The sequence below is a fragment of the Python bivittatus genome, unplaced genomic scaffold (genome assembly GCF_059951505.1).
Source record: "Python bivittatus isolate LINGU-HERP-01145 unplaced genomic scaffold, Pbiv_v1 ctg000610_np1212, whole genome shotgun sequence".
Taxonomy (NCBI): Eukaryota; Metazoa; Chordata; class Lepidosauria; order Squamata; family Pythonidae; genus Python; species Python bivittatus.
Genome location: NW_028277088.1, coordinates 27,485,882 through 27,630,060, shown reverse-complemented (window position 1 = coordinate 27,630,060; position 144,179 = coordinate 27,485,882). Strand labels below are relative to the sequence as shown.

General features: G+C 37.6%; 1 protein-coding gene across 2 annotated transcripts; it reads left to right on the top strand.

Moving 5' to 3' along the window:
* The first annotated feature begins 29,285 nt into the window (after positions 1-29,285).
* On the top strand, positions 29,286-119,842 carry ETV1 (ETS variant transcription factor 1). 2 transcript variants are annotated; one of them, XM_015887491.3, is made up of 13 exons: positions 29,286-29,435; positions 29,898-30,033; positions 30,779-30,866; positions 32,537-32,584; positions 41,682-41,735; positions 79,469-79,598; positions 84,396-84,584; positions 88,203-88,450; positions 105,973-106,041; positions 107,368-107,436; positions 109,912-110,081; positions 113,033-113,134; positions 115,749-119,842. In XM_015887491.3, exons 2-13 carry the CDS (start codon positions 29,989-29,991, stop codon positions 115,968-115,970), a joined length of 1,434 nt encoding a protein of 477 aa, XP_015742977.1. In that variant the 5' UTR covers positions 29,286-29,435; positions 29,898-29,988; the 3' UTR covers positions 115,971-119,842. The 2 variants fall into 2 exon arrangements, with proteins under 2 accessions (XP_015742977.1, XP_025020247.1); XM_025164479.2 differs by lacking the exons at positions 29,286-29,435; positions 29,898-30,033; positions 30,779-30,866; positions 32,537-32,584 and adding an exon at positions 32,873-33,135.
* Positions 119,843-144,179: the final 24,337 nt, after the last annotated feature.

The window sequence follows — 144,179 nt, the reverse complement described above, 5'->3', positions numbered from 1 at the left end:
GAGTATATATGCATCACTGCAGCTAGTGTGTCAACTGCAACTTCTCCTGAAGTGGTCAGTCTTAGCAGCAGTTATTTACAACTTGGTTACAACTTGCCTTGAATACTGCAATGTGCTTTATGTGAGGGCACCTTCAAAAAGAGGTGAAATTGTAATGGGCGTAAGATGCCTGTTGACCGGTGCAAGGTCCCGGCATCATATGATGTGTTTCCTGTCTTACTCTCAGTGTACAATCAAATCTAAAACTTCTAGGGATTTGCTGAGTTCCGCTCAGTCTAAAGGCAGAAGAGACAGAGAATGGGGGGTGGGGGGTGGGAGAGAACAAACACCAGTCTGCTAGATTGGAACCGATTCCTTACTCATATCATGGCAAAGAAACTTCATTTATCTGTAGCAGTGCCAAAAGACAGAGCAAGCGACAGATGCAGCCGTTTGTAACAGTTTGGATAAGAAGTTTAGGACAAGCTTATTTCTCCATTATGAAATGACCTTTGGGATTGGCAAAGAATCAGGCTCTGATTTCCATGAGGAATATTAATGCTGAATAGGGTCTTAAAAATATCTTCACTGCTTAGAATCGTGCTGTTGATTTAGTTATAACAATTCTGCACAGGGGAGGCGTTTGGAGACTTCATTTCCTAGGACAAAAAATTGTTTTTTTCTATGCTGGCTATCAATTTCACCTCTGTGATCCAGAGACTGATGGGGAGGGGAAAAGGAAGGTGGATGGCTATAGAAAAATGTTGATTTAAGTACTCCAACCCCATATTGGATTCTTCCTTAATTTTGAAGTCCATTCGGTGATTTTGTATCAGCTCATCCTTTCTCATAGGGAGGTTGCAAGGTTTGATTCCTCTTCCACTAGCCTGGGTTTCTAAGACAAAATGTAATACAAGTGTGAAAAATACATTCAGTTGAAGTTCTATTTCTCAACAGAAAATCCTAGGAAGGACAGGAAGTAGCTCAAGCTGGTCTTTGAACTTATGTGCTTCAAAGTAATAGGTCAGGTCCAAACGTAAAGATCAGTGTATTCAAATCTTAAATTAGTTATAGTCCCGTTGATTTTAGTACATGTCTTTTAAGTATGAGAAAGTGTGGGACTCAATCTGCAAAATATCTGTGGAGATTTTTTTTGTTTTTGTTTATATACGTAATATTTATTGCATAGGCAAGGAGTTTGGGAGATTAGGTGAGCCTGGGAGGTATTGTTATTAGAGTTGATGGTCTTGGCTGCTATGTTTTATTCATTTTTATTTTGCGGTGTATTGTTATTTTATGATTATATTGATGTTTATCTTTGTTTGCCACCCAGAATCACTCGCATAAGACGGGCAGCCATACAAATTGAGTAAATGAAGCAATAAATAAATATATAACTAAAAAACAGAGTTAAAAAGAAAAGTAAACACACAAAAGAAGAAAAGAAGAAAAGTTCAGAGCATACCTATTAAGTTGTATTTGCTTTGGAAAGGACTAATTCAAACAGCCATGTCTTTAATGTAGCTCATTAAAGCTACTACATCTTTGAGGCTCTTATAGAATTCTAAAGAAAGATGCAGCTGTTTTAAGGAGATATAGAGCTCATGTTCCTGCATATTCCAAAGCATTTTTTCCCAAATCATTTTTCTAACATGCACAGCCTTAGTACATACAGTATATTTGCTGAAGCAGATTGAAAAAAATTCTATACCATAAAGACTTTCAGTGGGATTTATTGAGCTGAAATCCCAAAAATCTTCAGTGAGTTTTAAAATACTTCTAAGAGAACACATAGATCTGTAGCTTAATATAAGAATTTTAAATAATACTGATGAAATTCCTTTACCATTAAATGAAATAGATATAAACCATTTTTCAAAAGTTGTTAATGCTCTTATTGATGAGATCTAGATATTTTGCAAAGGAATGACTGAACCTGACTCATTTGAAACCAAGCTGGTACTTGTAACTATTTCTTTTGCAAAATATATTCAGCAGTAACAGGGTTTCCATCAATAATTAAATAACTAATTCTACAAAATCGTCTATCTTTCCTTTCCTTATATTGAACAAATTTATTCTCATGCTTAGAAAAAAGAATGAAAAGAATGGCAGAAGATGAGAAAGGTCAGGAGGCAACAGAAACCTTTTCTAGATGTCTAAAGTAAGTTTTAAATATGGATTTGAGATAACAGATATTTAGAAAATTTGACAGAATCAAAATCAAATAGATAAGTTTGGTTAGGAAAGCACTCAGAAAATAACTCGAGTTTTATGTGTTTACGCATCCTTCAACTCACAAGTTTAAGATTAGTTCATTGACTTTTGAAGAAACTAACACAGGAATTGTATGTTCTTTTTTTTTCAAGTCAACAATTTCTGTACATCAGGAAAAATTCAATTGTTCTCTTGAGATAATACAAAGCTAAGGTTTTTTTCTAGCTGAAAAAGAATATATAGTTTGAGTACAAATACTGAAGTTATAGATCTCAGCAAAAGCACAGTTTGACTTATGACCTACAATACACACAGACTTGATCAGTGAACTTTCATACATTCCTGAACTTTGGAAATAGCCTTTATCTGAAAACCCAATTCCTACCTGCCAGGGAGAAGATGATTCTTTTTTCTAGGTTTCAAGTTTATCTAAACAGCTGTATAGTCCCCCTTTTATTTTTTTAACTAAAAGATTTCTTTAAAAGTAAATACTATGGATTGATGTTTGTAGAGGCACGACTGATATTTACAAAAATACAGTTTGTAAGAAGAGCTATGCCTGGGGTTGTATAATGGTACAGGTACCATATTTGGGTTGCAAAAATCCAGATGGCCAGTAGATGGCAGCAGAAAGACCACTTTTGGCGTATCCACTGGAAGCATCTATTGGGAGTACATATACATACATATCCAACATGCTGTTCTCTTCTGGATAAGCAATGTTTTGCAGAGCACAGACAGCCAAAGAGGTAAGAAACAAGGAAAAGAAACACAGCTAAAGCTAGTTTACAGTAACACCATTCTCTATACTTCTCCATATGTCCTTATGCATGCAAACTACCCCTGGCTTCCATCACATCCATAGCTTCAAGCATTGTCATTTGTTCTTGAGATTTCTCATCTCTTTTTCAGGATGTGATCTATTTTCTCAATCCATCCACAACTTTCTCAATCTTCTTCCTCCTCTCTACTTATTCATTCTTCTTTCATATAATTGTTTTATGATTCAGTCCTCATTAATTCTTTCTTTATGACCAAATAACCTCAACATATTTTTTCCATACACTCACTTTTATATTAATTCCACATTAATTCAGCATCCATTCATTCTTAGCTGTATCTCCCCCTCTTCCTCCACAATATTCACTTCTTAAGCATTCAACTTCTATATTTCTCATCATACCCAGTCTCTCATCCATAGAAGAGAGTGAGCAAAAGTACATTCTTATACACAGACATTTTTGCTAGACATTTGCTGTTCACTAAGCCAGATACTATCCACTACCTTTCTATTTACATTTCCACATGTTAAAATTCCTCCCTCCATTTCCCCAACTTTAGTAAACATTCTGGCAAGATACAGAAATCCATATATTTGCTCTGCATTAAGCATTTTATATAAAACTTTTAATTGTTTGTTCTATTTTTTTTCTATCTAACACAACTCTCCTGGTCTTTGATACATTAATTTTTAGGCTATAATGCTCAAAGCTTCATACATTCTATGTAACATTTGTTGCAAATCATTTAATTTTCAGCCAACAATATGGCAATGTCTGCATACAAAAGTACATATACATTCATATCCCTGAACAGCATACTTTTAACATCACCATGAGCATTCCTTATACATTTATCTCTAAATGCATTAAACAACCAAGGGGACATCATACGTCTTTGGCTCCTTGTTCACTTTTGAGACATTTATTCTCATCTATGCTTTACTTCCATTGTAGACCATTCTTAATCACATTCAGCAACCAACCTAAAGTTCCACATTCATACAAAACATTCCATAATATGAGCCTATTCAGCTAATCCTATGCTTTCTCAAAATCAACATAGAATAGATTTTCTTTCTCACATTTATGCATTTCTCAATCTAACTTGCAGCATTACCACTTTGTAGTATTCTCACAACATTGATGACTTCCTTCTCATCATTTTTTTCTTGAACCCTAACATTTATAGCATTTGTTTGAATTCTAATCTTTGGCATAATAACATTGTTCCTTCTCAAATATCTAAAACTCATACTCATTCCAGTATGGCCTCACTTTGATTTTATCCCAACTCAACCAACTCTGGGTACTCAATGTAGAAACCACAAATTAAAATAAAATAGGAACAAAATACAAAAATAATTACAAAACAATTACAAGAAGACAACCCAGGCAACATATTAAAACATAAAACTTCACAAACGGGATGTGATCCCATCCACCCTACCCCAAGGCCTGGGAGAATAGTCAAGTTTTCAAGGTCTTCCAGAACACCATCAGGATGAGAGCCATAAAGACCTCAGGGGGAACTTGATTCCAGAGGGCAGGTCCTGCTACAGAAAAGGCACACTTCTTGGGTCCTGAAAATTGCCACCATTTAATCAAGGGGACCTGAAGCAGACCCTCAGTGCCAGATTGTACCAGATAGGCAGAAACTTCAGGAGACAAGCAGTTCCTCAAATAACCAGGCTCTTTGCCATGTAGGGCTTTATAGTTAATAACCAATACCTGGAAGCACTCTAGCAACCAGTATGGCTTGTGAAGCAGAGGTGTCACATGGGTAAGCTGAGGCGAACTCATAAGTAAGTGCTTGTGCTGCTGCATTTTGGACCAATTGAAGCTTCTGGGGGTCTTCAAGAGTAGACCTATGTAGACCATGTTGCAATGAACATGAGTGACTCTCTGGAGAGCTGACAGATCTAGGAAAGGTTGCAACTGGCATACCAGATGGAGCTCAGCAAAGGCCCTCTTAGCTACAACTGCCACCTGCTCTTTGTGTGAGAATGACCTTGGAAGACAGGGGGATGAGATACTGCCTAGGGAATGATCTGATAAAAGGGAGAGGAGTCCCAACTGACTAACAGAGAAAGAAACTTAGAAAGGACCTGCCCTAAGTGATCAGGTGGTAATTAGAGACGGTGGGAGATCTGTACTTTCAGACTTGCAAGATTCTGTTAATGTAGCCTATCAATAAAGTAGAAGTAGCTCATCTGGTCATGTTTCATGTCTGGTTTACCTGGAAGGGCTGACCCTTTAAGAGGAGCTGTACGTTCAAGAGAACCTTCAAGTTGCACACCACTTCTGAATGCATTCATTAAGTCCACTTCACATTACCATCTTCATTCAGATTTATTACAGCCTTTCCTTTTATTTTGTTTCATAGATATACAACATATTCATTTGCTGCTTAAGTTCATTGGTTAATTCATGCTCCATGCCATTACTCCTCTTACATTCTAAGCCACAATGTTCCCTATGACATGGTGTCACCAGATGGCCCATAGCTATCAATCTCCTCCACCCATCATGGCTTTGATCAATGAAGGCTTTCACACAACTTTTTTAATAATAAAGAGAAGATGCAGACTAGGTTACCAGCCTTAGTCATATAGTGTTCCATGATAATGGGAGGGAGCACAGTCTGAAATTAAAATGACATTGAAATTACTTGGCAACTCTTTGGAGCAGTACTGATCTTGCTGTTGCTATTGTTGCTGCTACTGCTACCTACTAATACCTGCCGCTAGTAGATACCATCAGTTCAGCCTTGAGGCCCTTTGACAGACAACAAAATCTATCAATTTGTCCAAGTATATATACTGTAGCTGGCTCTATGCAGATGTAGGCCATGACCTACTAGCAGCTGTTTTGGATGCACATACACGGATACAGATGCATACACATACATGCATGCACGCCTACTCCCAGCAGTTGTGATTTTAGCAACAGAAGGGTTTGTACCAAGGGTTTTCAATGAGAACATCTTTTTGAATTTCGGTTGCCCAATTTGGAGCGTACGCATACTTTGTCTCTTCAACCTTTTGCACTCATAAAAAAAACAGGAACATTTTTTTTGTCAGCAATAGCCAGACATTTATTTCATCGCTATTCGTTAGTCCTTTGTTTAAAATACCAATTATATCCTTTTTTTTCCTCTCAACAACCTTTATGAAATATGTTAATCAGTTTGTTTATAGTATGACTCACTCTTGCATCTGCTTTAAATGTCTTCCTCCCTCATTGCTAGAAACCAAGCTCTGAAGTATGCTAGATGTTGTGTTCTTATGCTGAGTAAAAAATCGAGACCCTGAATGGAGGCCCTGCATGCTTAACTTGTTAGCCCAGAATTTCTCATCTATGCTCAGTTTTGTGGAGGAAGATTTTTTTTAAAAAATTAATTTCATTTTGCCTTGGAAGGATTTTGTGGCAGAGGACAACAATAAACCCTAATTAGTCTTAAACTTAGAAACTGGAGATCAGGAAAGCTCAAAGTCAGGATTAGTTCTGTGTGATGCTGAGGGATACCATAACACACTAGCAGTGATCCCGCTTTCTCAAAAAATGAACTCACACCCCTTAGTAGGCTATGTCTGCCCTTTGGAACACACTGTCTCTGAGATTTAGATGGCCCCAACCTGTTGGCCTTGCAGAATGACTGTGAATACCATGCTGTGTATAATTCTGTTATGTGCTATATGTTATTTTTATCTTGTTGATGTCAGGTTCAGCCCAAGAGACAATGCAAATACAGTTCTGTTGCGTTTATTAGCTTCAACCTCCAGACAGAAATCTCCCCAGAATGGGCCCTAGTTCCCAAGCCAGCCAGCCACAACACCATGAATTCCTTAGGGTGGTGCCAGCCTCATCTTCTTGAACTTCCCATGCTCCTGTTAGGGTCTAAGAACATGCTTATCTCCTTGAGCATGACCTTCATAAGTCCATTCCATCACAGTTGATCTGTTTTTTAATCCTGTTTTAGCCACTGAGAGTCACAACTGAGAGCTGGAAGCCATACAAAGCAACTAAGTACATACGTATGTACGTACATACATTTCCTTTAGAAGCATGCCTCCTCAACATATAGCTCTGCAATGTTCAAAAAAGGCGACCAAGTCTACGATTCATCAACAGCTGCAAAAATCAGGACAACTGGCTAGTGTGTTCTATTTGCTGCCATCCTGTGCTCATTTGGATAACTGCAGCCCAGGTATGATATGACTACTGTGTCTCCTATTCCTTCAAAGTCAGGAAGAAAGCAATGATGAGTAATCACTGGGGAAGCCATCAGATCCTCTACCTTTCAGCTGCTGAGACAATGGCTAACTCAAGAGAAGTAATGAAGAAGGAGGCAGCAGCAGCAGTGACAGCTCTTGCCTCATTCACTCTCTACTTCCTTCCAAGCTGCACTTCTTCTATGGCTCCTATTGAAGTTCCATGCTTGGATTACCATACCTGACCTGCAAAAATCAGGATGTCCATTAGACATGATAGCAAATAGATACAAAAAATGCTAACTTGTTGCTGCTAGTTAGAGTATTAGGGTTCGGAACACCTAGAGGGCACCATCTTGGAAAAGGGTGATACTGGGCTAGGGAAATGTCTTTTTCTCTGTACTTACTAGCTGCCCATAACCATGTCTGGCTTCATGGCTTTTATGTATAGATCATCTAGCAGGGGAAAAATAAAGAATGGGGGCAAACCCAAAGATGTAAGAAAATAAGGAGTTTGGAGTTGAAAAAGAAGAATTCTATGCATACTGTACCTTTTGGAAGTTAGCCCCATGGGTTAAATAATCCCACAATCCAAGGAAAATGTGCATAGAAATGTAATCTAAAACTTATCAATTATTTGATTCCAATTAAATTGGTGAGGAAAAACTAGTTTGTAACTTTTCACATTTTGAAAGAAATTAAAAAATGTTGCTTGTTCCATTTCTGTTTGGGTTATTGTTTCCCTACATATAGTGTTTTGTGGACAATCATCCTTGAAGATGTCATTCCCAGCCATGATAGAATACCAAAAGATCAAAAAACAACATTTTTGATCTTTTGGTGTTATAGCAGAATGCTTTTTTGAGCATTTATTTTGTCCATACTTTCTGAACTTTCAACCCTTTCTTAGTAGAAAAGTCTTGGGTTCTCCACACCCTTCCTGATACAAACAGCTCATGAGGCATTCATTTTAGCAACTTCCAGTCCATACCAATTGCTGGCTACAGAATGCACACTCAGACTTTGCAAAACAGGAAATAATTTAGGGAATCCTTTTGACTGTAAGGTCAGAGGTCTTTGGTTTAGAAAGCTCCTAGCCAAGCGAGCAATCTTAGCTGAGTGGAAAGAAATCTTATGGCCTCTGTTGATGAAATCTATTCTTTTTCACTTTTTTTTTTTAAGTATATGAAATCCATATGATACAGGAACCTTTCAGATAGACTGGAATATATGCAAAATCTACCAAAAATGTGCAGTAAAGCCACTTCTACTATTAAATACTATCTGGAATCACACTGCTCCACAACTCCATTCTTCTGTTTTAGCAACAAGAGCTTCTACTGCTAGAGACTGAAATACAAGTCCCAAACTTTCTCACCATGGCTATGGGTTAGAACAAGCCTTGTTCATGACTGATTTGTAGGCCTGTGCAAATTACTCCATAAAACACTATACTCACTGGCAAAATACTGCTCTAGCTTGGTTTCTTCAAGCTGTGAAGTAGCTGCAGCCATTGAAAGATTTGCTTCAAAGCTATATCACTGGCTAGTTTTAGTTGGTCTATTTAAGTGTATAGGATGTCTGAATCTGGCCCATATGATGTAAAAATAATTTTGCTGCAAATTCAGCTGGATATGAATTTGAACATTCCACTGGGCTGCACAGTGTAAAAAATGCTAGTATAATCTGGGGGGGGGGGGAGTTGTCTCAATTTTCTATTTTTATGATCAGTTGACTGATACAGTCATTTTCCATCTGGTTTTTCATAGTAAGAAAATGAAATAATAGCTGTTTCTTCATAAACCTCTGTAACTTCTTTTCTGTGGCAAAGTGGAAACATATAAAATATATGCTGGGATGGAGATGCATATTCTCAATCAATAACTAAAACCTCATATTACAGAAAGAAGAACAAGCTATTTTCTTTTATAATAGAAAGTGACTACACTTTGCATTTCTTGCCTTTATAGTGGTTTTTGGTTTTCAGAGATCCACGAGTACAAAGAAGGTACAAGTCCAGCACGACCAAGCTTGAGCACGAGAGAAGAAAGATTTGACAATGAACACCAGGGTAAGAAGCAGACTGATCTATACAATAGGTCACATTTCAGTTGTGCTTCTGTTTCCATGTATGTTGTCATGGTATCTCAAAGGGCACCCTGCAAGTAGAAAACAAGCAGGTCTGGTGAGGCTATTAGCATCTAAGCCAACTATTTTGATACGCTCTACTTCAATTTATGATTAAAGTTCTAAATGCCTAGACTAATACTAATAGAAAGTTTTCATTCAAAATCAACATTAAATATATTTAGGTATTTTGCTCTGAACTGCTCCGCTCCCGTCATTTTAAGCAACCTCCACAGTTTTACTGATTTTGGAATATCAAATAAATACTCCATTCCAGCCTTATCAAATCCTGCACTCTCCAGGTGTGCAGTACTAGCCAGGAATTCTGGAAGTTGCAGTCCCAGCTCATCTAGAAAGTAGCACGTTGGGGGAGGTTTGACCAGCCCAAACTGTGGTGAGAACAAAGAAGAGTGGACTTATTGATAGAACTCGGGACAATTTATTGTAAATCAGCAAATTCTCCATGTCTAGGAATGCTTAAAAAGGCTGCAAAAATCAAGAAAAACCAAAGGAAGGTCATTGTGCAAGATAGCTATGAACAGTTCTGGCACAGAAAAGAAAGGTTATTGCTTATTTCAGTTTTATGACATCTGCTTCTTACTCTCTCCTAAGCAAGTAACTTTCAAAGAAAGAAGAACAATCTGTCCCCAGAAGTCTGAATTGATCCTTTACAAGGGACTCTGAATTTGGCTGAGGGTCACATGTGGCTCAAAGTGATGCAGTTTGTCCAGCTTTGCACTAGGTACATATATTGAGAAACATCCATGTGTATTTTGACCTAGTCTAGATTACCTTCCTTGACAAAATGTAGCATTTGAGCTAGGGTGTTCAAATGGCAAGAGAATAAGTTGTCTGGCACTAGAGCATTACCCATCATGCCTCAGGCTTCCATTGTCTTATTTACTGCCTTAGAATTATGCCTTAATCAAAATTATCGAGTGTTCCTCTCTAAACTGCCAGCCAGCCATTCCCTTTTCCTTGTGTATTCTACTGCACTCCCATCCTTCCTGTTTTCCTGATCTTTCAGTGGGCATTCTGTCCCCACAGATCATTACCAGTCCTCTTTGGGAAGTTTTGTAATCCATCCTTCACATTTTCTTTTTTATTTTAATAGAAATTTTAATAAAAATTACCATTGCAAAGATAAAAACTAATGCAAAATAAAAATATAAAAGAATAAAAAGAAAAAGTAGAAGGTACAGAAAAGAAAAAAATAGAAAGAAAAATAGAAAAGAAAGGAAAAAAAGAATGTAGTAAAGAAAAAGAAAAGAAATATATGAAAAAATGACTTCCGCCATCATTCCAAGTTTAAACAATTTTAGTAACTTGTCACCTTCTCTTAAAATACAACAAATGATCTCTTCTTCCCATATACCATCTCTTCTCTATAAATAAAACTTAAAGCCTTGTTGTTTCAGTCCTGATCAGCAAAAGTCCATTAAGGGTTACCAGAGATAACAACATATCTATTTTAATCTTGATCAAATAAACCAACTTTATATTCCTTCCTTTTACATTTAACAGTCTTTATCTTTATTCCCTTCAAATAATGTCCTAGAACTTGATTTCTTTTCATTTTTCTTTGACTCTTCTCACAAAATTCTTCAAAGTCATTCTTCACATTTTCAACATCACCCAAGCCTCTAGAAAAGCATTGGTTGAGGAAAGCTGATGTAGGATACACATGGGCATCATGTGATCTGCCAGGATCTTTGGGCTGAACCAGTTTATCTGAGATTAGTAATCTTATTCAGTCAAATAGACGATCATATGAGTAATGCATTCCAATCATTTGCTCATGTTCATCCTCTGGATGAGTTGGGATTATTTCCTGGGCAAGGAGAGATGAGCTCCTATGATTCATGCCCTGGTATCCTCCAGGAAGTATTATAATATTATAAATGGGACTATACTAAAAAGATAACAGAGAAGCTTCAAACTTTGAAGAAAATCCCCAATATTAGGAGCCGTGTTACCTGAAGGACATCAAGCTGGAAGAAGGTTGGTCAATGGGGGAGGGGGCATTCTGAAAAAATGGCATAGGCAACATGTTTGCTTTCTGGACCAAATTCAAAGTGCTGGTGCTTCCCCCCCCCACTCCCCGAGACACTAAACAGCTCAGATCCAAAATCATAAGGGTGACTTATTTCCATGCCAAGTGATCCATACACTGATACCATCACTAGGGCCCTTTGCTTTCTACCTTTATAGACAGGACAAGAAGGCCAGAATTGAATATTGTCCCAAGGATGCTGTGACTAATACTTGTACTAACATTTTAGGCATGAGATTAGAAATTGTATTTTCTCCAGTCTTTTAATCTATTTGTACAGTATGTAGCTAGTTGATAAGTCATTATTTTCTCTTTTTCCACTACATGGGCTGATATCTGCTGGTATTTGATACATTATTTATTATATTTATTCCATCATGAACCCAGTTTTCATGATGGAAGACTGAGCTATACATTTTAAGGTCTTTCTTTCACTCTGCCTTCCTACTTAGACTAGCCTTCAAGTTAGTGAACAATATTTTTAAAAATGCAATACATAAGTTTAAAAACGAAATGAATACCTATAGTATTTCAATGTTATGATAACTTTGAGAAATAGAATGTATTTTTAAGAAAAGAAAAGAGCACAGAGAACATCCATTTGTTACTTCCTTCTAGACACTCTTTCTGTAGTTACTCTTCCTAGGAAGATCTGTTTTGCAGGTCAATCGTTGGAGAACAAGATTAGGAGATTGCTATTGTACTGTGGTTGTGGGCTCATCATGGGTACCTGGTTGGACATTATGACCAATGGACTAGCTATGCCATTTGTCTGATTGGGCAAGTCTCTTAAATTAATAGAGTCAGGGGATTCTGCCCTAGATATTTAATAATCTAATTATGACAACACATTGCTTTAGGAATCTCAGTGTCTTCCATAGCACTAAAATTCAAAATGTCAGAGAACTGATAGCCATCAAAGGATGACCTTATAGGATAGTAAATCCTGAAATTTCTTCAATGATTTTGTCCTGTGAAATGTTGGGACTGCATTTAGCCAGGAATTGTCCCCATGTGCCCTATAAGGCAAAATCTATTCTGAAAAATCATAATCCTCCCAATTTCCCAGGGACATAGTACAAGGTGAGGAGTAACTGAATCAGCCTTTAAATCTGCATCAAAATTGGTTGCCATTCCACCACCCAATCCCCAAAACTCCTTGTGTTTATGTAGATGTGTTAAATATATTGTTTAGGGAAACAGAGAAGCAGGAATGAAACAAAGGCCTTTCTGCTTCTTACAGATTTATAGTACACATAAACAGCTCAGTTTTGCATCTTCAACTATTGTTTCTTCATACTGAGTTCCTTGAACATTGTATCTTTTTAAAAATCTAAGTGGATGGAAACCAATGCATTATTGATTCATTGGTTCATTATTGGCATTAGCTTGCTGCTCTTTAATTCAGAAGAAAACTCAGACAAGTCTACATCAATGACCAAGGCACATAATAACATCTTACTTTTAAAAATTGTATGATGAACTCCGGTGCTTGTTAAATATGGTATTAAAAAAATGTGCATAGTCTCTGAAGTTGATATCACAGAATGCATTGATTTACTTTTTATTCCATTCCATAGAATGAAAACTGGCCATGGTTTCAACTACTTTATATCCCACTGATTTCAAATAAAGAACAATAGACTCACTGGTCCATTTGACTTCAGTGGTGGCTGCTCCCAAGTAATTTGTGAGCAGCCTAAATGTAAGCTAAATTTGTCTGAATCACACTCATGGTTCCTAATATGCTCATGTAATAATATAAATGAATTGTGGGATTGCAGAAACTGTTGACCAATTGCTACTCTAGTGGCAATTTGGATCATATCAGTTTTCTGGAATGCTAATCTTCTAAGAGAGCAGTTGTAAGAATGACCTATATAATGATCACACATCAGGCTTGTTAATAAGGGGCACCCTTTATTAAAAAACCTGTTGAATTGAATGGGCATTCTCCATGGTCATCTGTTGGGGAGGTTTTAAAAAAGTTAAAATGGCAACTTTGAACAAAACGTCATGCCAGCATCTGGACTTTTTTGATCCCTTCTCCACTGCAGATGCTCATGAAGGGTGTACTGAGTAATTTATGCTTAGCAGCTGTATACGTATCCCAGAATGGTGGAACATTTCAGTTTAAAAGAAGTTGGAGGCTGTCAGTGGCTAAAAGTAAAGCATATGTACTATAGGGTAATGAGAGCATTAGCATCAGTGCATGTATAAATCAGAAGTATGGTGTTAAAATGTCATCTTTTAGGAAAGGAATTCTATAAGACTATTCCATTGACATTATAATGGCTCAGAAGTCAAAGGAAGTGCATGAGACATTAATCCATTATATTATCAATAGAAGCGTATGAAATGCTGCAATTGGCAGTGCTCAGTGGAAACTGAGAAGTCACTTTATGCAAGTGTGAGATATGCTCATTGACATGTATGGGATACTTCTAGAAATGGCTTTGTGCCAATGTCAATGTCCCTTTATGTCTTTGGCAATGGAAGAATCTATGATAGACTAATAAAAATTGCATGTGTTATAGTTACAGAACCTTCTGGCTATCTCTCAACTTTTTTGTTTTTAGTTATTGGTAGCTGAGTCCTGGAAACACTCAGAAACCCAAATAACTTGGCTCATTGTGTCTTTGTAATGAATCAAAGTGTGCAACTCATTTGAGCATAGCTACTTCTGTACACAAGAGGCACGAGGGTCAAATCAAGAGACACAAAACCACTGTAGGTAATTCAACATCATGTGAATTTAATGCATCCACTGAATTTCATGGAGAAGGGGATAAAAGATGAAGCGTTTAAACTAGTTGGCTTTTATTTGCTCCCTCTACTAATCACAAGACTCACATGTGATTGTTTGGCAGTTAAACTATCCTAAAGGAATCATACACGTTGGCCTTCAAATTCTACATAATCAGTTATGGGTTGAAGAAACTTCTGCTGGGATGAAAATGTTTCAAAGACATTAAACTCCGTGGCAGAATGTTTGATATTCTTGAGTGATATGAAAAAGCTTTTCTTAGGTAACTTACTCCATTGTATAAATAGTTGCATTGTCTCAATGCATGTTTTCTAATGCCAACTTTCTCTTTAAAAGTTAACATTTTGCTTTTCTGCGTTTTTAGATTATTTTTCAAGATTTTCTTACTTTTGAGGAGAATTGACTATGCACAAAATATTGTCCCAAGCAGGAGAATTCCCATAAGACTTTGCATTGGCATTCTAATGGTCTGGCATTTAAAGGGAAGCATTGTTCTTTAGTCAGCACTATAGGCTGAACCTAAAGTGGAGCATTGTCTTGTCAATGAGGTAAAATGTCTTAGCTAGCAATATCTGGCTTTTTACATCAGTCTGAGTTTTTAAATTATAGCCAGCTGCCCAACATTAGAAAGTCATTTCAAATACTGTGTGTCAAGTCAAGCTCTTATTTTGCACAGTGGAAACCAGCAGGAACAAAATTATTGCAGTGAAGCATCATTTGAGCCAGATATACTTCAGGTAGTTCTGGAGGTGAAGAACTGATCAGACCTGGCCTTCTAAACAAACTGCCCAACATATGGAAATAAGATGATTAGTACCTTGGATTTTAAAATGGCTAGGGCAAGAGAAACAAGGCAGTAATTCTGAGGACTCCCAAGACTATCTTTATGAATCACTCTTTGAAACAGATATGAAATTGATCTACTTTACTGGAAGGAGAGATTGCCTGCTCTAAAGATCATAGGCCACATATCAATGTATATGAAACACAGTCCCTGCTATCTCTCAATAAGGCTGAGTGGATATGATCTTTGCCTAAGTTGCCATTAAAGTCAGAGTTTATAATTAACATGTGGGAGGAAGCTATTTTATTTTATTATTAGCCTCTGTCCTCCATTTACAAGGTCACAGTCTTCACCTGGTCTAAATTTCCAAACATGAAAATGATCTTAAGTAACCTTCCTATTGAATCAGTGCTAACAAAACAAATGTAAACAAATTAAAAGCGGAGGAATTCATACTCAAGCTTTATTATGATAGAATTATCAGCTGGGGGGTGGGGTAGGGTGGGGTGGGGTGGGGTGGGGTGGGGTAAAGAGTAGGTGTAGTGCAACAAAGCACTTTGAATCCAATAAAATACTGCATTGGTTCATCTGCAAATAAATAAATAAATAAATAAATAAATAAATAAATAAATAAATAAATAAATAAAATTCATGGAAGAACAGTAGTCCTAATAAAGATATTGCCCTATTATGAGAATTGGATTTTCTTTTTTTCTTTTCTGTACTAAATGCGTAATAATATACAGTAGTACTGGTTTTGTTTAACATGCACATATAACTAAGTGTAGTAAAGCACAAACTAAAATCACAGTACAATAATACAATAAGCAATGTAAAAATTTCCTAATTCAATAAGATAATCATTTTTTTTCCTAATACTAGCCTAGCTGTTGTATAAATATTTAGTGAAGCATGAGAAATAAGTTTTTTTCCAGCTTCATAGAAGTCCTACAAGAAGAAGCATTTTTAAAAAACAGATTGTATTGGTGAAATATAACAACCAGAATATATGATGAAATACAATGAAAAATGTAGCAGTGCTAGTATAATCATAAAATATAATATAGAATAGTTATTAGAAGCATTTTTAAGGGTCTTTTTCAACTTTAGGAGATCAGATTCCAGATGTAATTCACAGGGGCATCGATCCCAGACAGTAGGTGCAAGATGATAAAAAGCCCTAAAATGTGTTGTGGTAATTTAAACTAATCAATCACATTTGGGTATTCCGGTACACATGGTCCAAAAGTTCAGGACCAGCAATTTAAACTAATAACATTCTCAAATATCCAATCAATATAGGGACTGATGAAAGAAGAGATGAGAAAGTCCTAAAGAGTTAAAAGAACAAGGGAAGGTCACAGAAAAGGGTGATCAGGATGAAAAACAATGAGCTCATTCTTTTCTAGATTTAATTTAAGTCAGTGAAAACTCATCCATATGGAAATCCCAGTTAGGTAGTTAAAGAAGGAAGACCATATCACAGCATCCATGACAGGGGCAGAAGAATAAACTTGAATATCATTGATATAGGTAGGGTAATCAAGTGAAAGGAGGACATCAGAGAACCTAATAACAGTCTGTACAAAGTAAACAAGAATGAATCTATGTCCAAACCCTGAAGGACACCCGCAGATAACTGGCAGACAGACCATTTAACCATGTGATGAGAAATGTATGAAAAACTGTAATGAACTCAGACAAGATAAAACAATTATACATTCAAGGTATCAAATGCCACATGTGAACATGTGCAACACAGAAAAAACCTGCAGTACTAGTACTGACAACTAGTGATTTGCCTTAGCCACTAACAAATCATTGGCAAGCCAAGCTAGGGCTGACTTAAAAGAGTGCTCTTACAACATCCTGATTGATATGGGTTAATAAAATGATTTGCTGACAAATAAGGAAGGAACTGGGTGAGAACCACAATAAAGGAGAAGACACTGGGTGATAATTAGAACAAAATGAAGCTTCCAGAAAAAGGATATTTTAGAAAAGGGTGAATATAAGCAAGTAGTAGAGAATCTAGAAAAATACCTGTCATAACAGTTAATCAATCTAGTCAAGAATGTCAGAAAAGATGAAAGATTAGATGCATAGAAAAAAGAAGAGAAAGGATCTGAAGGATATGTTGTAAAGGGAGCTTCTGAAATTATTTTAGCTATAATTTTTTCAGTAACTGGTAAACATGAAAAATTAGAAGAAGAATGGTATATGTCCTATGGAAAATAAGCTTGGAACATATAATTTTGACTAAAAATTACCTTCCAAAATCATCAGATGTAAAAGAAGAAAAACTTTCAAAAGCAGCATGTGAAGAAGGTGGAGATAAGAGATATTGGAATATAGCAAAAACCTGCCTAAGGGACTTAGCCTGAACATAAATTAAACTCCAAAACCCACATTACTGTTCCAATATTGCTAAAGAATCAGTAAGGGCTTTATGAAAGCAATGCCTATTGATGATAGTTGTAATCTTCCATATTTCCTTTCTATACGTACATATATAAATATGAACTTTTTGTAGGACTGGAGTCATGGATGGGGATTACTTTTTAAAGCTAACTCTTCAGAAGCTGGAGCCAAAAGATTTAAAGTGGTTAGAGCTTCAAAGTCAAAGGCAGTTGTTGAAGTCAGTTCAGGGGACAAAAGTGCCAACTCGATATCAGAGAATGAATTAGTAGATAAAGAATGGATCAGTCTAGTCAGAACTTTTTATTGAGTTGGAGATGGGAGCTTGGAGAGAAAAAGTTTATAAGGAAATGGTCCAATTGAGTTGAAACGATTCAGTAAGTCAATCTTGGTATGTACATTCATGTGTCTTGTTATATTAGCTTCCAGCTACTTTTCCATGATAAATTGGACGGTGATTCAATATATAAATGCTTTGGTTACATAATTTGCCTGTTTGGGCTGAAAAACCTTAAAAACACCAGTCACCGATCTGAGCAGCAAAAATTGGGATGGCTACTAGAGGACAGCAGGGAAATAAAGAAACCTCTCTGTTGCCACGTAGTGATCATTTGGAGTTTTGCAGCCCAGAACTGGTAGCCCCAATATAGGCCCATTACCAGCTCATCCTGGTTAGTATCTTTTTCCACCATATTCTACAGCTGCATGCAAAAGTTTAGGCACCCCAGTCAAATTGTATATTTTAATGACTCTTTAAATCAATGTTTCTCAAAGTTGGCTTCTTTAAGATGTGTGGATTTCAACTCCTAGAAGTCACACATCGTAAAGTTGCCAGGTTTGAGAAACACTGCCTTAAATGAACAGAAGATGATGGAACTTTTACACTGTGCAAAGTTTTGAATGACATTTTTTTGCAAATAGGAATGCACCCTTATTATTTATGTGTAGTTGCTTACAGATTCAAAATTAGAAAACAGCAAATATTGAACATGCAGTTTGGACAACATTCCAATGGATTTGTGCTGCATTTTCTTTTCTGTATAGTAAAGTTGTTAATAAAGCCTCAGAGGGTGATTGAGTCATTAGACCTACTGTACAGTTCTTCAGCTGAACAAATACTCTGACCCTCCTAGGTTGTGACTGTTGTTCTATCTACTTTTCACAAAGTAGATTGTGCTCCTCTAAGCAGTTGTCTGGGCAAATGAAATTAAACAGAAATAAAGAGAATTCACTGTTACAATGAAATGTAATCAGTAGATACCAGAACAGATTCTAGCAGTAACATATGAGAATACAACTTGAATCAACCAGACTGGCTAGTTATATTACTTACTTTTTGATAAGTACCTACTTATCTTGAATGGACTATGGGTCATTGAAAGAGACCTATCTGTTTCCAGTATATTTCACCTTCATAGGGTTCTTTTATTACTGGCTTTTTTTTTTTTTTGGTAATTTCTCTACTTTAAGGTAGAATGCTCCAATGTAGCAGTTAATGCTTGCATCATCATCATCATCATCATCATCATCATCATCATCATCATCATCATCATCATCATCATCTGTAACTTATCAGCTAGAATGTGGTGCTATCTTGATATATGCATAGCAGCCACCAAGCTTGACCCCTTAGAAGAAGACACACAAATTTCAAAACAGTTGAATAACCCCCCCCCCACACACACACACAACTATTAAAGTTCTAAACTGTTTAGCATTGCAGCATTACTGAGGTGTATTACTTTCTGTTTGGGCAGTGATTGCTGAAAGAAGTGACTTCACAATGCATCAAAATCAGAAGTAGAGATTTGGAAGAATTGAGAATTGTGCCAAATATTTTTGAAGATGGTAAAAGATAATGCCTGCTTTGCAAGAAGGTCTTGAGTGGCTCTACCTGCAAGTGAACACATTTTGTCCTTTTGCATGAGAGAAGGAAGGGCTCAAAAGAGAATGCCAGCCTTCATATGACGGCTATGTCCAGCAAATCTTTTTGTTCTTTTTTACAATGTGCTGCCTTTGATTTCCATATAACCTCCAATGCTAACTAAATTTGTTCCTTGTAGGGAAAGCTGAAGGCCAGGCAGCCAAAACAAAACAGTCTGATATTTTTCACACCATAACATGCCCATTTTCATAGAACTGACACCTGAAGAATATATCCTAAGCCAGTGTTTCTCATCCTCGGCAGCTTGAAGATGTGTGGACTTCAACTCCCAGAATTCCCCAGCCATATGTTCTGGGAGTTGAATCCAAACATCTTCAAGCTGCTGAGGTTGAGAAACCCTGTCCTAAACTGTCCCATGATATTTTCTCCCATTTTCTTTTGCATAGGAACCACTGTTTCTAGCACCAAGACAATCCTGCATGACTTTGGAAGAGCAAAAATAAGTGCTCGTTATACAGAACCCTAGGATATTGTGGTAAGCACTGTGAAACTATATAATTGCTCTTGAGTGCTCGTTTCCATTGAATCAGCAGTGACTCTTCATCTCTAGCAAAGAGACAGTATTGATTTCCAGTCTCTGTAAGAGTCAAGAAAATGAAGAAACTAATGCTTGCAAACACAAAGTTACCGTAGTCCATTATTTTATGCCTGATCTTAGTATCTAGATACTGAGGAAAGCACCAACAAAATGTGAGAACTACGTACAAATGGAAGATTATGGCTAACTAGACTTTCCAATCTAGGAGTGATCTGATTTGATTAGGGGCTAGAAAGTTAATACAAGAGCATTCCAGATTAACTTCCAGATTAAATTAGTTCTGTATAATCAGTCCAATTCCTTTAACTCAGGTGTGAACAGGAGAGGAAATGAAACATTGATGTCACTAAAATTAAAAATATAAAGAGGATATGAGAACAATCAGGGTTTTTATTTTTAGTTTTTCTTCACCATAACTAAAATTAAATAAAAAATGATGGCAAGCAGATGCTGTTAAGAGAAAGTTACTGAATTATATGAAGAAAGAGTGCTGGATAACCAGTGGTAGGAATCTTCAGTACATTTACTGCTGTGTAGTGGTTGTCCCAATATTTACAGCTCAGATGTGGTCACCATCCTCAAATACCCACACCAGGTCAAGACACTGAATCTGTTTCCTGCACTGTGGCTGACACAAGCCTTCTGCTGTTTGCTTGCTGCTGCTTGGCCAACTGGCCAGGATAAGCTCTTGGAAAGAGACAGTTTCTTGGTTGGGGGATGGACCCAGGATCCAGGATGCCTTGCCCTGTGCTGGGTCAGTCCTGGGAAAACTGGGATGTCTGGGCATTCTACAAAGTGGGCATGTATACACAACTGATACAACTTAATACCTAATATATGTATATATAATCTATATTATGTAATATTGTTAAAATGTTTCAAGTATTATTATATATTCCTATATACAATATAGGAAAATTTATATAATAATGCATGAAAGCTCATGTAATAATAAATATATTTAGTCTCCAAGTGTATATGATCTCATCTTTTATGCTAAAAATGAGCAAAAATATGAAGCCAGATCTGAACATGATTTATTTGAATATGAATAAGAAGGATAAATCTTGGCATATTTTACTTTGAAACACAACAAGTTATTGTCCTAGGCTCTAGAGACAATATGACAATAAAATATTTGGAATTTCCAAGTTATCTGAAATATGATAGTATAGCTGAAGAAAGTCTACATGTATTTTTTTTTTATCATATATCTGAGACTCTGGGCTCAGCATTTTCTAAACAGATTTTAAGCATCTTCACAAAGATTGAATTTACCAGGTTCTTTTAAAAAGATTTACTCTATCTTAAACATTTATATAATTTCTTGATAAAAGGGAGGTTGAGTTCTGCATGCAAAGCAGTGCAAATTTTGTAGCCAAAAAAAGCAGGTGCACAAAATAGGTGATGTATGAAAAGAAATGGAAAAATATAATTAAGCACTGAGGAATGAAAAATCTGCAAGAACCTTAAAGATGAAAGCTATATTTAAAACTGTAAATTAGTTGGATAAGGAGCTACCTTTGAAGACTAGCAACTTTGTAGTGAAATACATTTTCTTTCATTGGAGGCCACATTGTCAAATGTAGAAAGTGATATATTCTGTCAATATATATGTACGCTTGGATGAGAAGAAGAAGAAGAAGAAGAAGAAGAAGAAGAAGAAGAAGAAGAAGAAGAAGAAGAAGAAGAAGAAGAAGAAGAAGAAGAAGAAGAAGAAGAAGAAGAAGAAGAAGAAGAAGACAGGGAGGGGGAGGGGGGAATCTGGAAATAGTTTGACAAGAATTCTGTCCATCAGTCAGGGGTGGGATCTGCCCAGCTCCTATTGGCCACTTTAGAATGTTCTGAGCATGCTCCCTCCCTCTGGTTGCTGGTCACTGTCCTCTGTGGCCATTTTGGCTTGGACTGCAAGACAAATTGGATACTTGGCTTCCCTAGGGCAATAATTCTCAGTCTTGTCGACTTTAAGATGTGTTGGCTTCAACTCTCAGAATTCTGAAGTCCACACATCTTTACGTTCACAAGGTTGAGAAACATTGCCCTAGAGGCATGTGTCTGCTGAATGCCTGATGCTTTCTGAATCACTCATCAGGTCTTACATGGGTATATAGATTTTGTGTACTTTCAAAAGTGTGCTAGATCTGTTTTTTAAACTTGAGTCCAATGCAGAAAGTTGAACCAAACCAAGAAAGAAGGTGGGTTGCTATGGAGTAATGTAAACGTTTTCTGCTGCTTTAGCCAACAAGAGGCTTCCTGTGGCTGTATTTTTTTGTTTGTTTGTTTGTTTGTTTTTATTAGTTTGGCACCATATTTCCTGCTCCATTCTCATTTCATGACCAACCACAGTCAAGTCACAGGTGCTACTGTCCACAAAGACAGACCTGGATTTGCTGTCAGCACTATCACTCCCTCACAGGTCTAGATGAGGGTAGAGCTCACTTGTTATAAAAGGGTGGGGTTTTGATTGCCATCTTGATCAAAGTGCCCCCCCATCTTGACATTTAAGATGTTATCCTTTTAACCTTCTGGAAGGCCCCAAAACCTGGCTTTTCCCCTAAGCATTGGGCTAGGATGCGGGCTGAGCCTGGAGGTTGGTAGCTGGTTGGTCTGGCACTTGGTGGGAAGGGTTGTTCTTCTATTTATTCAGTTTTTATTGGTTACCGTGAGCTGCCTAGGATCACTATGTGAGATAGGTGGCCATATAAATTCTTTAAATAAATAAATATGTAAAATTTTAGCTCTGCCCTGCAGAAACCCCTGCTTGCAGCTATCTGCCATTTGAACAGAATTTAAGCATCTAATTCAGTGTTTCTCAACCTTGTCAACTTTAAGATGTGTGGACTTCAATTCCCAGAATTCCCCAGCCAGCCATGCTGGCTGGCTGAATTCTGGGAGTTGAAGTCCACACATCTTAAAGTTGACAAGGTTGAGAAACACTGGTAGTTTCACATTCTATTTCCTACTGTGGCCAGCCACATCTGAAGCACTGAATATAGTACATTCCTCTCTCCTATTGTTGCTCTTCAGCAACTAATCTCCAGGGCCACATTGTCACTGTCCCTAGAATCCAGGGACATGAGAATACAAAGATTCTACAGCAGTGTTGTCCAAACTTGGCCACTTTAAGATGAGTGGAGTTCAACTCCCAGAATTCTCCAGCCAGCCATGCTGGCTGGGGAATTCTGGGAGTTGAAGTCCACTCATCTTAAAGTGGCCAAGTTTGGACAACACTGCTCTACAGGTTTTAAGTGCCTGGAGCTGCTGCATATCCTATCAGCACAATTGCAAAAGTCTAAGGTTTTGTGTAGCCATAACTTAACCTCAGGACTGTTCTTTTTTCTTCTTCTCAATTATGCTGCCATTTAGAAATGCAAGGAAACAAATATGTGATCCCTTCTTGCTTCCTTCTTCCATTCCAGGTTTGAAATTCTGCCACAGGTTGAAATGTTCAGTTTGGACTGACTGGCATTAGCAGAAATTACTTTTAAAATCAACACACACAGAAGTATGTATATATGTATGTATGTATGTATGTATGTATGTATGTGTATACACACACACACACACACACACACACTTTTCATAGCAGTGGACATTTTAAAAACTCTTATATCTTCATGGTTATATTTTAAGACCAGCTGCTTTAGTATATTTTGCTAATAAAAAAACACAGAAAAATTCAAGTACTAAGCAACAATAATAACCAAAAGTCATCATCCAGTTACTCATATGTTAACCGACAAAGAAGAAAGGAATACCTACAACCTATAAATTCCTATGGAAATTCATCTGTCCCACCCACCAGATCGGGCAGGCAGGGTATGTTATGGGTCCCCTGCCCCCCTCCCCACATTAAGGAGGTTCATCTAGGGGTACCAAGGAGAAGGGCCTTCTCCGTTGTGACTCCCTCCCTGTGGAACATCATCCCCATGGAGGTGAGACTGGCCCCTACCTTGATACTCTTCTGAAAGGCCCTGAAGACATGGTTTAGCCAGCAGGCCTGGGGCTTCCAGCTTGATACATCAAGTGGTTTGTTTGAATGTATTGTTGTTGCCAGGAGGATGGGGGTATAGTGGGTTTGTATTTGGGGTTTTATTTCTGTAAGCTAAATGTGGTATTTTTTGCATTGTCTTTAAGTGCCGAATTAACTTAACATCTGAGGCAAGGGTGTCTTCCTGGGGGAGATGGGTCAAAAAAGTCAAGATAGCTATCACGACTACATGACTGGAACCTCACTCCTTTTCATGTGTGTTCCCTTGGTGCCAGATATAAAGATTATATCTTGCTAACACTCAGTGACTTTTAAAGTTGAAAATATTGGCTTAGTTCATACTTTGTAATACACCATTGTGCGCTCTGTTTGAATGTGCGAATTCAGCCAATATGTTTTAATGTTATGTATGAAGTCAGCCATCAAACTAGAGGTAAACAATCATGGCTTAGAGCGATTATGTAAACTTAGCTATTTTGATATAGTGTTATATGTGAACCTCGTAATTGTAGCTAAGCCAACAAACTATAACTGGAGTCAGAATCATCTTTATTACGGTCACAGACCAGAACCACAAACAAAAGTACGTTAAAAAATTCATTAAAGTGAATTAAAATACATTAAAACAAAATAAAACTAAACATAATAATATCTTTGCAGATTGGTGGGATCATCAATGGGCAGTCAATGTCTGCCTGATTTTACAAACAGTGTAACAAAATTTAGCTACGTTCAAGGAAACTATATCATTCTGATTAGATAGCAACAACCGCACATAAAAAGGATCAGAATTTCCAGGATATTTTAACAAATGAGGAGTTATTAAATGGGTCCGTGAATCCTTATAGAAAATACAGTATAGCAGGACATGTACTGTGGTTTCAATAGCCCCTTGTCCACAGGGGCACAATCTCAGCTCGTACGGGACTTTTTTGTATCGGCCCTCCAAAATTGCTGTAGGAAGAGCATTACAGCAGTTTTAGAGTTAATGCCCTCTGAAGTTTGGGGATGGTTATGTAATTTAGGTATCTCACTGGCTTATAAGAAAAGACTTGACTGCTCAAAAAAACATTCTTAGGAAGAGCAGACTGGTCCTGCTGGACTTCCAGGTCTGCTCTGGAAGTTTCAACAGCTCTGCTATGCTGTTTGAATTCACTGAGTGCACGCTCATAACCCATCATTAGGAACGCCTCCCTAGAAAAGCCAAGACGTTGGAGTTTTTGTAGAATAGTCCTGGCCCATACTGATTGATAATTGTCCTTAATAAGGAAAGAACCCAAACCTGCAGGAAAAAATAGTAGTTTCAGCCAATGTGCCACAATACAGATCCATGCACCTGTTTCAACTTTGGGCAGCCCTCCCTCCTTCCTTAATACTACATTTGGAGTGCAGGGGGGTACCTGAAATATGGCCCTTAGGAATTTGGATTGAATCCTTTCCAGAGGAGTAAAGGAAGAATAAGGTCCTAGCTGGGCACCAAAGAGTAATTGTGTATGAGCCTTAGCTGAGTATAACTTCAATGCTGCTGGGATATGCTGTGCTCCTCTGGTAAAGTGAAAGGATTGGATTGCAACCACTGTTTTTTCAGTGTTCTGTATAACATAATTTTGGTGTGCACTGCGTTTAGTGGAGCTATGAAAAACCATGCCCAAGTATTTAAAATATTTGACTCGTTCAATATTCTGACCATTTATCCTCCAGGTGTGCAATTTAGGTCTCTTAGCAAAAGTCAAAATCTTAGTCTTGCTATAGTTAATTTCGAATGCTTCCTCTGAGCAATATCTGGACAGAGCACTCATGGCTCGTCTAAGTCCAATTTGTGTTTGTGATAGGAGTACTATATCATCTGCATACAGCAAAGTTGCAATATGCCTGTTTGCCAATTTTGGGGGTGATGTTCTAATTGGTTTATTTTGGCCACCAATGGATTTATATACAGGTTAAACAGCAGGGGAGCTAAAATACAGCCCTGCCTCACTCCTCTATAAGATGGAATTTCATTTGTGTGATGGCCTTGCATACTGCATCGAACTTTGATTCTAGAGTTCTTATAGAAATTATGCATGAGCAACTGTAACCGTCTATCAATGGTGGTATAGAGGAGCTTAACTATAACTGGAAATGGTGGCTTAGTGCAAAGTGTAAAACCATAGAATCAGGGATAAGCATCACTGACTTCAATAGAGCTTGCAGGTAGTCCTCACTTAACAACCCTAATTGGGACTAGAAACTTGCCGCTAAGAGAAATGATTCCTCAGTAGGAAAATCGCGTGACCATGACTGTGCTTTCTGACTGAAAAGAGTCAAGACTGGTCAGTTGCACACCTTTGGCTTTTGTTTGTCTTCTAACCACTCCCCCACCCTTTGGAATGCTCAAGTTCCTGCTTACTGTCTTGTACACATCAAAAGCAATGTAATCGTGCCCCAGCCCAGGGCTGGGAGCCGTGGGCGCGCTATGCAAACAGCTTAGTCTCTTGAAATCCCATTCTCTCCAATCTCTCTGCTCTGCAGGGGGAGGGGAAGGGTCAGGCAAAGGAGAGATTGCCTACAGAAATCGCTTGCTTTTTTTCTCCCCCCCCCCCCACCTCACAGAGTGGAGAGACTGGAGAGGAAGAGAATTCAAGAGAATACTATAAGCTGTTTGCATCATGCACCTGTGGCTACCAGCCTCAGGCTGCTGGTGTGATTGCATTGCTTTCAATGTGTAGAAGAGCAAACAGCTCTCCAATCTCTGCTCTGCCAGGGGGGAAAAAAAAACAGGTCAGGCACAGGACAACACATACCAATGGTGATCATGTGACTGAGGGATGCTGTGAAGGTCATAAATGGTCGTAAATGGGCCGTAAAGTTATTTTTTCAGCACTGTTGTAACTTCAAATGGTCATTGAATGAATGGTCAGTAAGCGAGGACTACCTGCACTCTGAAATACCTATACATAAAATTTGATCCCACACATTGCCCATCTTCCAGTTTAGTTTCTTCTGCTTATCTATTTTCCACATGTTTTAAGAAAGCAGAATTTTGTTTTTAGAACTGTGTTTTAATTTGTATACAACTCCAAATATCTTTGAAAGCTGGTGTTAACCTCTTTTTATAAGAATAGGATTGCTGTCATGTACTGTAGATTCAGTTTTGAGAAGCTAATAGCACTGGATCATTTGTTTTGAATACCTTAGCCCTGTGTTTCTCAACCGCAACTTTAAGATGAGTGGGCTTCAACTCCCAGAATTCCCTGACCAGCATGAGTGGGAATTGAGGTCCACATATCTTAAAGTTGCTGAGGTTGAGAAACACTCACTTAACTTAAGGCTTACTCTTCAGCCAGGCCTTCAGAACTGAACCAATGATTTTAATTACTGTTTCTGTCTCTTTAATAGGGTTTGTTTCATACAATTTTGCAATTTTTTTTCCTGTTTTGCTGCCCTGAATACTCCATGTATGGAAAAATAAATCAAGCTGTCTTTTATTAATGGAGTTTTTAACGAGCCTGTTAGCTCCTTTGACTGTAATTAACAAAAGCAGAACATATACCTATAAGCATCTACAGTGGGGGGGAAGTGACATCACAGGCATCATGATATCATCACTACAAATCTCATAATTCTCACCATTTGTGCACTGCCATCACGACAACAAAATATGTATGTATGTATCACGGACACTTGAAGTGTTTACTGCCTCAGGAAGGCACTCAAGGACCCAGCCTACTTTGGCAAGCCCTATGTGCTATGGCAATAATGTGCCAGACATTCATGAGATGATTTGTGTCTTTAGATCCTTCAGTTCAAAGCACTGAGGTAAGGCTGATATGCATTAACTAGCCACCATGGAGCCAGTTTGGTGCAGTGGTTCAGGTCCTGGCTTAAAAACTAGGAGACTATGAGTTCTTGGTCTGCCTTAGGCATGGAACCAACTGGGTGACTTGGGGCCAGTCAATCTCTCTCAGTCCAACCCACCTCACAACAGGGTTGTTGTGGGGAAAAGATGAGGTGCAGGAGTATTAGATACGTTCCCTGCCTTGAGTTGACCATATATAAAGGTGGGATAAAACTGTCTTCATCGTCATCATCATCATCATCATCATCATCATCATCATCATCATCATCATCCTTTAAGCAAAGTGATGTAAAGCAGCTCCAATCAGACCTTTGTGGAAGTGAGGGCTCCTTTTGGCACCCAGCACATTCCTCATATTTATGTAGTAGGGCAAACCATTTGGACCTGGTGCTTGGCACAGCCCATTTGGGAGAATGAAGCGCCTCTCTTTGAAACATTAACACAACCTGATCTGTGTGAGGCTCTCTTGGATGCTTCAGGATGGGTTCCTGGCTGGTACGGGGGTACGCTATCACTTTACTTTGCTGGGGGTACCTGTGTTGTTAGTACATGCACATGCGGGCAGATGGGGACAAATTTCAAAGCAGCAGCTGCCAGTGAAAAACAGAATAAAAAAGGACACTGTGAAACTGAAAGTTTAATGTAGACATATATTCAGCAAGCCCAACGGTTATCAAGTTTGTCATTCTCCAAACTGCAGGAGAAGAACTTTCTGTAACAGTTCAAAGGACATCATCATGAGCTCTTATGTGAAAAATGTTCTTGTTAATCTGATTGTTTTCTTGTTAGATTTAGGTTCCTGTTGAGCCACACCTCACCTCTGAGTCCCAATCTCTTAGTTGGACTGAGATGGCATATTTCTTCTAAAAGAGCGTAATGTTCATCTTCCTGAAATATGATTCCAAAAACTTGGCTCAGGGAAAGAGATCGTGTTTTCTGTTTCAGTCAGATTATCGAATCACCATATTAAGCACTAAATTTATAAAATCTGGGCATTTATTTCTTTACTGATTAAAGAATCTTAATTGTAGGCATCACATTTTGTGTGTGTGTGTGTGTGTGTGATGCTTTTGGATGAAATAGGCATTTGGCAGTTGTTTCACCGTGTGATCCCATCCTTGAAAGCAAGTTATGTCTATGAATCCTGAAAGCATTTGACCAAAGTAGCTGAATTTTGCAACATTCTGAAGCTGGGCTGTGATTGGAGAATAGCGGTTTTTTAAAAAAAAAAAACCATATCAAATGAAATATGTTGAGGCTGTCCCTTTATTGGCACAAGGGGGGAAATCTCTCCCAATTGCATGAAGTCGCGGGCACCGTTCTATGTGACAAAGGCGCTGTTGAAATGAGAGGCTCGCACAAGTCCAAGTCTTTGCATAACAGCAGCTGTGTGCGCTTGGGGTAGAGGGGAGAGAAGAGGTAAAATTAGGGAACAACACAGATCCATCGAATCCCCTGCAGAATCCGGGAGGATCCGGCTTTTCCCTTTTTCCCGGGAAGGGGGGGGGAGTTGAGAGGCAGTTTGACTGACAGGCAGAAATCTGATCCTGTAAAAGACGCGGTTAGCCAATGGGATGCAGAGATCCATCGGTTTAGACTAGAGGCCCCTGGAGGAGAAGTAGAGGAAAAACCACTGAATAGAGTGTCCTGTCAGTGGCGCTTTTCGCTTGAAAGGGGAAGTGCTGGGAGAAATAATTAATGGTCTTATTAAATTTGTAGGGACTTTTTGTTTTGGTGCGTGCGTGCGCGCGCGCGCGCATCCGATCGTCTTTGCTGTACCTTCAGGTGGGTTTTTGCAGCAACTTCGTTGTCTGTTGCTCCGGCGATTACGTGGTTGCGGTTTGCAAGGAGAAGGTAGCGCTGCCTTCTGTCTTTCTCGCTCTCGCGCTCTCTCTTTTTCTCTCCGCTCTCCCGTTAGGTGCGACGCGAGTCGTGTCGTGTCGTGCGCCATTACTAGTTCTGCACACGTTTACGAATGGGGACGCTCCAGGGACCAAAACGGGCATGCCAGCTTGGCTCTCGATTTGCTTTCTTGCTTTCTTTCTTTTTTTTTTTTAAGTCCTTTCCACCCTCTTGCTTTCCTCTCCGGCTCTTGCTTGTAACCCAGAGGAAGGCAGCAGAGGAGGGAAGTGTGTGTTTTTATGAATGGCACTCTTGGAGGATCATTAGATATGCAAATTTAGCCACTTCATTCATGACTTAAAAAAAATCTAAAAGCCATCTTGTGTTCTCGGTTTTTTTTTTAAGGGTCTTTGGAGGCTGCATCTGGAGGAACTCTCTTTTAAATCCAATGTCCAGAAAATAATAATAATAAAAATACTCCGCTAAAGTCATCAGAATGGATGGATTTTATGACCAGCAAGTGCCTTACATGGTCACCAATGTGAGTGATCAGCTCCAAAGTTGTTGTTTAAACTTGGGTCTCTCGGGTGGGGGATGCGAAGTGAAGTAAAGGCAGGAAGGGCAGAAGCTTTTATGGGGAAAATTATTTGCTGTTTTTTTCTGCTTGTTTTATTTTTGGACGGAGGTGAAGGCAGGAAAACTTGTACTTTGTAGTGAGATGAATGTTTATTTCAGTAAATTTCCATTTTTCTTCCAAGGACCATTTTGGTCTGAGGTAAAACAAAAGTACTCTTCCCCCTCCTTGTTATAAGAAGAGAGAAATCATAACTGCTGCAGTTTTAGAAGTTTTTAGTCTTGTCATCTTATACAGAGATAAGTCCCCTAAAAAGAAAAAGAAAAAACCTTTCCTCTTTTAAAGGACTTTAGCAAATAAAGAGTTAAAAATTAAAGTATATACCAGCATCAGTCAAAGCATGGGCTTTTCAAGAAATACTCTTGTGTAGGTGTTAGAACTTCAGGTTGCCAAAAATAAACCTTACACCTACAGTCCTTCCCTGGAAAATATAGGTGTCTGTATGGACGTGTGTTTTGGGTAGGTGGATTGAACCATAAATATTCCTCTGCATAATTTTAATAGTCCTACCTTGAAATTAGCGATGGGATCACTAGGAAAGCTTTAAGCTTTCTCCATAGCCTTAACATTTAAAACCTATTGCTAATATTGCGTGATTATCTAACTTCTTTCCCCTTTTCCCTCTAAAATAACCATTCTATTCTATTTGTAGAATCTCTGTGGGAGAAATTGTAATGAGCGACCAGCAAATGTCAGGAAAAGAAAATTCATTAACAGAGATCTGGCTCATGACTCAGAAGGTGAGGATATGCATTATGCAAGTTGGGGGAGGGGGAGAGAATAAATGTTATTGGCTCCCCCTCTTATATCTACATACCCTGTAATGCGCTTTTTAAATTTTGATGCCTGCGCATTTCTCCCCTTTTCTTTCATTCTCCTCCCTCATGCACCTTCCTGGAGTCTTGTCTACATCTATTTATAGAAATGAGACAAGAAAACCACATTTCATGATGTGACACAAGCTGACAAAAGCAATTCACTGCTAGGCTGCAGTACCTTCAGTGACTCACCCTCCGTGCTAGGTATTGCCACGCTGTAGGGACGTAAGTAATGTCATACACCCGTGAGGTGCGAATTTGGCAAGGTTTGATATGCTAGGTAGTAAAAGGGTGCACACAGTTAGCTTGCTTGTAGGCCTCCCATCCCACTAACATTTCCTTTGGGAGTGCCTACGGTCATGTTTCAGAGAGGTGCTGAACTTTTGCTTTAACTACTAGAGTCAGGTTAGGACAAGATGCAGAGATCTACCTGTTTACTTTTTCCATACCTACCCTTTGGCTTGTAACTCTTATAGTAACCAACTATGAACAACTCAGAAGGAAATGGCCAGTTATACTTTTTAGCGCATTACCCTGCAAACCTAACACTCAGTGAGCTTGTGGAAAGCCCACTGGAGGGAAACAGCTGTTTCTGCAACAGGTCTGCCTTGATGGCTTGTTCCCTGCAATGGTTGCCCTTGGTTTACTTGGGTGCAGAGTAGTCCTCACCTGGTTTTTCTCAAACTCTGAGCAAAGCACCAATGTCCTTTATGAATTGAAATAGGTTCAAACTAGAGAAATTCACTCTGTATACCTGCATAGGCTACCCTATTCAAACTTGGATTGGTAGCTGAGAGGCTTCCCAGATGCCCGTAGGATGCAATAATTTTGAAAGCCCATCAATCCTTTAAAAATGCAGCACAAAAACATTCTTCTGCTAATAACAATTACTTAAAACAATAGCAACTAATAGAAACTAAGAGCTTCATGAATTGACTGCTTTTGTCCCAGAGAGAACTGATTTCAAACTAAAATGACTGAATTACAAATATTAAGTTTCCATTCTGGTTATGTTTGATGTCTATTAAGTAAAACACATTAACTAGCAAATACCCCCTCCCCAATGTAATCCAAGTAAAAAAACCTTACTTTGCAATGGCAATTTGGATTTTATTTTCAACACTTTGTAATATTTTATATCAAACATGTGAACAAAACAGCATTTCATTGTTGTTTGCTCTTTTAAACATGGTTAGGTCATAACCTGATGCATAGTTATTTTGGTGTCCCCCTGCAATTTATGGAATTGTCTTCTGAGTGGGTATGCATAAAGAAGTTCTGGGAATTTCTCTTTAAGTGGTCCTGGCCATTCAGAAATTAGGTCAGTTGATTTCTGTGGGGTTTACTCTTAGGGTGCCTAGCAAAATCTGTGTTGATATGTGTAAATTAGCTGAGAAGATGATTATTGCTGGAGCTGATTATGATGAATACTCCATCACATATATTTTATGCATAATCCAGATAATATTTGTGTCTATGCAAAATTAGGCAAAATAGAATGAATAAGCATTATAAAGACCTCTGCTTAATTCAGTATTATTTGAACATTACAGAGCTGCTGACCCTTTATTTGTCTCTCGTTCTTTTCCTAGAACTGTTTCAAGATCTAAGCCAATTACAGGAAACATGGCTTGCAGAAGGTAAGGAGGGGATTTTTTTTTTTTCAAAATAAAGAAAAGGGGGAAAAAACACTCTGGAAGAAAAAGGGAGGGGGTAAGGGAGGGGGAAAAAGTCCTGAACTTGCTGTCTTAATGTTCAGCCCAATTAATTGAGCTCTAAAAGAGCCACCTCATGTGTCATGCATACATTAGAGCCTCTGATGAGTTTGTCTTTGGGGACTCTGGGGCTGCTCTATCCAATGTCATCACAAATTACCAGGAGAAATTGCTTCCAGCCCACAATCACATCTGCTTTTGGCAAGAACTAATGCACCAAGACTTCACGTTCCAAGCCTCTGTTCAGATTTTAATTGCAATTGATCAGGTTTATATTATTGTACCTCAAGAGACTGCCTACAGCCAGAACTGGGCTCGCTCTTTCCTTCAGAGCAGAGCATACAATTGTTTGGTGTTCTGGAGGAAGTACTTTTCTGATGGCAGAATATAGTTTCTCTGAGTTCATCAGGACGGGATGCTTCAAGATTTAAGTGCAAGCGTCTTCTTTCCAGCTTGCTCGCAACACCGAACATTAGGTGTGTATTGACTGTTTAAGAAGCAATGGACTTTTATTATTATTTCAATTTTATAGATATATATTTTGCAAGGCATTTAAAAGGAGAAACTTTATTATTTTTTTCCCTCCCTTTCTTTCTCTCCTTCCTCCCCCCCCCCATGTTTCCTTAACTCTGAAGTAGTTATTTTAACATTGTTGACAGATTATAAGGAAATAGTTTTAATGCTGGAGTTAAATTATTGTGGATTTTGACATGAGTAGTATGACATGCCAAGAGAAGTTTTGCAAAAGCATATGAGCTTGATCCTAAGCTGAGGTATATTTTCTAACTTAAAAGTTGATGCTTCTGTCATGTTTGGGCTATTTCCAGCATGAAGATGACTCAGTGCAGATTCTTTTTTTTTTAAACATATAATTGAGAAAGAGAAGTTTAATTAAACCTCATTCAGAACTAAGTGATATGCTCTCTCTCTGTCCTGTATGTGTGTTCTTGCTTGCTTATGCATTTTTAGTATTCATTGGAGTTTTTATTTTTTTTTAAACTCTTAACTGAATGTGCATTGTTTGTTGAATGAACATTCTGTTTCTTTTGGAAAGAAAAGACTTAAGGGACAGTTTGATGTGATGGCTTAACAGAGAAAAGAGGAAATGCTGTAATGGTATATACGGACTGACTAGCTTTTTGATACCACCCCATATAATTTGCCAAATAATATGTAGTCCCCATGAATTTTCTAATCTTTTTTTTTTTTAGCCATGTTTTTATGTCCAGTATCTAGCAAGGAAAGATTAGGAATCATGATATAAGAGGTGGTAAACTTTAAATATCGAAGTTGCTAGTTAAAATTCAACAATAGCTGTGTAAGGTAACTTTAGTAAAGATCTATACATATGCTTAACTTTCAGTTCCTCCTGATAACCAGGATGACCACGAAAGCCCTAAGCATTTGATGTTGCTAATTTAGTTCAGTGAGTTTCAGTTTTAATGCATGTTTTCACTGGGTAAATTTTGATTGGATACATAGCTTTTATATCAGTTGCTAGTCATGTATGTGTGTGTGCATGCACACAGACACAGACACACAGACACAGGCAAATCAAGAATTTAGGCTGTAGACCTGTACTCAGTTAGGAAAGTCCCACTGAAAGCAGTGGGATAGTCTTCTGAGTAAGCCTGCAGGAATGCTTTGTACTATTTCCAATTAAAAAGATGAAAAATTAAATTCCAACCTTAGAGAATTATGCTGTTTAAACTAAAATATTCTACCAAGATATCTAAGTAATGTGTCCAGTGGACAGCAGTGCATTTTAGGACTTGGTTGAATCAAATCCTAAACATGTAAGTGATTGAATTCATGTGGAATGTAATAGAGATGACAATAGTTGAGAGGAAAGTTTTTACAACCAAAGATCACAAATCACAGTCACAACTTCCTAATTCTTTTTTGCACTTTCAAAGAAGGAAAAAATAAAATAAAATAAAATGCTCTGTGGGCAGTAAGTATCCACAAAAGATTAATTACAAAATTGGTCTTGAAGTCAGTCTTGTTTTCTTATCCCTTGATTAAATTTTGTCCACTTATGTTCACATGGTTGCCTATAAAGTTACAGCTCTGTCAGTTAGCTTTCATAATGCTTTGCAGCTAGGAATATGACTTTGACATTCTGAATTCCGCCACTCTTCTTCTTTTAAATGTAGTGCAGTAGCATCTGACTAGATCACTATGGATTCTTACTCTTTAGTTACCAGAAGAGTCCTGTCCTCCCCCTCTCCCCCGTTTTAGGGAAATAAGTTTGTGGATATGAAAGAATGAGAGCGTGGAAAAGAGAAAAAAAAATCTCCTTGATAGTTGAGATATTTCAGCTGCATATTTATCAGTATCTCTATTCTTCTGGGGAGAATGTTGCTTAAAATGAGTAATCATAAACAGTCTATTCTCTTTTCAGTGTATGCACAAAAGTGGCATTGGAAACAATGGCATTTACATATGTATTGGAGGTGGAAAAATAATTCACTGGCGAATAGAATCAGACCATTTTATTTGGTTGCTGCTATGTGATGTGTGCCAAAACTGGGATGTCACATTCAAAAATGGGTTGCATCCAGTGGCACCAGAACTTGACTTTCTCTCTTGTTCTCTGTGTAAGGAATAGAATTAAACACTTGCTTTTCCTTCAGTGGAAACCTGCTGCTGCTGTGTTGAGGCTTAAAATAAAATAAACCATTGGGATCTGAGTATTTTTAAAAAATCGAAAGGCTGTTAATCATTTCCTAATTTAGTAAAGTATTACTGTCATCTGCTAACAATCCAGGGTTATTCAGGTGCCAATGCTTCTTTTGTGCATACATATAAAAGTTTTTTCAAAATCAGTGGAACTTACTTTCAGCTAAACCTGTTGTTAATTCCCGTGCATGCAATGCTATGGTAATACCATTTGGTCCCAACAGATGATGGAACTCCCCTATTGAATCTGTAGATATTGCATTAAATTGCTCTTGACAAATAGAAGTTAACAACTGACTTCAAATAATCAGCTCAAATATGAACTTAATGTATTTTTCATTATCGGAAGCTCCCGCTGTTTATTCTGTAACAAAAAGGGAAAAGAAAGGACTGGTGGTGCTGAAAGCCTGCTGTGTTATGATGGAAACAGTTTGCGGTTTGAAAGAAAAATAAGCTGAAAAGGAAGCATGTTTTAAATTTGTATTCAAAACATTAAAAATGATGGATAAACAAGTGTAATGTAGATGTTATAGAAAGTAAAACTCTTCTTTCTGTAATATTAGTATTGATTTAACAAAATGTCATCTGGAAAGAATAATCTGTTATTAATCAAAGGACAGGCAAAATAAATTTTTTTCGTTCCTTTCTCCTTTGGGTGGTACAGGAGATTCAGATAAGGAACTGATTTCTTGAAAATATACTGGTGCCAGTGAAAGTAATGGCCAGGTTTGGTGAATGAACTTTGGGAAAGATTTCCTGTTCTTGGCACTGTTTACATGTTGTGACTATTCTGGCTTTATTTTTTATTTTTTTGCCCGTTTGAATGAAATGTAATTGCCCCCTTTTTATTTTGATCGAGAGAGAAAATGATATTGAAATGCCATAAATCAGAATGTTTTTGTCAGTTCCCCCATCTTTATTCTAATAGTCAAGAGAACCTTTCATGTTTTCTACAGTGTTTCAATGTGCCCTTAAAGTATAAATTTTGCAGTACAAAGAATTAATGAGACAGTGGAACAAAGTTTGTGCAATAAAAATCTCAAAGGTATTTGTCGGGTGCGGGGGGGGGAGAAGTTACAGGGTTAGACCTAACACATCTCAACTTGAAGGTGTTTGTAAGATGAAACCTCTTAAAGGAGTGTGGATGAGAGATCTACATATGTCACAAAGACATCAAAGATGTAGAGCTAGGCTTTTGGAAGACACATTTATGACACTTTTAAATGCACTTAGATCCTGACAACATTTTTTGTTGGAAAATGGAAAACAGTGTAACAACTTTGTATAATTGAAAAAGTAATAATCTGTGTCATAGTCTTGGATGTCTACTTTCTGGGGCTGCAATGTTAAGATCAGACTATACTGACAAAACTGTTTTGGATTTGAGATTTTAGTCACTTTTGCATCTTGAAGCTCTTAAAAGGTATTTGGACAGAAGGTGTAGAATTTTGGGAATAGTGTGTTTTTTAATACTTTAAGAGTGTCTTTTTAAACTTTCATATCCTTATTTAGAAAATTGATTGGAAGAAGTGCTGTTTCTTAATTAAGTTATATTTTAGCTGCTGAATAATTTCTTGTGTATAGAACAGTCAGCATCATACTTGTTCCTAATTTGTTTAGCTTTTTTTTTTATTTTTCTTTTCGAAGGAGAACTCCTTGATGATCCAAAATCTTTGGTATCTTGGCTTATGGATTGCCAGAATATCGACTGGAAATGTTGCATCGCTCTGTATAGAATTGTTTAAAAAAAAAAGAATCAAAATAGTGCTTTCTCTACTTTGCCTTATTTTTCTCTTTCTCACTCTGTGTTTCCTGTGCATCTCCTGTGGAGTCTGTAACTTTTGTCCATTCTGAGGCCATCTTGTACTTTTTATTTTTTTTATTTTTGACATCTCGTTTATTGCATTTGTTTCCGATAGGGCCTGTGCAGTGTCCTGAAACAAAGCAATGAAATTGATGTGTTTATATAAAAAGTTCAAGTTCACTCTTCTCTCTCTCTCTCTCTTTCTTTCATTCTCTCTCTCTTTCTATTGGGGTGTGACAAGAAAAGACTGTGGTTGAGGCCTCGTGTTTCTTGCTGGATTCTGTTTTTGTGAATGGAGGCAGAGCTCCAGTTCTGACTGCTTCTCTGGAAGAATTGTTTAAGAGATCAGCTGTCTCATTCACTGGCAGAGAGAATGACTCATACATCTTCTGCCTTGTTTGGCTGCAGGTCATTGTTACAGTGGAGAGAGCTGGTTTTAATTAAATATCAACTCAACTTCTTTGGTATAGGCTGGTGTCCGCTTTTCTGTCTTCTTTTGCTCTCCCACCCACCGCATACTTTTGGTGGGAAGAGGGTTGTTATGCTCGAGAAGAAACTAAATTGGTCCTCAGTTTAGGGTTCTTGTTCCATACTGCTGTTGGTTGGCTTACTTCACAAGATCTTAAAGAAATATATTGCCTTTTCTTCTTAATATTAAAAATGGGGCGGAAGCATTTTGGTACGTAGTGAAAAAGTCAATATCTTATTAGAGTGTGACCTAATAGCTCTGAGTAAATTCTAACATACATTTGTAATTTAAAAATAAACAAGTGATATTGGGAACCAAGAACTCCTTGTAGAGTTTTTAACTAACACTTCATTACCTTTACTTTTGCCTACGGAAGATTTGAGAAGTTGAAAAGGGAAGAAGGAAGCAGAAGCAAGGAACAGAAATTACTCACTCCAGAATCATAAATTAATGGCACCTTGTATATTAATGCAGAATAAACCTGATAAAGCTGTTCTCATTATTATCTGGTCCCCTGTTCTTACCCCTTGAAATGCTTCTCATATTTACTTTTCTTCCTAGTCTTCTTAATTAAGTGGTCTATAGGAATGCTACTACAGAGGGGATCTTTTTAAATATTTAAATGTTCTGTCCTCCAAAGAATCTAATTCTGCAGTTATTTATATTGATATATCATCCCTCCTCCTGTCACCATATTAAAAACTACTGTTGCCTTTATGAAAGCCTCACTGAATTGCAGCAGTGACAATGACAAGAAAAAGAAAGTTGTTTATTTTTGTTTTGGCCATTCAAGGTGTAGTTATACTTAACTGACTACATGCTGGTCTGACATTAGTGTGGGTACCTAAATTTCTTTGCAGGATGGCATTGTGAAGGAATGTCTGACAGGTTTTCCATTAATCATCTACTGCTCTTGTTTTTATTTGAAGGATAGAGAAATTGTGATGGGTTGATAATATATATCTGAAGCTTATTGGGTTTTATACCTTGAGTGTTTAGTAGTTAAGTTTCATCTATAGTCCACCAGTCCTTCCTTGTTTCTAATGCTAAGGACATGTTATTTGTACTTAATTGTAGCTACTGTAGTTATTCAGCAGAGAAGGCAGAGAAGTCGTGCCCATCTGCATTTTTATTTACTTCAGAAGAAAACATTAATTGGGTAGATTTAAGATTCTTTGAAAAAGATTTCATAAATTGCTATATACAAGACTTCAACAGGTAGTCTTACATTTAAAATGTGCTATAAGTTTGTTTTCATTTTATAAAAGGGCACATACTAGTTTTTTTCTTTACTGGGAAATTTCTGTGAAAACCAGCTACAGCTGTCACTGTTATGGAGCTTCGCAAACACATACAGCTGTTAAACAGGTGGTGTGTTAATGTAGGATTTGTCTCTTGGAAGCAAAAGTTTAAACTTTGTCTTTTCTCATTTATAATAACTCCAATATGTACTCTGTTGGTAAATTTGGGGATATGGTATCAGCTCAAGTTATAAAATCAGGCTGCAACTACTTTATGCAGGCTGTACCTGTACTACAGATGTTGTGATTGCTGAAGGGTGTGTGCTTCAAAAACCTATCTACCCATTTACACTGATCATAGATTTTGTTTTATTTTGTGTTTTAATGTCTTATTTACTTCCAGTATAGTGAGATTGAAGTTATAGGTGACATTGTGTTGAATCAAATTTTAAAAGTTAGGTTCAATCAGTTTGAATAATTCTCTACAACTGTTTGAACATGTTTATGCATTTTAATAGCTAGTTTAGGTATTTTATCCTGCATCGCTAAAAAATGCAGGGCAGAAAAGAATCCTTTACTTATTTTTGATCTGAATGCAACAACTTGTAGAATGCTGCTGGTAAGTTTGCATTTTCTTTTGGGCTTATGAATCCATGAGAACAGGAGTTAAATGTTGCAGCTTAATGTGAAAAATCTTTGCCTTTTCTTTTGATGTGATCAAGTCAAACAAAACCCAAAGAGTTCCTGTGAAGCCAGAAAGATGTGCTGAGTTCCTGAAGGACAAGTTCCTTAGTGGATATTAAGGGCATTATAGTTTATTATGATAAAGAAATAAAGGTTAATTGATGGCATGTATTCCTGCAATTCCAGTATATTGTAAAAAGGAGAAATTGTGGAATTACAGTGGAGAGCCTTCTATGCAAATAATGGAGAATAAATAAGAGGAATCTGCAATGTATCTTTAGTTTATCATCTGTTCAGATTGCAGGGGCAGTGGTTCTTATAAACTGCCAGTGCAGAGTGTGGAAATCATCTTTGCACAACTAGGTATCATTGTGACTCTGATATAGTTTCTTTGCACCATGCAAAGATCAAGCATTAGTAAGAGTTATCCTCTCTTTCTCTGTGTATGGAAATAGAATAATTCATAACAGTTGCATACTATTAATAATAATGATGTCCAATGAACAGAATTATGAGTAAGCATTTGTGGTATTGATGTAATCTGAAAACTTGGGCCTAAATCCAGGCAACAATACCTGGTGTTTTTAGGCAAGTCTTATTTTCAAACAAGAATGTTTTGTCCTACAAGGTTATTGGAAGTAAAGGGAAACTTTATGGATGCTCACGTTATAAGTTCAAAGAAAATCAGTTTAGCCCTGGTTCTTCAGTTAAGTTAAAGGTCTTCGGATCACAACTTCAGGAAATGCTATCTGGCTCCCTCTTTCAGGTTTTGCCTTACGTGTGTAGTTTTGCATTAATTGTTCTGTACTGATCCAAAATTAGAAAGCCTGTTTAAAACAGCACTAGATTCAACATTTAGTGCTGCCATAGTCCAACAATGTTTAAATGTGGAAAAGAAATAGGAAACTGTCAAAGAAGAAAAAGAATATGGTATTGTGGTTTATTAAAAAAATCAATTTTTATTCATACATACTAGGGACATACTGTTAGCTTATTGCTAAGTTAGTTTGTGAACTTGAACATTATGAACATTATGCATGAATTTTATTCAGGCATCGTAGTAATGCTTTCACTCAGGTAACTAACCCATATCAGTGAGAGTGTTTGGTTGATTACTAGCCCTTGGAGCAAATTCTAGTAGAATTAATAAAATTAAAAAGTATGATTCTAGACAAGGGTCTCTACAGTGGATTCTCTTGCCATGTCGAGATGTATTTACTAGAAGGTAAGTTTCCCTGGGCTTAATGGGACTTAATTCTAGTTAAATATACACAAAGATAAGTCTTTAATTATATCCAAGAATTTGGAGAATTTGTTATATATGGATATATTTATTTAAGAGCATGTTTCCTTTTGGATAATATTTTGCTATATAAATGAATGAGTAATGAATCCTTGCATCAATTACATATCACTCAAGAAGCTTTCATAATCCCTGTTCTAAACTGTGAATGTTTAACAATGAGACCATGTTAAAGGTGTGTAGCCAGATTTCCAAATGTGCTTAAAAAAGAACTAGTTTGACGTGAGGAGCATGAAATGTTTTGTATCACTAATTTAGATGTGTTCTAGAGTTTCATAAAATTGAAGGAGAAATGTATCTTTAGTCCTCTCCATTTTCATCCCTGCTATTTTTCCTCTTAAAATGCTATAGTCGTTCAAAGGTAGGAGCCTGAAAAGCTTCAATGGGGCTCTGCTTGCATTCTGTTTGACCCCTTGGTTGCTTGCCTTAATGATATTAGCTTAATTTATTGCTACATGAATGCAATTCTACCTCCTAAATGCTGGCGAGATAAAACCATAAATCTAATGTGGGTTAACTGTTCCCTACCTAGTTTTAGCATGAAGGTATTTAGTGACTAATACATCACCTTATTTATTGAAGTAAATGCTTGGCTCTTGTGAAGTATGCCCAATATATGGGATGTTTGTGTTCAGTGCTAATTAATACAACCTCAAGTGCAGAATTCCCAGTACATCTTCATTTGCAGTTGATTCCCATAATCATTTAATTTTTTGTTTTATGTAAAGTGAATTCTCTTCTTGATTTGGCTAGGCCTAAGAGTTAGAGTTCTTTTACCATTCAGTACTTTATGTATGTTAACTCATTGCTTTCCGTTTTTTCCCTTATCTTGCCTTCAGCTCAGGTACCTGACAATGATGAGCAGTTTGTACCAGACTACCAGACTGAGAGTTGTAAGTATAGCATTACTCACCCTTTTTTTAAAAAGCCTTTTCTTTTTTTCTTTTTTAAAGAATATATTTTCAGTATGTCCTTTCTTTTACCCAGTAGTCAGGTAGAGGTGGTGATGTCAGCCCATGACATCAGTGTTAAAATATACGAAGAGCATGCAGCAAGAACAGATGGACTAACTGAAAAGCCAGTCTGCCTGTCTGTCTGTCTGTCTCTCTCTTCTCCTTTCCTGCATTTATTTAGGTCTATGGTTATTCTGGTGGTAAAGGTAGGTTTCCCAGGACTGGGAAATAGGTGAATGCTTCTGGTAAAATCAGGAGCATAATATGAGAGCCTGATTTTTTCTCTGCTGCCTCCTATCAGCACTGGAAAATATTATAATAATAATAATAATAATAATAATAATAATAATAATAATAATAATAGTGTTTAGCTAGAGGTGGTATTCTAGCTAGACGTTCTAGTGGTATGTAATCAGAGGACCTTCAAAAATAGCTACCCAGGGCTGTTTTTAAGATCACATGGAAAATAATCATAATAACAGTATTCAATTAATTTTTATTTCTATTCAGCTTAAATGGCATGGGATTTTAGTTTTGGTCTCCGCGCCAGTGGTTTGGAATATGATTACATTACATTCTGAGAACGTGTGTAGTCTCTGACCCTGATTTACAGCCAGTTTTGTTTTTTGAATCTTAGAATCAGCTGCCACAATCAATGTTTCTTTGCTTTAACTAGCAAAAAAAAAAAAAAGAAAAGAAAGGAAAAAAAGTAGGATGTATACAAGACAATTTGGGGGCAAAGCAAAATTGGGGAATGTAGGAGAGACAAACCCGTTTGTTACCCAAGAATTGGATTTTCAGAATTATGGTTGCCTGGTGTTAGCAGTAAGGCATAGTGACAGGGTGGAAAGTAATAGTTGGGTTGTCACACACAATTTCACTTCCGCTATTGTGCTGCAAACACAAATACTAAAGTTAGTGCTGTGCCAACAATTTTTTCTGCATTTTTATAACTGTTTTCATTCATTTTGATGGAGAGGAAGTAGCTTTTGATTCTCTCCCACCAAAAAAAGAAAAAGAAGTTTGGGGATAAATTCTCAGGTGGACTGTGGGGTTCGTGCACTTACCTTACAAGGTGGCCAAAGATTTGTGTGAATACCTGTCTTCATTGCACATTCAGCTCTTCAGCAGTCTGTAGCCTCTTTAGCTTCCTACGTTTCAATTAAATCTTAAAGGCAAAACATAAAGTGGAACTCCTCTCATGGGGCTTTTTTAGAGCAGGAAATGGAGGAGCCAAGAAAGTTGTCACTTCTCAGTGGTAAAGTAAACTCAGAAACACTACCAAAAGTAATTTTAAAACACACTAAACCAGAAATAGAAAGTGGAAAATGGATTTATGGACAGTATTAACAAAAAACAGAATAGAATCTGGCTGTAAAAAGCACTACTTAAAATGTGCTTGAATTCATGGCAAGATATATCTGCAGTTTATTTCAAAGAATACCTTAATGGAAGGGTTTTTATGGTTGACTAATATCTCTTCATTTGATCCACCTCATTGTTTGCTAATAGCTAATTGTACTGCAAGAGTCTCCAATGATAAACTTAAGGGGGCAAAGCAAAGGACAAAGCTGTTATGTAATAATGTGTGTTCATCATGTGGATAAATTGGATATATGAATTGACTTATCATCCAGGAATTGCTTTTCAGGACATTTATGCATTTATTCAGCGATTTGTAATTAAATTTTTCCCATTGCTCCATGTTCTCACCAGCCTCCAAACAGGGAAAAACGTATGTCAAGTTAATAGATCCTGTTTGGCGCACCATGGCTGTTCCTGTATTCTTAAAATTATGGGCAGTTGCCTGTTCAATGTCTTCCCAGACAAGCTTGCTTGTTCTTGCTTTTCCATTGTTCTCAGAGCTCATGGTTACCAGACTTGTTTCTTGGACTTTTGATCCATTTGTACTGTTGACATCCAAGTGAGCTTGGCCTAAGCAGCCAAAACACTGGAAACATTGTGTTGTTTAATGCACTTGAACTGCTCACTATACCTTTGAGAAGTGTGTCTAGTTGCTAAGGAAAGGAAGAATCAGCATGGTCGAGAACATAATCTGATGGAAATCTGGTAAGATCATTTTCTTCAGTCAAATCTTAAGTGGCAGTACTAATAATGTTATCTGGTTTTAAAATTAATATTTTTATTTTAAATCGTTATCTGCCATGGGAAGAAAGGCAGGGTATAGTCCATCACCATCACAATGAATATATCATACACTATTCTTTGCTTCTATTCAGAAAGCTGTCCCCATAATTTTAAATGGTCCTTTCGGGTTATTATAATGTGGTATTTTCCCCAGGTCTTCTGTACATTCTTCACACAGTAACTTTAGTTCCTTTCCTTTAATATTCTTCATTGGTTAAGTATTGAAAAAGATTCCACAGCCATGGCATAGGATGTTCTCTTGCAATTGATGTGAAAGCTCCAACTGATTAATGTGGTTTCCTTCTCAAAATCAAGTTCCTTGGCAAACGTTTCCTATTTGAACAGGCTGTAGGATTAATTTTTTTCAGTTCCTTACATAAGCTGTTGATTGAAAAAATTTCACCCTTTGAAATGAAGTTAATTAACCTTCTAATTTTAATATTGGTGTTGTAAAAAAGATATGAAATAGGTAAAGGTGAAATAAAGTTGTTAGGAAGAGATGTGTATAATAGCATTGACTATAAAGCATGGTTAAACTTGATTTATTATACTTAAAAGGGGTTTATGCAAAGTTTTATCAGAGACTATATTTGCAAATGAAATGCTTTCATTATCACTTCATGGATTAAGTTAGATTTTATAAATCTGGATTTATAGCAGATGCACACATGGAGTGCTGATGTGGACTTCATATATTTTTATGTTTTGATCATAGGCAAAGATATTTGAAATCTGGGAAGATTGACTTCAATAAAGCAGATGTCTCTGCTAAGTGCAAAACCAGTTTGGGATAATCAGATTTATCCTAGTGAGGAGTGCAAGGCTCTGCCAATATTTTGTTTTACCAGTGGTACAAAATACGTCGATGATTCTTATAGAAGGGCCACATACTGTTTATGTAAAATCCTGTCAAAGATTATCAGGTTTTCTTGAGTGAACCTTTGCCCCTCAGACATTAATGCAGTGATGCAGCTAAAGATTATCTGTCCAGATACTGTCCAGATAAATAGTCTTCTGTGTATGTGCAGATGGATCTGTATTTAATTGCTGGGCTGTCTATGCTGAGACTTAAAAAAAAATTAAAAATCCCATCAACCATTTCTTTAGTGGGTTTGAGATATTTGAATCCAGGTATCTTATTCCCTTCTTAGCAAGTGGACTCAGCAGTTTAACCTTTTGAAATTGCTCCTCAGGCGCACACAGACACACCTTTGGAATTGTGTGCTTGATTTTTTCTGCATATCACTGCAACTCACATCTCTAACCACAATTTACATAATACAATTGAACAAACATCGGTTTTCTTTGTCTTCTTTATTTAAAGGGGCAGGGTACTTGTACTTGTTGGAAAATTAATCCAGCAATAGGTACAAAGTTACACAGATTTAGCTGTGGACTCTAAAATATTAATGGGAATGAAAATTTTAAGTAAGTGTAGGGGCAAATTTAGGATGTTGTGTGTGTGTGGATGTAGTAGTCCCAGGTTAAGAACGTCCGGTTTAAGGATGACCAATAGTTAAGAACGGGGCCTATTGTAGCAAAATTGAAGTTAAATACACAATGATTCGAGTTAAATACATAATGGCTCAAGTTAATTACACAATACTATTTATACAGTATTATACAACAATACTGTTCCGGCTTCCATACAAATTCGATTTAAGGACAGACTTTGGGGACGGAAATCATTCTTAAACTGGGGACCACCCGTATATAAATGACAAACTGGTAAGTTTACATTTTGTAGTTAAAGGTATTGGTTTAAAAAAGAATTATGACTTCTACCTTAGGAAAAGCAAAGAATGCATATTTCTCTGGAGGAGAAACAGAAGATGTAGATGGGGTAAGATGGGGAAGAAGACACATTATGGACTACAGAACTTTCTTTTCCTGGATTACCAAACAGTTCTGATTCTGTTTTGATGGCCAGTTTCAACACTGATAGGTGAAAGAGAAAAACAGCCAAGCTGTAATTTGAATTAATTACAGACTTTCATAGATTGAAGTTACATGATCTTCCTTAAATCCCAAGAAGAGAGAATGCCTAGTTAGTTATTTTATGTATAATTGTACAGTAGTTATTCTTAAGTGAGGTAATTTGCCTCATTTGAAAAGATGCCTCTGTAGCAGGATAGTAAAGAAAAAAATTGCCTTGTTCTCATACCTTGCATTAAGATGTGCAAGAGGATTTTGTCATGAAATGTTCTGACCCTTGAAGTGGCCACTCTTAAGTGTTCTGGAAGTGATGTGAGGATTCCAGTAAGATCTTATACATTTCATTGCAAAGGAAGTATCTAAGTTTGCTCCTATGTTCTGATTTGTAATAAACACCATCAGAAGCATTGATTATATGCTAATAGCTCCTCTTGACAAGAATCTTGACGCTAAATTGTGAGAACTGCCTTTGTTATACAGTATTGCTGGGTAATATGAAAGATTTGTTTGTGGTCTGTGATGGCTGTTTTTCATATGCAGATCAATGTTACAGTGATTGTACAATCTCTTTATACTTGGCAATTAAAGAACTGAGAATGTAAACAACCAAAGAAAAAGTGGATCAGGAAGAAAATAAAACTCCAGTCCACATTAAAAGCACAATATTTTTCTTCTGATCCTGATTCAGTTTTTGATGATCTTTCTCCTCTTCTTCTTGTTCTTCCTCCTCATTATTATTAATTCAGTTTGTTTTCATCCTTTCTTCCCAGGGGGTACTGAAGGCAACTGACAACAAAAAACATAAACAATTAACATCCAATAAAAAACAATTCAAACTAGAAAGGCCTGACAAAAGAGGTCTGTTTTCTAACAATAGAAAAAGAGGGTTGAGCGCAGCTCCCCAAGGAAGTATATTCCAGACCTTGAGAGAAACACAGAAGAGAAGGCCCTGTCCCATGTGCACAATAAATGTACCTTGATGGGGCTTACACCCAGGTAAAAAGATTGCCCTTGAAGTCTACTAATTAATGTTGTTAGAAATAATGCGCCAAGAGTAGTGACAGGAACTGGAACACCCCACTTTTATGTGATCTTTGTTGGCTCTCGTTATTCATTTCTAGACCCAATAAAAGGTGCTAGTATTAACCTATAAAGCTTTTCGTGGTTTGGGATTATAATACTTGAAGGATCATCTCTTCTCATATGTTCCTATTCACCATGAAATCATTGTTAGAGGCCTTGGTGTGGGTACCTTGCTAGTGATACAATGAGTGGCTACTTGGCTGTGGGTTTTTTCAGTGGTAGCTTGCTGACTTTGGAATGCCACCTCTAGTAATGAGATATGCCTGGTGCTGACTTTATAGATGTTTAAGCGTTAAGGAAAACTCTTCCATTCCTCTCGGCCTTTTTAAAATGTATGTATGTATGTATGTATGTATATGTAGCATAGGCATTGTTAACTATTGTGGCTGTTGCTTTTATTCTTTATTTTATTCTGTACTTTCATTATTCCAGCTGTTTACCCATAGATCTAATGTCTTACAAGCCACTTTAGGAAAACTTAGTTTTAAAACACAGCATATAAAATGTTTATATAGTTTATATAGTGTGTGTGTGTGCGCAAAAGCTATATTTTGGTAGCAGTAGATTTTGCAAAAATTGGCAAGGATGTGTAGAAATTGTATTTGTTGTTGAAGTTATATCCTGTCCTTCTGTTTATACCAATACTCAAGGAGGCTTCCAGCACTTTGCCTAAGTATGATTTTTGGGACTAACAGAATACTGTATAAATTTTTCAAGTTGTTGTAACAGGGCAGCATTCCAGGGTGCTTGCGCATGCTCCCCATGTGGAAAAACGGAACGCATATATCTGCTACCAGTTAACTAGGAAGACAGAGAAAGGAAAGGTTAGAAGCACGTGCTTTTTCCAGAACAAGTTTGTTTGTGTCATTCTTCCTGGTATAACTCAGAAATAAAAGATACATTTCTCAGGGTAAATATACTTTAAGAAGAGGGCTGATAGCAGAAGAGACCAAAGGGCTATCTAATCATGTAGATAGTTTCTAAGGGGATAATATCTTTGCGGTCATCTCAGGCATCTCCCGAGTCATTTCTCTTCCTGAGCCATCTTTGAAGTTGCAGGTTGTATGTGTGTATTTGTAATCTCATTATTGCCATCTGCAGAAGCCCAGGGGGAGTACTGAAATATATTCAACTTTTGCTATTCTTTTCTATTTAGGATTTTAAGCTTTGCAGCATTTTCTGATATTCTGTAGCTCAGTCCACGTTGAATTGCATTTTAGTGACACTGCATGAAGAAGGATCTAAAATCAATTATAGGCATCTCCAGATAAACTGGAAAAACTGTCTGAAATCTGGAAGAATAGCTACCAGCCAGTGTCAGTAGTGCCAGGCTAGATGGCCCAAGACTCTTAAGTCCATATATGGCAACTTCATGTGTTCTTTTGGCCTGCTATTTTGAAGGAGCAACTGGAAGGAGATACTTCCTACTTATGTATAATGTTGGATAAACCCATTTTTCAACTATTGAGTATCAGAAAATGATACATAGGAAGACAGAAAGCTGCTTTTTACCAGGTCACACTATAGTCAGGAGTTTAAAAATGAATCTGCTAAAAAGAGCAGCAGAGCCAAACATATTAGCTTTTCTCCCAAGTACAGTGGTACCTCGGGTCACGAACGCTTCTGTTCACGACCAATTCGGGTCACGAACAGCACCGTTCACAAAATTTTGCTTCCGTCTGCGAACTCCGCATCGGGTGACAAACAGGATCCGTGGCCATTTTCCCTGCTGTGACACATGGTCGTGGCTTCCTGTAGGGAGGGGGACTCTCCCTCCAAGCAATAACCGCCTCCCCACCCGCCTTCCTGTCCTCCACACCAGAAGTCGCCTCGAGCAAGGTTAGTGTTCTCTCTCTTCATGCTGTACTTTGTGTCATATTTTTGCGGTTAAAAAAAAACAAACATATGGTTCAGAACGGATTAACCGTAATTACATTGAACTTTATGGGAAAATTTGCTTCGGGACGCGACCAAAATCGGTTGGTGACCAAATTCGTAGGAGTCAGAATGGATTTACCGTATTTACATTGAACCTTATGGGAAAATTTGATTCAGGTCGCGGAACAAATTAAGTTCATGACCCGAGGTACCATTGTATTTTCTTTTCTTCACAGACAGTGTTTTAGATCTTCCATGAGTTATTATTTATTATTTTATTAACCAAATTTGTATGAGTTCAGTAAGTCCTGAAGCACCCTCCTAAGTAAACAGGTATTATGATCTACCTATAGCATTGTAGTTTTCTCACATTCACCATCCATGCATCCATCATTTCTCTGTCTGGTTCATTTGTGTGTTTAATCGTAGAATTGCAGGCTAGACTGGGACGTTGAAAAACACATTATAGAAAAGGCAGTGGTAACTTGCTTCTGAATTGTTGCTAAAAAGAACTACATTGATAGGCCAATGTGGTCACCAGGAGTTGAGCTTGATTTTTTAAATCTGGTTTCCCATGCAGACTGGTGAATTTGTGGAAATTTGAAGTGCATATTTTAAAGCCTACATATTTGGAGAGTGTCCAAATTTGGGAAACTGGTCACGTCCAATTTTGTCTATTTTGCCTGGTTCTCCACGGTCCCAAGGAATGTCCTTTATTTAACTTGTTCTGATTTAAAATGGTCCAATGTGATTAAACATACTATTTTATCTTGTTGTGTAACTATGTTGAAAGCTAACCACAAGGCTGTCAAAATAGCGTGGTGCTCACTCACTATATCTTACCCACAAAGAAATATTTCTATAGATTTTTTATTGATATGGCAGATCCTTGTTGATTCCTTTTCCTCTCACTTCAAGTGAGTGAAATAATTTTAATAATATAGGTGACTCTTTTTTCTTCTTCTGACCTCTGTAGTTTCATTTTGTGGTTAGCCCCAAGCATTAGCCTGTATTTAGAAGGAGGATTTATCTTTCCTCTAGTGAGTGTGTTCCTTGTTAGTTTCTTTCTTTGGAAGTGGGAGGTTTGTAAGCTATTTAAATTTGATGAAGCCCATTCTTCATAAATATATATATAGAGAAGGGGGGGGGGCTTGCTACAAGGGTCTCCTAGTTAATAATGCCTTTAATCTGTGGTTGTTGTAACAACTTGAAAGTTGTATTTTGTTTTAATAAGTAGTTCTTGGTGCATTATTTTTCTGCAGATTCTGGAGATGCATTTTTTAATAAAAAAAAAAATATAACTCCTAGCTCTGAAGGATACAAAGACCTTGATAGCCTCACTATTGATCTAATCCACAACTGGCACAATACCACTATTAAAACAAATGGTTGCTGCCTGCTCCCCCTTCTCTATATATAGACAGTATTGATCTCTAATCCTTTTGGAAATTTAATTTTTTTTTTTTAAGTGACCTTGTTTCTGAGGTGAGCACATACTGCTAACTGAAAGTGCCCTCTCACTGTTGCAAGATATATGACAAACCTGGACCCATATCCTTTGGCTTGGCTTCCTTGTGGCGCTTAAAGTACACCTTGGATTCAACTGATCTAGGGATCTTTGATTCCCTGTTAATTCAGACAAGTAGATTTCCCATGGCTGAGTCTTCAGCAGCAAAAGCAAGATTTCATTTTGCCATTCTTTGCTAGTTACACGTTGTCTTGATGTACATTAAGAACGTTACTTTCTGCCAGTTCTATTGTCTGCAAGCATTGGACAGAGCCGCATTGAATTGGCTGGGATGCGTAGGCATTCTTTTTTCTAGAGAGGACTGCAGCCCCCAGGCTTATATGTTGGAGGCTCCATCATGGATAGGATCAGAATCAGTTCAGTAGTTAGTAGGCTTCCCTTTCTCTATCTCGGGCATCTTTTTCTCTGAAGTATTAGGCTGCAGGGGAGGAACACTAGCTCTTAGTAGAGGGTTTGAACTGATCACCTGTAAAAGGTTTTGGAAAGAAGATGAAAATTACCTATCCCTGTTCTAGGCGGTCTGTGTCTTTTTTCATTGAGAATACTAGAGGGCAGCTCTAATCAATGCCATGTTAATACACAGATGCTTACAAACAAAAAAACTGAGTGGCCTTTGTCCATTAGTGAGAGTTGCAAGGTTAAAATGAAGTAGTCCTTAACTCAGAGGACCCCAGAAGTTTACACAAACTATAAATACAACTTTCATACAGAGATAATCTTAATAAATGCAGCATTGCGGCAGGTTAAGCAGAATAATATAAGAAATGAATAGAAATATCAGGACCAAAAGCAGCCTAGATTGAGAGAGTTAAAGCATTTTATGCGGCAAATGTTTGAGAAGCCAGGCAGCGTGGAGTCCTTTGCTTGGGTTAAAACGAGGGAAGAACCCCAGATCCCTGTTAGTAAGCATCTCTATAAAGGAAGCATATTAGTGGACGCGTGTTTTTATAAATAAAGACAAACATCCAGCTTGTTCATCTTCTCTCTTGCTGCTTTGCAGACATTGCTAGGTTGCGAAATACAACAAAGAGGATGCCATGGAAAAGCTATCAAAGAAGCAGGCTTGGCTTTGGAAGTCCCTGTTTTAATAACCCTATTATATGCCCTCATGCGAAGAGTATATTGCTTCCACCTCCCCCTTTGCAGTCTTCAGTATCCTTTAATTAAAGTATTTTCCTGTCCTTTATTACAGCTGTGGGAAGTGTACGCAGTTTATCGACATAAGTAATGGCTCTGTCATAACATGAACTAAGCATATGCTGTTCATTAGATTAGACATGGTTAGTACTTACATTTGGAAAAGCAGTGTAATTAATTGGGGTTTGACTTTAGAAGGCATGGCTGCTTTTAAATAAAATAACTTACGGTTTGATTGAAAATATGCGTAAAGACGAAGGCTCTAATGTTGTTTTACATTTTCCAAGTGAAACTTTGCCAGAGGCAACCAAAGGTTTTTTTTCCCCCCTTCTCTCTCTCTGTCTTGAATATAGGATATATAGGAGTTTTCATTTGACTAGATAAATAAGAGGTGTCTAATAAACTTGTCAAAACTTTAATACTCAGCAATCTAACAGGTGTAAGAATTATATTTTACAAATCTAATAACATTCCTCCGTAATGAAAAAGTCAAGCCTGTTGAGTCATGCTGTAAAATGATATTGGCTCTGAAATGGAAAGTGGTGGTGCAGAGACTTTGTTGCTCTTTCACAATGGGTTATGACAGCTGTATGCTGTTATGGAGTTTCTTGGAGGAATGAAAAACATGGAAAGAAAGTTAAGTACATGCTACCTTTATCTTGATGGTTTCCCATTGTAAGAATGGCTCACTTGGATTCAGTGGAAGTAGAATAGCAATGTGCCCGTGATCTTCCATGCTCTTCTGGATTGCAAGGAGAGTATTCAAATGTTGGTATCAAATGCTAGTTGATTAAGGGGGAAGGAGAAAGAGGGCCAAATGATATGTACTGGCGTACTTGCTCCTCCCTCATATAAACTAGATTTCTTTTTCCTTTGCTAGATGCTAGTCATGTTGACTAATATCTTGATGTTAAACTGCCAGTGTAGGTAATGTAGAATGCACCACCTGCAAAGATTAATTTCTCAAGCAACAGTACTGTCTCACGATTTTTTTTTCTTTTTTTGAGCTGTTAAAGGACAATAATAAAGTACTATTACTACTGCTATTAAATGGTGAAGAGGGCATTTGTTACCAAGAGGGTATCTGAAAGTGTGTTGACTGAATACTGTCACAGGAAACATCATTAGTGCCAAAAAGGCAGTCCTTCCCCCATGCCACTGTTTCTCAACCTTGGGAACTTTAAGATGTGTGGATTTCAACTCCCAGGATTCCCCAGCCAGCATCGTTTCCAGCCAGCATGGGGAATCCTGGGAGTTGAAGCCTACACATCTTAAAGTTGCCAGGGTTGAGAAACACTGCCCTATGTCAGTCCTCATAAAAATAGGTTAAGACAGGATGGGCATAATCCTATGCAATTTGTATATTGAAAATCTTAAATTGATTATTTTATAATGCCTTCATATATAGCATGATAATCACATGTTTTTGTCTTATATGTGCATGGAAATATAATCATGGCTGATATAATTGATCTCAATGGATCTCAGGTTGGAATAATATCCCTTTCTAATGAAAAGCAGCTGTTCCTTTCACTCACAGTAGGAAAATCAGAATTTGTAATTTATTAGGCATTTAGTCAAGATGTTCTGCATATAATTAGCATATTAGTACAACCTAAAAAAAGGGGTTGGATCCATACTTAATGGATGAGCAGGGCCTTTGAAATCAGTGGGACTTCAGCTGGTAAACTTCAGTGGAACTTAATTCTGATTGATTTCAATGACTGACTGATAGCCTGACTGAATTTGGATCCAGCCCATGGGCTCTTCAAAAGTTTTCACAAATGGTATATTTCCATTATTGGAAAATATAACAAATTAAAGGGGCTGGAGAAGTAGTCCAATACTGACTTGGGGTAAGTTTCCCCATATTCCATGAAACTGGTAGCTTGTCATGATTGATCATCCATAGTATTTTATAATATAGAATACTAGAGCAGTGATGTCTCACAGTGCTTAGTTATTGAAAAGCTAATAGTTTGCAATGAACTATTAAAAGCAAGAGTGAACCAAAGTGTTTGTCCTTACTTCCTTCTTTCCTTCCTTCCAGATGTAGAGCAAGAAAGAGAAAGTTATTCAGCTAGTTGAAATCGAGAACTCATCAGCTGGTCATAGTCAAGTTTTTTGGCAAGAGAATAGTCCAATCCAAACTATACAGTGAAGGGAAACAGTACAATACTAAAAGTCTAAGAGAATACACAAAAAACTATAGTTGGTATAAGAACTCACTTCCTCCAAAATGTACACTATTTAAACATATATAATCTTGAGATCAGATTTTGATTGGTCTTCTATACCTGGTATTCCTTGAACTGTGTTAATATTGACTGACCATTCTAAGCCAGAGTGACTATTAACATCATCTGGTTGTTAGTAAACCTCCAGTATATCATGTGCTTGAAGTTATATTTGGTTTTTATCATCTTTTGATTATTTTGGACCTACTGGTTGTGACTTTTATAACAACTTATTGATCTCAGCAGGTGTTCAGGATAAGGTAAACCAGAATATTGTTTTGTATCTTCTCTACCTGCTGTTGTTGTTTCTGCAAATGTCTAACATAGGCATTAAACTGGCATGATAAAAAGGCCTGTTTGCAAGACGTTAATTTCTGTTTCCAGTACTTGTGATCCATTGTAAGTATTAGATGAACTTATTAAGACATTTTAGGGTATTAGTTTCTTTTGTGTGCTTAAGTTTAGTGCATATATTTTGTACTAGGCCTATTGGAGTAGGTACAGATTGGACTGTCACAGATCTTGTTTCCAACAAACCATCTAGTCTCTGGTGCTGTGTCTTGTGTTTTATTTTCACTTCTGTGGAACTCCAACTTTCCAGAAAGCTATGAATTTGAAAAAACCTGATCTCTTAATCTGGCTGTTCTGGATCATTTTGTTCTCTATTCCTTGATGTAGCAGAAGTGACACTTTCATGGATTCAGGAGGTTTTAGAATTATCCTTGGATCAAAAATAGAGTAGAATCTATGAAGATTGAAGTGATTGTCTCCAAAATGCATGCTAAGATCTGGGTTCTTAAGAAAGGGTGGATCATTGAACCCAATGTTTTCATCTTCCAGTATCTTCTCTGAAGAAAATTATTCTAGGTGGCCATAGTACTTTGCTTCTATTTAGTGTTCCAAGTGGGATTTCTGGGTCTTAACTCGTAATTTGTGAATATAAAAATTAACTTTGGATGTACTTTTGTTGTTTTGTATGAGAATCACTTACCTTGGTTCTTGGTATTTCATTTCTGTATTAACTTGCACATCATGCACATGCATTCTGTGTTCCTTTGTTTAATGGTTTCCAGACTGGCTCTAGATTTTAGGATGGATGGAAATGTTCGTATCACTGAGTCTTTTTTTTTCTTCCTGTTATTCCCTTGAATCACTTGAAGACATGTATTATTCTACAACTTGTGCTTCCTGAGCAATGTTGCTCCCTTCAGCTTTGGAACTATGAATGTTGGAAATGTTTACATTTAACCTTGCATTGGGTTCTTGTTTCTACCTATAATTTCCTTATCTACTTTCCCCACAGGCCCCCATTCCTACCCCCGTAGATATGAACTGTATACCCTTGTGCTCTCTGTATCAAAAAAGTGAAGCTCATTCTTTCGTGATGTGGGTATATGTGTTGTTCATATATTTATCTTTTATTTAAGCTGTAGTTAGGGGCAAGTGTACCTTTACAGTTTTACCTTTTTAATTTTTTATGCAGAGGTGTGAGAACTATGCATTTTTTCTTTTAATCAATGTAATCCTGAGTGCTTGCAAGCATGTTGGCTTAAATTAAGCAACACGTGCAGAAGCTTTTCTTCACTTGGCTTGTGTTTCATGTACTGTCATAAATCCATCATGAAATCAAAGGCTTCCTTTCAAATGGCAAGGATGTTCCTAAATGTTTGCATTTGGAATATGTAAAATCTTACAGCTATTAATGTAGTGGAAGAACCTTCAACCAGGTGCCCTCCAGTTGTCTTGGGCTGAAATGGAAAGCTGGGAATTATATTCTAACACATAGGAAGAACACCATGTTACAGATGGTTGTGCTGAGGATCATCTAGTCCAGTGTTCCTCAGACTTGGCAATTTTAAGACATGTGGACTTCAACTCCCAGAATTTCTCAGCCAGCCATGCTGGCTGGGGAATTCTGGGAGTTGAAGTCCACATGTCTTAAAATTGCCAAGTTTGAGGAACACTGATCTAGTCCATAGAGATTATGCGTATCTCCTGTGAGGGAGTTTTGCTATAATAGGGTTGAATCACCCTGATTGGAGTGCCTGAATCATGCCACAGTGATTTACTATACTGAATTTGACACGTGGTATACCTAGCTCGTGTGCTGCCTTCTATGCCTGCTCATACTTGTAGTCAACATCCAAGCCTGTTTTAAAATCCTTTGAATTAAATCTGTAAGCATTGTTAAGTTCCACTGAAGGTTACCAGCTGAAGTCTCACTGATTTCAAAGGGCCTGCTCTCCATATGATTAAGTATGGATCCAACCCCTTTTTAAGGTTGCATTAATATGCTAATTATGGCTCCAAAATGTGAAAATTCATTTCTGATGATCAAATACAAAGCAAATATTGCCCTTTTGAAGTGGAGAATAATGCAGCCTGTTTCAATTCCTTTCTTTCCCTAACCATTAAACTCTGCTCCACTTTAACTAGGCAAACAGAGAAAAAAAGGAAAGGAAAAGAAAGGAAAGCATGATTGAAAGATCAGTTTCTATTCCCTGCCATTATGTTGTGCAGCACAGCAGGTACAACTAGACATAGATGATGTGGGTTTTCCAAAGGGCTATTTATATTAGTAGCAGCCTTCTGAAGAATTATATTTTCCAAGCTTACTTCTGTGGTGTGCCTTCCGATGGGAGGGGAGAGATATCCCTCCAGCTCCTGGAAATCAAAACCAGATAAATTGGAAAGGGGAAGAGAACTGAAGGAAGGTGAGATAAATGGGGCTTTGCACCTGCAGCATAAGAAAAGCCATGCTAAATCTGGCAGTAGGCCCCTCTAGGTCAGCCCTGTGTTTCTTATGGTGGCCAGGTAGGATAGAGAATGATAGCTCCCCTCTCCTGTCACTGCCCAGCAAACAGTATATAAAAGATGCTACAGTGAATAAAAGACACTATATAAAAGATTCAGGAGGGGTTAGTAGCCACTTGATCCTCCATGAATATGTCTGGCCTCTTAAAACCATCCTAGTTGTCTACTGTTACCACAATTGCTAGCAGTGGATTCCACTGCTTTAACATTGCACTGTATGAGAAAGTGTTTCTTATTGCCAGTCACAGATCTCCCTGTAGTTATTTTCAACAGATGACCCTGAGTTTGAACACTGTGTAACAGGGAAAAATATTCCCTTTGACCACTTAATGGTTTTATATATATCTCCTTTCTTTTGATGCAGAGAGCTTCTTTCTTTCTTTCTTTCTTTCTTTCTTTCTTTCTTTCTTTCTTTCTTTCTTTCTTTCTTTCTTTCTTTCTTTCTTTCTTTCCCTTCCTCCCTTCCCTCCCCTCCCCTCCCTTTCCCTCCCCTTCCCTTCCCGGATTTATAAAAGCCGCCCATCTCACTGTACAAATGACTCCAGGCGGTGTTACAAGTAAAAAAACAATAAAAGTCTTGGAAAAATATACAAGTTAAAAACTACAAAAGGTTAAAATTAAAACTAAAAGTTAAAACTACAGTACAGACTAAAAAGGCGGAGAGAGCATCCTCAAGCTACCAACTACCCCAGTGTTGTGACCCCCCATTGGGGTTCCACACAATTACAGTAGACTTTCCTCATGGGGGGAGATCTTCCAACTGCCTTTTATAATCTTTTCTAGATGTGTGATATCATTTTTGAACTTCATAATGCTCCAGATGGGGTCTCACCATAGATTCGTATAAAGGCATTATTATATTGAGAGTTCTGTTTTCAGTTCCGTTCTTAATTATTCAAGCACGGACCCTAATTTTTTTCTAGGTACTGCATAATGGGTGGCATACTGGGTTGACATCTTCATCAGGCTGACCACCATGAGTCCAGGGTCCCTTCCTGATTGGTCAGATCCCATAAATGTATAGATGTTGTATGGATTTCCTTTATTGCTCCTTGATTTCTTTTTCAAATTTGAATTGCATTGCCTGTTTTCTAAATCTTGCAGATGCCAAAGTTAAACAAAAATTGCACATTTTTGTGAGAAGATAAGCAATTGTATATTTACATTATTTAAAAAACTCTTAGGTACAGTAGATATTGTCTTAGTTTGTCATTACCTTTGTTTGTTACAGTTTGTCCTGTCTTCCTCCTGAAAAAGCTGGTTTGATGTGGACATCTGTCCTATGTCTTCAGCAGTGAAGACAGAAGCAAAGGATATGTTAGCGACTGAATCAATTAAATCTGGATCACAGATAAGCCAAGCCTCCTCCTCCTCCTCCTTCCTGTGCTGACTAGGAGAGCACAGCTTACTTTAGAGTCAATTGAAATTGAGCCTGAGGTAGCTTTCCCATTATTTTTTGTCTTGTGATTGTGGAAATACATCTAGGAGGCTGCATGTAAACTTCTGCTTTAATGTTCTGCTATGGATCCCACCCAGTGATTTATAAAACTTAATCAGTCAAGTGCTTAATATGTTGTTGCCGTATTTCCCTAAACTCAGTCCTTTTTCTGATGTGGTATATAGGTAGTCCTCGACTTACAACCACAAATGGGACCAGAACTTCCATTGCTAAGCAATGAGGTTGTTAAGTGAGTCACACCCAATTTTACAACCTTTTTTGCTGCAGTTGTTAAGCGAATCACACAGTCATTAAGCAAATCTGGTTTCCCCCATTGACTTTGGTTGTTGGAAGCCCCCTGGGAAGGTTGCAAATGGTGATCACATGACCCCAGGATGCTGCAACTGTTGTAAATACATGCCAATTGCCAAGAACCCAAATTTTGATCAAGTGACTGCAGGGATGCTGCAACAGTCATAAGTGCAAGGACCAGTTGTAAGTCACTTTTTTCAGTGCTGTCATAACTTTTTTCAATAATTTTATTAAGATTTTAAAAAGAACAATAACAGATAATACAATTTAAAAGAAAGGGGGGCTTTGTATTCTTTTTTTAAGAGAGCAACTTCCCATCCTCATCATGACAAGTAAGAAACAATTTCATAATTTCTTCGCCCCTTTTAATTAAGAAATATAAAACTCTTCATCCCATAGCCCATCTCTTAGTAATAACTCAAATAAATAACATCTTCTCCTTATCCAATTGTTAGCAAAAAGTCCAAGCAGAGCTCTAAAATATTAAAATTAATTAACAAATATAAAACTCAACATCTCAACTCTTAACTGTAAGCAAAACCCCATTTAAAAGGCATAAAAAAGTATAAGTAAACCAAACCTAAAGTTTAACATAACAAAAAGAGAACATTTCTCCTTTAAAAAAACAACAAACTCCAATACACAATGCATTCCAAATGCCAACCATTCCAAAGATAACCACCCCAAATAACAACCTATTCCATTCAAATAAACATTCCATATCTCACCTCTAAACTATTCACAAATATAAAGTAATCCCAGCGTCCTAATACAAAAAAAAGACTAAAATTTAACCTAACAAAAAGAGCTAATTTTACCTAATTTTTGTTTCACATAATTAGATACTAAGCATTTAGATACTAAACAATTAGGAGACAGAAAATAGCTATAAATAAAGAATTTAAACACCAAATAAGCAAATCCAGTATACCACATTTTTCCAGTCAAAATATCAGTAAATCCAAAAAGAACTACCCAGGTAACAACATACCCCATTTTAACTCTGGTCAAATAAGCCAATTTTATATTCTTTTTTTTTTTATACAGAACAATCTTTCTTTGTAATCCATTGCAGTAGTTCATCCTTATTATGAATTTCTTCCATTCTTTAAGCTGTCTCTTTTGTACATCCAATGAAAAAGAATTATTCCTATTACTGTCTGGGATTGTCTTTTTTATTTCTTTCTTAATTTTTAAAACCTCATACAGTTTTCTCTTTGCATTTGATGGCAGGTTCTTATCCAAGGTTTCATTCATGTTGTTCTCAAATGGAATTTGTTGTATATCTTGTTCTGTAGTATCTTGTTCTGAAGACAGACTGTTCCCCAAAAAACACAACATAGCTGCCATAATTAATTCAAACTCTTGATGCAGTCCTCAGTGGAATTCCTGAAAAATATCTGTAAATGCCATGATAGCACCGTTGTAACTTCGAACAATTGTTAAACGAATGGTCATAAGTCAAGGACTACCTGTACCTTAATGGAGCTCCTACTATTTTTTTTATTCCTAATAATTGCTCTGGGAAGGCTGGTTTTGAAATACAGAGTACTTTTAATATAAGAGGCAAAGAACAATCTGAATGGGACTCAACAAGTAAAACTTGCGTTGCATTTAAGCATTAATGATTTTTGTTTCTCTCTCTCTCTCTCTCTCTCTCTGTATACACATACCAATTAAATGAGGTATGACACATTTCAGGAATTCTCTGTCTTAGAAATACAGTGTATGATTGAACAAGGTTAACAGAGTTGAAAGCCTAATTTATGACTTTTTATCGCTGTTTAGAAAGTTAAATTTTGTTTTATACTTTGGAATTCTGTGGTCTATGATCTTTATTCCTTCATGCTATGAAAGATTTTACAGTTTTGTTTTTTTGTGAATCATGTTACAGTAGATGTAATTGATTTAGTCTCTGTTTATAGATTTGATTTGATATCTATGTAGTGCTAATAACCTTTTAGTAGCAGTGTCTGACTTAGGTAAGTTTAACTGTCCAGCCTCTCCTTGAACAGTAAAGGGAAGCTTACTAATAGAGAAGGCTATATCTGATAGAGGTCAGCCCTACAAGGTAGACCAGAGTAGGAAACCAATGCCATGTAGGTCAGTACTACTTTGATTGTGAAGCTATAATAACAGAATCTTCTGAATGCACTCCCTCCCCCCCCCCCCTTATCTTTGTGCAAACTAGGGAGAGTCTTGTCTGAGATATTTATTCACATTACTTTCTTGAACTGGGCTCAGGGCCCTTTTATCTGTTTCCTTGGTAGCGGTTCCTCCTCCTGTCCTTCAAAGCCATTCCCTGTGCCCTCTACATCAGGACATTTATTTATTTATTTATTTATTTATTTATTTATTTATTTATTTATTTTCCAAATTTATATATGCTGCCCATTCAGAAGACATACCTTGGGCACTGTGCAGATGCAGCATGTATCTGCTAATTATTAAGCATCCTGATTTATATTCAGGCTTCTGCTTAAGCCGAGGAAGAAATACACTTCTTGTTCAAGAAATCCATTTGTTAAAGTTAAGGCAACTCTTAATAATTTTTGAAGTGTGCACAGCCCTGGTACCTGATATATTTTAGTGTGGTTTGGAATGGTACAGAAAAAGTAGTTGCTTAAAGTTACCCAGGCTTACCTTTGTAATATCAGAAATGATGTATTGCCATCTGTCTTCACTTTGGATGCACCATAGTCAAGTGTGCAAGTTCCTAAGAGATTTCTTCCACCTACCAGGAATGGTTGAGAGGCCTGGCAATTGTTAATTTGCTTCATCTGCTCTTTTGCCGTTCATTCAGATATCTTTTATCTAGTGAGGTGAAGTCATGTATAATATTAATACATGGTCTGGCAGAAACTCAGTTGTTGTTGACCTTGCCTTACACCAGGACTAGCTAAGTAGTCCTTTGTCACTGGCACCACTGATGAGTTGCTGATGAGAGTTAAAGTATAAAGCTTCTGCAGTACATTAGTTTGTCTTTTCTGGTCTCAGGCCCTTAGTTGATTCATGGGATTCAAACACTCGTTGTTGCTACACTTGAATTTCTTTAAGGCTATCTATAGGATGGAAACACAGCAAATCAATAAGTATGGGTAGACTTAAAAACTACATATTAGAAATGAGAGGAAGTTTTGTGGCTGTCCATGCCAGAAAATATGCCATGCAGGGATGGCTTTTTTAAAAAAAATCAAAGCAGTCTGTGGTATGGTAGCAATGGGGGTGGGAGAATCATCATTTTACATTAATTTGCAATCCCTCCAGCCCCACCTCTGATCTTGGCAACAGGATACACGTGCCAAAAGATAGGAATACATTGTGGTATAGTTCATTTTAAAAGTGGTTGTTTCAAATTTTAAAAAGCCAATCTATAGCAGTATGAGTAATCACCAGAGTATTTGAAGATCATGATATATGTGGCACTGCAAATGGTCTCTTTGGAACTGCCAACTTCTCAGGTATTCAAGACTTGAAACTTAGATGTAATAGCTCAGATAGACTTCTGAGTAATTATACTTTCACAATAGTAACAGTAGCTATGGCACCACGGTTGCAGTACAAAGGCCAGTAGTTGGGACTGTTGATTTGAGGACTACCACATCAGGCAGGATTGACAACACAGTGCCAGTCAACAATATGTGGTGCATGTGAGTTTTAAGGTGGATCCATTGCACCCCAAATTAAATAAATAAAAATATTTTAGTTTTTATTAAAAATGGTCAGTATGGTCTGAATCTCTTGAGATGTTGGTATTCCTTTCTGAAACCCTGTGAGATATGAGGGGAAAGTGCCAAATATCATTATATACAGCAGTATTGCAAGATTTTAGCCATTAAGTGAATTCAAAGCCATGTAAACATACATAGTTCTGCATGAGAATATCTGCTGTATCTTCACATACCATCATATTCACACCTTATGAACTGTTGCTTTATAGAATAACAAGCAAAAGGAAAATTGCTGCTTTGGGAAGCTTAAGGTTTGGATGTGATGGGAGAAAGAGGTACAACAAATTTAACAAAGGAAGGTAGAGGCCAGGATAAATAGCATCTTGAGTTGAAAATTGTTCCCATTTACTGAATTATCCATTTAGCAGGCTTTTGAATTACTTTTTGTATTCTTTAATATGGAGTTTTTCCATTGGAGATCAGTGGCATCTCCTTTGGATGGAAAGTTCCAGTACAAAGCACATGGGAGATCTTGACCATTTTCTATTCATCCCATTTTTTATTCTTATTATGTATCTTGTTGGTGGAGTTGAAGAGTTGTTGTTGGTCTCTCAATACTTTGTAACTACATCAGCTATTTCTTTAGGATGCTTGCTTTGTTTTAACCTGTTTGCAACTGATGGAGAGACAGCTAATTTGGTCCATTTTCAGAGACAAGTGGTCAGGTGTCTAAATATAATTAAAACATACCCCAGATAGCATTAAGGAAAGACTCTGGAGAAGTTTAAGATAATTACAGAAGATTGTATTTCTGCCTGAACAAGTTTCACTTAAAAAAAATTAAATTTCAATTGCAGAAAATCAGCAAATGTTAAAAAAAATTGCCATATATAAGCTGGCTGCAAAAATCTTGTTACAGGAGAAGGTGGTACAGAGGTCATAGATGTGCTTGTTTCTCTTGCTGTGTTCCTTCTCTGTTTCTGTTATTCATTCTCTACAGTTGACAGAACCTTCTCTTAAATCATGTGGATTTCCACCCTGTGAACAGCTGAAACAATTTAGGATACAATCACTCATTTGGCCTAACAAGGTGTTTTACTGGCAGAATATTGAAAAATGATTTTTGTAATTGCTGTGTGGTTCCTGTTTTGGAAGCAGGTAAAGTATTCTTGGTGTTTAGTGAAAGCTTGGCTTCAATAAAGCTGACTTTCCTTTTGTGGAGGATGTGTTTAAGCTTCTTAAGTGGGCATAAGACTGCAGTCTTGTCACCAAAGTAAGTTAGTTTTTAAAGAAGCTGCAGGACTTCTTGAATGAACTGGTCAACTATTAAAAGAGGCTTCTGTTTAGTACCTCACTGTCTGCTTTGTGTTGGTGAACCTTTTGAGTTTATTGTATTGCTGCAAGGTAAGGGAAAATATTTGTTTGTTTATTTATTTATTTGTTTGTCAAATTGATATGGTCGCCCATCTCACACGATATGACTCTGGGTGGCGTACAACCAAGACCAGCAATTAAAACATTGTACAGAACCAAATAAAACAATAAACATAGATAAAACAAGATCAGGAGAGGGAAATGTTATGTATAATGCAGCCAGTGCACCAGCTCTCTGTTATCAGGGGATCTCCAGGCTTGCTGAAATAACCACGTTTTGAAGGCTTTCTGGAAGGTCACAAGGGTTGGGGCTAACCTCATGTTGGGAGGGATGATGTTCCAGAGAGCTGGTGCCACAGCAGAAAAGGCTTATCTCCTGGGTCCCATCAGATGGAGCTCCTTCTCAGATGGGAGCTGCAGCATGCCTCTCCTGCCAGACCTGATGGGATGGACAGATGTAATTGGGAAGAGGCAGTCCCTCAGATAACCTGGCCCCATGCTGTTGTTTTCAGTATTATGGCTCTTTCTTTCAAAATGTAACTTCCCTGGCTGCTCATGTTTCCGGATCTGGGAAAGCTCCATGGATTGACTTGTCTCATGGTGTCTTCCCTTGAGAGGTAATAAGCATATAAGAAGCCAGGGAGGCTGCAGGATGTCAAAGAAATAATTGTAAAGAAAGGGCAATGACTAAGGTAAGTGCACAAACCCTATTCCTTATCAATGAGAATTTCTCTGTGATTTTTTTTTTAAAAGATGCTTTTTTTTGCTGTCAAAGTGGATGAACAGAACAAAAAATGCAGAATTATTTTTTGGTATGCTATTTAATATAACTTCACATAAAACACCCTCAAACAAAAATCAAAGCTTATAAAATAAATTGCAAGTCAGATTTTTTTTTTTTTAAAGTATGGATCAACCTCTATAGCTCCACCATTTTCATCAGATAGCATCTGCCAATCTTCTGTCATTGTTTCATTATCACAGTCATGCTATATTTCAGTGCTGACTAATAGAAATTACACTTGGCCAACCAAGTGAGCTGCAATGTGTAGATTTATTCTTGCTTTTTCTTTTAGATGATACTTTGGTGGTATAGACTCCCTACAGCAGAATTTAAAACTGGCATGTTTCTCTGTTACAAGAGGCTTATTTTTAATTGGGAATCTGGCAGCATGAATACCTATCTCTAATACACTTTTCTTTTTACTTCTATTATGATCTTCATGCATTCTTCTATAAGGAAGGTAAGGGGAAGGAAAATTGGCTGGGAACTAGATTCCAACAGATGATATTTTTAATTTGGTTGTCTACTTTTTGGATGCCTTCTTTTCTAGAAAGTGGCAACTTCAACTGTATAGCTGTACTTTTTTGTTGTTAGATAAATGTCCCACATGGTTTCATCTCGCCCACATAAGCCATCGTTGCCAGTTGGCTCAGTTACCCAGGGCTTGGACTCATCATACTGAATTAGTTTCCAAAAATGAGATGCCATGCTGTTTCCATCCACTAATCTAGTGTGGGTTGGAAAGATCTGAACTGAAGCCAAAGCAGAACCAGATAGGATTGGATTACATCTAACATCTTTGCCAAACTATTGTCAAGTTTTGCTACTTTGCTTTCTGGGAAATGATAACTGGAGGTTGCTGTCATTATTAATGTTTTCATTCACATGAGTGCTCCTGCAAGTAAATTCAGTGATGCAGACTGAAATGTGAAAGAGTTGATGCTGCTATTGTTATTGTCATTAGGTACCCTGAATATAGCCTTAAGCAGAACAAAGCTAGCAGGGCAAACTACTGTTATATTTTTTCAAGTTGTAGTAATTGATGAATTTGTTAGTTGTAACTGAGAGATTGATTGCCTGTAGATTTTACAGTATTTATAACTTGCCCCAATCCCAAAGGACTAGGGGCAGCATACAACATCAACAATCCCCCCCTCCCAAAGCATAATGTTAAATAAGTGAAACAGAGCAATATCAAAAATAATCACACAGAGCAAAAAGAAAATCCAAGATAGGCACCCATAGTTACTCAGCTGTGACCAAATGCATTGAAATAAAATAATTTTAATCTGTGGATTTGCAATAAGGTGGGGTCTAAATGTACTTCTGGGGGGAGAGTATTCCTTAAGGTGGAGTTATTACAGAGAAGATCTGCCATCTCACACACACATTATTTTATTTATTTACAGAACTTATATGGCTGCCTATATCAAATAATGATCCTAGGAGACTCACAACAATCAATAAAAACCAAAATAAAAACCAAAACCATCCATCCCCCCAGGTGCCAGACCAAGAAGATTTCCAGCTCAACCCCCATCCTAGCCCAACATTTGGAGAAAGAGCCAGGTCTTCACAGCCTTCCAGAAAGCTAAAAGGGTAGGGATCCCTCAGATCCCAGGTATGAGGCTATTCCCACGGGTTGGGGCAGCCACTGAGAAGATGCACCTCCAAGGTTCCATCAGGTGACAACATTTAAGGGAGGGGACCTGGAACATGCCCACCTTATCTAGTCTAGTAGGATGGGCAGATATCCTCAGAGAGAGGCGATCCTACAAATAATCTGTACCTGTATCATGTAGAGCTTTAAAGATGATAAACAGAACCTTGAATTGCACCCAGAAAGCAGCTGGGAGCCAGTGCAGCTTATGCAGCAGTGGTGTAATTTGGATGAACCATGAGGCACCAAAAACTGCACATGCCGTGCATTCTGGACCAGTTGCAGCTTCTGGATGTTGTTCAAGGGCAGCACCATGTAGAGCACATTGCAGTAATCCAGATGGGAAATGACTAAAGCATCAGTGGGCATGACCAAATTCTTTCAAGGCATTCCATGCAGCATATCCTGGTGTTGATGTTCCTTGATGCTGCACCCTTTAGGTCTTTAAAGGTAACAACCAGCAATTTGAATTAACCCAGAAGCCTACTGTCAACCAGTGTAGTGATTTAGTGTAGGTGTCATTTTATGTTGGTGGGCCTATCCTGCCAATAACCTTCCATTGCATTTTGTACCAGCTGAAACTTCCAAGTTGTTTTCAAAGGCAGCCCCATCTTCTGAATGCATTCAGTAGCCCAAACTGACAGTGTTCAAGCCATGAGTTACTGAGGTCAAGGCATCCTAGTCCAGATAGGGTTGTAATTGGTGCACCAACCAAAGGTGGACCAAAGTCGCCCAGCTGCCACTTCCACCTACTGTTTGAGCGGGAGTCCTGAGTCCAGGAGAACTTCCAAGGGACATGCTGTATATAGTGATGAAATATAATACTTGAAGCCTATGTTTTTTTTTGTTAAAACACCAATATACCTTTGAAACATCAAGATTCACTTGCTGTTCTTTTTCCTTATTCATTGTAGACATAATCCAAGAATTCTTTTGAAGCATTTGTTCAGAAACCTGTAACTTCCTTGAGTTTGAACCCTAATCATGTCCTGATGGGGTGCAGGATTAATCAGAGGGTCACCATTTCATAATCCTTCCAAGCACTATCTACTTTTACTCTGGTGTCTAATTCCTGCTTCCAGGACCAGTTTTTTCTTTTCAATTGACTCTGTGTTGCTTTCTTCTTGACAGTTCCATATTCCTAGTAAACCTGAAAATATTTTCCCCTAAAAAGCATGTACTGACACTGCAGATAGCTTTTATGCTCAGTAAATTCTTAGCCATGCGATTCTTGGAGTTCTTGTTAATATCTTAATGAAGTTTGTCCTACCCATGAGTTAAAGGCTTTTCCTTTACATTTGCTTGTTAAATAAGGAACCCATTATTTGTGAAATTGGAAGCACAAGACTTTGACTCAAAAGTCTCTATTAGTAGCTTAGCCTCCATTCTGTATTTCCATCCCTTTTATCATAATTCTGCAGCCTGGCAGAAGTTTGCTTGGCTCTTTTGGGATAACATGGTTCTTGAGAGTGCTCAAACAGGTTTCAGTTATTTCATCCCATATAAATATTGGCTTGATACAACAAGATTAGCTTTTACAGAACAGGATAAGCTTGTAATTCTTTTGTTTGCTTGTGTATAATGAAATTGGAAACGAAATCCTTTGTGTTCCCTTTTTTCTGGTTCAGGTAATCATAAAATGCTTTTGTTCTGTTTTGTTTTTCTTTTCTGAATTTTCAAATTGTATCACTGTATTGGCCAGTTTATTTTAGAATCACAGAACTGTGGAGTTGGGAGGGACCACAAGGATTATCTAATCTAGTGTTTCTCAACCTTGGCAACTTTAAGATGTATGGACTTCAACTCCCAGAATTCCCCAGCCAACATGCTGGGAGTTGAAGTCCACACATCTTAAAGTTGCTAAGGTTGAGAAACACTGATTTAATCCAACCCTTTGTGTTCAGAATAACCACTTAAACTATTCTTTAGAGGTGGCTGTCCAATATCTTCTTAACAACCTCCAGAGATGGAGAACTGAGAACCTCTGTAGATATACCATTCTACTGTTGTATATATCTTACTATCAGGAAGTGTTTCCTTATATTTAAATGAAATGTGGATTGCTGCAGTTTATACCCATTCTGTCAGGTCCTAGCTTCTGTGATAGTGGAAAACAGTTTCTGAGGGTCTTATTTATGGCACCTTTTATGTACCTGAACACTGATATTGTATCTCTCCTCAGTCCTTTTTCCCCAGATTTAAAAGTTCCTTCAGCCTACACTCATAGCGGATGTCCTCAGGTCCCTGTATCATACTTGAATGTATCATCCTCTGAACCTGTCCTTACCTGAAAATATTCTTCTGAAAATCTGGTGCCCAGGATTGTACAGTTTTCTAGTAGTCTCACTAATGCAGAGAAAAGAGGAATATTGACTTCATGTGTCTTTAATGTACTGTTTCTTCTGATGCCCAGAATGGTGTTAATCTTCAAATAGTTGTCTCACACAGTTGGGTCATGTTCAGCTTGTTGTCAGTAACCACCCTCAAGTCCTTTACTAATGCAATGTTTCCAAGCCATAATTTCCTTATCATATATGTGTGCCCTATGTTTTTCCTCCTTAAATGTAATATCTTACATCTCTCCCTGCTGAAGGACACCTTGTTCCTCTTAGCACAGCTTTCCAGCCTGTCCAGATAAGGTTGTAATATTGTTCTTTCTTCCTGGGTATTGGGCAGAACTCCCAATTTTGTGTCATCTGCAAATTTGATAAGTAGCCCATCAATCCTATTATGCAGGTCATTAATAAAATTTGAATATAGGTAGTCCCCAGTTTAAGAATGAGTTCCATTCCCAAGGTCTGTCCTTGAGTCAAATTTGTATGTAAGCTGGAACAGTATTATTGTATAATACTGTATATGTAGTATTGTGTAATGAACTCAAACCATTGCGTATTTAACTCAAATTTTGCTACAATAGGCTCCATTCTTAACGATGGGTCGTCTGTAACCTGGGCGTTTTTAACCCAGGGATTACCTGTAATACTGGCCCCAATACTTCAGTAGCTCATGTATTGCTTCTCTCCAGTTTGATGTAAGATCATTAATGCAGTTACACAGCCAGTTGTGGACACTTTGCTCTACTGCCAGTTAATCCACATTTTAATAGCATGTCAATGAGAATGTCACATAATACCTTGTCAAAAGCTGTGCTGAAATTGAAGTACTGTAGACTATATCCACAACATTCCCCTTGTCCACTAAAGTGGATTTATCTCATATTTTTTACAAAGCCAAGCTGACTCTTATTAGTCACTGCACTGTCTTCCAGATGTGTGCAACTGGCTTGCTTTATTACTTACTCTTATATTTTTACAGGTATTAATGTTAGGCTCACTGGTCAGTAATTACTGAAAACCTCTTTTTTCCTTTGTTGAAGATGGGGACCAGATTTGTTCTTCTTTAGTTTTCTGACAGAGAGCCAGTTTGGTGCAGTGGTTAAGGCACTAAGCTAGAAACCGGGAGACTGTGAGTTCTAGTCCTGTCTTAGGCACAAAGCCAGCTGGGTGACCTTGGGCTAGTCATTTTCTTTCAGGCCTAGGAAGCAGGCAGTGGCAAACCACTTCTGAACTCTTGCAAAACTGCAGGGACTAGTTTAGTATTTTGGCATCTCTCCTGTTTTCCAGAACTCATCAGAAGTAATGACAAAGGTCTTCAACAGCTTTTCAACCAGTTCTTTCAGTATGGTGTATTCAGTATGGTGTATTTCTTCAAGGCTCAGAAGACCTTGAAATTAGTTCGGAAATCTTTTATTACATCCTTTCTGACCTGCAGCCTCCTCTGTTGCATTCATTTCTGGTCTATGCTACTTAAATTACCATTTCATTTGGATGTGAAAACAGGGGTAAAAGCACAGACTACTTCTTAGGGGTGTGGAGAGTGCTACTGATTGTCTGCCTCTAATTTTGCCATGCATCCAGATATTTCCAAATAACATCTTCCATTCCATCTTTGGTAAAGTACTAGTTTCCTCTCACTCTCATCTTTTTAAAATTAGAGTTAGTGGGCTGGCCCATGTGCGAGGATGTGGGCATTCTAATGAGTTTATTTGCACACAAGAAATCAAAGAGCACAGGGAAGCCCTTATTTTTTCCTAGTTACCTAATTGATCTTTGATTTCTTGTGTGCAAATAAACTTTAATTCTTGGTAATTTTTCTGTATTGCTTATAAGTGCAAATGCATTATGAGCTAACAATCGCCACCCCTTGCAAGTTCAGCTGAAGGTGTGAATTAATAATTATGCAAATCAGAAGAATAATCATGCATACATCTACTGTGTGTGTGCCACATGTCCCTACCACAAATGTTTATACTTGTGAGTTCATATGCATATACAGATGGAGGATTTCCCACAACAGTTGAAAATAAGAAAGGAAAAGCGAAACATTGATCTTGGAATCACTTTTGTTCCTCCTCTCTTAGGAGTCTCACAGGAGACCATCCTCATGACAACTGCACTGTTAACTTATGATCCAAATTCTAAAACTCTGAAAGTTAAGAGTGAGACCAACTGCCTATATTATGGCTTCATTTGATTCCTTCTATTTTATGGGCTGCATGTTGTAGCACATTTTTATAAATAATGTAATCTTCTCAAAATAATCTATATGGTATCATCAGACCTTTTTACTACTTGAATGGGAAACCTCCATGGAATTCCAGGGCTGTGGATTAGATTGGGAAGTTTAAAAAAATCCAGGAATAAGATAATGGCAAACCACTTCTGTATTGTTGAGAAGAGTGCAAGATGGACATGTCCATATATCCACCGGTAGTCAAATTCAAGGAACACTATTATTTTAATGAAAATTGTGGTTTTTCGTTTTTATTCTTTCCCATTCAAGAATTTATAGCATAAGAAGAGCCTTGTTAGATTAAATCATTATATAATCCATCATTCTGTGTCACAAAGTGGGGAAACAAATACATAGTGGGCAACAAGAAGTATTCCCAAGCATTAGCAGAGATGGTAATACCATAAAAAATTATAATGATTAAAAGGATCCAAATAATATAAAACAATTCCATCCTTTAATATATTATTAAATCTAGATTATACAGAAACATATCAATCCATCTCTCATTATTACAGAATAAAGACATTTCAAAAATTAATAAAGAACACCTTCCTTGAATATCATCTTTAACTATAGGTGTGTAAATTTCTATGTTCTACTTATACTGTTTCTCCCTAGCAGCTAGTATTCAAGACTTATTGTCCGCAATTCCAAATAACAGTCATCAGGACTGGTAGCCACCAGTAATCCAAACTGCCATGAATTTGCCAGTCTCCTTTTAAAACCATCTAAATCAGTGTCCTTCACTATATCAGATTGCCTCATATTCTGTGTTTAGTATAAAGATATAAAAGATTCTGTCTTTCTTACAGCCTAGCACTTGGTAGGATAGCAATGAAGGCCTAGGAAAAGATATTCAAATGGTCTCTACCTATGAAGATCAGAATTGTGCAAACAATTACTTTTTTTTTGTGACATTCTATGGAAACAAAAGTTGGACTTTGGAGAAGCAGGATAGCAAGAGTAGATGCTTTTTAGCTTTGGTGTTGGAGAAGACTCCTGGAAATACACATAGTTCATAGAACGAATTAGTCCAGAATTCTCATTCGAGGCAAAAATGACCAAGCTCAAATTATCATGTTATGGATTATATGAAGTTCTGGGTCTCTGGAGAAGTCTGTAATGCTGGAAAAGGTGAAAGGAAAAGAAGCTTCTTATATGATATACTCCATAAAATTCTTTCAGTTTACCCTTCTGTGCTACAATGTGAAATTTCTCCAGTTTACTCTTCTCTGAGGTTAAAATCCCAGAAGTACTAAAGTGTTCATTAAAATACCTCTCCTTCAAACTTGTGGTTTGTTAGCAGATACTTCTACAGGAGAGAACTGGTATACTGTGAGTCTGACATTATGGGGTACAGTTCCCAGAGATGTTTAGCCCTGCAACTTAGAATTTCTGTCTAAAACCACCCCAATCAGAATTTCATATTAAACAAAATGCAGTTTTAAATGATTTTCTAATCCAGAAACACTACATACTCTTTGAGCTCTTGGATTTTGTTTCATCAGAAAGTTTGTATAAGGGCAGGGAAGCACATGGGACTCCTTGCAGAACATTAACAAAATGCCTTATATGTGCAGTTTGACATTTTGTTGCTGAACTATGTACTTTGCCCCTCAGCCAGAGTTCTTGATGGGAAATGACTCATGTGCTCAAGTTTTTAAATCTTCCATCATTCAACCTGAATGCATGCAGATCTCAAATGTTGGATTTCTGAGCCACTTGAGGAACACTGAATACAAGTAACCACAGCTGTATATTCAGCATGCTTTCTTCAGATTTTTTTTTCATGTCATAGAGGTAACTAAGAATAGAAGCCTTCCATCAAGTCTGTAATCTTGCATCTCTCTGATAAGTCTATATATGCATAAATCAAAGTTACAATAGATGCAAGTAGCAAAAGAAAGGGATCTAAAAAACAGGGTTGAAGTCATTACTTTTTAATTTTTTAATGCATGCCATTGCATCAGAAATACTGTATTTGTGTTTTATATTTTCTCAGGAGTGCTACCATAATGATCCATGGAAGCATTCACTTGACATTTTTGAGTAGGGGGCTGGAGTTGTACTAACCAAAGATGGTTGAGATAATAAACATTTCTTCTTGGGCAAACAAATAAAACAGCCACACTCTTCTACCCTCCCTTCCCTATAAGATCTGTAGAAAAAAAGAAAGAAAAAAGATAACTTCTATAGGAGATGTTTGCCCAACTCAGAACAGGTGAAGAACATTTCTGAACAAACCCCTAAACACAAAAACAAAACAACCCCCCCCCCAAAAAAAAAAACCACCCAGGGACTCTGTCCTTTAAACATATTTCAGTTTGCATTTTGATCTGGGTTTGGAAATGTTATCACCCACTTTGTCACAGACATAATTCACATCTTTCTTCAGGCATTGTAAACAAGAGAAATGGTTTAATGGCTCCCTAAAAGGCACTCTGCACTGATAGCTGAGATTAGACTGTTTAGTAATGGATTTTTGCGTGCTGGAGAAACGGGGGGAGGGAGAGTTTGGCAGGGGGAAATGTAGTGGAAAAGAATCTTTGAAAGGCAGCAGTGAGGCATCTGAGCGCTTGCTGCTCGAGTCTCATGCATGAGCAAGTAGACGAGTTTAAGGCATCTTCAGTACTGTGGGCTTCATCACTGCCTCCTTTTTGCCTCTGGAATTTTGCGGGGTGTTAATTGAGGTCATCTCAATCAGTTAATCACCTGCAAGACAGAGTGAGATCTCCTGAGATAAGGCCGTGGCTGGCCGTTGGAGGCAGTTGACTCTCGTGAAAAAGCATGGGCCCCTCCGCACATGACATGCTTGTAAGACTCTTCATACCCGACCACTTCCAAAATTCCTTGGTGGGGCCGAAAGTGAGTAAAACTTTTTTGAAGACCTCTTGGTAGAATGCTTTTGAGCTTTTTATTCTGATGGATGAGATTCGGCCAAGGCATCCTTTCCGGTGTACATTTTGGAGCAAACCTTGTGTTCCTGCTGTTCCTGGTCAAAAGGAAAGTACTCAAATATATGATTTCTTTTGTTGACAAATTGTGCTTTGTATGTAGGGTGGTAAAGTCCCAATTAGTTGCAGATGGCAACGTTGAAGTGCATTTCACTGTACATGCACATGTCTCTTCTATATCTGAATATAAAGATAACTTTGGCTCCAAAGATCCGACACAATCTGAATGTAAAGGTGTGAGGTTGTTACTCAACAGGATAATGATACCCATTCAGAGTTCTTCCTATTTCACTCTTTTTCTCTTTGCTCAGTTTTGTATGTTCTGTCTCAAGGTTAAGTTTTTGCTCACCGCACTTAAGCCAGGTGTTTTAACTTAAAACCCAGGAAACTGCCCAACTTTTTACTCTGAACCATGATCAGCAATATTTTTCTTTGAGGTTTGGCCCATTAATCTCAAGCTGATCTTCTTATGATTCAGATTTGGGCAAATGCTTTGACTGTGGGGATGCACTTAATGTTTCTTGAGAAGGAAGGGGAATTTTACAGTAGACAGGACTATAACGTGAAGTGAGCCAAGTCTGCAATAGGCAACATAAAAGGGGGCAGGATTTTCTAGGGGTTTCAGTTTTGGGGCTGTTACTTTTTAGTTCAGGTTTTTCTAAAAAAACAAACACATTATTGGTAAGTATCTTTTAATGCTTGCATTACTGTTCTTACGTATCTCTTGTCCCTAAATGGTAGTATAGTATATTGTTCTACGCATTTTTCAGTCAAAGGGTTCTGGAACTGCATGTTGTTCTTCCTAGTGTAGGTCATTATAATTCACGTGTAGCATGAGTACTCTTATAATCCATGTATACCTGAGCTTCCAAGACATTAAAAAGCTCTATCAACATGTTTTAACTCGCCATTTTGAGTATAAGCCGACTAAAAGTAAGAGAACTGTAGAAGCTTACTTGAGAGTTGTTTTTTTAATCAATTGTCCACCTCCCCCCCCAATTTATTATAGGCGTTGTAGGTAAGATTTAGGAAGTTATCAGGAAACCGAATCAGTAGAAAAAACATAGCTGTTGAAAACAATAATTGCACTGTGAGCACTGAAATCTGTGTGTCATAACATGAAAAGCTATTTCACCAACCCACAGTAATTGTTTTCTCTTTCAGATCTCTAAATCAGAAGTGATTGTTTATATAGCTTGTACTACTTTTGTAGATTATATAAATCTGTTTGAAATCTGGAATTGTTCTCCAGAAAGAATTTTAAGTATTTTAAGAAGGTTTCTTCCTCTATGTTCCATGAAATGCTGAAGCAGATAGCAGGGTAATCTCATACTAAATTGGTTGTTTTTGTTTATTGTTCCTGTTTATATGCTGATGAGAGATGCTGTCTCCATCTCTTTTAATAATGTTTCCAAAAGAAAAGGATGGGCAACCTGTGGCCCTCAGACACAAAAAGTGTGAACCAAAAGCTGAACCAATCCTCACCTATTTTTTCCGCCGATCATTGAACATTTGGTCCCCACCAAGCACCTGATCCCCAGAGCACTGATTGATGTTGACCAGGTACAGAAATAAAACTTAGGTGCTAAGTATGAGACGTACCCTGATGACATTAAGGTGTTAGCCTCTCTGGCCTGAGACACGATGTCTGGGAGACTCTGAAGAAGATGGCATGTACTTTTAATTAAAACTCCAGCATATTAGCCTCTTAGCTCTGCACTCTGGACCTTGCTAGCCCTGTAACAGAAACAAAAGAAAGTATACCTTGCAGCAGAAGCAACTGGCAGAAGTCATGTTCAGAGAAAGTTATTTAATTAGGGTTGATCATGACTCCAGTTGATGGTGATTTGATCAGAAATAATTTAGTACTTAACAGTCTTTTCCATGCACCAACTCCATGTGGGAAGGAAAAGCAAATTGCACAAAATGAATGTAATGCATTTGCAAAGCCTTGTGCCAGTGAGCTGAAAAACTGTCTTTTAGTTGGTTCACTATCTCTCCATACTGTGATGAGGTACTCCAGGATACGTCCACATAGGATGATGTAGGAGCCTGTATGTTTCCTTTGTTTTAAAAGTAATTGAGAGAAATTGTTTCTCATGATGGATTGGAAGGCACCAGAACCAACAAATCAGGAATGGAAAAGGGAGCAGGGTATATTCCTGATGGGCTATAGAAGATCAGTGTTTAAAAATGGAATGCATCTGAATATATGACCTATTCAAAACAAAAATAATGTGCCAGATTGGAAAATTTTGATTAAGGTCAAGAAACGTTCTCCATCAGTAGCATGAGAGCAGTAGCATGAAATATAGGTACTAGAACCTGGTTAGATTCATGGGACATAGCATAAATATTTTAGAGGAGGAACAATTGAGGACTCGGACTACAACTCAGCTTCCTGACCTTTCACGGGGCTGCATGAGGATCGGAAAGCAAATGGGGTGAACTTGACAATTTGCATGCCCCTTTTATGTTTGTTTTTCAAATATATTTTATGGATGAAAATTGAAGTAGGAGGCCGCTTGGAGGCAAACAACTCTCATTCCATCTTTTAATCTCTTGAATAATGCCCCCAAATTGCTATTTGGAGGGGGGAGGGAACAGTTTCAGGCCTCTACTGTGGCTTCACACTTAAAAGCTGCAACTTCAACCCTTAGAGAAGCACTTTGCTACTTGTTTATTTGGCCCAGTAGAAAAGGCGATTACAAACAAAAGTGGGCTTAGTAGGAATTACTATTTCAAGTCATCTAAAGGTCCTTGAAACACTGCCTCAAAATCAGCTGCTGTCACTTTTGTCATTAAAAAGGCCTTTCTGTTACTTGATAAAGAATGTGACCCTAAGGGAGACATCTTTAGGCTACTAAGGATACTAATATCATGGTGACATTTCTGTTTGGATTGCCATTTTATTTATTGTTTATTGGCTTATGTATTATGGTTTGTTTTCTTTTTGTTAGATTCTGTTGAATTGTTTGTAAGCTGCCCAGTGTGACTTTGGTCAAGTTGAGCAGCCATATGAATGTTCTTAAATAATTAAATAAGGCTTATTCCTAATGTAGACATTCTTCTTTTAAAACAAAAACAGAAGTTCTGTCCTATTTACAAGGTAATATTATTTTACAAATTCTTATTTATTCAGAGGAGAGTTTATAACATATTACGTACTATATATGTTGCATAATAGGTTATACACAAATGAAATTATTAGTGCTTGAATCTGTGAAATGATTTTGAAGAGTTGGTCTTGACTTTGGTCTCATTAATTTGAATGGTATATGTGTTCTCATGTTTCTAAGAAGGATCATGCTGAATTTGACCAAAGGCCTAACAAGTCCAGCATTTTATTCCCATAGAGACCAACCAAATTTAAATAGATAGTCTATAAGTGGGACACTGATGCAACAGTAATGTTTCCCACTCATATTTTTCAGCAATGAAGTTTGAAAGGCATAATACCTTCATACTAACAGATGTTATTAGTCTCTCTGATTTCTCTTAAAGGTATCTAAATTGGTGATGACCCCTCAGTTGCAAATGTTGAATTTAGCTTTGTGCAAGTAACTTAAGTTTACCTGATTAATAAGCCCTGTTGAATATAATGGGAATGTATACTATTCTGACATAAATAAAATTGTACTATTAAACTTGTGAAGGTGCTATGCAATTATATTAGTACTTCAAGTTTTTCCACAATTTAGAAAACCAAATTAGCAAGAGGTTGGTTGCAGAGCTGCTGCTGCTGCTGCTATTTCATTCTGATGCTGAGTTAGGATTTCAATGGAGACATATTCCATTTACAGCTAAGAGTATTATTTTGAAGATCTTTTTGCTGAAAACTACAATATTTGGGCCAAGAGTTACCTAAAAGCAAATGCAGATGGTTAAGGTTTCTTTCATTGTAATTGTGACTCATGCCCTCATCACCTCTTGATTACACCACCATAATATAACTTGAGATTGCCTTTGAAGACCACCCAGAAATTACAGTTGGTAGAGAATACAGCTGCTGAGTGTTGATGGGTGAGAGTTGCTGTAGCAAACTAACACCAATCTTGTGGGTGCTGTGTTGGCTGCCTGTAGGTGTCTGTGTGGAATCCAAAGTTTTTGTGCATATCTATAAAGCTTTACATAGCTTGGCTTCCTGTTACTTTGGAGACCATCTCCTTCAAATAAAATCTGTCTGCTTCCTGTTTAGTCTATGAGAGACTATCTGCTTTGGTTTCCCACCCCAGTTGAGGCTAAGAGAACCAGAGTCTGAAGGCAGTCTTTCTCTGTTGTAGCTTCATTGTTATGGAATGGCTTGCCCCTGCCCCAAGGTAAACTGACTCTTTCCCTGCTTTGTATGAATCCTGTTGTTGTTCAGTCGTTAAGTCGTGTCCGACTCTTCGTGACCCCATGAACCGTATTGCGCCAGGCCTTCCTGTCCTTCACTGCCTCCCTGAGTTTGCTCAGTTTCATGCTCATTGCTTCAGTGATGCTATCTAACCATCTCATCCTCTGCCGTCCTCTTCTCCTTTTGCCTTCAATCTTTCCCAGCATCAGGGTCTTTTCCAAAGAGTCCTCTCTTCGCATTAGGTGACCAAAATATCTGAGCTTGAACTTCATTATCAGTCCTTCCAATGAGCCTTCCAATCAGTCCTTCCAATCCATACTCCAATGAGTATGAATCCTGGAAAGTGTCAAACTGGAATTAATGGAGATGTGGTCAACAGATAGCTGTTGTAACCTTGTATGAAAACTTGATTTGTAAGTGTGTAGCTTTGCCTTTTAGGGAGAAAAAAAAAATCAGCTCTGGGAGAGAAAAAATCCAACTGATGGCAGATTTCAGAAAGAAAGCTTGACAGTTTAATTTTTGATTGATTGCTTGATTATGTGCCATGGTGACCACATAGATAGTTTTTCTCCATGATGATCTGTCCCTAACCTGGTCTTTCAGGTCTTCCAACCATGTACCCATTGTCACTGTAACTGAGTTCATCTACCTTGCTGCTGGTCATCCTTCTCTTCTCTTTCGTCCCACCTTATTAGAGCCTTCTCCAGAGAATTAGGTCTTCACATAATTTGTCCAAACTAGGATAATTTGAACCTGGTCATTTGTTCTTCGAGTGAGAACTCTGGGTTGATTTGGTCAATGGTCTATTTGTTTGTTTTCTTGGCTGTCTGCGATGTTCTCAGTAGTCTTCTCCAACACCAAAGTTCAAAAATGTCAGGATAGGATACTCTTCCTGTCATGCTTCTTTAAAGTCCAACTTTGGCTTCCATAGAGTGTCACAGGAAACACCATGGCTTGCACAATTCTGATCTTTGTAGGTATCGGCACATCACATCATTTGAATATCTTTTCCAAGGCCCCCAAGGCTGCTCTACCAAGTGCTAGTCTGTGGCATATTTCTTGACTGCTGGTTCAAATGCTGTTGATGTTGATCCTTAAAGACAGAAGCTATCCACCACTTCAATATCTCCATTGTCAGTTCTAAACCTGGTTATTCCACTTGTTGTCATTAGCTTGGTCTTCTTTATATTTAATTTTAGTCCCATTTTTAGTCCCTATGCTCCTTGACTTTATCTAAATTATCTTTCCTGTCATTGTCACAGTTCTAAATTTTAAGCATGTTTGCCATCATATTTTGTCCTTAAGCAAGGATGGGAAGGCTGAGGACCTCCAAATATTGCTGAACTACAGTTCCCACCATCCCTAACCATTGGCCAAGTGGGTTGACAGTGATGGGAGTTGTGTTTCAATAACCTGTTGTGGGCAAGAGGTTCCTTACACTTTTCTTAAACCTTATTTTTCTTTATAGTCACTCAAAAATCCACAAACACTCACCCCATGATATCCAATTTAATTTAGTATTTAGCAACTTTTAATTTTCTTGGGCCATACGCTATTCCGCATGGCCAAGTTCCTGTTTACATTTGGTCCTCAGTCACGGAGTATGTTGACTTGAACCTTTGCCAGGCTAGTGCCACAGAGCATATAACTCAGGATAAGGATGAAGGTGGAAGTATAAATGTCATATAGTAAAGAAAATTCAGGAGTCTGGCACTGTTTTTGAGATGGATTTCAGAATGTTATATTGTATCATTCTTACCTGACTGAAATTACTTAGTTTCTGTTCCTGTTGTTTTTTAATCTTTCCAGTGGCTTTTCATGGTCTTTCAGTGAAAATCAAGAAAGAACCCCACAGTCCATGTTCTGAACTCAGCTCGGCGTGTAGTCAAGAACAACCATTCAAATTCAGTTATGGAGAAAAGTGCCTGTACAATGTCAGGTAAAGTAACCAGGATATTTTACATTAGCACTTCCAATGGAAACTCTATGATCATGATGATACAGTAATGGGACAATTAAAATCAATTTTTTTCTCCACCCCCAGAAGACATTTTCCTGGTCTTGTTACATAGCAAAGTGGTGGGTGATAATGCCAGTTTGTAGGTGGGGGAATCAATTCTTGTCATGTTTTCCTCCTCAGAAAAATAGGGTAGCTTGGGAACTCACTAGGCTAAAATCATTCCTGTAGATATATAGCGGTTTACCTTTTATAAAACTTGCAGTTTGAAATGGTATTGGCTGAATGATCACCTGCTTTTTTTTTTGTTTAGTTTATTTTTTAAAAAGTAAATGTTAGGAAGGCAGGCAGGCAGGCAGGCAGGCAGGCAGGCAGGCATAAATTTAACTAGGATAGATCAGTTTTTCCCAACCTGGTGTCCTCCAGAGTGAACTAAAGTTCCCAGCATTTTCAGCCCTATGGGCCAGGGATTTGGGGAGTTCTTGTCCCAATTGTAGCTGCTCCAAATTAGTGAGGCCTTTCTCATATGAATAGATTTAAGGGAGAAGTAGTGATTATATTTATAGTCCTCTTAGCGAAATTCTCAAATAATTTTTAAAGTAATACTCTTTTCATTATCCCGTAGAAATAAGGAAAATTCCAAAAGGAGCATGGTTTTGTTTGATTTGGTATAGGTGTGATTAATTTTTTTTGTTCATTTAAGTATTTTAGAAACAAAAACATACTTTAGGTTAAAAGAATCCTTGTAAGGGATGAGCCTAAATAACTCATTAGAAACTTAAGAAAAAGGAAGCGTGTGTTCATGGATGATTATTTAGAAGTCATTTTTAAGGCTTTGCAGAAACCATTATATCTTCAGAAGCAGGTTAGTTCCCTTTGAGAATTAAGGGTGGAAAGCCAAACATTTTAAATGGTTTCTAGGATAATTTTTAATTGGTGTGATAGCATTATGCTGTTTAATAGCTTTTAAGCTTTAGTTTGTCGGAGTTTCTACAAGCTTTGCTCTTTTTTTGTTGTCTTAGGCTCTAAATGAAGTCTAACTTCTCCATAGGAACCTTCTACAAAATAGGCCTGATACGTTTCACTTATTTGAGGGCAACAGTCATCTGACATAGGTGGCAATAAGGACACTAATCCAACTTTTGTTCATATATTTAGCTATCATCTTTTCCTCTGCAGGTTTCTTAGTTTCCAGATAATGTATTGGACATTAATGGAGACATCCTTTTTTTTCTTCTTAAAAAAGCAACAAAAGCTATATAGCATTTCTGAATTTTAGACTAAAATCTGCATGCATAATTTAGTGTGTACAAAAATGTCTTGTTTTCCCTAAAGTTTGCAGTTCGATTTCAAAACAAAATGAATACCTATGAAAATGACATGAGCCAGAAATACACTGATCCCTTCTATATCTAGACATACAGCACTTCTGCTTGCCACCACTTGACTGCTTTTGCCAACAGATGCAGCCAACAAGCCTATGGTTTGTTTATCATGACAGAGCACTGGTTTGTTCCTGTCTATTAAAATGCCAGAGTTCCTGGGTTGCATATTATGATGAACAAACCAAGTGTTTGTTAACTGCATCCATTGACAATTGGCACCAGGTGGGCATGATCAAATTGCTCATTCCTGGAAAAGCCAGAGTTGTTACAAATGCTCGCTCTCCATTGCATGCAAATAATTATAGCTGAATCTGGGAACTGTTGTTTAACCTCAGACTATAGACTCATACATGATGAAACTGGTATTAGTTCTTTGATTTTAGTTTGAGATTAAACTACAGTTCCTGGTTCAGATGTTCAACACATCTGGAAGCTATCTATTCCAGTGTATGAACAAAGAGGCAGGAGGAGTGCATTGAAACATATTTTTTTTTGTCTAATAGATTATGTTTTGCAAACTAATCCAGAGCCAGTGAACATTGTTGTCCAAGTGCTCGACCTCCACTTTAAGTGATTTTTGATACATCTGATACCTGTATACTTGTTAAATCTCACTATCTGCCTCATCAGGGTGCTATGCTACAGGGATCAGTGGTCTGTCACAGATCTTGCAGTTACTATCTGTGCAAGATCAGGCTCCTATTTAGTTTGCATTGAAAAATGATTAAGAGGACTCCTGTCTTTGTAGAAACAAGAGTGGGGGCTTTGCTTGCACCTGTTACAGCAGCAGTGCCAAACGGAAGGGGAATCGAATCCTCTTTCAGAAAGTGGCTCTTTTCCCAGTGCCTTTATGTTTCAAATGATTGTGGAAGAAGTGAAATTACGAATCGTCTGAGTGCAAGCAGTCAGTGCAGACAACGGTCTGAAAACTTGTTAAAGTTGGCTGTTTAAGTTAAGGACATTTGGTATGGATTAGGGACCAAGTGTGACTGTGTGTGTGTGTGTGTCTGTGTGTATTATATAGAAGATACTCTGATCTCCTTAGAATAGAGGTGCCCTTTTGCCACCATATGTAATGATACAGGATTATACGAGTTGAAGTAAAAAATATTTGCAAGCCAGTATGGGTTATTATCACTTAAGGAGATGCTGTTTTTCTTTCTTGGAACTGCTTCTTTCACACATTCTGCACTGTGGATAGAACTGTGGCTCCATTCATTTTCATTTATATCTCATTTCACCTCTATAATTTCTACAGTGACAAAGGAAGTGTAAAAAATACAACAGAACGTAACAGCTGGTACATATGCTCAGTAAAAAGTATCAAATATAATCTGATGATGATGGTCTCCAGTAGTAAAAACATGGGAAAATTAAGCCCATTGCCAAAAAGAAATCAAAGTGGGCATGAGGAAAGCTTCCCCGGGAAGAGAGGTCCATAAGTGGGGTCCAGATGCATTAGAATGGGTATAAAGTGTCTGCCTTTTTATTCATCCTGCAGAATACTTTACAGTGATCTATCTACTCTTGGGAGTTCAAATAGCTCTGCAACCAAGACACTTTGAAACATTTTTGAAGAAAAGAGTAGCATCATTGTAATATGCATAACTTTCTATTTTTATGATAGTTTTATGCTGTTTTGTATCATCAGTGCTTCTCGCTCTGAGGTTGCAACATGCTCCTGAGTGAGGATGGGGTGCCTGTCCCTCTCTGGATTTTCCAGAATTCCCTCTCTCAGCTGTCCCCAATACCGAAAGAGGCTGAGAATTGTAGTTCAGCTATATCACAGGTTCCTTATTCTAGGTTCCTATAAGGAAGTCCTTTCCTCCATTCCCAACATTTCCTGGACTTCCCTCATCTTTCAAGGATGTAGCCTCTTAGAAGACTTATTTACTTGTCCCAATCAAATATTTCATGTTTAAATTCTTTTGAAATTCAAATCCCATATATACATCTTATGGAAATATTGCAAATATAAGATATCATACTGCTGAGTGTTACCTCCTGGCATGCTTCTTGTTAAAGGATAAAATTAGACTTACTTTTCAGGTAACTCTTGAGAGGCTAATGAAACTTAAATACAAGTTTTTTTGTATTTCTTCAATACTTCTTCAAACAATTGAGAAGCAATATACAACATAATCTCTGACTGCCAGTTATCCATACAGCATAATTTCTAATTGCCAGTTATCTTAAGTGTAATATTCTGAAATGATCCAATGTTCTGCTTACTGATTAGACAGTGTACTTCTTTCTACGCCTACTGCAGCTTCATCTTACTCTGTACCTGATAAGTCCCAATTTGCATGTTTGATACTTCGTTTCTCACTAACTGAACATGAAGCTGGCCAGACTCACGTTAGAATTGGATGGCCTAGAAATTTGATGATAAATACATGAAAACTGACACAGATGTGACTTTAAAAAGACTTTTATTTGGGGGGGGGGCTTTTAACTCTCCTGCCTGTTGGTGAGTTCTTTGAAATGGAAAAGCTTGAATCTATCATGTAAAATTTGAGTCGGTCTAATAAAAGTATTGCTTCTGTGCTTTGTGGAATATTACTCATGATTGTTTTTTTAATTGTGATTTTAACCAATTTTACTTATATTCTACAGCTTTAATAGTTCATCTTTGTTAGATCAGCTTGCATGATCCAAAATCTTTATAAAGCTGCAAAACCAGCTTTATAAAAATTGTGGTGCAAGCGTTTTGTTCTAAGTATTCTTAAAAAGTAAGAAAAACAAACCCCAAACAAATAGCAGATGTATCTAACAAGCACAAAGAATAATCAGTGTGTATTTGTTATGTATATTATATCCAGAACTTCCTAACTGGGTTAGGAAATAATGGTGGATAGAGAATGATTTGTGCTTCGATAAACTAGTAGAATCAGGTTCTCATGTTCAAGATTAGCATTAGTTAATGCCAAGAGGCCAAAGGAAGCTGATTTATATACTATGCTTTGCCATAGTGTGCTTAGTGTTGCCTAAGAGCATGGTGTGAACTTAATTTTTGCAGTTGTAAACCATAATTCAGGGTTTTACATGATATGTAAACCCAGCCATTATAGTCTAGTCATGTAATCATGGCTAAAACAATCCAGAGGTAAATGGGGAATTAAAATTCAACTTCAGAATTAGTCTGTCTGGATCAGCATTCCCTAAACTTGTGCCCTTCAACTATATTTTGGAATTGTAACTCTCAGAATTCCCAGCCAACACAATAAAGGATGTCAAATGTAGATCAAAATTGTATATGTGTTGTATCTTGAGAATGTTATCCAGTCTAACTGGGATATGCTAGAAACTGAATTTGAGATTAGTATCCATGCATGTTTTACAATCAATCAGTCTGTGTGGGAAGCATTTATATCTCCTCATGTTTAACAAACAGTGCCTATGATCAGAAGCCACAAGTGGGAATGAGGACCTCTAACCCACCAACTCCATCAAGCACTCCAGTTTCACCACTGCATCATGCATCTTCAAACTCGGTTCAGAGTTCTAAACCTGACCGGGTTTTTCCTGCTCACCTGCCTCCATCCCAGCCCATCCCAGACAACAGCTTCCCTATGGATCACAGGTAACAGCGAGAGTTCTTCCTATGTTTGTTTTCCACTGCAAGTAGTTTGGTCCTGTCACTTTCTTATATTGTGTTCATTACTGAATATGTCAGCATCATCCACCATATTTGCTTGTATTTAAAACTTTGAGAGTGTGTGTACACACACACACACACACACACACACACACACACACATGGACAAGAACCACAATCAAAACATGGTCAGACAAAAAATTCTGAGGAATTTGTTGACCACCAACATCTATAGTAGGCCTATATACACTTCAAACCTGATTCAGAAAAGGTCCTTCAGACTTTGCAGTTTGAGCAGAGCACTTCTCTGATGCCTAACTAAAGCAATCATATCTTTCTTTCATTCTTCTTGAGCCTGAAAAAAGATGCCACTGGTTTAAGGAGTCAAAATAGCATACCTTTTTCAGGAGCAGGCAGAAGCCTGAAAAAAGATGTCCCTTCTTTAATGAATAGCAGAGAAGCTTGAAGGATGTCTTCCAAATCATTTGCAGAACATACTTAGTCCTAATAATAAGACTATATTGTAGCCTTGCTTATTTTGTCTTAACTGTATTACAGAGTGGAAGCTCTAGGAGAAATGAGAAATCGTTAACATCAGACAATCAGAAAAGCCTTGTAAGACTAGTTGGGTGATTTTTTAGTAGTAGCAGATGTTATGAACAACAACCCTGGCCATTTCAAAGTTAATTCTAAAATTCTATTGAATTTGGAGAAAGGAGACAATCTTGTATATTCCATACAAATAAATGGCTAATTTATTTGACTGGAACAATTCTGCCACATAGGTGGTTATTTTTATGAGGATTACAAATCTCTCTATGGTTGGTTTGGTGTTTTGAATTCTTAATTAAATCGATTGCAGATAAGTATTGCTGTTTACTCTTACAATTTGCATAATATCCATTGAAAGGGTGTGGGCTTTTTTTTTTGTTGTTGTTTTGTTTTTTTGTTTAGTCCTTTGAGCATTTTGAAATGCAGCAGCTTAGGAAAAGGAAGTTAAGCAGCCAAAACAAATGATGTTCAAATAACTTTAGGCTGAGCAAAACCGCAAAAGCTAAAAAACTGAACTGCAGCTACGTCCCTAAATCACCCTGCTTATTTTTTATATTTGAATTCCCTAAGGCAAAGCATCCATAGATTGAGCCAATATATTTTGCTTAAATTTAGTTATGGCTATATTTGAATTCTGATAGTGATTGTTAATGCAAGTCTGATCAAATATTTATTCACTTGGCTATGTTCTAACCTGATCAGAATGTACTCCAGAATCCAGTTTTAATGTAATACCGTATGTTTTTTCCACTCCCATAAGGTGTAGTGATGTGTAGGCCCACAGCTGACATACTATTTATTAATTTTCCCTGATATACACAATGACACAGATAATTTGGTGATGGTTCCACTCGTCTTTTAGTTTGCATAGTCATTCTGAAGTCAGAATGTCACCATATAATTCCAGTCTTTTAAGCCACAAAGGTAATCCTTATTAGTTCTTACAAGTAGCCTGTGATAATAGAAAATGCTTGTGGTCTTGCAATTTCATCTGCTAAAAGTCCCATTGACTTGGAAGTTAATCCATTGAACTTGGTGGGTTTATTTCAATGTTCACATGCATTTTATTTACACAGACATAATATGAAGGGCTGTTTTTTTTAGTTTTTTCTCAGTGAGGTAGCCTGGGTGATAAATTTCTCATTTATGCTCCAGTAGGAGATCATTTGTAATCCTAACTCTTCTATAATTGCATAGTGGCATGATTGTGACAAGGCTAGGCCAAAGGAGTCTAGGTTCCAGATGGAACAAAGGAGAACTCAAAAAGTTAGCAAACTGTGATGAACCATGGCTCAGTAGATTTGTAGCTTCAATAAATTATTAAATTGTTGTTAGCTGCCCAGAATCACAGTGAGATGGGTGGCCATAGAAGTCTTTTAAACAAACAAACAGTCAATACTATTTATGAAAAGCCCAGTTATCTGAAACATAAATGGCTTTAATGAGTACAACAGGAATCAAAGCCACTTGTATAAACACACAACTTGAGCATTATTAACTTTTTTGAGGTTCACTAGTGATCCTGTTTCTTATGTTAAGTTCACTGTTTTTCTTTTGAAAGTGGTAAATGCGTTTCTAGATTAAAATGGCAGGAGGAGGGCTAGTGAAGAACGAATGCAGCTATTTTACAGCACTTTTGAGTGTAACACTTTGTTTTCTAAATGTGTAGGCAAACAGCAAAGACATCATTCCTTTCACAGTGGCACGGCATATTCTTCGTTGTATGGAATATAATTGCTTCGGGGGAAATGTCACTTTCCTTCTTTGCAATGAATGATTGTATACATTTAACTAAAAGAGATAAGAAGCAAATATAAAAGTTATTTTTAACAGCAGATACTTCTGTCCCCAATCTTCATGTTCTTGTAAGCAAGTGCACAGTTTTGTTCCACGTCTACTAAGAAGGGAACCCCATGAAAGGAATGAGGCTTCCTGCTATTAAATGCCTACATTTTTTTTGTGGCAGATTTAGATCAGTTTAGATTACCGTATGCAAGAATGGGGTACTCTAAGCTTTCTTCTGTGCCAGCAAAAAGCTCTACCTTTCTTATCCATTCAGTCCCATCTTCATTGTATGTATTCAGTCAGTACAGTTGTCCAAACTGTTCATGAGTTCTAGTTCCACGGTCATGGGGTGGGTGTGGGGGGTGTATTAAAGTTCAATCTAATAATCTAAATTGAAATGATATGAGAGCTGGTGTGGCATAACAGCTAAGGCTCAGCTTGCATTTAATGGTGAAAGGATGAGAAATATTTTTGGACTATGAGTCTGGTTGTTATTCTCTCTCTCCTCTTTTTATGCATTCCTTCTCAGTTTGGTTTGGGCAAACCATACTTCACTGATATATTAAATTTTCTGTGGCACATTAAATGAAGTGTTTTGAATACTGAATGTGCTATTTATATGTAAATTATCAATCCAAATAAATAATATCATTTAAATATCTGTTACCTGAATGACTACAGAATGAGTGTTTCAGCAGACCTTTTTTTTTTTCCAGCAAACAATATGGTCTTGAGTTTTTCGTTCTTTATGTTAGAGCAGAAAAGTGGATCAGATACAATTTAGAATATGTTCTACAGACTATATCTTTAACAAAGGCAAGCTTTTAAACTATAATCTGTAAAGCTTTAAAAAGTATAAATGAAGAAGAGCTAAACATTGTATGGTACACTGGTCTTTTTCTTTTCTCCTTGGGTGATCAGAAACATTCAGGTTGTTTGTTTCTTACATCTTCTCTCGGTTACTTTTAGGTTAATATCAAATGAGGGGAAAAAAGGAACACTTAATTGGTGCTTAAGAAAACTGTTTATCATGGCAGGGCCATCCATGAAATCCTTCTCTAGGGGCAGCTGTTTTTATCCAATTCTTGCAGGATGATGCTGCCTGTGCTGTCCCATAGATTCTTGCTATATTCTGCAAAAATTGTATACACGTTTCTTTCCCAGTTCTTCCTTCCCACCCTGCCCCATAATCCGTTCTTTCTCCATGGTACCCCTCTTCCCCCCCCCCGGCTAGATTAATAATGATTTTCTGTTTTAATATCCTAGATTTCGCCGTCAGCTCTCAGAACCTTGTAATTCGTTTCCTCCTCTGCCTGCCATGCCGCGGGAAGGACGTCCGATGTACCAACGCCAGATGTCTGAGCCAAACATCCCTTTCCCACCTCAAGGGTTTAAGCAGGAGTACCATGATCCAGTGTATGAACACAGTGCCATGGTGGGCAATTCAATCAATCAAAGCTTTCCCCCTCCTCTGATGATTAAACAAGAACCTAGAGATTTTGCATACGATTCAGGTAAACAAAACATACTTTTTCCTCAACTTTTATTCAGCAGGATTTGGTTTGTTTGATAAGATTTGATTTATTTGACAAGTTGAGTCTGAAAAGCTTCACGAGGAACAGTATTTCTAGGTAACTTAGGAGCATTCTGTTTTAACACATTAGATTGTTATGAAAGTACGGGCTTTATCATACCAGATTCTCGACCATTAGATAAAATAGCACTTTTTTTTCCAGATGTTCTTGCCATCTGAAATAGAATTCTATTTGAAGAGCTAGGTTCACCTCCATAAATGATATGAGGGCACCAATGTCAAGGTACCACAATCTGAAGTGGAAATGTAACGCAAGACATTATTTCAGGCTCTTTGCAGGCCTGAATTAAATACCCCTGTTGCAAGCATTAAGTACCCCCATCCCTCCATTTTTCGAATCAATACTGGGACTTTTATTTTAATTAAGAATGCAGTAGTGGAGCCCTGATCAGTCAAAACACTTAACACTGAAATGGGGTTTTTATCTCCTACATAATTGCATATCAATACAATTATTCACTAATATTATTTTTATTTATCTGAACTTGGTGTTATCTAAAAATTTGGGGTGTCAGGCAGAGTTGAGGGTGAAACTAATAGACATTTTCTGTAAAACAGCAGTTCATAAACCAACTTTTCATTGATACTAGTTCATTTTTAAGATTTTACGGTATGAATGGAATACATTTGATCCCTTGAGGTAAACACTTGGATATATGTACTTTTAAATGGAATTAGTAAGTGGGAGGTAGGCAGGGACAGTATTTTATAAGTTGCACCTCTCTGGTTATTGCCAGATATAGTTGTAAAATATTTACCCCAATCTTGGGTCACCATGAGGAGCTGGTCTTCCTGGAACCCTGTTTCTTTATATAAGAAATTATCATGCTGTTGGTCAATTATGAATCGCTGAGTAAGTGCTAGTTGAGGTTCTATTGATTCCTTGTAACCATGTCCTCTTGCAGTCGGTAGGATTTTTATCCCTCCCAAGGAGGAAGAGATTGCAAAAATGTGTTCAGTTTCTTGAAAACATTTTGTTTTAGCAAAGCAGATGCTACCATTGACACAAGGAAAGGAAGACAGTTTCAGGAATTCCCTTTTAATCCCCCAAAATGCGCTTATTCAGGCTATTAAATTGATATGGTAACAAGGCTCTTTTGTTGGTATGCTTTTATATTTTGGCAGGAAGGAAGTAGTTACCATTTCTCATGCTTATAGCCTGAACTGAAGCTGACTTATCTTCCCATTCCTCCACCATTCTGAAATACTCTGATCTAGTAAAATAATGTACGACTTTCTATTTCCCATGGTCATTTGGAAAGTATTAGTTTATATTTTGCCTAAGCATAATTGTTGACTCTTGTGTTGATGAAATAGCATTGACTCATTTGAAAGAGTCCTACAAAGCATGAGTTTAAGCAGTTCTTTCTCCCACTGCTCTCCTAGATTAACGGTATATTAAAATCAAAGCCTTATTCTACTTATCTTGTGTTTCCTCCAAGGACATCAGCGAGGTATATTGAGTGCACCTTCCTTTTTATCGTTATAGCAGAACTGATAGAATAATGTGCTGATCTAAGAGTACTAATAGCTACCCATCCCTTTTACATAAGTTTTTTTTTCCTCCAAAAGACATAATCTCTTTCAAGACTTAGGACATGAGCCTTCCTAGTAAAATCTGGATTTCTTAGTAAAGACCACTGTCCTTTGGCATGTGCACACTGAAAAATTATCTGAAATGGCAGGCTGGATTTTTAATACATATTCTCAGTCAGTCCTCTATCCCCCTCTCTCTAACCCATGACCTGATTCAGAATGTATTGATTTTAGGAAATGTTGGGCTGGCTAAAACTTTGGTTATGTTAGCTTCCCATTCTGAATAACAAACAAACAAAAGTAGGGAAACATTAAGAAAGGTGAAGGAGGTCATTGGGTTAGATGGATCTGTCTCATTGTGGGGAGCAGGAATGCTTTTCATCTTTATAAATTTGGTATGTGATTGGTCTTTATACCAATTAAGTTTTGTTTCTTATTCCCATTCATTCTTTTAATTTCAGGAGCTGGTCTCTGCTTCTGCAGGAGAAAAATTAGTTTAAAATGATCTAGCAGGACAACCAGTAGTCATGAAGAATTGATTTGTGGCCTTAGAGTACTTTTTATGGCTCTAAATTCCTGCATTTAAGTTGGCACATCTGTACCCAATGTAAAATACAGTCAATGGTTTGATGGTGCTTTGCCTTGTTCTGCCGAAGTCACCCTTTCCCCCATCTTTGCTCTAAGAGTACTTTAAATAACCCTTTTGGAAGCATAATGCATTTTGCCATTGAATCATTGATTTTATTATGTTTATGGATGTTTAGGGATAAGTCACACTGAAAAAAAGCTTGCATAATATTACTTTGCTATCCAAATAAAAATTAAAAAATCTCTTTTGCAAGATCATTATACTAAGATGTTCCTTCTGGGATATTTTGAAAGAGCCTCAACACTGCTTATTGCTTTTGAGCTCCATATTCTTACCCATTTTGGAAATCTGCTGAATGAAAACCATTATTATGGAATGATTATGACTCTATTAAAACATGACATTAATTATGACATCGGAAATGGCAGATCAATTAGTTGTAATTGCAGGTATGCAATTTCTATTGCAGAATGTTGAGATAATGGAACATGGAAAGAAATAGAAATGTCAACACAGTGGAAGATGTTTTATTTTTCCACCCATCCTAGGAGCCATGCTGTGGGGATAATTCAGACTACAAAGTGAAATAGTGTCTTTGTGGCTAATTGCTATTAGAGGATGAGTACATAACTTTCTAGGTGCACAGAATTCTGTATGGGGAGATATTTTAGGTCACAGGGTCATAGCATCAGAAGGCCATCTAGACTGTTGAATTCAATCTGCTGCTTGGTGCAAAAATCCAATGTAAAGTATCTCTAAACCTATGGTTGTTTAACCTCTGCAGAACACATTTGACAAATGATCGGTTTCATTGTCAGAATGGTCTCCCATTAGGAAGTTTCTCATAACATAGCCAGAATCTTGTTTTTTGATTATAACACCATTATTTGGTGCCTTACCTTCTGAAATGATAGAGAACAGATCTTGGCCTTTTTCTGTATGACACTCCTTCAAGTACTTGAAAAGTTTTAGCATATTTTCTATTCACTCATCTCTATTATATTGCATTTTCTTCGTAAGGTTTAGTTTTCAGGCCCCTGATTATCTGCATGGTCATTTGCTGCACCTGTTGCAGTTTCTCTGAATCTTTCTTAAAATGTGGTGACCTGAAATGGATGCAGTATTCAAGGTGAGGCCTCACTAATACAAAATATAGTGGAACTATTACTTCTTGTGATACGGAAACTATATTGCTAGTGATTCATCCTAAAAATTGTATTTGCCCTTTTAGGAGACAAGTTATATTTTTCAGTATGGTTTCCCACAAGAAACTAGATTAGCCCCAACATTATATCATTCCAGAAGCAAATTAGAGTGGAGCTCTTCTGGAGGGCTTTTAAAATTTAATTTATTGAGGGAACCCCATATGTTATTTATTTATTTAAAAATGTTATATTGGCCTCCCATCTTAAGCAAATAACTCTGGGCAATACAGAACAATAAAACAACATAAACACAAGCAACACAAAATACAAAGCCAAGGCAACTCAGATATTAGCTTCAGTCACACACTCACCTCTATCAGGCTCTGCTAACAACCTGGCCCTACTGCCTGTGAGAAAAGCCACGTTTTTACAGCCCAACAGGATTGGTCCGTCCCGATGTCCAGGTGGGAGGCTGTTCTACAGGGCATTTGCTGCAACAGAGAAGGCATGTCTCCTGGGTCCCCCAAAATAGCACTGTTTCAGTGAGGGACCTGGAGTATGTCTACCCTGCCAGATCTGGTGGGACAGGCAGAGGCAAATGGTCCCACAAGGAGGGCTTTAAAGGTGTTGAAAGATGACAACATATTGCCCTGTTTTTAAATTTTCGTTGTTATATGTTTTGTAATTATCTTTGTATACTACTGGAAGATGCTTGATTGGTTTGGTTTAGAAATCTGTGAAATGATATGACTGACTCATATTCACCTTACAATACCAAGGCAGGTACTTCTACACTATACCTGCATTAGATTTCTCTTCCTTAAATGAAGAACTTTGCATTTATTTCTTTTAAATGTCAGCTCATTATTTTCAGCCCTCTTCTCTAAATTCATCAATTTAATTTTGTTTCAGTTTTCTGGAATATTAGTTATCCCATCTAGTTTTGTATTATCTGGGAGTTTGGTAAACATTTTCTACATCTAAGCCATTAGTTAAAATTAATGACTTGGACTGAACCCTGTGGCAGCACACTTGTTACCTCACTCCAGTTTGACAAGAAGCCACTGATGAATTCTTGTTGGGTATAGTTTTCAGTCAAGCTGTAGATCCACCTAATGACATGTCATATAGCCTTTACATAATTAGCTTGCCGATCAAAATTTCATCGGGTACTTATTCAACTGTTTTGCTGAAATTAAGTTCTATTATGCCCTCAGCATTCCCAGAAGGTCAGTCACTATGATCTGCTGAAGAATGTTCCCTGGTATTGATGACAGATTGATTAGTCTTTAGTTTTCTAGGTCTTTCCTTTTCCTTTTTCTGAAGATAGTGACAACAACAGTTACTCTCCTTCAGTTATCTGGCATTTCACCTATTCTTCTAAAATCTCAGATGTTGGACTGGTGTTTGGCCAGACCATCCGCAAGTTATTTAAGTGGTCTAGGATGCAGTTTATCTGGCTCCAAACATTTGAACTCATTTAAGCTTTGGGTATATTCCTGATCAAGTTTCTATTAAATTAAGGCTTGAATCCAGCTATCTCAATCGTATTTATCTATCTATCTATCTATCTATCTATCTATCTATCTATCTATCTATCTATCTATCTATCTATCAAATTTGTCACCACCCATCTCATGAAATACTGTCTTTAGAAAAGACTGAGCCAAAATTAGAATTGAATAGGCCTTTTCTTTGCTATCCGGTGTTTTTTTATCCATTTTAGCCATCTTTACTAAGCAGATGGTAGTGTTTCTTTTCTCTTCCTTTTACTTTGGCCATGCCTCTTTGTTATTTTTAACATCTTTTGTTAACCTCAGCTTGCTCTGAGCTCTCATTTATTTTACCTGACAGCAAATTTAGGTTACCTGCTTGATCTCTTCCTTGTTGATCTGTCCCTCCTTCACTTGTTTGTTTGTTTTTTTTGGTCTCCTTTTTTGATGTTCAGATGTTTGCTAACCTTTTTGTGTAACCACATTTCCTTCTTTTGGAATTGTTTGGAATTGTTCCTTTTTCTCTCCTACCATACCCATTTTTAGGAATTGTCACCAGTGTTGAGCTTCTTTTCCAGTTAACTTCTCTAATACAAACTTAATAAATAATTGCTCTTAGTTTATTAAAATTTGGGGGGGGGGGTAGTCCGAGGTAGGCATTTGACCTATTCAGTTTTCATTTCCCTTAAAATCAGGAATTACAGAATTAAATGATAGTTCTCTCCCAAATCCCCACAACTTCCATTCTTTTTGTTATTTGTAATTTAATAGCTTGCATATTCTTTAGCTGAAAATAACCCATTTAAAAGACTGGTTTTTAAGCAATCAACAAGACCCCCATAAATATCAGTACTGAAATCCCATGTCAGTTATTGCCATACATCAGAGGCTCTTAGACCATAACCCCCTAAAATGATTTTTTTTTTTATCACTCCACAAATAAAGCTATCAGTTATATGGTATGAAACAAATCTGTCACTTACTTTTCATAAGTGAGTTTTAATCTGTATGCCAAATAAACAGTGATGGAACTATGCAACTTTATAAAACTTTATAAAACTGTTTCACTGGAAATAAGCAAAAAAATAAATACTGCAATTTTAATGGGAAAAATGAGCTTGCTTGCTATTATGTAATTCCTGAAATTTAAATGTTATTTGAAAGCCCGATTCTCTTTCACCAGAGTGGGGGCGGTGGGGGAAGTAAAAGGGTGCTTCCCTGCCTTAAATCAAATTCTCCTACTCTTAAAATGCTGCAGCTTGCAATACTCTTGAAAGGTGTAGGTTGCTTTGATCTTCTCTCCCAGCTGAGAGAGCAGTCACAGCCCATCTGCTGTTTCTCTTCCAGCCTAGTGTTTGTAAATCTCTCTCTCCACTCTTTCCGTTTTCTACTCAGTGCAGCCTCATAGCCCTTCTTTCCTAATTCCACCTGCAGAGCAAGTGTCAGATCAGATGGTCAGTGCTTTACCCAGAAACCTCATGCTTCAAAAGGCAAAAGCAAGTTGTTAAAAATAAAAGTATACTTGAAGTTCATACAGGGCTCTGGAACGGTCGCACTGTTTTATATTCAGCGTATTCTACATCCAACTAGTAAATCTGTTCAGAAAGGTCTTGTGAAGAACCCACTCTCTGGCAACCCTCTATATATTCTCTTGTGATGTCCCCCTGGGTCACAACTCACACTTTGAGAAACACTACCTTATATCATCATCCTATAAGAGGGTACTTCAGACAAACCTGAATATGCCCAGGTTCTGAACCTTTTGCCGTTACAGTTTTAGTGACTCTTGGGATGTTCTATACCTTATATATTTTTTCGAGTTAGTTAGTATTAGGGGGTGCAGTGTTAACTAAACATGTCTCATATTTTATAAATCAGACTCTGATTTTGATAGTTCTTCCTCCATTACTTCATCAATGGAGGTTGATGGGTCCCAATTTGTGGTAGTATCGCAGAGTATCTCAGTTCTGGAATTCAGTAACCGTTACTCAGTGTTTTCATAATTTTGAGTGTCGATTAATTGGAGCTTCTTTGGGTGATTCTTTGAGAATTTCACATGTAGAAAAACTAAAAGATTTACTCATCTGTTGAAGAAATACATTGCTGGGCACATTCACCAGAGCATCCAGCAACTGTGACATCTTGCTATTGGTGCTAGGCATGATTGAAGGTAATAGGCTTGTTCTAGAAAATTTTGGAAACTGGAATCTAGATGTTTGAATTGCAAATATACAATTCACTCCACATAAGAGATGATGATGATGATGATGATGATGATGATGATGATGATGATGATTAAACACAGTTGTTTCTGCCAGACAAATATTTCATTTGCTGTCCTTGATGTATCTAAGGAAATGGATTTCTACTGATGTCTCTGACAGTTTAAATTTTTTAGCTCTTTTAATCACAGGGCCTTCAGAATACTTTAATAATAGAACTGCACTGCCCTACTGTTCTTAACATTTATAGTTTCTCCTAAAAACTAAATCCTTTTGTGGTTGTATGTGAAACATAAACTTCTGGTAGTTAACCTTGTCCTTATGAGTCATTTGGGCAACCTGATCTGGGAGGGAAGCTTTTGTAGGAAGTACGATCCTGTGGTAGACATGTAGTGCCATTGACACTAGGTTTTACAAGTTAAACTTGGCCAGTTCTTGTTATCATTCCTATATTTCCTGGTAGGGATTGATTTCCAGATCTCTTATTATCTGGTAGATTTCCTCTGAAATGCTCCAACATTTCTGTGCAGCGGCCAGAACTGGAAATAATACTCCAAATGCCATCTAGCCAGTACACAGTACAATGGAAATTACCTCTTGTAACTTGGGTCTCCTATTTCTGTTAATGTGGCTGATAATTGCATTCACCTTTTTAGCTGCTGCATCACACTACTTATTCATGTGTAGTTGGAGATCCACTAGGACTTCTTATATGCACTGCTACCAAAGCAGGTCTCCCCAATCTTAGAAAATAAATTTGATTTTTCTTATCCAAATACAGTACCTTACACTTGTCACCAGGTGGACTTGGGCCAATGTTGAAGACTGTTGAGATCATTTTGATCTGTTTAATCTAGCATCTGAATTTTGAATGGCATGCTGAGAGCCATATACTGTACCAATAACTGGGTGGGGCCAGAACAAAGAAATGGGTATGGTTATTATAACAAAAACCCACATGTGATTTAAATAAATAAATAAATACAAATCTTTATTACAGTTGATATCATAAAAGGAATAACAGAATAAAGAGCAGGAAGCCAAAATATAGGAAAGAAAACATAAACATTATCTACAAAAAACAATAAAAATGCATTAAAACCTTTAAAAAATTCTGAGACATCAACAGGAGTACATATGCCATTTACTACAGTACAGTAAGTATGGATAGCAGGGTATTAAAAGTAGTACCTAAGTCATAAAAGCAAAGTGACTAAATTAATAACAAATACAGAATTCTACCTGTTGAGTATATACTATTGAGTGAATATAAAGGAACGTGAGTTTGTGTGTATGTAAGTGTGTATGAGTAAAATCATATATAGACAAATAAGACAAATAAGATACAATAGAAGATAAAACCTAGGTGCAATGTAAGAAACTTAGAAGAGCAAAGTAAAATTGTACATTAATTAAACCAGAAAATTAAGAAAATATTTTTCTCTATAGGGCAATGACAACTGAAAGAAATTTTGAGGCTCTCCTGGTGGTTTTAGGCTTCTGGTCTGACAGCAAGAAACAAATAAGATTGTTCTCAAGGAAGAAAGAGCTTCTGTTGGCAGATGACGGTATAAGAGTGGAGCCCAAGTTACTATAGAAAGGACATCAAAGGAGCATGTTCCTCCAGAGCATGAGTTCAAAAGGAATATTATTATATCTTCCCTTGAGTAATGCAGAGGATGAGGCATTATGGGAGCTAAAGAGAAAGCTCTGCGGTGTGATGACCAGGCGATGTTGAATAGTTTCCTATCATGAAAGGTCTCCTGTTCATATCCTGCCAGTTACGAGTGGCTAATCTGCCCTGTTCTACCTGGAGAGCTTTGTTAGACGCCCACTGCTGTATTACAATTCTTTCTTTTGGAAGCCCCAGGGCTAGGAGGCCGTTACCTGAGAAACCCAACTGACGTAAATCACACTGGATCCTAGAAGAGGGTAATTTAAATAAGTAAAATACAGTTAATAGGATCTACTCTCCATATATTTAATACGTTTCCCTTCCCTCCCCTCCCTTTGGCAATTTGGGGAGTTCACATCAAAATGGGGAACCTGGTATTTCAGATTGTTCATTCTTTATTACAACAGTGATATAATACCACTTCTATGCAAGGGAGCTCAAAATTTGGTCCTAGTGTCACATGAGTTGTTCTTTCTTGAAAGGAGTTTGACATCAAATCTGATGAAGGGCTGTGGGTCATATTATTGGGAGGAGATTTTAAAAGTCTAGGTACTTATTTCTTTTCAACAAAGGGGGGGGGAACCCAAGAAGGGGAGAGCATCCACAAGTACTTTCAAATGAAGGAAAAGCAAAAACAGGTACAGTGCTTTGGACATTCTGTATTTGATCAAATCAACATAAAATGGCTGTGAAAGAAGTTTCAGAGAAGAATCGCTTGCAGGATCCTATAGAGTCTTGCCTCAAGTTTCAAATTCCCAGGCCATTTGATCCTAGAACACCCAAGAGGAAGTAATTATAGGAGAATATGTGACATGGGATCCATAGCTTTCTGTGTTGATGATGTAGCTTCTTACATTAGGCATTTTGATCTAGATCAGCCTGATTTATAAGGGACAAATCATTTTAAAAGGCAGGTTTTAGGGTCCAGTGAATGCCGTCTGGAATGAGTGTGATATCACAAGATTATTTTACTTTCTTGCCTTTGAAAGAATGCTTCCTAGCTATATCCTCCAGTATTTTCCATTCCTCCATCTGTATATAAAAACTAATATGGGTGTTGTCAAAACTAGTTTTTTAAAATAGAGGTATAATTCATACATCATATCACAGAGGCAATAGCTCCAAAAGATTGTCTTGTTCTTGATTTTATTTCCTCCCCCTCCTCCCCAAAGGAACAGATAAAATATCCTCTGAATCTACAGTTACAGTAAGTGGCACTGGCTAATGATTTGATTTGAGAATTGAGAATACAGTCTGGATTTACTCTTTGTGCATTAATGCAGGTCAAATGGCCATCAGCTGAATTTTCAATCAGTAATGGAAGGCTGAAGCTTGTCGTAAACCAATCACATCAGCCTTACCCAAGTCCGACTGATCCCTAGAGGCTAAGCCCAGTAAGCAAAGCTTTTATATGAATGGAGCCTGGAGTTTCATTCATAAAATGGATGCTGAAAGGGGAAAGTGGGGGGTGGGGGAGAGAGAGAGATGGGAGAAATACACTGGAATGTCCATTTATACAAAGCTGAAGGGTGTAGTGTTCCATCAGCTGCTGCTCCTGCCTGTTGACTTGAAGCAATGATTAATGTGTGCTGGCCTCCTCAGTGTGTAACTTGACACCGTTTATGTGGCCTTGGCATGTTTCTAATGTATGGTGAATGAGAAGGCTACATGCGCCAATCAGAAACATAAACAGGAACTGGTTGGTCTGAATTCCATTCAAATATGTCACTATAGCCCAGCAATGTTTGTAGAACTTAAATTTTTATAGACAGAGAACAGGGTGGAGGAAGAGGCTAAAGCACAGATGTTTGTGTGTATTTCCAGCCAAAGCTCACAAAAGGGAGTGAAAGGGGGGGGGGTGCGCGCGTGCGCACTTATGTGCATTTCTTTATAAAAAGCAAGCGTGTCGATCACTTAAAACTGATCCCATATGATTGAAATAAATACATAAAAATTGGCACCCAGCAGCTTGGAGAGTTTTTTTGCATTACAAACACGCATGTCTTTTTGATTCTGCAACCCTCAATAACAAGTCACCATTTGTTAAAGAAGGCTGGTTGTGGCCTGATGTGTTTTCTGAAAACCGGATGTCATGATGATGCCAGAGTAAACCAGCAGTTTGCTATAGAAAGCAATCTGGTGTATTTCAGGGAGAAAAACTGTAGCTTTTATTTGTGTGTGTGTGTGTTTTGGTTTCTTTTGGAATGGCTGTGGACAAATTAGATTACAACTTAAAGGTTGTTGCCAGATGAGAGGTTGGATTTAAGGTTTTTTTCTAAGATGCCTGGATTTTGTATTTATTCACATCTGCCATAATGCAATGTTTCTGTTACCCTGAATTTTAATTTTTAATGTGATTTTATAAAGACCATTTATTTTTGTTTTGTTTTACATCCTGCTTTAATATGGTCCTGCTCTCCCTGTTCAGATATAAGGAAGAAGAATACTTTACATTGGCAAGTATTTTTAAAGGGAAAGAAGTGGAAGACAAAGACCTTTAAATATGTTCCAGTAAAATTCCATGAATGAAATAGAGAGATTACTTGATAGAAACTTGGTCTGGAACACTCCCTTAAGTATTAATGATGGTTGACTAAGGAGCAAATTCATGTTGCAAATTGCTAGGTATTTGTATTTCAACTGGAAATTAAATATAAATTGTTTTCTAGAGGATTAACAGTCTAGTTTTACAGTGTAGTTATATTCTCTCCATTGTTTTACATTCTTAAATTTTTAGCTTAAGTTCCTAAAAAATGCCCTGTGTCCTTAGACCTCTGAAGCTCAATATTGCTTATTCTGACCTGAGTTCTTTCTGCATGTTCTTGAAGTTGCTCTGAAGCAACTAGTAGACTTTTCTATAGAATGAAGAGTTACAATTCACTTCCAAAAGCTAGTTGGTATTTTACTACCTGCCTTTCTGAAATTACATGTCATTTTTTATTATTTTATATTTGTACATATGTATTGTAGGGCAGAGATCATCAGTCATATTACATAACCCCTTCCATTACATATTCTGTATAATGAGGAAAGCAAACACACTGTAAAACAATAGAGGAGACAACAGGGTTTGTGCAACAGCTGCCAAACTCCTTTTCCAGGAAATAGATTTAACAAGAGTCAATTAGCTGTATGGATTATAAATACATTTTATAGATATTCCTTCTTAAAAAAAATGCTTCTGTCAAGAAGGTCACTGATCTAATCGTATTGTTTTTCAGCATAGCTCAAATGGTACACTAAATAAGGTAAAGCTTTATTGTAATATTGCAGATTACAACCATCCATGTAAGGAAATCTTCCTTAAAACTGGTCAGAGAAAAGGCTGTGGTGAAATTGTTGTGGCATTTATCTGATCCAATCCTGAGGATTAAGAACAGGGAATAGCTATTGCTGTCATCATGCTGTTCTTGACATATTTGGGTGGTGTATTAACCCTGTCGATAAATAAGACCAGGAAAGACCTTTGTTTGCATTACAACAGTGGAAGTAATTCTTTTGTCCTAATGCCGTTAAGGGGAGAGACAATTTAGTATAATCTGAAACCCTAGCAATAAATACTAGCATCAGAGTTACTTGTTACATCTTGCAATCAGGCGATTTCCTTTCTTCAGCTTTGCATCTGTTGCAGTTCATTTGCTGCATCTCGTTTTACATATGTTCTGTAAATGCAAGGTGTATTATGCTCTCAGAATATACGGCTTGAGAAAATTGCTGTGGTTCAACTCTACTTAATGGGACCTGGATATGTAGCTTTCTTTGATTTGGTCTAATGTAACAATTTATGTTTTAAGCAAAGCCAAGCTAAGAATATCATTAGGATCGGTGTTGCTTTCGGCAACCCTGTAAGCAAATCTTCAGGAGCGAGTAGCCTCCCATGTAAAGGAGCAAAGAACTGCATTTCTGTGCTTGATACAGAGAAGAAGGCCCCAGCAGGTCACATGATTTTTAGAAAGCGTACAGAATAAGGATGGAGACTTCTTATATTCTTCTGCCAGCCCAGCCTGCAAGAACCCCCTGCATGTCCCTGATTGGCTGTCTCTCAAGGATGGAAATGCATCTATATGTCCGCTGCTTTATTCTCCTGTGCTTTAGTCCTACGCTTGGAGATGATTCCTATTACAGTGGGTCCTCACTGTACACATGCTCTGTATATACTGTACATCATTAGGAAAAAAGAGAAGATATTGTATATATGGACAAAAATGGTATTTGGGGAGAAGTATCACTATTCTTAAAGCTTATGGCTGACAAAGAGGGTGTATGCATGCATTTGCTTCTGCTGCTGGAGAATACTAATGAAGAAAGCATAGGAGTGCTAATTTTCATTGGAGGCCAGATAATCAATGGTCAGACTCCAAAAGCGAGCACCATAAGATGTTAATATTGGAAGCCCAAGTTACACTTTCCTTCCCTTTAGATGTTGATTGATCTCAAAAACCAGTTCAAACAAGTTCAGACCTGGTTAGTACTTGGGATAAGAAATTAGCAGGAAATATCAGTACTTTGAGGGCTAGATTGGAAAGTTGAAAAAATATCCCAAATAGGCAACGCCCAACCATTTTTATGCAGAAATATTCATGGAGGTCTCTATTTAGTCTCCAGAACTGAACTTGACTTGGACACTTTATCTTTACTTTACTCTTTCTCTGTACAAAGGGGTACACTTTATTTTATTTAAGTAACATTGACTATAAGCTCTCCTTCCTCCAGCTCAGGTGAGAGAAAGAAGAGGGACTGAGTTTCTAGGCAGCAGAGTGTTCTGTGCTGCCTTACAATAATTGAAGACAGTGTTTCTCAACCTCGGCTACTTTAAGATGTGTGGACATCAACTTCCACAATTCCCAGCCAGCATGCTGGCTGGGGAATTCTGGGAGTTGAAGTCCATACATCTTAAAGTTGCTGAGGTTGAGAAACACTGATTGAAGAGAAGGATTTCCACTGCGAATGTTGTAGCTGGATCTATTTCTATTTACTTACTGTGTATTTTATGTCAACAAAGTCCTCCTCCTACCCCTGAAAATGCAAATTGCTTCCTGTAAGTATTTCTGCCCACTGATTCAGTAATGTTCCATCATAGTTAGATTGAGACAAGGGGATTCATGGTTAAGAGCATGAGTCAATCAGGAATGGAATTATTTCTGCTTTCCTCATTGGGGCTGTGGCTGCTCCCTTCCTGGTGACCTGCAGGACGGCCTTTTCTGGAAACTGCCTTGATGATGGTGCTGGCAGAACTTTCTTTGAAGTACTCTGTTGATTTTGTTTGTTTGTTTGCTTTAAGGAAAAATGGTATTTTGTTTATGAATATGACTTGTGGCTCTTTTTGTAAACTGAATGCTGCTTCTGTTTGTAGTTTCTGTATTTTATTGCCTTTTCATCTATATGAAGTTAGGAAATAGCATGCTATCAATACTCAGTTGTACTTGTTCTTGCTAGTAACAACTCTCCAGGTTTAAACAGGAGTATTTTTTGTCATACATAGAGGAATCTGATAGTAAACCTGGAATCACTGGCGTATGTTCTAGCAGTATTTCTCAACCTTGTCAACTCTAAGATATATGGACTTCAACTCCCAGCATGTTGGCTGGGGAATTCTGAGGGTTTCAGTCCACACATCGTAAAGTTGATAAGGTTGAAAAACACTGTGCTGTACTACTAACCTTGGAAGCAACTGGTCTGACCCATCTTCTTTGTTTCTTTTAAGTGTTGCTATCAAATCTGTTATTTTCTATTCTTCCCCCTTTCTTTCAAAATGGCCATTAACTATCAAAATATACACAGTGGCACAGTTTTAATCATTATCCACCAGTCTAAAACTCAATGCCAGTTTGCTAGTTAAATTAGGTATTAGTCAAGCATTTAGCACAATTTAAAACTGCAATGTTAAATTTCATTCGTTGGCCTTTTTATTAGATAAGCTAGAAATGAAAGCAGCAGGGAATTTAATTGGCAGTATCTTTTTCTCTGGGCAAGTCATTACTTTGATGAACTTCAGAGCAATGTTTATGGCTCCTAATTAACCATGTTAGTCATTTGATTGAATAATCACTTTGGAAATGTTTCTAAAATTTGATTAGACTTTGACCCATTCTGATAGTCATAAATTAACCAATAGCACTTTTAGAATCATAAGGCTTTAGGTCCTTTGGAAAAAAAATCAAAACAGGACAGTTGTCTTAGCCTCCTGCTCCCCCCTCCCTTTTTTTCCCCTCAAACCTTAGTGTAGTATTTAATCATATGGTTATGTTAAATGCAAGGTGGGTGGATAGCAGGGGGACTGTTGCAATTAATATTAATATTAAAAATTGAGTAGTCCTGGAACCCTTCAGATACATCTGGACTATAGGTTCTATCATCAACAGTCAGATTGCCCAGAGGAGGGAGAATGGAGATGTACGGCACATTTAGATACATTTTTATAGCAAAGATATTGAGAAAGATGTGTAGATATGATAAGGAACTCTGCATATTATGAGTTCTCAGCCTCTTGTAAAGCCTACACACTATAGAAGTAGAGCTTGAACACATGGTCACCTCTGGGGACCAGCTTTTGGGAATGCCACTGAGCATGCAGAACGAATGATTTTGTTTCCATTCAAGAAATAAATGGAATTCAAGGCAGAAAGAGTGATTAGAGCTTCTGCGCATTCTTGATTCAATGATACATAGTGGAATTTATACCATAGTTTTTTGGTCCAAGTGTGATTACTCTGCCCCTTCCTGGTCATACTGTAAGACTTAACACCATTCTAGGGAAAATAGGGACTGCATACCAGGATATGGAATCAGGATCTGACTTGACAAATAGAGGTGGGGACGGCATTCCACTACTTTAACGCTTCTCTCCATTATCTTGCTTACATATTTTATAATGCAACTAATCTTGTATTATATGCAAAGCTACAAATTCTTGACTAATATGAGATCAAAGCTAGAGCAAACACCTCATGTTCTCCTGCTACTGTTGATATGAAGTCACCTGTTCCGTTCACCTAGTAGTATCTACTGTTAGTTTGAAGTTTGAGGTGGGAAATACAAAACCAAAGGCTATCACAATAGAGGTAAGTTTGCCTAAATGTTACAGGGACAGAAGAAAGAATGGTTGTTGTTAGTGGGAGTATTGAGGTTGCATCTATTCTGCCCCAGCACTGTTAGTATTTTTAACTGGCTAAAAAAAGTCCTTAAGTATCACAGGTCCAATGTGACAGGTACAGTTCATAGTAAAAAAAGAATAATAAAGATTTGTGGAATAAGGAAACGGATAGATGCCTTTACTGTTATCAGTGGCTACGCTTGCTTAGTGAATTCAGTGTAAAATCTCATTTTCTTTTCCCTCTAACTCCTTGATACTCATCACTAGTCAGTGAGCAGTGAAATTCTGGATTGCATTTTGGAAAGGGCTGCACGCCACACTGAGTAAATTACTTTTGGTCCTTTTGCTATTTGTTGTTGTTGCTGTTGTTGTCTAATTCTTCAGAGATAAGCTAAGAAAAAAATGTGGCAATATAGCATAGTATATTTTGCTTGCCAGAATGTTAAGATTCAAATTCTAGAGTAATGCGTGTGAATAGTTTGCTGTGGAAATGAAACTCAAGAATAAAATACATACCCTTGAGCAAAGCTGCAAGTACTGCACTGATGGTATATGCCATTTGCCTGTTAAAAGTGATACCAGCAGTTTGGAGAAATCTAGGGAGGCAAACTGCAATCTTGAGTAAACTGTTGGTTTACTTAAAAATAAACCTTATATTCCAGATTCCTTGGAACATGTGTGGACTAGCTGAAATTAAATGATAGGAAGGTACCTGGCTCTGGAGTGGAAATTCCCAATTCCTGCATTATATGTTAAATGGGGAACTATATCTAAATAAATATTAGAACTATGTCTAAATAAATAAATAATAAACATATGGAGATTGCATTGACTTTACTACAGCTTGCTTTCATATATTCTGGTGTGCAGCTACTGCTTGTATCGCCTCTGGTTTTTTACAAAGAATAAAATGGATTTAATGTTTAAATGGAATAACCAGCCTGAGATCTGATAGGAATATGCCTTCCAATTCAGATTACCCATTTCACATTTAAACTAACAAATAATAGCAATAAAAAGCTCCAAGAAACAAGAGGGTGTGGAAAAGCCTTGGCAAGGTAGACACAGCTTTTCCTTATCTCCACTTGCCTTAGAACATACAATGAAAGAAAAGTGCCTGGTGTTTGAACAAAAGTTCAAAACTCTGTTTATCAAGTCTTTACCATGCTTTGTACATTCCCAGTGCAATGATACTCAGAGTATTAAATGCGTTTGAACTGCATTATATATTGACTGAACGTCATCAGCATCAGAATAAAATAGAGTAAACTTAAGCATTAGTCTGATGTTTCATTGAAGTTTGATGGAGTGGCTGATTATATGAGATGATTGGTTTTAATAACTCATGTCAGTAAAAATGCTTGCAAATGATTCAGTTGGAAAAATCAAATATTTGTACATAGCCTTTTGTGGTGAATATGTTTTCTTTCTATTAAAACACTATCCTTCAAAACCATGCTTCATCAGTTGAACATTTAGCATCAGGACATCTAAATGATTGGGGACATAAGAAAACATGGATTCATTTGAACTTTAGAATTTGGTTGTAATTCTACATGGAACCAAGCTTCAGTGATAATTTAAAGACTTTGTTCAGTGATCTGGTTGGGCAACATTACTACCCCTTTCATGTTTGCCATATGCACAGTCTTAGACAGTCCTCTGACTAATATTGCCTTCTCTTTTCAGAAGTGCCTAGTTGCCATTCCATTTACATGAGGCAAGAAGGCTTCCTTGCTCACCCAAACAGAACAGAAGTTAAGTGTCTCTGTGTGTGTGCTTGTGCGTGCATGTGTGCATTTCTCCTTGTCTTAAATCAGGATTTTAGCATAGACCAAATATGCTAAAAATGTACAGAAATGGAAAAATATCATGATACTCTGTGGTGCTGTTCCTGACACACCAGCCCTTAGAGGGGCACCTGTTTGTTTTTCTAAATAGGCACATGTAAGCTCTGGAAGACATGCCAGTGTTTGGGTGGTTTTAATTCTTTAATTCATCTTTCTTCAGGCATGTTGTAATTAGCTCATGGCACAACTCTGTGTTACTAGAAATGGAAAGCCTTGCTCTAAGATAGAAAATAGCATGGCAAAGCACTACTGATTCTTTGGGTTTGGGTTGAACATGATATTGTGCATTGCTCAGTTACCCACTTGTATGGTAGGAATACCATGCTTTGTACAGCATGATAGACATTGTATACTTTGTACATTCTATAAAAGTAGAGAATGTACAAAAGGGATAAAAGCATTTTTGAGAAATTATATATCCACCAACAGTGATGTCGACAGGGCTGGCCAGTAAAATTCAGGTGTGAACACTTCTTTTTTCTTAACTCTTCATATGTTCACTTTCCCAAATTCCTGACTTGTTAGAATATCTGATTCAGGAATTGTGGCTTAACGTGGTTTCTAGATTTTTAGACAACTAAATTATCCATTACAGCTTGTTTATCCATTACAGCTTGTTTAGCAATTGACCAAAGTTTCTTTGTTTTTAAATAGCAAAGTAAACTAAGCTTGTAAGCCCAAACTTAGCAAAGGGAGAATGCATAATCCTAACATTTTGATTTGACACTTGTTTGTGCTAAATATTGTAAAATAAATAAAATAAACTAAATCTATGCCATCACCCCCAATGTATTTTTCTTTCACCATCAATCTCCTGCATTCCTTGGGTCTCCTTTCAAGGCAAGGCATTTTCATATGTATGAAGGAACAACTGATATGTGAAGCTTTTCAATGTTTTTATTTAGCCTGACAAAACCACTATTTTATATAGATGCCAGTGTAGTAATTTTTGGGATTCATATTTTATATAATCAGCAGATTATTCTATTATTAATACTCTAATCTGGAACACTCTAACCAGCCCAGCACATGAATGTGGCTTGATCCTTAGCTGTAGCATATATTTGAGATTTTCCCAGTCTGGAAAGCCAACTTGCAGAACTCCTAAACTATTCAGTTAAGAACTCTGAAAGTTGGAGTTCCAGCACATTGAAGGAGACCAGGTTGAGAAGGGCAATGTGTTTTAACAGTCTGTTTCAAGTGAGTAACATTTCTGTTTCTCCTAAAATTACAGGTTGTATGTATGAAAAGGGACCGAGACAGTTTTACGATGATACCTGTGTTGTTCCAGAGAAGTTTGATGGTATGTTACAAACATACATATATTCAACCATCTATCTAGGCTTATGGAAGAGGTAATTGTATGTGAAGAATTGAAAGGAGAATAAAGAGAAGGATTTTTTTTCTTACTTGATGAAACAGTTACGTAGAAACATTCCAATTCAAGAGAAATAAACATATAATTTGTTATGTGCCTGATTGACCTTTGCCTCTAGAAACCAAAATCTGTTTTGCAATCATATACTCCTCTGTTCTTGCAAGCAAATGGTTCTAAATTCAGAACCAGGGCAATATATTGTACTTCTAGCTGTTCCAAGGAGTCATAGGTGGATTTCAAATGCACTGATGATGACATACAACCTGTTATTAGAGATTTATTGAAAACTGATCTCATAATTAACGAAGCAGAACAGAAAGCAGCTACTCTGGACTTACTGATGACTAATGCAAACTCTTATCTTATTTTATATCCCTGAAGAAATGAGTTATGGAGCACAAGTACATCTGGTTTTCTGTGTGTATCAGGAAAAAAACTGTGCTTTGTTGAATGTTATAATCGCTTGTTTAATGAAGCTGATGCCCAAAGAGTAGAGTATGTAATGCCACAGATTGTCTTTGAAAGAAACGATTTTGAGAATAGCTAACTAATATCACATGTCTTATGAAGCAAATCATATCCTTCTCATTATTAGATATCAAATCCAGCATGTATTCTGAAGGGAAAACCGCTAATGAGATTAATGTTGCTTTTTGTAGCCAAAGGAATTTGAATGGGTATTTCATGTCACATTAATTGTGCTCCTCTTCAACATTGGGGAGGACTGCTTTGCAAAACAGACAGCTAATTGATTTATGTGCTGATTTGATGGCAGTATCCATACTGATATAGAGCTTTAAAAAAAGTAGAGTGTTAGTTATGGCTGCCAAAAAACAAGGACAAATGTAAAATATAGGAATTGTATTGGTTCTCCCCAGCTTTGAATCTTTTTTTAAAAAAGAGTGTACAGTAAACATTCTTCAGCTGTCAGCCTTGTGTTATCTGCTTGTCCATCACCACAACTTCATTCAGCTAATGAAATCTCATCCTGGTCTTGTTTTTCCCTTCAACCCCATGGTAGTCCAATCCCTCCCCAGGCTGCAACCCTACTGCAAGTGTCAGGAATTTTGGTCATTTCTGAGGAACAAAAATCACCCCCTCCCAAAACGAGAATCCAGCAAAAAGCAGTGCTCTCAAAAGGCCAATGCCTACAATGAGAAGACTGCACTGTTTTCCTGTAGTATGGTGTCAAAAAAAATCAAGGTGGCCATGACCACATGACTGAAGTCACACTCCTTTCATGTGTGTTTTTCATGTGACACATGTAAAAAATGTGATGTAGTTTGATTAAATTGTTATCTTGACTTCCCCCTCCCCCCAAAGATGTTCCTGGAAACATTGACTATCTTTTATATACTTAATAATCCAATTTTCAGCCCTAAATTTATTTAGAAGACTCTAGTTAATAACATTGACTCATTGATAGTTAAGACAGATAAGGATGTGAATGTTGTCTAAATTAGTTTTCTTTTCATCTACATGGTGATGAGGAATCCACTATCAACAGATTAAATCAAATGCAGATTTAATTGTAATATGATTTTTTAAAAATGTTCAGTCCTTTATATCAGGGAGATTATACAATTTAAAAAAATTTAATTATATATTTTTTTAAAATAATTGCATTAATCATTAGGTGAACAAAAATATAATTTCACTTATGAACTTTTTAGCTGACAATTTTATATTCTATTTAGTGAGATTATTTTTAAAATCATGTGTTTAGCATTTTATTGGTTCTGGTAGAAAAAAAAACCATTTTAGATTACCTTTGAGCTTTGGTTTGGTGTATAAGTGTACACTTTCACAACCGATATAGTGCTTTTCAGAAGAACTGTGAATGCATAGCTAAGCATTCATGTTAAACATGAATCCACCTTATAAGCAAGCCTAATACGCCAAAAAGGAACTGATCTATCCATAGGACTTGCATATCCATACATAAAACTCCTGTTAAATCTTATTCAAATATTGTTAAAATTTCTTGTAGTAGAATTTGCAGGCAATATGGGAAGACACATACACTTCTTTTCCAAATAAGGGATTGTATCAAGTATTGTACAAGTATTGTCCTTCAGATAGCAAAGTGGGTATGGAACAGGTTATGCTTTTCCAGAGCTGGATCTTGCATAACATTTGCTAGCTACCTTCATATGGATTGACTCTGGTATAAGTAAATGAGATTGCATTAAGAGAGTCTGTAATTAGCCATTTTCTGAAGAATTATAATGGGCTAAGTTGTCCCAAAGTCAATAATAGCAGCCTATACATCCTTTCCTTTCCTTTCTTCTCCTCTCCTCTTGCTACAACAGCATCTATTTTTTCTTTGTTGGTGTTAAATTTACACAAGGTTTGGTCCAATGAACTGAACCGAACCAACCCACATTTTCTTTTGCATAGGTGACATTAAACAGGAGCCAGGAATGTACCGTGAAGGCCCCACATACCAGCGGCGTGGTTCCCTTCAGCTGTGGCAGTTTTTGGTAGCCCTTCTTGATGATCCATCAAACTCTCACTTCATTGCTTGGACTGGCCGAGGCATGGAGTTCAAGCTGATTGAACCAGAAGAGGTGAGCGGCGCGCTCCTGTATTGCATCTCTGCACTTTAACAACATTGTTACAATTCTTCGTTCTTTTTCTTTCTATATTTTCTTATAAAACTCAAAGTAGTGTTGAGAGGTGCTTATCCATAGTGCACCTATGAGATGCTTAAACATAACATTTAAGATTCTGGTCATTGCTGTTATACAGGTGTGGCTCCATTATAACGAAAGCTTGTAAGAATTGAGTGCATTGGACATGCAGTCCATCTAATCTGCATTATGCCACCCATTCTCAGCCCAACACCACACAGGATTGTTTATTGTGAAGAAAATAGGAGAGAGCGCTATGTACATCACAATGAGTTCCTGGAAGAAAAGTGCAATATAAATCCAATAAATAATCTTTCCCTTTACCAACAAGGGTGACAAATGCATCAGGATCAGATGTCTCTATTATACACATTTATACCCATAACCATTCAGCTTGCCTAAAATTCCATTCACACAGTTTCAAGCATGTTATAATCTTGAGATTCATTTTCCACTATGCCAAAGAATCTAATTCTACCACAGATCTTAATATCTGAATTGAGCCTATGTATCTTCTCTTTTTTTAACCCTTCTCTTTTTTTAACCCCCACCTGACCCCCCAACCCTTTTCTGTCTGTATGTCTATTTTCACTTGATCTGTGATTCTCCACACATTTCAGTGATCACACACACACCCTTTCATATGAAAAGAAGCCATGTTTGGATTTTCAGGTTCTCTTGTATACTGAAAGCATAAAATCCCCAAATTATCTACACACACACACACCAAATGTACACATATACTATTTTGCTTGAATTCCACTTCTACCTCTCCCTTCTTTTTACCCAAACCCTTATTTATATGATGAGGAGACCTGACATCATGTCTGTAGTAACTTCAAAACTGCTGTACAAAAAGAACCTTTCTGTAGAGATCTCGGCACCTGTGAAATCAGCTCAGAGGATTTTGGTTGCCCAGTTCCTTGGGAAATACAGTTTCTTTGATTATCTTCAAATTTGTTGCAATGGTATTTTTTAGAATAGCAGAAATATTTTTGGCCATTCCCAGAATTTGACATTTTGAGAGAGGAGTAGAAGAATTGTTAGAAAGGGCTAGGGTTGCTGCTTGAACTTCAGAGGAGAATCATATTGTGTTTGGAACAAGCTTAAGAATTGTGATCCTGAAAAGTATGGTTGAGGTTTGCTTAAGTTCAGAAAAATGAGGAAAAGATACTGGGTGGAAACCAAAATAGATAAATGAAGACTGACCATCTTCTGTGGCCCTGGAATGCCTACTGCTAGGCAAAGGAAGAATATGGAGGAATGGTATGATACAATTAGGAAGCGTATATGGCTGCCTGGATTGGCCCTCTGAATAGGACATCCCTAGGAACATTCTGATGTTGATCCAGTTGCACCCTAAAATAGTGTCCATATTTGAACTTGTAGCATACACAGTACATTAGAAAAGGTTTCATTTATTTTTTAAATATTTAGGTAGCATTTTTCTTTGAAAAATATTGCTAACATTTTTCTTTCATTCTTGTTTTCATCAGTTTATTTTTCTTTTCAGTTATGTATTTTTTTACATTATGCCTTTACATTTTGAAAAACTAAACACGTTTGTTTGTTTGTTTGTTTGTTTGTTTGAACAATTTATATGGCCACCTATCTCACAAACCAAAAAAAAAGTGTTTTTGGGAGGCCACTAGGATTCAAAACAACTGTTTAACAAATCAACTGAATACCCAAAGTCACAAATACACACCCAACTCAGAAAAGACAACATTAATTAGCAGAGCTCACCTAACCATCCAGTCCAAATGCCTGGGGGAACAGCAAGGCCTTTAATGCCTTACAGGGTTAGAGCCATCTAGGTCTCTGGAGGTGTGCTGTTCCATAAGGCGGGCACTGCCACAGAGAAGGCACAACTCTAGAGTTCAACATGATGACATTGTTTAATGGAAGGAACCTGCAGCATGCCCTCTTTGCTAGATCTGGTGGGGCAAGGAGAGATGATGGGAGACAGGCAGTTTCACAAATAGCCTGGCGCTATGCCATATAGGGCTTTATTGATTACACCCTTTGAATTGCACCTGAAAGCCCATTGGGAGCAAGTACAACTCACAGAGCACTGGTGTTCTATGGACACAACCAGAAATGCCCCAAACTGCATAGACTACTGCATTCTGGACCAGCTACAGCTTCTGTACCTCCCCATGCTGAGTTAAAGATGGAAATTCTCTGGATCAGGGGCCTTAAAACCCACAGCCACTCAGTCTTGCCAGGGTTGAGCTGAAACCTGCTCTTTGCCATCCAAACTCCCAGTCTCTAGGCACTGGGAAAAAACCTTGACAGTATCACTGAGTTGGCCCAGGGCAGGGATGCACCACTGAGTATCATTACCGCCCCCCCCCCCATGATGATACTATACCCCATGTCAACAGATGACATCACCCAGCAGTTTCATGTAAATTAGTGTTTCTCAACCTCAGCAACATGCTGGCTGGGGAATTCTGGCAGTTGAAGTCCACACATCTTAAAGTTGCTGAGGTTGAGAAACACTAATGTAGATGTTATGGAGAGACTGTAGCTCATAGGCACTCTACAAAGCAGAGGCCTCTCCCCCCATCACCAACTAGAACTGGCCCTGGAGAAAGGAAGAGAAGCACCACAAAGCCTGCCTTCCAATCCTCGAAGCCAGCCCAAAATGAGTGATGGTATCAAAGACCACTGAGACATCAAGGGGTACTAGGATGGATGTACTGTGCCATCACAAGCCCACCAAAGGTCATTGAACAGTGCAATCAGTGCCATCTCAGTACTATGGCCAGGCCTAAATCCTGATGGGAAGGGGTCAGATAGAGCCAGCTTTTATAAAATGAAGCATTTTATATAACCAGTTTTATAAAATTTAACAGATTGGTGCTAATCTTTCTTGGTGACAGGTGGCACGTCGCTGGGGGATTCAAAAAAACAGACCAGCCATGAACTATGATAAACTTAGCCGTTCACTTCGCTATTACTATGAGAAGGGAATCATGCAAAAGGTGAGTAATTCAATACTGTTTTATATTTCAGTGGAATATTGCATACTAATTTTTAAACTGGTGTATAAATTCAAGTGTTTCCAAAGTGCATTATCCTAAATGGCTTTTGACCAATATAAGGAAGTGCATTAAGTATCTAGGTTTTGATTTCCTTATGAAACCCTTCTCCCCAGCCTATTACTTCAAGATCCAGGGGTTCATGCATAGAGTTTGAACTTTGAACCTTGATGGAAATTGAAAAGTTGTATTGGGGTTTGAGTCCATTTTGTAAATCCTTTCACACCATTAACAGATTGACCTGCCTTTGTTCATTGTTTCTCCTTTCCTCCCACAAGCTCATGTCAGGAAAAATACAACCCTTTTACAAACCATGTTTTTAACTTCTTTCTAAACCTTTGAAGGAGCAAAAGTGAGGCAGTCTACAGTATTTTCTTTAAAAGTTTCAGAAACTAGATAGAAAACTATCCTTGATTATGAGGAACTTTATATATGTATGTGTGTGTATATAGAGATACATACATACATACGTAATGATGAGTTGGTTCAGGTTTTTTTCTGTCTTCATTTTGGCACTGCAGCTAACTGAAGGTGTACTGTATGTGTCATTCTCATCGCATTGTCATTTTATTTTAAACCGCCCAGAGTCATTCAGTGAGATGGGTGGTAACAAATTCGATATATAAACAAATGAATGAATGAATGAATGAATGAATGAATGAATGAATGAATGAATGAATGAATAATCAATCCCTGAGGTTAACACCACTGAGAAAGAGATCAGGAGACTTTGAGCTTCAATATGTTGCCAGATGATGATGGCCAGAATCATCCATTAGCTATGCCATCTATAACCCTAGAAGATGTAGTTCTCTAATATCTGAAGAGCCGTAGGTCCCTGCCTTGAGATGAAGAGATACAGTGATTGGCATAAGGTTATTTGAGTTCAGTAGCTAGTTGGGGATTTCAGTTTTGTTTTCCCACTTTAAGCCAATATTCAGACCAACAATCAGAATAACTCTAGAAGAATGTTCAGTGTTCGGTATATCTATTCTTTTTCTTAATTCAAACATAAATGTGCTGTCTTAAAGCCAACCCTACTCACAGCTGTTGGAAATAATCTTTATAAAGACTAATAAAAAACCATGAGCAGGCATTTGCTCAGGAGGGGAAATAAATCCAAAATCTTATGAAAGTAGTATTTCATTAGTCCAGCAGTAAATTTGTGAATTAACAGGGCAGCTTTTGAGCTTCCAAGAATGCTTTATCAGATAAGATTATTAAAAATACTCCCTCCGAGACTGAAGGGGGGGGGGGCGGATAGGAAAAGATGTGGTTCATACACCATGTTAGCATCAGATTGACACCTTTGAGTGTTGAAGTTGTGTGAAGGCACACTAAACAGACCTCATAATGAAAAAAAAAAAGCATGTTACTTTCCTCCAAGAACTCTCCCAAAAATTACTGGGATGAAAAAGCAGACTGTCATTGAATGAAACTCAAACTGCCTGTTACAGTTACTTAGGGAAAAGTAGCCATAATAAAACCCATGCAGGGTAATGAGAGTTCTGCCACTTTGCTGAAGGCAGGCACAAAAAAACAGGTGGGGATCGAAAGCCATCAGTTTTTTTTTATATTTGTCTCAAATGACCACTGCCTCTCCTTTCTGAACTCTTCTGAAAATAACATCTCGACGGAGTCCATTATCAACCTGTTTTCTTAAAGATGGATGTTTTTCTGATCAGGTTTAGTCACTCTTCACATCAGAATAGCCTGATGGTATATAAATAGTCAAAGCTTCCAGTGCACTTTTCATCCATCATAAAATAGAAACACAGAAAACTCAACCCCATTTGGTCTAAATAGCCATGAACAACTAAGACAACATCAGCTGATGTGATGCAGTCTAACCTCATTTGCTTCAAGGAAGATTTGGCTCAAGAAAAGGATTGGAACTTTTAAAAAATCTATACTGGAAATTAATTAGACTGTCCTTGGCCTGTCTAATGTTATGGACACTTGCCTGACATTGTGGGTTTGGATGTGGAGTGACCCAGCTCCTCCCTTGCCCCTCTTCTTTTCCTGCATTGTGACAGTAGAAGCTTGTTGAGACATAGGTTTGGATTGTTCAATCTATTTTTCAAATTAAAACAGTAATGCAATTTTGAAAGAATCCCCTATGTTGGGATTCTTTTTAAATTTGTTCCATGAAACCCTAGGGTTTTGCAAGAAGTTGATAGGATTCCATGACAGACTAAGAGCAAAAAAAAAAAGAAAGTTCCCTCAGACTCAGACAGTTTTTTATCACTAGAGCTTTGCATCTTCATCAAGGATTCCAGGATTTTTTTTTTTTTTTAAAGAAGGTTCCACAGGCTGAAAAAGTTTGAAAATCCCTATTCTATGTGATCACTTCTTTAAAACATCTTCCATGCCATTCATTGTCATCTAACTACTCTAATTTTTGCACTGTTTTCCTTGTGCATCCTATTTTCCATGTTCCGGATGCACAAAAGATCCCTTTGGTGCCTGTGTATGGCTGCGAAAGAAAACTGCACTTCTGCCTCTTACAGCCTTTCTCTCTTTTCCACCCTTCTCCTTCTTTAACATTGCTCCTAAGGTTGCTGGAGAGAGATACGTGTACAAGTTTGTTTGTGACCCTGAAGCCCTCTTCTCCATGGCCTTTCCGGATAACCAGCGTCCCCTGCTGAAAACTGACGTGGAACGTCATATCAATGAAGAGGACACTGTCCCTCTGTCCCACTTTGATGAGAGCATGGTCTACATGCAAGAAGGAGGCTGCTGTAATACCCACCCTTATAATGAAGGCTATGTATATTAACTGGAGTGACAGTAAAGAAGCCCCTTCCTCATCCCAAGCTTCTCCTCTTTCATGAGACCAAGAGAAAAGCTGAACTCCCTTCAGTTGGTTTTATAAGAAAAAGAATAATAATAATAATAAATGTAAAAAGAATAAAATAGTACTATAAAGGGGCTTCTCCTGTTGTATTACTCCTGTAGTCTGACATGGACAGTGCACTTTATTTGAAAGGGGAAGTTTAGAATCTAATAGTTTATTCTTTGGGACAAAAAGACAAGGGTGGAAAATACAGGTTTTAAGTACAACAAAGCTGTATCATGTCTGTTTTTTGTTTCTTACTTGGTTAAAAATAATGTACATGTTCTCTAAGTATCCATAGTACAGTTAATTCTAGATGTAATCAATAACCATTTGTACACTACTTGGGGAATTATCTGTCCTGACACTCTCCCTTCTCTCCCGTTTTCACTACAGTCTAGCCATTTTTTTCCTCTTTTTTATTTTGAGACAGACATTATTTACCTCTTACAAAGACTGAACTTGCGCATTCAGAATGTGTGCTCTACCACTGAGCTAGGGACCAATAATAGATGCTGGATTTGAGAAGAACTAGGACCAGATTTTTGATTTTGTTCCTTAAAAGATAGGATTTATTTTTATTTTACCCCTTAAAAACATTCTTACGTGTCTTACACGCTGCCTTGATTCTGTTCATGAGTCATTAAGGAAGGCATTCACTGTGGGCCGAAGAGCACAGATCCTGGTTTGTGAGTGTAAATTGCAGGTTTATAGCTTAGCTTCTGGTATCTGGTGCCATCTTGTTATGCAAGTACAACCCATTTAATCATTTTCAACCTTTCAGTGTCCACCCGAGTGTAGTAATTACTTGTACTGAACCATTCTGCATATTCTTTTAACTTTAAGTACAGGACTGTGATCACAAAGGGTAAGACAGAATGCTGTCCTTCCACTTTCTTTGATCCATAAATAAGTTATTTAATCAATATGAATTAACTGTACTAGTTCTCATATCTCATTATGCTGTTTCAAACCACAGCAGTTTCTCCTTGAGCAAAATATCCAATACACAAATAGGTACTTTAGTAATTTTTAGACACGGTACCCATTAATATGCATTTAAGCCTTTATACTGCTGTGTTATGTTGATAAGCATATATACATACTAGCTAATGCTATTGCTTCTGCTGCTGTCTTTATTCCTGTAATACTCTCTTTGCTGAATTTACTATGCTCATTTATAAGCATTGCTGTAACTACAGGTAGCATTCAGGACAAAATAGATGACTTGAACCTTTTACTGCTTAGAAAAATAGCTTATGCCATAGCTGTGCTGTAAGCAGCTTTTATGCGCATTGAGACATGGATAGGAGGCTCCAGCTTGCTAAAGAGGAGCTCTGCTGAAACTTTTATAACGCTCCATGGAGCAGAGACTTATCCATAATATCAAAAATACAGTTTTTTGTTTTTGTTTTTGTTTTTTTGGGCTGTATAACGTTGTAGTGCTGGCACTGATGCTTATCAATTTTGTTAGGGACACTAATTGTAAATGTGATCAGGTATGTTTGGCAAACCCTTTAAAAGTTGCTTTTAATTTGGGGGAAAGGCAATGTTGAAAGGAAGACAAAGACCTTATTCTACAGATAAATGTAAAAGAATAATTTAATATTTAAGAAGTCCTTTCCTTCTATGTTAACTTTTTGCATTAGAACGGGAAATAGGAAGCATATTTGAACAGAGGAGTTTGAAGAGTGGCTTTTCAAACCAGTTCTCTTCCCAACATCCCATCCCAGTACTCACACACATGCTTTGCCCAGAAGCCATCAACTCTGAAAGAGAGAAAGGGGGGATAGGAGTCCATAATCATTAGCTACAAAAATAATGTTTCATTGTAAATGACATGATATCAGAGATGCCTGGATGTGGTGATTTACTTTGCACTCAGTGTTGGTCAGGAACCCTGTAAAGCTATCAATGATTTATAATGCAATTCATTTCAAAATGAGTATTAACCACTATAAACCACAGTTCTAACAAAGCACATTGGGTATGCATCTATTTCACCCTAAAAGCATTAAGAGAGTTTCATGTGTGCATGTTAAAAACTCCATGGCATGTTAACCTTACAGAAATCTCTGCAAAACGCCCTTTGCCTTATCCCTGCTGCTGCCCAATGGCATCATTTCTCTAGCTGGCTAAAGAATTTGTTTTTTGAAAACCACCATTAGGGTAGAATCAATGGTTTTAACCATTATGCCTTGACCTCCCCTAGACTTCCTGCTTCACCTGACCTAAAAATGGGAGGTTAGCATGTTGCAGAGTGCCAGCTTCCAGCATAATCTTTGTCTTCAATCGCAGTTCTGCTTTTATTAAAAAATAAAATAAATTAAAAAAAAAAACAGGTGGGGAATGTCCACTTGCCCAGGAAAAATATACATAGCTAAATGAGGTGGTAGAAGTCCTGGGAGTCTAAACCTATTTGCCTTCTGGTAGATCAGTGATTTCTGTCTGGCTGCATCCACCATGGCAGCCATTTTGTGAATAGGCATGCTTTCCCATGACAGTCCTTTTCTGAATGAGGCACTTAAAATTCCAAATGTGTCCCCTAGTCTAACAACATGGGTGTCTTTGGCTGGGGTCAAAATCTGTAAAGTGGCAGGCGCAGCATCAGAACTGAAGCCCCACCTCTTATGTATGTGTGTGCAACATTGGTACAGGTACAAAAGGGTGGGGCTTTGATCGTGATGCCACACCAGCCATCTTACCGATTTCGACCCCCTCAGTGTCTAAAACAGTGTTTCTCAACCTTGGCAGCTTGAAGGTGTGTGAACTTCAACTCCAAGAATTCCCTAGCCAGCAAGGCTGGCTAAGGAATTCTGGGAGTTGAAGTCCATACATCTCCAAGAGGCCAAGGTTGAGAAACACTGGTCTAAAATAAGGCTTCCCCTTGCCTTAACTCCTAATTTAGGGTTGCTGCTCAGATGCATGCTTGCTTCTAACAAGGTGCATTTAATAAACTGGCTGTGAAGCAGAAGAGATGACAAAGTACACATGCTAAGAGTCATGACAAGGATAAGCAAGTGTCCTTACTAGAAACCTGGACATATTCTGCTTAATGATAATTGGGTTTTCATTCTTTCAGCCACCACCAAAGCGTGTTGAGGTGACTCGGGAGGTCAAGTTTTTCTCTCCACCCAGTACCCCTCTTACTGCAAAACGTTAATTCACCTACCCTTATTGAGAGCCCAGAGGGCAGCATCTGATTGGACCTGGAGTTATCAGTCTTCTGCTGTCAGTTCACAGGATAATTGAATGCACCTTCAATCTCCTGCATCATATTTGCATTTTTTTAATGGGCGGGGATCTACAGAACATGTCACCTAATAGCAAAAAATAAAAAAAATAAAATCCAGACTGCGGGTGTTTGCCCTGAAAAGCATGGATTAATCCAGGTTTAGAGAGCCACTTTTTAACTGAAATAGAGCCCCAATATATGGCCCCCTTAAATGAAAAGTTCTGCGATTGCTTTTTGGTCATAGTTTTATTGCAAGGAACAGTTCTTTCAAGAGAAAATATTTATTAGGTGAATGGGGTAGTTTAAAAAAGAAAGCCTGATACTGAGTCAAATGTCTTAATATTTTTAAAGAATTATATATACTGTATATGGTAGTGATTCACTGAACAAAAAGAGATAATTCCCAGGGGGAAAAATGGTATAAAAAGTTGTTATCTTGAATTGATGGACCCTTTTGAAACTGTACCTTTCAAAGAAAAGAGTTTATTTTAAGTTCTGTTTTTATTCCACATTTTTCCAGGTAGATTAATAAATCTGGCAGCTGATTTCTGAAAGATGGTTGTTTGAATTTCTAATGATTTTATTTTTATTCATTCAAGATAACTAAAAGGTTTGCTGGAGCAAAGCAAAGATGTCTGCATCTAGAACACCATAGCAAGCAACTATCACAATTTTTTGTGTAGCATTTGCTGCTAAAAATCTCCAAATGAAGACAAAGAAGAAAGTTTTTTAAAAAGAAGAAAACTTGTTTGTTTGAGCAATCACAACAGGTCAATCTGGTCAATCTTACTTGGAAACGCAGTACAACAGTATTTCAAATTCTGGACGTGTACCTCTCTCCCCACTCATGGTGTGTGGTGGCCTCATCACATATACTTGTTGCCTTCTCCATGTCTGGTCCAAAGCATTCTAGGCTGTGAATTTCTGAGGTCTGGCCTTTCCCTTTCCTTCAGTCTTTTCCCTATGCACACAATTCTCATAAACAGCTACTCACCCAGTGTTGTTCAGGGGAGACTAGATAGGGAAATTCCATCTGAGTTCAAAATCTGCCACCATAATCTCTTGTAATGGTATGTGGGAATGACCTTGGAAGACAGGAGGAAGAACCACAGTCTAGACAACAGTCTGATAAACTAAATTTGAATCTGAAGGAGAAGGGGTGGTGAAACCATCTCAGAAGGGAGCCTCCCTAGTTTTCGGGAGAGTAAAAGCGAAGAGAGGGGGGAACTTTCAGACTTGCAAGAAACTGTTAATGGAACCTTACAATAAAGGTAGAGCTAGTACTCTTGGTTGCGCTTCTTGTCTGGACTACCTCACAAGGCTGACATCTCTGGCTGACAGCATGGAAATCATAATGGACAGGATGGTTGGTTCATTATAATGATGGGGATGGGTGAAAAGGATATTAGGGCAGCTACATACAGCATTTTGTATACATCTTCCCTTCTAAAATATGGAGTCCCACCCCTGCTCCCAGACATAAGGAAAAACAAGCAGTAGATGGATTTGAATTGCCTGAGTATATTCTCAGGGGAACAAATGCAAAAAAATACTAGAATATTAAACTTACAGACTCTAAATGTCAACCCTTGGTTACATGTGATACAGATCTGCCTTAGTGAGATTTACACTTGAATCTATATTTTTGACTCATTCACTGGAAGATGAGGACCACCTTAATTAACCCTGAGTGTCAATGTTTTAACCGAGAAGGAAAGGAATAGTGAAGCCAGACAGTTGTGTTCACCAATCACCACGTTTGATAGGATTTTCCCAGTTTTTCTGGAATATGCTCATTGTAAATTAGTTTCAGCTATTATATAATGCAGGGAAATTGTCTGGTGGTGTGTGTCCTGTTTTACTGGGGACTAAAGTCTATCTGAACATCCTCTAGTTCAGGAATATCTGGTTCAAATTCAGTTTAAGGATAAAATATTTTAAGCCAATGGCAAGTGAAATTGTAAAATATTTGGAAAGTAATAGGTTATCTGCTCTTGAGGTAGAAAATGGGCCTTGAAGTTGCCCATCAATAGTTAGCACACCAGTTAAATAGTTTTCTTCACTATATTGAGATATTCTTTATTCCTTTAAAAAGATAGCAATTATTTCTAAATTGGCTCTTATGGAAGCCTGTACCTCTAGGATTGGGAATCTAACCTTCCAGGCATCACTGAATCACAGTTCCCAGCATCTGTCACTTCTGGCCATGATGGGGCCGACAGGAACTGGTGAGAACTGTGGATCAGGGGTACCTGACAAGCCATAGTTTCTCGTCTTCAGTATTGTTTGTTGTTGTTTGGCAAAGTATTCCCCTTTTTATGGCCATATACAATAGGCTCCTATATAAAATATGTTGAATTTACAATACATTTTTGTTTTTTAACTGACTCAGTCTTTGCCCCCTTTGTTTTTGCAGTGTGTGTGTGTGTGTGTGTTGGGAGTTGCCCATTTATTTTCCTGCTATTTACGGTCGTTCAGTATATACTGTTCCTAACCTGATACCCTTTGCCTTTTCCATAGTTCTGTAGCTGGAATGATGAAACTTGTAACACAGCATAACTATTGGGCTGCCGGCTAGGAAAGGCTGGTTTACTCAAACCATCTGTGTGGTGTTTGGCTGTAGTTAAAAGAGCAAACAGTACCTTAGTATATATGGTAGTGTCATACAATGCCTGAAGTCAAAGTAACTATTGTCATAACCTATTTTAAAAAATCAAGTTAATGATCCATGGGTTCTGTTTCTGATCTTTGGTAAAATCAATGGCACTGCGTTGGAGATGAAGTACTGTATAGTCCCTTCTACATAACTATTTGTGTCATTTACGTGGTTTTCAAATCCATTCTTGTCTGAATCCTTATGCTACTCTTAGTGTGATAAAAAGGTCATGGTTTTGATTTGGAGATGTTTACCAGGAAATTCACATCACAAAGTGTGCACATACCTGTAACCAGAGCCAACTTCTAAAATATTCCTTAATCAAAATGATCATTATATATGCTTTCATAGCTTGTTAATAGCATAGTCTTATTAGCATAGTCACTTTCTTTAGACTGTCACTTCAAGAAAAAATATCAGTGGGTTCAATGTGACTTATTCCTAGGTGGGATTGGCTACTTTTTGCCTTCCCCTGAGACTTCAGTGTGACTTATATAGTCCCTCTTCCTTTGCCACTAAAAATTAGCAGTGGTGCTCTGTTCCTTTAAATTTTGGTGGCGATCATTTAGAAAGCCATGATGTTGCTCACTTATGGGGAGTTACACTATCCATTTAGAAGCCATTCACTTCCAACTTGTGATTGATAAATCTAGCAGTATCATGAGGGCTGTACCACCCTTCATCCAGGTCCCACTGCAGGTCATCCACAACAGCAACTAATAAAGTTTCCATCCCATACCCAGGCATGAGCACCAACTGGAAGAGATCTAGATAATCCACTTCATCTGGAACCCCAGAAAGGGAAGGTTGGAGACTGAATGTAAATTACTAAGATGACTTGAGTGATGGCCTGGGAGGTGGGAGTGTACATCAATATCTTCTTCAAGGCATCAACACATACAGTTCACACAGATGTGTCCACTACCTCTTGCACTCAGCCTTGTCAAGGCTGTTGTACCACCCAAAATTTGGCTGAGCAGGTCTTTCCTTTCATCCTCACCCACCCAGGTCTTGGTGTTGCATGCCAGGCCTGCTCTCTTCTCTCCAGCAGTCATGGAGGAGCAGGGTCCTATTACAGACAACCTGTCATTTAACAGAAACGACCTGAATGCAAGACTTCCAACAATCCATCACTTCCAACAATCCAGCACCCAAACACCAGGTTGAGGGTGGGAAGCCAAAAGAGGAGATTGGAACCCAATTTCCCATTGATTGGTTGATTTTTATATGACCACCCATCTCACATAGTATGACTCTTCCCCTACACCTCTTCCCTTGTATTGATCTGCTTCATCACACTTCCTTTTGCTTACAATGTTCCTACTCTCCAGCCCCCTAAACAAGACCTCTCCCAATGTCCACCCCCAGCACCCTTGAGTGGGTGGTGTGCTGTCTTCCAATATGCTAAACCAATAGGATGGATCACAGAACACTCTCTGATTTATCACACTCTCAGCATCTCTCACTAGGCCCCTCTCCACCTGATATTCCCCATGTCTCTCACTCCTGGAGATGGTGCTGCTCATCAACCCTTCTAATCAGGGCAGAGAACCTGGGACCCTAGCTATTGTTCAGTTATAATTCCCAGCTTCCCTTGCTATTGCATGCTGGCTAGCAATGTTTACCATTGTGATTCAACCAATATCTTGAGGGTAATTATTTCCCTCCTTTAATTAGAGACATTTCACTTTGGAATCTGGTGATCAATCCATAATGGGCAGTAAACATTGTCCATGTCTATGCTCCTATCGATGGAATGTCCTTATTCAGAAGCAGGTTTTGGATATGTAGTAAGCTGTAGTTGCTGGCTGGGGAATTCTGGGAGTTGAAATCCACACATCTTAAAGTTGCCAAGGTTGAGAAACACTGACCTATAATATAAAGGTGTGGTTATGTCAGAAACCTGCTACTCCCCACTCTACTATCTCTGTCCAATTATGGGCTACATATAAATATGTGGAAATATTTACTCACACAATATATTTCTAAATCTAACATGTAGGCTAATTGCTTAACATCTAGGAGACAGGCAAGGATTACAGGACTTCATTATTTCTTACGACAGGATTTGGATTTTCTGTTGGTTTTTTTCCCCTCAGTTTGAGAAGCTTTAGGAAGGTGCTTTTGCTTTTTAAAAATTGTGTTAAATACACTGATTGTGAGTTAGCATACTAGCTGGAAAATTCTAAGGGTAACCAGACTGAGGAATGCTGCTGTATGCTATAATGTTAGTCTGATTATGTTTCAAAATGGAACCTCCTCTGTTGATTTTTGGCATCAGTGTGGTAGTACTATAAGGTGTGTGAGAGGACTGGGGAGACCAAGGTTGAAGTCTAGCCACATCCATGTAAGCTTAATGCATGATTTGGGTCAGACACTGTAGCTCAACTCTACTGTGGATCTGTTGTCATAAAAAACTAGAGAAGGGAGTACTATGTCTGCCTTCTTGAGCTCCTGAAGGAACAGCAGGATATAAAATATATCCACAGATACACACTTTCAAAGTATATTGCATTATATTTTATATAAGATACTTTGTATTTATATTTCCTCTGTATGATAATTTTAAGTGAAAACGATTGTCCTGCTGGTTGATATGCTTTTCACTTTCCTCTTTGTGTTTGTTTTGCATTCATCACTTTTGGATAACATATTAATATATACTTTTGCAGAGAATATTGTCATGTTCCACACTTCATCAATAATTGATCTTTTATTCCCTCCGTATATTTTGCTTCTATTATATTTATCAGTATGGAAACCCACACAGTGGTTATATATTTAATTAATGAATGTTACTGGATTTATATCCCAACTTTCCACCAATAAAATGAAGTAATAAAATTAATTAAACAATGTAATCCAAAATGCAACAAAATCAGGGGTGGGCCACAGCATATCCCAACAACATTAAAACTTTATTTGGCCAAGGCACATGGACAGCTTTTGTTTGATGCTCCCATACAACTCCTTTGCCCCTCTGGAAAGGGCTCAGTCCAAATGCTTGAGGACTGTATTTCTTATTATTCTTATTCTTATTCTTAATTAAATATTTTTACAAAGTGAAAGCATTTAAAGAAAAAAGAAAATAAAGGAAAATAAAAGAAAAATAGTGAGAAAATAGAGAAAGGAAAAAAAGGAAAGGAAAAAAGACCTAAAGAAGTGGCTTCTGATCTTCTTTACAGCTGTTATAAATGCATTTGTATTTTATCCTCTCTCTATAAGTTACATCATGGTTCCTTTCTTTCCATATTCTACCCTTTCTAATCCTCAAACCCATAAAGCACAAGTTCATTTTTTTCCGTTTTCAGCAAAAAGTCCATAAAGAGTTTCCAGTCATTAACAAATGTAGTTACTGTTTTTTCTTTGATCAAGCCAGTCAGTTTTGCCATCTCTGCCAATTCTGTCATATTCACCAACCATTCCTCCATTGTAGGTATTTCAGAGTCTTTCCATCTTTGTGTATATAATGTTCTTGCTGCAGTTACCATGTACAAAAACAATTGTCCATAAGTCTTTTCTAGTTGCTTGTCCATTAGTCCCAGCAAGAAAAGCTCTGGTTTCAGTTGAATATTAACCAAATGCTTGAGGACTGTATTTCAAATGCCCCCTGGGTATCTAATAAGGTACTAAAGAGTGTGCAGATTTGACTAAAGTAGAAACTGGCACATGAATTTGTCTTGCTTCCCACTGGTTAAAGCTGTTGGGTTTTCTCCCCCAGAAGGTCTAAACCAGTGGTTTTCAAACTTGGCAACTTTAAGATGTGTGGACTTCAGCTCTCAGAATTCCCCAGCCAGCATGTTGGCTGGGGAATTCTAGGAATTGAAGTCCACGCATCTTAAAGTTGTCAAGTTTGAAAAATACTAGTCTAAACTCTGCTCATTGGGACAATTATAAACATGGAAAATGACATCCCCACAAAAACTGCATCACTCTGATGAGACACGATGATCAACCACTAACTGAACTCAAGCAGCTGGCTAGAGATTTGAAAGCCTGACTGGATCAATCTGCTTTACCAAGGAAGATGTTCCTGAGTAGTCAAGCCTATTTTTTGAGGCTGGCAAGATACTTAATTAACTTTTCCTAACCTCCAGAGAGCACTTATACTATGATATTTCAGTGTCTTCCCAGGAGCTGTTTTCAAGGGGCAAATACAAAAAAATTAAAAAATCCCTTACAAGCTAAGATTGTGTCCTTGTAGAGAAGAAGCCACTGAATCTATAGTTCATCACTTATATTGTGCTTTCCATAAAGATGCAAAGTCCTGCTTTATAGCTCTCTATTGGTAAAATACTCAAATTCTATTTTCTACCCAGTTCCTTTTATCAGACCAGTACAATCTTGTTTCCTTTGATGTGTCTACATTTTGTCATACTGTCTGTAAGCCTACGCACACCTTGATCACCTCAATGACCTAATTATAATTTTTTGCAGCATTCTGGTGAGTGACCGTATTAAACATGATGTGTTTGGCATTAACTAAAACACTATAAAAACATATTTATAAAAAAAGGTGGAGAAAAGAAAAAAAACAAAGCCATTTATCCAACATTCATACAAGGAAAGCTGGGGTGGAGATGCCTCAATGAGATAATAGCAATATAATAAATGACTATGTAATAAAATTATATAATAAACGGTCTCAAATTTCAGGAGAGTGCAGGTGCAAACATAGAGGAGGACCATCTGCATTACTCTCTTGATTTTGGTACATGCAGCAGGTTCTTGCAAGATGATTTGAAGATAGTGGTGATCCATCAAGGGCCTTTTATATCAAAAGCAACATTTTGTACATGGCTCAATAGCTAACCAATGGCCAGTTCAGTGGTTTCATTAAAAAAGTAATTCTTGTGTGTGGTAAGGTAGAGTTCTGCAGATATTTGAAGGGATTCTGTGAAAGCACCATTATTGCCTTTTGCAAACCAGTAAAATGGAACAAGCATACTATTAGGATTTGCTTGTCAAAAGTAGCCCTGACTCACAGTAATGAGGTGTAAGGTGAAGTGCCTCATTAAGGCAGATCAAGTATGATTTCACACAAGTCCATTCAGCATCCCAACCTTTGCATTTGGTACTAGGTGTAGCTTCCAGACTAACTACAAGGATATGTGCTCAACAGTGGCCCAGAAAAAAGGCAAAGTAGAATAGAATAGAATAGAATAGAATAGAATAGAATAGAATAGAATAGAATAGAATAGAATAGAATAGAATAGAATAGAATAGAATAGAATAGAATAGAATGAAGCATCTTTGTGGGGTGCAGGGTAGAAGGAATACAGAGAAAATCCTTCTAGTTTTCCTTTTAGTAAACAGAAGTTGACCCACTCATGTTGTGAATATGCAAATCCTCCTTCACAGCAGCCATTATCTGAAATTACCCCAAACATGCTTTCAAGATTCCTGATGTGCCCACTGACTAAAGAATTGGGAAACCCCTGATTTACAGTTTTCTTTCTTTTTTTCTTTTTTCTTTTTTTCTTTTTTCTTTTTTGGTCTTTCTGTGCATATTTATAGTAAATATATTGGTTTTGCACCAGATTCTACATTCATGGCACCATCTCTTCCATTGATGTAAAAAGAAAAGGTGTTGGAGAAATCTATAACTTTGATCCCACGTTTGTGGGAGACCACAATAATAATCTAACAAGTTATAGAAATCTCAGAAAGTCCTAAAAAGCCACAACTTATACTTAATTTTACTTTTATAATTAATTAAGTATAAAACGATAGAATATTTTTAAAAAGCAGTTTGAACGTGTCACATAGAAGCTGGATGAAAGATTCTTGAAATAATATTCTAATAGAGCAAAAGAACTAATCTGGGGAAGCAGTGATGATACACATTTATGCTGATTAGATCATACTATTTCAGAGATGTTTGACTGATGGAAGTATCGGTTTTAATTGCTGAGATCTGTAATGGGGTTCATCCTTTAGAAGAAACCAGCCCAACAAAATACTGCCAGTAACTTGTATGAGTTGTTTTCTCCTTCAATATATTTCCCCAAAAGCATAACAAGCATTGATAATGCTGCTCATTCTTTTAAACGTTGCAACACATTTAAGGGAAATTATGCTAAAAAAACAAACTAACGTTATAGCATGGGCTACAGCCATTGCAAGTAGAATCACAGTAGGGTTTTCCCCTCCTTCTCTTCTATACCCAAGCAGATGGCTTTAATGATTTTTTTTCAAGCCATAGTTAATTCATCTACAAATAACAGAGATTGGTTTGCAAATGTGTATAGAAAGAGAGAGACTTTACTGTTTGTAAATGTTCCTGAAGTTTGCTTTGCCCTGTCATTAGCAACAAATGGTGTTTGTTTTAGAAAAATTATTTCTGTGAATCACCTTGGAGTCAGCGTTGCTGGTACAATAAATTACCTGTAAGGTGAAATGAACATCAATTGGATAATGTGACTGCTGCAATTGATTCCATGGACAACCGAAAGATCAACCATTTTATTCTGGATTTCAAAATGCCACTATGAGTGCAGTTTATTTCTTACTTAAATGTAGCCTTTTTTAGAAAAAGGGTGTGCCTTCTTCTTACCTATCATTCTTTTTTCAGAACCTTTCATTTCATCAGTTTAATTAACATACTATTAATGTTGCTGTTGAGATGTAAGAACACGCAGGGAATACCACATGCTTATTCCCTGTACTAATAACCTAATAATAGTATTAAATTGATGTGATCTGAAACAAGTTCAGAGCAGATCTAATTACCAAAAGATGTTGTGCAGTAGGACTCCAATTATCTGAATCTCATTTAACAAAATCATATTTTTAATACAAATTAACAGTCTGTATCCTATGTATCCCAGTGCTAAACTTGTTAATAGCACTGTCTTCTAATTATTTATTTGTTCCCTGGACAGTTTATCAAATAAGGGTATGTTCTCTTGAACATATCAATTAGTGATGAGATGAATGTTTCACATGTATTGTTTCTTCCCTATTGATAACCAGTGCTTTTATGATCAAAAGGCTGTGTCCGCTCAAGATATTTCAGACCATCATGACTGCACATTAGCTGCAGCTATGATGCACCAAGAATAGAATAGGCAAACATGCATAGAACAGTGGCCCAATATACGTTGAAATAACGCATGATTTATTTTTTATTTATTTATTTTTTGTATCACCACTAAAGCTTTTGACCACACAACAGCATGGACTGGAGTAATTAAAGCACCGTTTCATTGTGCACCAACTCATGATGCTGCAGGCACCCAAAAAAAAAAAAAAAAATTAAATGGCTGAAACTGCCAAATCACCAAACTTGGCAAGTTTTGGAGAAGCTCATACCAGTGGCAATGAGTACACCATTGGAAGATTTGAAGGTTCAAGTTAGGGACAAATTCTCATGGAGGAAATCTATCTATGTAGTCACCAAAGTCGACACTGACTTGATGACACAATCAATCACCAATGCCCGAAGCAGGGGTGTCTGCAAAGTATGGTCAAAAAAGTCAAGATAGTGGCTACAATGGTGCAATTAAAGCTGCACCCATTTTTATGTGTATCATATTTGCAATGCACATAAAAAACAGGAGAAGCTTGCATCATCATGACCACCGCCTTCACCTTTTTGACCACACCTTGTGGATACCACTGGCTTGAAGTCTCACAACTTGGAAATAATTTTATGAGATCTCGTGTGTGTGTGTGTGTGTGTGTGTGTGTGTGTGTATGTATGTTCATTAAAATAACTCTTAAAAGAGTAGAATCCTTTTTCAGGCTTATGCCTTTTAAGCCTTAAAAAAGACATGGCTACTTTAAAGAATAGCAGAGACCTGTTGGACTTGCTCTTGAATAAGTCAAAGCACTTCTGAATTATTTTCAACATTTGCTCAGCCAGATAGATATAAATTGGCTGTTTCACCAAGGATATCCATCCAAACAATGGATTGGTTTTTTATTGTTTTGAATACTGCTCCCAGTTTTATGTGATTTGATAGTGTTGCTTTTTTGTGTCTGTTTTAATCCCAATTATGCATTGGGGAGTTATATGCTGCTCAGAGACAGTTGATTGGAACAGCCTATAACTCCTGCAAATAAAACAAATATTCACAGACCTATATTAAAATATTTAATCTGAGCTTTCCACGGCCACCATGTGGGTGAGTCATGAGTGCTCCAGAGCCTGGGAGTGTAACACTTTGACTCCTGCACTATAGTAGAAGGAGCAATTGTGCCTTCATTTAAAAAGCTACACATTAAGATGAACTGGGAAGCATTTGCATGCAGAAGTATACAAGAAATCACATTTTCATGTTTACTGGGATATAAATTGAAATAATTTGTCCTTCCCATTATAGTACTGATGTATATTTTTCACATTCCCTACAGGCTAAAAGGGGCTGAAGGGTTTTAATTTGCTGTCACTGAACTTAGCAGGGGAAAAAAAAAACAACTCTCCCCTAAACAGGCATTTATCACTTATAGATGTGAGTAATGTATCCAATTAGGCTATCCAAGATTTGCTTTCTTTACAAACTGATCTTATTTGAAGTTAAAATGTATTTCTTGATTTATGATTGATGGTTTGCCAGCTCTGCCATTTAAAATGTATCAGGCATAAGCAAAGGTGTTGGGATGACATTGACTATAATAAATAACATGAGATATGTGTTAAGAAAACTGTGAAATTAGATATTGAAGAGCATTGATGCTTGGGGTTGTAGATGTTCTTGATTCTGAACAGAAATTATAAACAAAAAAGAAAGTTGTATTAAATTAAGCCCAAGAAAGTTGCCTCACCAGTCCTAATGGTGTAGTTGCACAGCTGTGTCACCAAAAGATTTCTTATGTTAAATAATTATTGTCCTTAATACTCAGTGATCATTTCTATTGTTTCCATGAAGCTGTATCAGGAAGAAAGGAAAGCAATGAGCCTTGAAATGCAATTTCATCTCCCCCCAATGCTTAGCATTGATTTCAAATTAATTCCAGATGACAACTGTTGATTTCATTATGATTTACTCTTAAGTTTAGACATTCTTTTGAAGATCAGTATGTCTCTTTAACCTGTAACAACTCATTTTAGAGTAAAAAGTAGCATTCAAACAAAGGAATGTAGTTGCATATACATGCAGGCATTGGTCATGTTGACTAGGACTTTTGGGAGCTATAGTCCCAACATATCTCAAGGGCTTCAAGTATTCATTCATTCATTCATTCATTCATTCATTCATTCATTCATTCATTCATTCATTCATCATAGCTGCCCATCTCACAAGCTTGAGACTGGGCTGCTCACAAAGTTGGGGAAGCATATCTAATCAATGGAGGAAGCACATAAATGGACATTTCCTCTATTGTAGTCCTCTGGAATCTATTACTAGCAGTTGTCCACACTTTTGGTTTCTTCCAGAACAAAATGGATTTTCTAGACAAGCTGATATGGTAATATCAGACACACCAGGAGCTGATGTATCTGAGCATCTGTGTAAGGGGAAAGAAATGCAGATTTTAATGAGAGAATTTTAGCTTCTCTTCAAGTTCCTTGTTTGTTGTTGCAAGGCAGAGGCAGACAACCAGCAGTCCAGAAGATTCATGATAATGAGCTTGTTTGACAAGATCAGTTTGGACTTCTGATGGGAGTGATCTGTCTCCATAGCTGGGAAGGAGAGGGAGAAAGAGGAAGAATGTCCAGCCGCTATGGAAAAAAAAAAAGTGTCCACCCTTTCCTAAAGGTTACCTGCACTGTGGTTTTTCTTGCTTCTGTGGGACTGTGTTTGAACATAGATTCAATGCGGAGGGATAACATTTGAGAGTTTGGGGGGGGGCGGGTGTTTGCATGTAGCCCATGGCCTGTGAGATGTCCTGACCTGCAATAGATTCATGAAGAAATAAGCATGAAGAAGAAAAATAAATGCAGCATTTCATGGGATTTGTGTACTGTGAGTCTGATCTCCTTCACAGGGCTGTGCCCCACTATGGAAAAATTTACAGGCTAAATACAAAAAGTCTATGGCTTATGGCTCTCCAGTGCACCAAATTCATCTGCAAGAATCTTCTCTACAGAAAGTTCCTCCCTTGCAACTTTGACTATGTACCTATTGGTGCTATCTGTGACATAACAAGTAGCTCCTCCTGTCTTCCCAAATAATGAAGCTAGAATTAGTGCAATGACCTGTAGCAAAGTGTTGGTAGAATGTCAGTCCCACAAGGTAGATGAGACAAGAAAATCAACTCCACAAGAAGTCTAAACTACACCTTATTGAGATAGGCTACAACTTGCAAGTCTGATTGTGCTTTCTCTTGCTTCTGTCTTATACTCCAGAGAATCAGGGAGGCATTTGCCTGATCTGCTTCCAAATATTATCTTGTTTCCTGAGACTTAAAGAATATTTCAGCCCTCTTTGCCTAGGTAATGGTTCTTGCATATTTCTGTCATGGTCATCTCCCTTACTTTCTACACATAACAATATAGTTCGATGGTATTGTAGGAAGGAAGGCTCTCAATCTAGTGTCATGCCTCTAGTTGAACAAAACTGCTTTGCTTCTGAAGGCAACAACAGAATATAGTTATTGTCTCAATAGAATGTGGTATTACAATAGTGCAAATACTCAAAAAGGGTTCCAACTCTACAGTCTAGAAGAGTAATTACTAGGATATGATTGTAAGCCCAGTTCTTTCCAGTTCATGTGAAAATGACTTATGTCTTCATCTTGCTTTGGTAAAAAGAATTACTACGAACCCTGCTCGCTTGCTTGGAGAGCAACTAAGAGAAGTCTATTGTGAAAGGATTTATCCAATCTGTTTTGAGATGCAACATCTCATCATGCCAATTGTCATGAAAGAACAGCAGCAAGCCAGTGCATGCACAACTGTGAAATTCCCAAATAACAGCAATCATATCAGCTATCTGCAATGATGCAAAAAACTGAACAGAGGTGACTGTTCAGAAAACTTTAGATAAGTAATCATTTTCAACCTGAGATCCAATTTCATTTGTAAGAAAAGATATGAATGTGGTGTTAATAATAAAAAGAAACATGATTAGAATAAGTGAAGCTTACAAGCCATGCCTCTTAATGCTAAGGTAGCATGAAGGAACCTGAGTAGAATGCATGTCATGAGAATATGCAAGGATGTGGTTAGAGTCAGGTCCAGGCAAGGGTATAGTGTAGAGTGCCCTTTGTGGCATGTAACTCTGTAACTTTATTATCATGTAAGGCTCCCAAATAGATATGACAACTTACCCTCTGTGTGTGTGTGTGTGTGTGTGTTTTAGGTGTTCTCATTTGAGCATGTAATGGAGTAGCATATCATGCTTGCTCCAGGTTGAAAAGCACAATTCTATTAGTACAACGGATTCTTACATACTGTTTGGCCAGCAATGGTCTACAATAACTCTTGACCAGAAAAGTAGGAACAATACATGTTATTTGATCTCTTCAGAATGTGGATTTCAATATTAGAAACTACATTGAGAAAAGGGAATAGTTGCTAAATTTAACATGCATTTGAGTATAGCCAAGATCAAATAACCAGAATGTCAGTGAATAATTCATGCAAAAACTGATGAGATAAGAAAAGTGACATGAAAGCAATTCATAAATAACATGCTATCAGAAGAAGAAACAATCGTTTTAGCTCTCGCCCATCGCGGTTACCATTTATTTGGAAGCTCTATATAGCACAAATTTAACATGCACATAAAGGCGTAAGTGTTCATTTTGCTAAGGGAAAAAACTGTTTTACAGGAACCCAGCTGAAAAAAACTCTAGAAGATATTTACTGCATTGTCTAGGCTGAAAGTGGCCTGGCCTGCAGTTCCATTTGGCTACTAGCTCTGATTGTGGAAAATTGGCAGCATGGTTTCCTGACTTTTTCAGGGAAACTTTAGTGAAAGCTCTAAAATAGACTTAAGATAGTTGGAGAAAAAACAAACTTCCTCCCCACCCAGGAAAATCAATGAAAAATTATAGAGTTGCCCATGCGTGATGCAGCTCTATCAACTTTGTATCATTCCCCTGCCTACTGCGATTCCCCAAGCATTTATAACAATTAAAAAATAGTTTAAACAGCTGTTTAACAAGTTGCCCATTCCATGTCATTCAAAGCATTAAGAGAATTCTCCTTCTGTATTACAACCATCTGTCCCATATTTACTCTATAGGAAATATATTTCTATACTGTTCTCCTAATCATTGTAATGAGTATAGTTAAATTTAAGCAATGCTTGGCAGTTACATTGTTTTGGACCAGAGTGTTACCCATGAGACATCTTAGAAAACTCTTTGAGTTGCATCAGATCTAACACTCTGTTGGGAATAACAGGATGAAATCTTGACTTTGCTAGTTCAGTTGTCACAATTGAAATGAGATCTTACAAACATTGCTTCTGGTTAATAATGAAGAAAAGATGCCAAATATCAGAAACATCAACTTGTTGGTGTCAACTTGTGTTTGGGTGTGAGAGTAGGACCCTTCTTCTCTGTTATTATTACAACTGTGTACATTGTCAAAAGGGATTGGGGTAATGGTGCTAAAGAAAGCTGTTGGGAATATTCCTCTCCCCAAATGCAGAACAACTTAACCCAAAGCAGCTCTATATTTTACATGTACTTTCACACTTCACTTTGCAATATTACTTATGAGTGTAAAGCTGGGCTCTTATCCATTGATAGTTGGAGTAGGTGAGAGGGGATTTTTAAAGATATTTGTTTATGACATTCGGATGTTACCCCATAACATTCAGTTCATTGGGCATCTAACTATAAACTGAAATAAATAACTATTCAGATACAAAAAAGAACATCAAAGACCCAAAAATCAAAGCTAGTATAAATTCATCAAGAAATGAAATGGACAATTCCAAACTTAAGAAGACAAATTGTACTGGATCTTGTGAAAAACCTGAGTGAACAGATATTTCACTAGCAAGACCACACACAGTTTCCATGTGAACATCCCTGGAAAGAACAAAAGTTACTGCCAACCCTGTTCTATGCCAGTGGGGCAAAGGCAAGAGATGCCACTTCCTTGTCCATGTTCTCACCCACCATTTCCTGTTATTGCCTTCTTGATGAACCTCACAAGATTTTTCCAGAAGTTATCATTTTGGTGATTTAATTTTTAAACATACAAAATTATAAGACATTTCTGAAGGAAGAAAGAAAGAAGGAAAAAAGTTAAACAGTCAAATAGTCACACTGAGGCCAACACTCTTGGAATGGGAAAGAACAGGAAATTGACCTTCTCCAGGAATCAGTTTTTAAACAAAAGGCTCCATTTTCCCCTTTTTCCCCAAGGTTACCATATCCAAGTGATTTTGGAATGTGCAATGCTAGATTATAAATCCATTGTTGGATCAGCCAAGACTTCTCTCTCTCTCTCTCTCTCTCTCTCTCTCTCTCTCTCTCTCTCTCTCTCTCTCATCTACCTATCATCTATGCAACAAAGTAAGGATTTGAATTTGCTTGCGACAAATTGCATGACGTTGAAATATGCATTTCCTAAATGAATGCTCAATAATTTGTAAATAACCCAAGTAAACAGAGAGCTAGAGAGACACAGAATGAAAACAGATATAAAACTACTTCCAAGTTGAGCAAGTACATTTTTTTAAAAAAGGATCTCTCACATGACCAACTCAATGTTTTCTGTCAATGTTACCTTAAGTTATCCCTGGCTTTTTAGGCATTTGCCTTGAATCTTTAGGCCCAATTGCATAAAATCTGTTTCCTTAGGACACTAAGGTTCCAGTTCCTTAATCCATTACATTTCTATGTTTTCAAGGAGAAATTCTATTTTAGAGTTGTTTTAGAATGCACACCATTAATCTGTTTATTCAACACAAAAAACATATTAGAGGAATAAAGGTTAGAAAATATTTCTTAAGAAAATGCATGGAAACACTGGATACAACTAGGAAACCATTTAGTACAGGCAGAATATGTTTGCTGCCATGCAGAATTTTTTATTTATTAATTTTTATACCATCTCAGGACTCTTGGCAGATCACAAAATAACAGTACATTAATAAAACATCCATGGTAAATATACAAAGTTAGTTTAAAAACATAGAGATAACACAGATAAGCGTAACAGAGCCTCCATGGCAGTCATACAATCTGAATCACACAAACAGATGACATAATCAATTACCAAACATTGTCTGGAAAAGCTCCATCTTACCAATTTTCAGAACATCAACACTCAAAGGAAGTCTGGTTTCTATGGCAAGTTGTTCCATAATGCAGGAGCACCTTCAGAGAAGCAACATCTCTGTCTTCTGTCTCCTTGGCTTCACAAACTTGAAAGATACCAACAATGGCTTTTTGTTGATGATTCAAACATGAAAAAATAAGATCACTGCTGGATCAGGAAAGTCACTTATTTAGTCCAGCATGCTGCAGCCTATATTATGCAGTGACCCAACACATGCCTTCAGGTAGCTCATCAACAGGAGAGGAGCGCAATGGTCTTATTTCTGTGGAGAGGAGGGCAATGGTCTTATTCTGTGGGGAGAAATAATAATTATTTCTCCCCACAGGGGGTATTTATGGTATGGTGCCTATAATTCAGAATATTTAACCATAATCACCAAGTCATCCATTCATTCGTCTATTCCCCATATAAAGCTATTTAAATTGATGTCCATTGCCATATCTAATAGAGCAAATTCCTGATACTCTCATATTATGGCTGACATTCTGGTTGTCAGATTTCCAGAATATTTATATTTTTGAAAATATTAAGTTTGCTCTATCTTCAAGTTTCCAAAATTAAAAGAAAAGATATGTCCTAAATCATGCTAAATAAAGCTATCCTATATGGAATAAAAGTGTTAGACTATTATACCCATGACATAGTTTTTTATTTAAATCCAAGGACACTATTATAGTTTATTCTTCACAGAGTTGTACAAAAATGTAGAAAATAGACCAAAGAGCCAATAGAATAGTCCATAAGTAGCAATTATCCAACTGCTTTCTGGCAAGTCTAGTCTGCTCAGTGCTTAAACTCTAACTTGATATGTGCAAATTGCTTTGCAGTAGTAATATATACATTCTTGATCAGAAAAGGAAAAAAATAAAATGAATTTACACCTGAGCATTAAAGTTAGTGATTGAGATAGCTGGGTTGATAGAACAGTTTTGCGTACACTGTTGTTTTCAGGAAGTTGATTTATGAACTGTGAATCTATCTTGATCCATTCGTGTCTCTAGGTTTTCTGTAAAAGGCAGTAAGAGGGTGCATCATAATTTCTTAGCCATTTCCATGCTCTGAAATCATGTACAACCAAAGTAAGTCACTAAAGCAACTTGGAAATGTATGTGATTATTTGTGATTTCTTTAAAAATAAACTCTTAAGTTGACAAATGTACTCTAAACAATAAAAGCTCTCTTCTTCCTACTGGTATGTCTTATGGTATCTGCAATGAAAGTATGGAGACGGCAATGAGGGAATCTTTTTTTTCAAAAAAAGAACAAAACTGTTGATTTTGTAGGAAATTCTTAGTCAAAAAGACACCTAGCTTTTTTCCTTCTGATAAAATAAATAGCCCCCAATGTTTAGGTATATTACTGCTTTGTCTCTAAATATGAATGTACTGGTCACACATTCTATTTATTCAGAATAATCTCTGTATTTGGGAAAACATCTAGTAATTTGCTCCTATTTAATCATAATCATGTAATATGTGGGTCTCCAGGTTTACTTAGCAGCTGCTTCTTTTTCAGGAGACCACAGCATTTGGGGAGATGCTGTGTAATGAAAATTTTTATACAATTTCATGTTTCAGGAACAGGAAGTTAACTATTGTCTGTAACTAGCCAATATTTCCTGTTATTTAGCACTTTAAAACTGACTGCAGCTTTGGAGTCCTTGGAGTTCTCTGAGCTTGGTGGTTTTCTTGCAAACATTTCATTACCCGGCTCTGAAGATGTTACCTAGCCGGGTAACGAAACATTTGCAAGAAAACAACCAAGCTCAGAGAACCCCAAGGACTCCACAGTTCAACCCTGAGCTACCCATATTTGCTTCTATTGGTGACTGCAGCTTTTCTTCTGCTAAACTATATGGTCTACTCATTGGAAAGTTTCACTTAATCTTTATTTCAATCTGTTGTCATAACTAAAATTTAGTACTGTAAATGGCAAAGAAACATAGATCAGTGGTAGAAATATGCCTTTCAATTAGAGAGCCTCAGGTTTAATTCTTGGTGGGGATGGAAATACATAGTCAGTGGACAGAATTCAATCTAAGGCATTGTCTGTTCATTTTTCACTCTTGGGGCTGTGAAACTATCCAACTTGCAGCATTAATGAGCCCACTCTGAGATTTCTGGCCCAGCAAACAAAAGAGTAAATACTATGTAAGAAGGTAAATTGGACCATATACTGAGCAGATCCAGATTAATCCAGATCCAGATCCAAAACACCTATGAGTATTTGGGTATTATGAACATGAAATTGAGCAAACTCCATGAGGCAGTGAAGGAGAAGAAGGCCCGGTGCATTACGGTTCATGGGGTCATGAAAAGTCAGACACAACTAAACGACTGACCAACAACAACAATTTGGGTAAAGACAGCACACAGTTCAAGGATACCTGGAGTCATATTGAAGGTAACCAAGTTGATCTATTGTTCAAAACGTAGCTGCTGCCACTGCTATATCACTTTACTCAATTGAAATTTGGAGGGGAGGGGGAATAGAAAGCCCACTCGGGGGAAGCGAGTGGCCCTAGTACATTGCATCATGTAGAGTTTGGGAGGGGAGAAAGAGAGAGACAATAGAAATGCTCTGCATAGGTGCTGCACCATTTTGCTTGGGGAGGAAACTCAGAACTAGCTTGCTTATGAGCAATGGACAATAGGGCACAAAGGAAGGAGATGACTCTTTGAAGACCCATTTCCAGTCACAATAGAGAGGATTGGGATGGATGGATGGATGGATGGATGGATGGATGGATGGATGGATGGATGGATAGATAGATAGATAGATAGATAGATAGATAGATAGATAGATAGATAGATAGATAGATAGATAGCCGACCTCAAGGTTCCTCAATCTTGGCAACTTTAAGACGGGTGGACTTCAACTCCCAGAATTCCCCAGCCAGTAAGGCTGGCTGGGGAATTCTGGGAATTGAAGTCCACCCATCTTAAAGTTGCCAAGGTTGAGGAACCCTGCCTGACCTGATGTGTTTAATGCAACAGTTCTTAATAGACAGGTGCATAAATGAAAAATCCATTCAGCTGAAGAGTGCTGTTTTCTTCCCTTCCTATCCCATTGTTTCAACCTCCTTTTGTTGCTGCTGGAAAAAAAAAAAAGAATACAGTATAACTCATAGCTGAGTATCTGTGACTGAAGCAGTACCCCTTCCATCCATCTTGGGCAGCCGATCTTTCAGTCTCCAACAGGAAGAGGAAGTGGAGGTGTCAGAGAGAGTGGAGACACTGCAGAAGAGCATCAACTGCACTGGATGAGCTAATACAACAGGATCTTGTTCATGCATGCTTGCGTGCATCTGAACAAAGATAAAAACAAAACTGTAAGCACATCTGACCTTGCATTGTCAGGGATGAACCTTGGACTCCCAAGTTAAGCCTCTGCCCTCCAGACCACCATACTTCTTTGCTTTCTTCTTTTGGCTTTCTTTTTTCTCTTACTTTCTCAGTTCCCCATGATGACTGCATCATACTGTGTTGCTGGTGACTGAGGTGCTGCTTCACCTTCTGCAATGTTGCTTGATCTTTGATTTCCTGTGAAGCACAATGAATCTTACATTAGACTGTTCAAAGTCAGGTGGTGCACCATCTGTTCCCAGGCTTGGAAAACACTGAGTAACATAGATCAACAGAAAGCAACAGCTTCACTGGATTCATCAGAATATTCATATTCACACAGTGACAAGGAGGCAGATGACTTCATTTTCCAGCCTTAGAAGGGGGTGGGTGGGTGGGGGGCTGCCTTTTCTTTTACAGTTTTTCTCCTAAACCTGTCCTGATGTGTTACTGTGTGTGTTCCCTCTCTCTCTCTGTCTCTCTTTGAAAAGAAAAATTAAAATGCATTGGATATTTGATTAATATGAATAGTGTGATGAAATGTGTTAATGAATCTGGTAATATTTGGGTTACAGGATGCTATAGAGACCATGCAACTTATGGTGCAAAGAATGTTTCATATAATGGCACTTAAGGGGTTGTATGGGTGAGCTGCCAGTGCAGAAACTGCTGACAAGCAAAACCACAGAAGATGCAATAAACTGAAACATAGGCAAGGGCCCATTTAAAACTGAGTTGACTAGTTGTTCCTTTTCTTCTCTGCTTAACTGTTTCCTTTTGTAGGGTTCCGCAGAAGGCCAGCCCTACCATTGGGTAGAGTGAAGTGGTTGCTTCAGCAATTGATTTTGGATATCATGAAAACCAAAGCAGCAACCATGTTGATTATTTATGATAAAATATGAAAAAAAAAAAAACCCACAGTTCAAGCTTGAAACAACTGAAGCTTGTGTGCTCCAAACATGGGTGTTTTCAGATTTTATTCTCAAGCATGGAATGAGTGTGCTGTTTCGTTAGATACTTAGAATGAAAAATGACTGTTTCAAGCTACATAGTTTCAAGGATTCTGGGCTCTTTTGGGAGACAACATAGATGTGGGCCTTTGTGGTTTGCCACTGGAGCACTGCCTGGGCCAATAGAGCATCAGGGACTGGTCATGTCCTTGTTGGGTTTCATTTAAGCTCAGAATGTTGGACCTGGCTCATGTGGATGGATACAGTGAAAGTAATTACCATAGTTGTATTTCAACTGTATTTTTGCTGCCAAAGGAGGGTTTTTGGGAAGGTAGGGTTGCCTCATAAATCTAAAACTTGGGGTTTGGGTATCTTTTTTGGCAAGAATTTAGACCAGCAGTTAATTGAACTCTTGTCTTCGTAATGCTTTATGTGTACTCTTGTCTGCTTACCACTCATCAATGCAAGTCATCCAAAATAATATTTTTTCACTCTGATTACATTCATTCAGGATGCTACCCAATTTTCCCCAAATTTATCTCTGATTCTTCTGTTATGACCTTTCACTGGAGTGTGACCTGCACATATCACCAACCTATGAATTCCTACACTCATTTCCACCCATAACAACTTAGATGATACAAATTCATACTTTCTGACTTTACATTTTAGCCCCTCATTCATAATTAAGCCTGTAACTTAGAGGCTTAACCTTACATGCATGTATCAGTTCTGCTTTTCAGACCATTTTCATTCTGATCTACAGTATTACCCTTCCCCTTTCGCTTAGTTTCACAGACACATATTTTTTCTTTAATTACATTTGATAATTCACTCCAAATTTCAATTATTCCAAAACTCATATCCCAAGTTGCAATTTTCCATATGTTGTGTTTATCACCATATGGACCCATACATATTGACCTCCACTGCCTTTCATGGCCTTTGTCAGTTTAGGCTTTCACATAATGTTTTGTAGTAGTGTAATATAGAAAAGGTGTAGACTAGTCTTACTCATACTCATGCCATGTACAGCATGCCTTGCTAATAGTTAGGACAGTACCCTACCCCTTGCATAATCACAGCTCCTAGCCATTAGTACTTCCTCCCATAAAGCTTTAACATAATTACTTGATGCATGTTTGTAGCCAATTTAACTAATGCCTTTCTCTTCCTCTCTTTCTCAGTCCAGCTATCATAGTGGCATCCTTCCACTTCATTGGGGAAATTACCTGCTTGCTAAAATAATGATGTGCTATAATTTCACCATCACAGCTTGCAAGAGAGACTTTTCAATGCAGTAGAGGTGAAGAAATATGAAGTTTTCCCCATAGCATGCTCAGTTGTTGTTGTTTTATGCAAATGACTAGGCAAATGCATATAGCATTTGTGAAAATGTGGCAGGGATGTGGTAGCAATTCATTTAGTTCCCTTTTGTTTGGAGTGAGGTGAGATGATTTTTGTTCCAGTAGGATCTGCAGTAGCTCAGAAGCCAGGATTCTGATTAGATTATGTTTTTTTTTTGTTCTCCAGTCGGTCAGCTGAAGTTGATCACTGATAGGCTCATGGCTTATTTGCATGATCTCAGCATTTTGAGGTTGATAGAAGTGATAATGTTACCTGCTGGCTTCAGATGGTTGTGGAGGGATCAAGAAGTAGATCAAGAAGTAGAGACAGGGTGATGTGGAAGTGCTATAAGTCACTTAGTTTTTGTTTTGTATCCTTCAAAGCCTGCCTGCCTGCCTGCCTGCCTTCCCTCCCCCCCTTTGGTCTCTATCTTTTTATCTGCTCTGAAGTCTATCTTGCTTTTCCCCATCCTTCTCTTCCGTCTTGAGGTTTCTAGGGCCTAATGTAGGATCAAGCTGTACTTAATGTGACTTTAGCCTGGAAGGTTTTTTTTAGCAAAATTATGTGCAGAGATTGAAAGAGTATACATTCCAATAGAAGAGAATATACTGTATGTAGCTCAAGGTTGAATTGTGGAGTCCTTGGGGTTCTCTGAGCTTGGTTGTTTTCTTGCAGAAGTTTTGTTACCCAGCTAGGCAACAACTTCAGTTACGCTAGCACTAAAGATGTTACCTAGCCGGGTAATGAAATGTCTGCAAGAAAACAACCAAGCTCAGAGAACCCCAAGGACTCCACAGTATACATTCCCTCCTGCAGAATGAAGTCTCAATGAAAAGGACACCCAAATAGGCCGAGGACCACAGAAATAAAAGGGAGTTTTCCCTGATGGCAGTTACTTAAGAATGAGGATTATTTTGTTCTGGAAAATGCTAATATACATGTGGAGCCAAGTTGGCATTGCCCACTTCATTTATTACTTCTTCAGAATTCATTTGAGCATCCTGTGTTATGGTTCCCCAGGTTCCAGCCCCAGTTGCATTACTGTTTTAAATATACGCAGCATGTTCATTACTCTTATGCATGAACCAATGATAAGGTCCCCCATATGTTTTAAACGTGAGAGTAACTGTTTGAACCATTTGAAAAGGTAAGAAATTAGATGCCCAGCAATATTTGGTCTCCTTTGCATGAAATCAAGTTAAAAATCACTGTATTTGCACTTTGCTTTCTGAAGAACAGTCCTAGACCAATAGCAAAGATTATGTTGCAAATGTCCATGTGTATTAGGCTGACAAGTGAATATTCCAAATAAGCTTCAAGCAGTTTCCTTCTGGGCTGTCTATATGCTTTTTTGAGATAGACAAATGTTGCCAAAACTTGCAGCCTCCCTTTGGCACCTTCCAGTGTCGTAACGGCAAGAATGTTACAATTCAGAAAACAAACTCCACACATCTCAAACTGATATTGTATAACTCAACACATTCCCAACAGCATGTGGAACTGAGAGGTGTTGTGTATTGTGCTGTAGATGTCTAGAGATGCTGCCTCCTTTTCTCATCCCTCTCCCCCTTCCAAAAGAGTTTTGACAGATCTTGCAACTGGCTTTGAAGATTTCTTTCTTTTGACTTTGACTTTCAATGGCAACTTAGCCTAAATGAAGCACAAAGCACACACCTGTTGAGAATAGGGGTGCTTCAACCAAGGCTCCAAAAGAAACTCAAGACTCCATAAGGTAGCCCCATATCTGGGATGCAATGGCCAGATCCTCTCCGAGAATTGTCATCAAACTTACTCTTAATATAAGATCATGAAATACATGATAGTAATCAAATAATTAAGTTTGACTTGAAGTCGTTTAAATGTAAAGTTAAATTAAATTTATTTATTCTCCTGTCCTTGCTTGTGTCTTTGTCTTGGTCATACCTACTCTTGGCATATTATTCAAAGGTATAGTCGTTAGTCCCCCTTCAAAGTTATTCATCCCTGATTTAGGCATGACTATTTTCCCCCAGTTCTTCATGGACTGTTGGTTTTTTTAATAGCCTGCACTGAGTCAGAAAGTGATAGAAGGTGTGCAGACATTCCCCATAATCTAGAGTGACAGGCTACAGAGCTAAATCAGCCTGTTAGAATGGCCAATTTTCTTCAATAAAAATGCATGCAATTGGAAAGACAAGCTTCTGTAAAGGAGGCAAATACAATATTGCAGGATAAGTTGGTGCTGCATATATTGGTATGTCATATGTTACTACTACGCATCCTAGACAAACATTAATGAGAAAGAGGCAGACAAGAGCACTGTATGATTATTCAGTCAACTTTGATGCAAAAAAGGCAGAGAAATTCTGCCAGTATAGTCCTCAACTCTGTACAAATCTATTCAAGCTCTACTTGCGTTTTTAATGCTTAATGGCATGGCTCATCATGCA

Coding starts and splice junctions, on each gene's coding strand:
- ETV1 (XM_015887491.3), top strand. CDS start 29,989: ATGGATGGATTTTATGACCAGCAAGTGCCTTACATGGTCACCAAT. Junction 88,451..105,972: donor AGATTTTGCATACGATTCAG/GTAAACAAAACA, acceptor TTCTCTTTTCAG/AAGTGCCTAGTTGCCATTCC. Junction 106,042..107,367: donor TCACCCAAACAGAACAGAAG/TTAAGTGTCTCT, acceptor CTAAAATTACAG/GTTGTATGTATGAAAAGGGA.